This window comes from Malaclemys terrapin, chromosome 6 (assembly GCF_027887155.1).
Source record: "Malaclemys terrapin pileata isolate rMalTer1 chromosome 6, rMalTer1.hap1, whole genome shotgun sequence".
In the NCBI taxonomy this organism is placed as follows: domain Eukaryota; kingdom Metazoa; phylum Chordata; order Testudines; family Emydidae; genus Malaclemys; species Malaclemys terrapin.
The window spans coordinates 99,494,217-99,616,040 of NC_071510.1; the positions used below are offsets into that span (position 1 = coordinate 99,494,217).

The 121,824-nt window shown below is 42.4% G+C and overlaps 1 protein-coding gene across 1 annotated transcript; it reads right to left on the reverse strand.

The window, feature by feature from the left end:
• Positions 1-24,462: 24,462 nt before the first annotated feature.
• IL31RA (interleukin 31 receptor A) lies at positions 24,463-101,885 on the reverse strand. The gene is made up of 18 exons (XM_054033048.1): positions 101,850-101,885; positions 87,082-87,166; positions 82,297-82,593; positions 80,291-80,411; positions 76,740-76,903; positions 68,773-68,887; positions 62,804-62,979; positions 58,013-58,158; positions 55,454-55,619; positions 54,936-55,018; positions 53,695-53,911; positions 52,669-52,851; positions 46,968-47,069; positions 45,417-45,563; positions 39,288-39,428; positions 36,761-36,854; positions 29,261-29,339; positions 24,463-27,858 (listed from the first exon to the last, which is right to left on the reverse strand). Exons 2-18 carry the CDS (start codon positions 87,134-87,136, stop codon positions 27,700-27,702), a joined length of 2,445 nt encoding a protein of 814 aa, XP_053889023.1. The 5' UTR covers positions 87,137-87,166; positions 101,850-101,885; the 3' UTR covers positions 24,463-27,699.
• Between the last annotated feature and the right edge of the window lie 19,939 nt (positions 101,886-121,824).

Here is a 121,824-nt window from a genome sequence, read left to right on the forward strand (position 1 = left end):
GGTTGCTTATATCATGCTTTTTGCCACTCTGGTACTATGCAACAATGGCAACTGGTCTGTGAGGCAGTGTAGCTTAGTGGAAAGAGTCATGGGCTGGGAGTCAGAAAACCTGTGTTGTACTCATGGGTTTGCTATTGACTAGATGTGACACTGGGGGGGGGGGCAAGTCGCATAATAAACTAAGCATGGTCAGGAAAGAATATAGCATTGTCTGATAGTTAGCAGAGAACTTGTTGGAAGTTTGAGGATAGAATTCCAGGCAGCCTTGTTTGTGACTAAACAATCGAAGTGGGAGTAAAGATGTCAAAATCAAGCCTCTACTGGAAAGCTACAGCCCTAATTATGAGTAATATATTACAGACAGATATGTTTGTTTTCCAGCATGTTGGGCTTTTCCCATGGAGGAATTATAATAGTCCATGTAAAATCTAACTTGTTCTGATCTACATATGGTGCATCCTCAGCCAAATTGTTTTCTGACACTTGACTTCATGTATGACCAGGTGAGGGTGCAAATGGCTGTCATTTAGGACAGAGTGTGGCCCATTGAGAGAGTGCAATAAAGTGGAGCAGAAAAAAAAATGAAAAGCTGAAATTGTACTTCTAACGGTATTGAGGACATACGTAAAATACCTGGAATGGGAGTGAGTGTAAAGAGCTGAGGAGTGTAGCTCTTTGTACAGATACAGAGGAGAATATATTGAACACACTAATAACGAGGAAAATTTATTCATAAAATTGTTTGTTTTTTTTTAAAAAAGGCATGCTCTTAAAAGGTTAGACCCAGTGTCCATGTGCTAAAACATTTACCCACTTGTTCTGCATTTACTGTACTCTCCCTGCAAACGAAGTGATGGAGACACAGAAAGGACCCTAAATAGCCATTTGCATGTGCAATCACAGTGACAGCACTTGCAAATGTAAAACTTATATCTATGTATGAAAGACCACAAGCTTCCCTTCCTTAAATTACCTGCCCATTAAGGATTTGGAACTAAATAGATAATGCTTTGTGGCTGCAATTCTGTTGACTTTTCAAGACTGATAAAATCTCAGCATACCAGGGCTTGCCTTCCTTAGCCATCTTTTTCTGTTCTGGGGGTGGGGGGAGGGGAGAGAACCCTCTTATGTTAAGATAAAACCTTAGACAATGTATTTTACTATGACTGTCTATTGCCATGGCAGGTAGACATTTTGCTTTGTATATCATGAGAATGGAAACTAGGAGCAGAACAAAAAGCAATGTCTCAAATTAGAGGCAAAATAAACATATCTTAAGATTTAGTTAACATGGGGAATGTAATCTAAAGAGTCTATATGAAGAGAGATTGTAGCTAATAGTGGGGGTCTGGGTGCTCCTAGCTATGCCACCAACTTGAAGTGTGACTTTCTCTAAGTCACTTAAACTTTCTACGCCTCATTTCCTTCATCTGTAAAAAGGGATGTCCCTTACTTTCTATGTTGAGATTAAAATCATTGTTTGTAAAGCATTTTGTGATCCTCAGACAAAAGGTGCTGTCAGTGGCTTTCATTTGCAAGTGTGGCAACTGAGGGAAAGTATGGGGTGGGAGAAATTGGCAGTTTTCTCTCTAGCGAGGTAAATTCTGACTTCAATGAAGTTGAGTAACATTTTACCGAGAACTGAATTTGATTCATCTTTAACACTGGAGTTACAGGTAGTCCAGTCATGAAAAACATTCTTTGTATTTCTATCTGGGTGGAAATCTTAAATATCTCCCAAATGTCTTACACCACTAGTAAAATAAAATGGAACAGTAAATAAAGTTCACCATAAATTGGGGCACAGTCTATACTTCAGTGTTAATTAGCATATAATTAAAATGGACTCTGACCCTTTTCCCTTTATAGATAATTCCCGAGAAAGTCTTCAAGCTTAAAATGTTGCTGTATTTTTAGTATGTAGTCTTTATAACCACTGTGTTCCATCTGGGTCTCCTTAAGTAGCTGCACTAGGGTGACCAGACGTCCTGATAATTAGTTGTTTGTCCTGCAATGTATCGTCGGGATGCTATTTGTCCCAATATTTTGCACTCCGGCTTTTTTTTTTTTTTTTTGCTTTGGCGGCGCCGCTCCTCACCCCCCCCCCCCATGTGTCCCAATATTTTGTTCTTGTCACCTCAAGCTGCACTGGCCTCTTTTTATTCTGCATATCGGCATCGTCCACTCTCAAGAAGCAATGCAACTCCTAGGAAGGGTGTGAAACCAGTTTGTCTTCATCTGGACATAGCACAAACACAACTGAACTCTCACTGCATAGGCACGAGTATATAGATCAGAGGTTAGTTTAATGAACAGGTTAATAGCTACTGAGTGCTGGAAACTTGAAACTAGTTATTTAAACAGTTACTGGAACCTACAGAACTGAAAGTGAATGGGGAGTCACAGGAAGGGAGCACTTTCCACAGGAAATACATACTCATGTAGAATACTCATCAAGACAGTATAACAGTGCCAGAGTTCAGGAAGTACAGATTTGGCTCCCCTAACATAATTGTGGAAGAAAGGAAGCCCTATTCCTCTGCTCCCAGGCTCCAGGAAAAACACTAGCTAGAAGCTGGAGCAAATAGTCTGGCTGAAGTTCAGTGCTCAAGTAATCTGAGTCCAGACCCAGTGTTTGTAAAATGGGACTGTACTAAGTTCTAACTCCAGGGGCATATTGTAGTTTCTCGTTTATGGCCCCATGTAAGTCATGGTGAGAGAGGTCACATAGGGCCAGTGCCAAGATCTTGGAACATGGGTCACGTTTCAATAAAATAAATGCAGAGGCTAGGGAATGGGGTGGTGGTGATGTCTTGATCCTGTAATCTTTGCAGAGGAGGGAATCTTGTCTCCTATTTGTTACTAAAGTGAGCAGACAGCTTGGCCTCTAAATCAAATAATCTAAATAATATGGCTCATTCACTGGTGGTGGGAGTATAACAGTGAGAAATTGAAGTGAGACAAATTCAGCATGGCAATAAGGCATACCTTTTTAACAGTGAGAGGGGTTAACCGCTGGAGCAATTTACAAAAGGCTGTGGTCTTTTGCTAAAAGATTATGCTCTAGGAATTAGTTTGGGGAAGTGCTACAGCCGGTATCATGCAGAAGCCCAGCAGTCCTCTCTGGTGTTGGCATCTATGAAAAAGTTTCTGGTCCAAATCAGGCAGGGCAGAGCTTTGACTGTGGGGCTCCTGGCCATTGAGATTCTCATTTGTCATAAGAAAGGGTTGCGCTGGCTTAGCGCCCTACTACCAGGCAAGGGTTCATGGCTGAGCACACCAAGCCTCTAACTGACCTGTCCCTGAGTCACCTAAATAACTTTGAGCCTCAGGGCCTAAGCCCTGCCCCATTCACTCCTGACTAGGTGAGGTGTTGCCAAGCTCAGCTTGCTGCCTTGTGAGATGCCCTTTAATAGACCCTGCACATGCCCCATACAATGCACAGAGAGCCTGGACACCTGACTCCTGGCTAGGAATTCCCCTCTGTGACAGCAGCAGAGTGTCCTGTGGCACCTTACAGACTAACAGACGTAGAGGAGCATGAGCTTTTGTGGGTGAATACCCACTTCTTCGAAAGCTCATGCTCCTCTACATCTGTTAGTCTATAAGGTGCCCCAGGACTCTTCGCTGCTTTTAAAGATCCAGACTAACAGGGCTACCCCTTTGATACCTGACACTTCTGTGAGAGGGGGACTAGGTGATAGGTGCTGCAATGCCTTCGTATGTTACAGCGTAAGCCCGAAATCTTTAATACAGAGCACACAGGGGAGCTGACTGGGTTGGGTGTGCACACATGCCCCCCAGGCAGCCAAAATACACTGACTGCCGTCTATAAAACCACACAGACACATGCACGGGCGTGTGCATGCTCAGGTCTGCTCACTTGGTCAAAGCGCCTTTCCAATTTGTTCCCCAAGCCTTAACGTCCATTGGCTCACGATGATGCTGGTCGAGCCATATAGAGGGCAGGCAATACAAATTATTGCACTGACAGAGCAGCTGGGGGGGGGGGACAAGTGGCCCCTCCCAACTATATTTTGAACCCAAAGAGCCAGGAACCAGCACTTTTCATGCCAGTTATGTATTGGTAACACCAGCCATAGTAGGTGGCCCCATGACCTGCTGTTTTCTTATATTTGTTCAATGAGCCGGTGTGCCTATTGCCTTCATTGCCAGTAGGTGGCAGTGTTACACTCAGCATAGCACCTGCCTACCCCAGCTACAACATTTATAATTATCCATTTTGTTGCCTTTGTTTTAATTAATTGCTCTCAGTGTCAGTGGAGGATAAAGAGCTTTCACACTCTCCACCCCTCCCCACCGCACTCCCCACCTGACAGCATAAGTAAGTCCAGGCCCCTGCAGGCAGGCAAAAATGCCTCTTTAAAGCGGCTCATGCTGCTGGCAGCTTCCCAGGGCCCAGAGTGCAGGTCTTTTCTGGGTGGCACCAGGCAGCTTCTGGCCTGGTTCCAGGAGGCTGGATCATGCCTTGCCTGGCCCTGGGGGCTGCCTAGCATACTGGGAGACTGCGCGCATGGAGCTAAACTCAGACAGGCTAAAGCCCCAATCCTTGCTAATGAGCCAGCATGATCTGGCAGGGGTAGCTAGCAGTAAATGTTCTCATGCATGTAAGGTCCCTACTGTGGAGGCTCCATTTTTGGCAGCATGACTCAGACTTTTCCTGCAAGAGTGGCTGCAGCTTTTTCTCTTGTGGTCCCACATTTCCCCCCAAGCATGACCTGCAGATACGTTGGTGAGGGGGGGGCGAGGTGCCACACAAACCCCCTCCCTTCTCTGACCAGGGCCCCACCCACCATGCCTGGGTAGGGCTGGGGCCAGGAGGAGGCTGCTTTGAGTCAGGCTGGGGAGAAAAGCAGGGGATTATGTAGCGAGGCACAGATTTTTTTTTTTTTTTTTTTTTTTGCAAGTACAGTGGTCATGCTCTAAAAGGTATCCTTGGCTATCAGGTGACACAGTGGGGCTTGGTTTATGACCCCCAGTAAGAGTTGGTTGTTTAGCATGTAAAAGCTGACACTGGCTATTGGGCACTGTGCAAAGGAGCAGGGGTAGCTGCTGGCCTGGGAAGGGATTGGGGGGGGGCAGGGCTAGGGGCTGGGCGGATAGGGTGCACCCACACATCATAGGCAACATGGAGTTGTCAAGAACAAATCATGCAAACCAACCTAAGTTTGCCAGGGTTACTGGCCTAGTGGCTAAAGGGAAAGCTGTATATAGCTTGAGTTTAGTAAACCTTCACATGCAAACTGAAGATCTATGGTCTAAATGCAATTACTGTAAGGTGACTGCATAATTGATTGAAAGACCATACTCTGAGTAGCTATCAATGGTTTGCTGTCAACTGGATGGGTGTAGGTAGTGGGTCTTGCAACAGGTCTGTCCTGGGGCTGGTTCTGTCCAACATTTTCATTAATGACATGGTTTGGCTCGTAGACAGGGCGGGTGCAAGGATGTTTCGTGCCCTCAGCGAAACTTCCACTTTGCCCCCCCCCCCCCAAGCCCTGTGGCAGCTCTCCGCCCCCCCCCCCACACACACACACACTAAGGCACCTCTCCCTGCGGCAGTTCCCCCCCCTCCACCTTGAGGCACCCTCCCCCCCCACACTCCCCCACGGCAGCTCCCCCCGGCCTGGGGAGCCATGCAGCAGCTCCCCGTCCCAGCTCACCTCTGCTCCGCCTCCTCCCTGAGCACGCTGTCGCTGCTCCACTTCTCCTACCTCCCAAGCTTGCCGCACCAATCAGCTGTTTGGAGCCGAGCAGAGCGGGGTGGCATGCTCAGGGGAGGAGGTGGAGCAGAGGTGAGTTGGGGCGGGGAGTTCCCCTGCGTGCCACACACCCCCACACTTGCTGCAAGCGGTCCTCCCCGCGCCTCCCCCTGCCCCAGCTCCCTCCGCCTAAATGCCGACGACGACCGGGGCAGCCGAAGATCCGGCTGCTGTGGTCGCTGCCAAAGGACCTGAAATGCCTCACCCCACAAATGCTAGTGCCCTAGGCAACCGCCTAATGGGTTGTACCGTCCCTGCTCGTAGACATATAAAATTTGCATCTGACACCAAGCTGGGAGGGTTGCAAGCACTTTGGTGACCAGGACTAGCAATCAAAATGACCTTGATAAACTGGAGAATGGGACTGTAATTAACAAGCTGACACGTCAATAAAGACAAGTGCAAAGTCCTTCCCTTAGGAAAAAAATACAAATACAAACTGGGGACTAACTGGCTAGGCTGTAGTACTGCTGAAAACGATCTGGAGGTTAAAGTGGATCACAAATTAAACATGTGCCAACAAAATGATGCAGTTGCGAAAAAGGCTTATACTCTGGGGTGTATTACATAAAATGGCAGCCTTTCAGAAGTGGTGTGCCGTGTCTTCATTTAGTCACTCTAATTTAAGGTTTCACGTGCCAGTAATACATTTTAACATTTTTAGAAGGTCTCTTTCTATAAGTCTATAATATATAACTAAACTATTGTTGTATGTAAAGTAAATAAGGTTCTTAAAATGTTTAAAAAACTTCATTTAAAATTAAATTAAAATGCAGAGTCCCTCCCAGGCCGGTGGCCAGGAACCAGGCAGTGTGAATGCCACTGAAAATCAGCTTGCATGCCGCCTTCGGCACGTGTGCCATAGGTTGCCTACCCCTGACATAAAACATGTCTGGTTAAGCCTAGCAAGGTAATTGTTCCCTGTACTTGGCATGGGTGAGGCCTCAGATGCACTGTTCTGACCAATTCTGAATGCACCAGGGTAGGACAGATGTGGCCAAATTAGGAAGAGGACCAAAAAGGATACAAAGTTTCAAAAAGCCTGACCTATGAGGAAAGGTTAAAATATAACCTGGGCATGTTTCGTGATGCAACAAGACAATTGATAGGGGACCTGATCACAGTCTTCATATATGTTAAGGACTGAAACAAGGACGACGATCAATTGTTCTCCATGTCGGCTGAAGTTAGGACAAGACATAGTTTAAGCTGCAGTGATGGAGGTTTAAATTATATATTAGGACAAGCTTTTAACTATAAGCTGCTAGCGGATGGGAGTCCCATGAAGAAGGTGACCATGCGTCTTGGAGTGTGGGGCGATCTCAGAGTGTAATCCCAGCTAGGTTGGCTAAATGAATTCAGCCCACAGCACTGATTGGCCACAGTGGTGTTTTTAAATAGAAGCCTGGCGTTGGGCTGAAATAGTCATAGTTAGGCAGCTAATTGAGTGACTTGTTTGCTAACAAGTGCTGAGCAGCGGCTACTACCTCCACATCAAGATCCTGGCCCTACTCGCTGCAGCCACTGGGAGTGGGCAAGAGCCTCCTGCCAGTCACAATACCAGCAGCTCCTTCCACTTCACCCTGTTCTCCCTAGTGACAGATCCTCCAACCTGCACCAGCCCTTGGATCAGGCCTAGTGATCCCCCACCACACACCAGCACCCCCTCCCTACCTCCTTCCCACACAGATAGACCCTCCCCTTCCTATCTTCCAACTCAGAGACCTCTGACTTCCCCCCAGCCTTCCTTCCCCATGCTCACCAACCATCTCCCAGTGACACCCCATATTCCCAACAGGCTAATCACAGATCTGACCGGCCGTCCTTCAGACTCTTATCCATCCCTCTTACCAGCTAGCCACCCACTCCTGCTGCTACCAACTTAGCCTGCCTAACACTCACTCAGCTGGGCTCCCTCACAGCCTCTCACCCACTTAACTTCCTTGGCATCTGCCCATCCTCCCTATCTCCCACCCTCCTTCCCTGCCTCCCAACAATGACGTCCCTGCAAAATTTTCCAAAGCCTTGTCCAGGCAGCTGCTGGCTCCCTGAAGTGCTCCACAGTGCACACACGCTAAGTGTGACACCGCTCCCCCGCTCCCCCCCCCATGCCGGTCAGCACAACAGGGCCCAGGTTTACCATGTTGAGAATCAGGTTGCACTAGCTCCTTCCCCCCATATGAAGCCCTGCCCAAAAGAAGTCATGGAATAGGCAGGCCAGATGCAAGAGCCCCCGCCACCCGAGGCTGCCAGAAGGGGAGCAGAAGTGAAACACCAACTTTGGGTCTCCTGGCCTACCTGAGCGTGGCAGTAGACCTGCTCCTTCGCCAACAGGCCCACCCACTTATGCAGGCAATCCCCCCCCCCATCCCCGGGAAGCAGGCCAATGGGGGGGGGAGCTGTGGGGTGTGTGCCTGGGGCCCTGGATTGCTCCTGGCTTCTTTGCTGGTTACGGAAGGTAGAACATGCATCGGATTCCCTTACAGCCATCCTGCTCCCCTTTCCATACGCCATCCCCTTTTCTTCCGCTCTAAGTTTTTCCCATAACACACACCACCATCATATATCAGCGCATCCTGCCAGGTAGGGATTTTTTTCCCCATCTTCAGGATATTGAATGCACAAGAGCAGCTGATTCTGGAGTCTCCATTTGAGCTTTCCCACTCACCAACTTGCTGCGGATGTGCATGTATATATTTAGCCTTGATAGTTTGCTTTTGCCATCAACCAATGCATCACAGTTCACAGAGCTACTCTTTGTTGCGTCCCCTTTCAGGCACTAATCTTATTAATTTAGCAGACATGTGTTCAATGCTGGACAATGCCCAGTGATCTTATTTCCAACCCTGAGGAGCTCACAGTTAAAATGGAGATACAGTCAGACGTCCAGACCCATATGGGAATAATTTAGAAGGGATGTTTTGGTTTTGTTTTTAAACAAGCTATGTTTAAAAAAGAAGTCACTGGGTTGTGGATTTCTTGCAAGACACAGGATGTTTACAAGGGACTTGAATGAAGAAATGGGTGTCGCTAAATGAGTTTGAAGAAGATATTTCATACATTGGGGTAAAAGAGAAGAAAGCGCAATGCTGAGTGTGAGCAGGAGGCACACCCCAGCCCTCAAGCCTAGCATAACTGATGGAGCTGAGGATGTGGGCAGCAGTGACAGTGGATAAGGCTCAAGTCTGCAGGATCTAAGATCCTGTCTAGAAATGCAGGACTCCTCTGTTGACCCGAGTGCTAGAATCTAGTGTAAAGCTGTATGGTGCTTACTGTTAAGATAAGCAGTTCAAAGTTAATGTCATGCTTAACAGGGAGCCAATGTAAGGAATCAAAGAGAAGGGCTGGTGACTGCAGCTTCAGAGGATGCCTTTGGTTAGAGGTGATGAGTATGTGTCTGGTGCTCCTGGGAGATTGCATGAGAACACAAACTTGCATAGGACGAGGCTTTAGATAACTATCTGGGTTTCCTCTCTCCAGCAATGACCACCTTAGCCTCTTGTTAGTGGTATGGCTCCTTCCTGTTGATTTAATTTCTATAAGAACCTTGTGTGTGGTTTTTGTATTCCTTACTGAATGGAGGTGGCTTCCATTTGTCTTCCTGCTGGACCTAGTCCTTCTGTCCATGAGACTCATGGATAAAAACCGTACTCGGTGGGTCATATATAGGTCATAATACTGCTGTTTACATGTTCCAGTGGGTCTATTTATTTAGTAGTATATATTAGGCAGTTTGAATTACAAAAACTAGTCTGTTGCTGGTCACATAAAATATACAGAATAAGACTGCCACGGAGATTGCTGTGATGGGACATAACACCATATCCCCGTTAGACAACAGACAACAAGCATGGGATGGTGGTGGAGAGTGATTTTGGGAGGCTAAAACGTGATGACATCTGACTTCCAATGACAATGCCATTAGCAATTGTAATCTCTAGGTGTTGCATTTAGTGTACTATTTATCAAGGTATGGGTGATTTGTTCCATAGGCTGTGGAGTGAGGATGCAAAAAGTGTTTACAGCTAGACAGACCTAAGGTTGCCTTTTTATGTGAGTTATGTTCACAAAGCCTGCAACAAGTGTGCTGCCTAAACTAGCAGCACACCTTTTCAGGTGGAAAGTTGGGAATGGCCAATGCTAATGGCTAATAGAAGACAAGCAACTGTTCACATTCTCGGATGGCACAATGGCTGAACCCATTTCCGGTGAAGATAGACTCATATGCAGTTTCACTTCCCGCCTTCAGGAGCTAATATGAAATGTTATGTTGGGGGCTGGGTGAAACCTTGATAGAGCTGATGAAATAACCAGTCACCCTTCATCCAGGAGAAATGTAAAAGCAGTTATGCTCTTTTATGGACTAGATAGATAAAACAATAGGAGCCTCTGCCTAAAACACGGGCCCCAGGCCAATCTGGTTAGGGGGTCTGAACTAGGTGGGTGGAGGGATTTCTCTAGGGGATTACCAGAGGCTGGGTATTGTCTGGTGGAGCTGTGTGAGTGGGAGAGAGCAGCACCAGAAACACCACTGAAGGCAGTGAGGTAGCACCAAAGACTGCTTGGGAAGCACTTGTAGCAGGCCCTTGAGAGAAAGTAAAGATAAAAAGCTTTTTAAGCAGAGTGCTGGCTGGAACGAGGCATAGAACGGCGAGCAAAGTAAGTATTTCCTGATATTTGATTCCTACTGTGTTCAGGGAAACAGGACTTTGTACATTCTTTGTAGATAAACAGGTTTGCATAAAAAAATAAAGTGACCATCCTCAATCTCCTCTCCTAAACTGCCAGACCCCCAAAATTGGCTGACTGCTTGGTTTATAAGGGGTGACAGAAGCATAGCCTAGACACCTCATCCAGATATAGTAAAAAGTCTGCATTGAAGCAGATCAGTTGCTAAAATGTGATGCTTTATTTGGTACGTTAGTAACAAGTAGAATTTCCTTCTGCTTTGTAATTCTAGTGTAGTGCAATCTGCTATAACATCAGCTTTTTATCCTGAAAGATCTATACTTTCCCTCCCTTGCCCCCTCAAATAGCCTGAATAAGTGATTTGTAGCATTTCCATTCTCACCGGTGTAATGAATAGTTTCTATGGGTTTGTCTACCCTAGAATGTTTTGCCAGCAAAGTAAACCAGGGGGTTGGAAGGTTAATTGGGAAGCATTTAAAAGATGAGTGCACTTACCAGAGTGAGGGAGGAAGGAAGGGAGGGTTGATGGAGAAGTGGTGGAAGGAATGGGGTGGAGGAATGGCATGCTGAGTTTCCAAGCCACCTCCCTTGGTTTATTTAACCAGGGGTGTGATAAGAAGTTGCACCCATCAGCATCCCTGTCCCCCTGGGATGGCACAGTTGTTACCAAGAGGCAGTCAGGGTGGGTCTGGATTGACTTGGTAAGTCTGTCTCTGTTCCTTCCCCTTTGCCCAGCCTTGGCCCTTATCTCTGGCATACTCCAAGGTTTTCCTTACTTTCAAAAGGCCACCATCCATACCTTTATGCCAGCAGACGTGCCAGAGCTGTACACTTCTCTCTCCACAGGCCAAGAAAATCCAGACCCTTTCTCCAAGAGCAGGGGTTCTCAACCTTTTTCTTTCTGAGCCCCCCTCCCCCCTCCCCTCCAAAAGGCTATAAAAACTTCACGGCCCACCTGTGTCACAACAACTGTTTTTCTGCATAGCAAGCAGGACAATTGCCTGGGGCCCCACGCCACAAGAGTCCCTGCAAAGCTACATTGCTCAGGCTTCAGCCTCAGCCCCTGGTGGTGGGATTCAGGGCCCCAGGCATCAGCCCTATGCAATGGGGCTTTGGCTTTCAGCCCTGGGCTCCAGCAAGTCTAATGCTAGCTTTGATTGGTGGACCCCTAAAACCTGCTCATGGCCCCGGACCCCTGGTTGAGAACCACTGTCCAAGACCACAAAGTAACACAAGGATGAGAGGGAGTCATGCTTGCATCACTTGTGAGAAAGGTAGCTGGTAACAGGAACACATGTAGCTGCAAACATGTTAGGTATTTCAAATAGGAGGAGGGGTTTTAGACACTGTCAGCAGAGTTCAAAACTTTGACCAGACAGGTCACAGCTGAGGGGACAGTTGCATTGTGGGATTGTTGTTGGAGGACTGTTTATAGCAGTAGAACACAAAATTAAGTGTGGACACATGCCAGATTGTACCAAACACAAGGCAAGTTTTGCCAGTCAAACTTTCTAGCGTAGACTCTGCCTCTCTCTTGGACAGCAGGCTAGGGCTCTAACTTCCTCTTTATGAATACACTGCTACTCTGGGTTCAGTTGTGCTGTGGATATTTTCTGAGTGATCATCTTAGATTTTGAGCCTTGTTTTAAATCTTATAATCCAGGCCACACATACTCTCACATGTTTTCAATCTTTTTTCCTATGTGGCCTGAGGTCACATTAATAGTACTGTTATTTACATTCTTTACCACAGTCCCAGACTCCATTAGACACACACTTTCACAATGTATGGAGATATACCTATCTCATAGAACTGGATGGGACCCTGAAAGGTCATCAAGTCCAGCCCCCTGCCTTCACTAGCAGGACCAAATACTGATTTTTCCCCAAATCCCTAGATGGCCCCCTCAAGGATTGAACTCACAACCCTGGATTTAGCAGGCTAATGCTCAAACCACTGAGCTATCCCTCCCCCCTGTCATGTTTCTCCTATAGATGTTTCTCTAACGTAAATGCCACATTCCTAGACTACTAGCTGTAGGCACCTACCGTATAAATAATGTGTTCTCACAAATAGGAAGTCAGGCTAAAATGTTCCAACTTGGGTTCCTCCAGTCAGGCACCCAAAGCCACATCCGCACCTAAATGAAGATTGGCCTGATGTTCAGAGGTGCTGAGCAGTTGCAATTCTCATTGGTTTCAGTGTGTCGGATCAAAGTACCTTGACTTGGAGGCCTGGTTTAAGGGTGGAAGTATGGGTTTAGCTGGCAGACTTCAAGCACCCAAGTTCGAAAGTTTTGACCTCTTTGTGCTATTTGATTGGTTAATGTGTGAACAGCACTATGAAAATATGGTTATGGCTTTCTTAAAGAAACACACAGATCATTCAGGTACTCGTGTCTAAAACAAGTTTAACTCAGTTCACCTTAGTATTCACATTAATCAAACCTTGCTTTAATTTGGGAGTATTTTCCACAGATACGCTCCTTGTAAAGAATTCATGAAGGAAGGGGAGACAAGAAAAGGTCCAGGGGATTTTTAGATACACCAGGAAAGAGTTGTACCATATTCAGCTTGTATTCTTTATACAATTTGGAGAGTAATGCTTTGGGAACACGTCTACACCATGTGTTTACACATCTGTTTTAGCCCATATGTTGACATTAAACAGTTTCCAAAACAGTCTCTTTACAGAAGAGACTCAGCCAAGAGGAAACTCCTCCTCCCCCCGCTCCCTTTAAAGTCTGTTTCCAGAGCTCATTTTCATGGTTTGATTAAAGGGAGATTTACATAACACAGAGGTTTTAATTAAATAGCAAAATGTCAATGCACTGGCTTTTTAACCTTGGAAACAAAAGGCAAATAAAATAATTATCAAACAAGCATGGAAAAAGTTCATATAAGTTTTAAAATTTTAAATACAGAAGCTCAATATACTTTGGCTACATGATAAAATTCTGTAATCAAATTGTAAAGATATCAAGTAACTTAAAGGAACTAAATGGGTATTATTTACTTTATAAACTGAACCAAGACAATAAACTAATCAGCTGGAAGCACCAGGAATACCTGAGAAGGTACAGAATTAGAATTCTAATAACTCGGGGTTCTGACTGAGAATAGTCTGTGTGACAGTTTTCTTTAGGGTTGCCACCCATCTGGTTTTTACCCGGACAGTGGGGTTTTTGGCTTATATGTCTAGGTGCCATTTAGCGTTGCCATGTGCCTAGTTTTCAGGGATCTGGCAACCCTAAATGGCACCCAAACCAAAAACCTGGTTACTGCAAGGCAGGGGGAGGCGCCGGATCATTAACTCACACCAGCTCCTGCTCAGCCCGGGCTGCTGCCCACCGGCAGGGCAGGTTCCTTGAGACGATCCTGCAAGGAACTGGGGGGAGGGGGGAGAGAAGTGTGTGATGGGCGGGCCTTGGGGGGGAAGTCAGAGAAGGGGATGGGCCTGGGAGGAAGAGGCAGAGAAGAAGCAGGGCCGGCTCCAGGCACCAGCATTCCAAGCAGGTGTTTGGGGCGGCAATCTGCAAGGGGTGGCAGTCCGTGTGTTTTTGCCGCCCCAAGCAGCGCACCGAATTGCCGCCTCGGAAGGCGGGGGCAGTCGGTGTGCCGTTAGGGCGGCACGCGCGTTTCCGCGGTGTGGCAATTCGACGGCAGCTTCTATGTTCAGCTGCCCGCGGCAGCAATTCGGCGGCAGCTTCATTGCCACAGCCGCGGAAATGTGCGTGCCGCCCTAACAGCACACGGACTGCTCCCGCCGTGTGCAGCGGCAATTCGGCATGCTGCTTGGGGCTGGTAGAGTAGCTTATTTGAATTTTACAATTGTACTAAAAGTGCTATTGGCAAAGAACAAAATATGGAATATAATAAAATTGTATTTTTATTCATAGGTTTTCTCCTCTATATCCAAAGTGGCAAACACACTGTCACTACCAAAAATTACTTCAGTGTTAACACTGAAAAGTTTAGCGTTCCAAAACATTAACATAGTTCACATTTCATATACACAATCTCACAAACATTGTGCTATTTACATATCAATATTAATTTTGTAATGCAACATTTTAAAACATAAGGATTATAATCCATGATCTAAAAATCACATGGCAATTATCACTGAGTCCCATTATTCAAACTCATTGAGGGTGCTTTCAAAATTACAATGTTGGAGAAAAGGCTTCAGAGTTGGTTCTTTGAATGTAATAATAATGGGTGAATTCAACTATCATCATACTGATCAGTTAATGATGTCACCTCAGGGCATGATGTGGAGATAAAATTTCGATCCACCGATAATACTCTTGGAGTCCACAAGGGGAGAGGCAATTTTTGATTTAGTCCTAACTAGAATCTGGTCCAACCAGTAACTATAGTTGATCTGATGGATAATAGAGACCATAAAGTAATTAAATTCAGCATCCGGGGGGGGGGGGGGGGGGGAGAAAATCCCATCACAGTAACATTTAGTTTTAAAAGGGGAACTACACAAGAATGAAGACTCTAGTTAGATAAAAATAAGAAAGAGCAGTCACAAGGGTTAAATCCTGCAAGCAGCATGGAAACCACTTAAAAACACCATGATAGAGGCTTGGATTAAATGTATATCCCAAATCAAAAAGAAATGGAAGGACCAAAAGAATAACACCATGGCTAAACAGTAGAGTAATGGAGGCCATTAGAGGCAAAATGGCATCCTTTAAAATTTGGAAGTCAAATCCTAATGAGGAAAATAAGAAGGAGCACAAAGTCTTGCAAGTAAAATATAAAAGTATAATAAGGCAGGCCAAGAAAGAATTTGAAAAGCAACTTGTGAAAGATGCAAAAATGAACAGTAATTTTTTGAAGTACATCAGAACCAGGAAGCCTGCCAAAAAGGCAGTGGGGCCACTACACGTTAAAGGAGAACTCATAGACGACCAGGCCATTGCAGGGAAGTCTAATGACTCCTTTGCAACAGTCTTCACTGCAGAGGATGTGGGGGAAATACCCACATCAGAGGTATTCTCTTTGCATGACAGAAGTGAAGTACTGTCTTAAATTGATGTATCAATAGAAGAGGTGTTAAAACAAATTGATAATCTAAACAATAATAAGTCACAAGGACCAGATGGTGTTCCCCCAAGTGTGCTGAAGGAACTCAAATATGACATTTCAGAAACACTAACTATAGTAAGTGTGGCATGTAGTATGAAAACACCAGATGATTGGTCAGTAGCGAATGTAATGCTGATTTTTAAAAGGGGCTCCAGAGGCGATCCTGGCAATTACAGACCAGAAAGCCTAACTTTAGTACTGGGCAAATTGGTTAGAAACTATGTAAAGAATAGAAGGTCAGACATGTAGATAAAGATGATTTGTTGGGGAAGAGTCAATACAGCTTTTCTAAAGGGAAATCATGCCTCACCAATCTATTAGAATTCTTTAAGGAAGTCAACAAGCATATGGACAAGGGTGATCCGATCAATATAATGATAGGTTTCAGAGTAGCAGCCGTGTTAGTCTGTATCTGCAAAAAGAACAGGAGTACTTGTGGCACCTTAGAGACTAACAAATTTATTAGAGCATAAGCTTTCGTAAATTTGTTAGTCTCTAAGGTGCCACAAGTACTCCTGTTCTTTTTGCCGATCAATATAGTGTACTTGGATTTTCAGAAAGCCTTTGATACGGTCCCTCACCAAAGGCTCTCAAGGAAACTAAATAGACATGGGGTAAGAGGGAAGATCTTCTTGTGGATCAGTAACTGCTTGAAAGGTAGGAAACAAAGGTCAGTTTTTACAATGGAGAGAAATAAACAGTGGGGTCCCCCAAGGATCTGTACTGGGTGGGACCTGTGCTATTCAGCATATGCATTAATGATCTGAAAAAAAGGGATGAACAGTGAAGTTGCAAAGTGTGTAGATGATACAAAATTATTCAAGATAGTTATGTCCAAAGCCAACAGCGAGGCATTAGAGAGGGATCTCACAAAACTGGCTGACTGAGCAACAAAATGACAGATAAGATTCAACATTGATAAATGAAAAGTAATGCACAGTAGAAAAAATAATCCCAACTATGCATATATAATGATGGGTTCTAAATTAGCTATTACAAACAGATAAGGAGATCTTGGCGTCACCATACATGGTTTGTTGAAATCTTCCGCTCAGTGCATAACAGCGATCAGAAAGATTAACAGTATGTTAGGAACTATTAAGAAAGGCATAGAAAATAACACAGAAAATTTCATAAGGCCGCTATATAAATCCATGATGCAACCACAACTTGAGTACTATGTTCAGGTCTGATCACCCCATCTCAAAAAGGATATAATGGAATTGGAAGAGGTTCAGAGAAGGGCAACAAATGTGATCCACAGTATGGAACAACTTCCACAGGAGGAGATGCTAAGGAGGGATATGATAGAGGTCTATAAAATCATGAATGGTATGGGAAAAAAGTGTTATTTATCCTTTCACACAATATAAAAACTAGAAGTCACCCAATGAAATTAATAGGCAGCAGGTTTAACACAAATAAGAGGAAGTACTTTTTCCACACATGCACATCTAACCTATGGAACTCCTTGCCATGGGATGTTGTGATGGCCAAAAGTATAACTGTGTTGAAAAAAGAACTGGAGAAGTTCATGGAGGACAGGTTCATCAATGGCTATTAGCCAAGATGGTCAGGGACACAACCCCATGCTTGGGGCGACCCTAAACCTCTGACTACCAGAAGCTCCATCACTTCATAATTGCTCCCTGAAGCTCTGGTACTGGTCACTGTCGGGGACAGGATACTGGGCAAGATGGACTATGGTCTGACCCAGTATGGTAGCTCTTACATTCTTATCTGTTCCTGTGAGGTTTCTTTTAGTACACCAGACCAAATGATTAAAATACTTAATCAACTACAGCAGAAGCAGTTAACACTACTTTCATGAACACACCACATTGAGTGCATTGCATCACAGGATTTGGGACATAGATAACATGATCGCTGGTGTTCTTTCCTTCCATGTATTTTGACAGTAATAAAATGTGTGCAAACCAGCCCTACATTACTACATTCATATAATCTTTTGGCTTGCAAAGTTCTCCTCAGCTTAGCTATACTGGCTGCATTGTTCAGCACAAAATTAGTCACGTGGCATTTACTAAAGATGTGAGAAATAATATATTGCTACTGATTGTATTATTGCTAGTATTGTTGTTATTTATCATTTGCATTGAGGTAGCTCCTAGGAGCCCCAGTCATAGACCAGGACCTCATGGACCACTCGAGGAGGTGAATTAACTACAGCAACGGGAGAAGCTCTCCCATCAGCATAGGAGCATCTTCACTAATGTGCTACAGTGGCTCAGTAGTGGCACTGTAGTGCTGAAGGTGAAGCCAACCCCCCCAGGATGCCATCTGGAAACAAGTCAGTTTAAAGAAATTTTAGGATCTTTATATACAGGGATTAATCTAGGATCACTTCCTTTGGAATCACATCTGTGTCAGAGAGTGGGCTAGTGGGAACAAGGAACTAAACTATTAGAGCACAAGACACTTTAGGCATTTCAGTTCTTGCTGAAGGGCCATGGGAGAACCCAAAGCCTGCTATAGAAAGGAATGGTAGGCAATATTGCCAATCAAATACCTTGAGTCAGGCTTCAAAAATCATGAGATTGGCTTAGAAGTCATACGATTTTTTTAAAATAGTGTTAGATTCTTTTTCTTTGACTTCTGGTTTCTGAACCTGTAGGATCATGTTTTCAAGTTTTTCATTACAGCCATGGGGGCTAGAAGCATACTATTTTTAAATGAAAAATCTTCTCATATAATCACTTGACTCCAGGAGCTGGGGCTTTAAGGAAAGACTCTATATTGTGAGAGCAACACTGGTAGAACCTGCTGGCACTAGATTACAAAGATAATTCAGAATATTAGACACAGACACAAAGAATGGGGTAGAAGAGCTTGATTTTGTCAAACAAAATCCATTAACTACATAAAAATAAAACTTTACACTAGATCAGAAGAGTTGGAAAAAGCTTTCTGGGAAAACAGACAAATGGACCATCCCCTGAGGGATGAACTCACCATACAGAGCCTGCAGATGCAGTGCAGCTTCTCAGTCATCACTGAAAGGAATCTACAGTTGAGCAATTAGTGGTGATCAGTCTCTCCGGCAAATGCAGGCTTGTTAACTCATGCAATTATATTAAAAGTCTTATGATATTTGGTGGTAGGTGTTGTCATGCTCCTGCACCAGGTATGGAATTGCTACAGAACTTGTTTATCCACACCAGATGTGTTCATCATAAGAACCTTCAGTGCTCTGCCAGGTTGCAGCTGAGCTTAGCTTAAATGAGGTGTTTTACAGACCGCACCACCGAGTGGCTGAACAGTAATACAGTTTAACATTCCGTTATATCTCCCTTGTTAACTTCTACACTCCTAACATTTACAATATTTACAAAAAGAACAGGAGTACTTGTGGCACCTTAGAGACTAACAAATTTATTTGAGCATAAGCTTTTGTGGGTTACATCCCACTTCTTTGGATGCATAGAATGGAACATAGATTGAGGAGATATATATACACACACACATACAGAGAGCATGAACAGGTGGGAGTTATAGACTCATAGACTCATAGACTTTAAGGTCAGAAGGGACCATTATGATCATCTGGTCTGACCCCCTGCATGTTGCAGGCCACAAAGCCGTCCCTACCCTTTCCCTTGACTCTGCTGTTGAAGTCCCCAAATCCTGTGGCTTAGTGACTTCAATTGGCAGAGAACCCTCCTGCTAGTGATCCCTGCCCCATGCTGTGGAGGAAGGCAAAAAACCTCCAGGGCCTCTGCCAATCTACCCTGGACGAAAATTCCTTCCCGACCCCAAATATGGCGATCAGTAAAACCCCGAGCATGTAGGCAAGAGTCTCCAGCCTGATCCTCGTTGGCCATTATACTATTTACCTACCAAGGCAGGGTATTCATTTGGCTAAAATCATGTTTTTCCATTAAACCATTCCTTCCATAAACTTATCTAACTTAATCTTGAAACCAGACAGGTCCTTCGCCCCCATCGTTTCCCTCGGAAGGCTGTTCCAATATTTCACCCCTCTGACCGTCAGAAATCTTCGTCTTATTTCAAGCCTAAACTTCCCCACGGCCAGTTTATATCCATTCGTTCTCGTGTCTACATTAGTACTGAGCTGGAACAGTTCCTCTCCCTCCCTGGTATTTATCCCTCTGATATATTTAAAGAGAGCAATCATATCCCCCCTGAGCCTTCGTTTGGACAGACTAAACAACCCGAGCTCCTCTAGTCTCCTTTCATATGACAGGTTTTCCATTCCTCTGATCATTCTAGTGGCCCTTCTCTGTACCCGTTCCAGTTTGAATTCATCTTTTTTAAACATGGGAGACCAGAACTGCACACAGTACTCCAAATGAGGTCTCACCAGTGCCTTATACAACGGAAGCAGCACCTCCTTGTTCCTACTAGATATTCCTCGCCTAATGCAACCCAAGACCGCACTGGCTTTTTTCACCGCCACGTCACATTGTCGACTCATAGTCATCCTACGGTCTACCAAGACCCCGAGGTCTTTCTCCTCCTCTGTCACTTCTAACCGATGCGTCCCCAGCTTGTAACTAAAACTGCTGTTAGTCATCCCTAAATGCATCACCTTACACTTTTCACTATTAAATTTCATCCTATTTCTGATACTCCAATTCACAAGCTCATTCAAGTCTCCCTGCAGAATATCCCTATCCTCCTCCGAATTGGCAATGCCTCCCAGCTTTGTGTCATCGGCAAATTTTATCAGCCCACTCCTACAGTCAGTTCCGAGGTCAGTAATAAATAGATTAAATAAATAAAAATAAAATGGGTCCCAACTCTGAGAGGCCAATTAAGTAAGACAACTTACTTGGTAAGACAACTCCCACCTGTTCATGCTCTCTGTATGTGTGTGTATATATATCTCCTCAATCTATGTTCCATTCTATGCATCCGAAGAAGTGGGATGTAGCCCATGAAAGCTTATGCTCAAATAAATTTGTTAGTCTCTAAGGTGCCACAAGTACTCCTGTTCTTTTTGCGGACACAGACTAACACAGCTGCTACTCTGAAATCTGACAATATTTACACTATCACACTGTCTTTGAAGTTCAGTATGTATCAGTTCATTAAGTGTCTCTCATTTCTAATTAAATGACCTGAACATGTAACAACTTCGTCATCTGGTTGTCCATTAGCTGCTATGACTGGCTGTGATCAGTTTGAAATCCCTGAGTCACCTTGTTCTGCATCTGCCAGCTGTAGAGTTTGCTCTGTTGATTGTTCTTTCTGAGGAACAAACTGTAGATGCCAACAGTTCCTGCTGAACTCTCCACTGTCGGTCTTGATCACAGATGGTGTGGGCGCTGAATTCTTTTTCTTCAGAACAGTTGGAATTGTCCATCCCTTTTCTCCATCCAGTTTGACACAAACACAGTCACCAAGTTCTAGACCCCACAGTTCTCTAACTGAGTGATGTCTGTTGTAAAAGCTCTTTCAGCCTTTTTATCCAATTTGGCTACTCTCTTCACGTCTGGCCACTTTGGGCCAAGGGAGGGGCTCCTCTCCTGGCAGCTCTGGTGGGCCTGGGCCAGGCTGAGGGAGGGGCTCCTCCCCTGGCTGAGGCAGGTCCACACTGCGGCCAGCAGGGAGGGGCACCTCTTCCTGCCACAGCCCTGAGCGAGGCTTAATAGGCAGCTGCGCAGCCATGCAGCTTAGAAGGAACTTAGGTGCCAGGTACTAGGAGAGGTGGGTCCATCCCGGGGGCCCAACCAGGCATGGAGGGCGGATAGCTCTGGACAGGGAAGGTCAGGTCAATCGGTTACACCCCATGTGTGAGAGAGGTGTACAAAAGAGTGAGTGAGAGAGAGTGTGTGTATGTGTACGTGTGTGAGACCTCTCCCCATGTGGTGTGCGTGTGGGGGGGAGTTAGGTTATGTGAGTCACCCCTCCACATATGAACCCTAAAGCCTTAAAGATAAGAAGGTAAATAAAAAGAATCCAACTATGCAATATTTCTTTTTTAACAGGGGCTCAGTCAACTTTATGTTAATTTGAACGTTTATATGATTGATTGCCATTGAACTTGCTTGAATATGAGTAATTTTACCAGGTGTCCTGTATTCAGCATAGGGAAATATGGTCACCCTATCTTTAATGCTCTCCCAAGTATGGTCAAGATTCATTTAAATAAGATATTTTACACACGGTGCCACCTAGTGTCCAAATAGTATAATACAGTTTAGCATTCTATTACAGTTTGGGGGTTTGCTTTAAGTTTCACAAGAATTCATAGTTGCTGTAGTCAAACTCAAAACATTTCCTTTAGTTAATAATGGCCATCTCCCATTACTTTCAGTGGGATTTAAACCAAGCTGCCCATCAGCTCCCTGGTCTTTACACAAAGGAATGAGGGTGCTCTAATCAAGTGGTTCTCAACCGGGGTACGCATACCCCTGGGGGTACACAGAGGTCTTCTAGGGGGTACATCAACTCACCTATTGGCTTAGTTTTACAGCAGGCTACATAAAAAGCAATAGCAAAGTCAATACAAACCAAAATTTTGTATAGATAATGACTTGTTTATAGGGCACTATACACTGAAATGTAAGTACAATATTTATATTCCAATTGATTTTATAATTACATGGTAAAAATGAGAAAGTCAGTAATTTGTCACTAATAGTGTGCTGTGACACTTTTGTATTTTTATTTCTGAATTTGTAAGCAAGTAGATTGAGTGAGATGAAACGTGGTTTACACAAGACAAATCAGACTCCTGAAAGGGGTACAGTAGTTTGGAAAGGTTGAGAGCCACTGCTCTTATCAGGACAGGTGCTATGCTCTGGCTACATCTACACTGTGAGCTAAGAGTGTGATTCCCAGCTTGTGTAGATGTACTTGTGCTAGGTCTCATCTCAGCCAGTATGCTAAAAATAGTAAACAGTGTTTTTTTCAAACCAGTATCTTTCTCTCTCTTTCTCTCTCTTTCTCACACACACACACACACACACACACACACACACACACACACACACACACACACACGCACACACACCACTTGCCACCTCTAAGGTTCTCCAAGAATGGGAAGAATCTCAGGGAGGTAAAGTCACAAACACATATTACAAAAATGCTATCATGGCCTGTCTGGAAAACGAACAATAATCAGATTTTTTTTTATACTCCAAAAGCCACGGCACGTGCAGTGGCCAGGCCACCAAGGACGGGGCCTCTATCATATGTGGAGTGCCTGGCCAACCTGAGGGGGGCAAAAAAGAAAGAATTGGGATGAGACATTTTCAGACTTTATAGCAGTGTCTTCCCCCCAAAATCAAAGCTGGGTGAGAAGTGGAGGCAGTACTGAGGACCCACAGTGAGAAAGAAATGGAGCTCACAAACAAGGCTGTGACAGTGGCCGAGGACAGCATTGCAGTCACCAGGGAAAGCATTATCATAGCCAAAGAGAGCTTGGAAATGGACAGGGAGATACAGAGACAGCTCATGGAGGCTATATCAAGCCAAAATTCACTGCTTCATCACAGGCTGATGTTCTTCAGCCCCTCAACAATACAATATTGGGACCACCCCGCAATTCCTCCCCAATCTACCCCTGCAGCAGTGGTCCCAGAGGCCATTTTCCTTGTAGAGTCAACCTCTGGGCACAGAGGACAGTTGCACCTGGGAGGGACCCCAGCACCCCTGATAACTTTGCACTGTGCACTCAATCCCAGAAGTCCTGTGAACAACAAGAGGCAGAACTAAGGCACATACTCCCTGTGACTTTCAGGCTCTCCACCCTTTAACTGTTGTTCTGCCCTGCATTGCATCTTCAATTTTAGCTGCACTATTGTTTTCTTAAATGTATGTTCGACTACAAGTTGTTTTAGTATTGGTTCTATAACAACTTTATTTTTGGTCTGTTACATTACTGTTGTTTCATAATAAAAAAATTAAAATTCATACACTATGACTCATTACTGCATGAAAGTCAGAAACTACTTTAAACAAAGTTAAAATAATGTACAGGGTTTTTAAAACGTACTTGAACAAGACCACACTTGCATCACCCATAAGCACTGCACACAGTGAACCCAAATCCCCCCTACACAAGCTAATGGCTGATTGTACAGTCACACATTTTCAGGGATGAGACTCAAAATAAGAACAATAGGCATCCCTAACAATATTTCCCCGTGTGTTTCCATTTACTATGGGACATCTGCTGTTTTTACCACTGAGCAAATATTTGGATCTCCACCTCCCACCCACCAGTAAAGCTTTCTCCCTTATTCTCACGAATATTGTGCAGAATACAACACAGTGACATAATGGTTGGCATGTTTTTTTCTGGTGCTTCCAAACTATTACACAAATAGCACCATCTTCCTTTCAGACAGCCAAATGCATACTTGACTATCATTCTGCAACTACTGAGTCCGCAATTAAAAAATTCCTTCCTTCTATCCAGATGGCCTATGAATGGTACATTAACCAGTAGGGACTAAGTTAGGTTTCCCAGAATAACTGAAGGAACTGGAGACACTTAATTCAAATTCATATGTCCCACCACTAAAACCTGGATCTTCAAAAAACATCAGTACAACTACATTTCTCATTTGAAATTAATGCTACTTTATATTTGACTTAGCACTTTTTATCCAAGGATCAAAATGTGCTTTAAAATTTAGTCTCACTACACATTTGACAAATAGGCATTTTACAGAGGAGGAAACTGAGGTATAGAGAGACTCATCCAAGATTACACAGAAAGGGGGACAGAGCCAGGAAAAGAAGAACCCTGATCTCCTAATTCCCAGTCCTGTGCCTTTCTCACTAAAACCCATCCTTCCTCACTTCTCATTGCTTAGAAAATTTAAGGGTTTGTATTCACATGCTCTAACAGTAATACAACAAACCAAACACAAAAACCCCACTACTGCCATAACATTTTTACTGATTTATTTTTTAAAGAACCGATACAGAGCAGATGCATTCAAAACTAAATGAAAAAATCTGATTTAAATAGTGCATTAGATATGATAGTTGTGTGACTGCAGTCACTTGGCTTTTTTATACACAAGTATTTGACTGTTTGGAAAGGGTTGCAGATTATTGGTCTTGTTCATGCAGTACATGCAGTCCAGTATTTAATAAAGATTATAGTGTAGACTGTCCTATGTTTTAGACCAATTTCTCTAATTGGTCCATGAACCAATGTTGATCTGTGAAGCACTTACTGGTGGTTTGCAGAAAGCTGGTCACATGTTTGTGTCTCCTTATTTCCAGCAGCTAAATTACATTAATACTTCCCTAATATCACTTCTCCATGTAAACAATTGATACAGATGCCACAATGATACTATTTGATAGTCAATGGGAGGGAGGATGGTCCAGGAGACAAGCTCTGCATTCACACTGAATAAGTTTGAGCAACCTTTTAGGCAATTTGGTGTTTGCAGGAATATGTTTTCAAAGTTTTTTTTAAATAGTAAATGTTAGTATTCATTAAGAATACTCAACAGGCAACGCACACCTTCCCACAGTCTCAATAAGCAGCCCCAGCTCTGATTTGGAGGGATCATCCCTAAGAGTAAGAGGATTAAGTGGACTCTCCATGCACATTCAGTACCCCAAACCAAGAATGCCAGCAAGGATGAGGATTATGATGATTACTGTACTGCTTGGGAGTCCTAGTCTTAGGATGCCAATTAATGCAAATTCTGGAAGCCAGCAGACCAACAATTCATTTCACATTGGTCTCCCAACCCTTTTCACATTGTAACAACTTCTGGGTACTGATAATGTGGGCTACATTCAATTAACTCATTTCAAAATTAATGGCTTAATAGCCCATTATCAGTCCCTGGCACCATTTAGAATTTATTTACACTGCAGCTGGGAGCATGCCTCTCAGCCCAGGTAGACAGACACACACTAGCTCTGCTTGAGCTAGCATGCTAAAAATAGCAGTGTGGACATTGCAGCAGAGGATAGCCATCCAAGTACAAGCCCACCCAACCCATTGGGTCTTTACTCAGGTGACTAGCCCATGCCGCTACATCCACACAGCTATTTTTAGCATGATAGCTCAAGGAGATCTAGCACATGTCTGTCTGTCCACCTGGGCTGGGAGGAACACACTTAGCCACAGTGTAGACATATGCTCAGTCATCTTTGTTGGGCTATCGGGATAAAATTCAAAGAAAATAAAAATGGTTAATATTATCTTGAAAATAATCAAAGGACGAGTCACGTATCTCATTAGGCCCGGCTGCCCAAACGGTGACTGGGGACTTGAACACTTGTCATTTTAAGTTTTAATATTTTTTACTGAGCTCTGTCAGTGTGCTTGGAGCTATACAAATATAGAAGGCAGCTTGGCCTTTATTCTAACAGACTTTTTGATTCAATTTTTCTGGTCTATAAAGAACCAGTCCCCTTATGAACATTTTTTTTCTTTTGATTATTAATATGTCTCTGGTGTAACCACAAGAGTTTCCCTCTTCCACGCTCAATAGGTTTGCTTATGTTGATTTGTCATTTTTAAATGTTTTTGCAAATCATCTAATTATCATCAGAATTCTCTATGGGACTGATTCTGATCTCATTTCAAGAGTAACTACTGAACTCAATGAAGTTATATACTGCAAAATTGAGCTCAGGACTAAGTCCTACTTGCCTAGACACTTCTAAAGATGGCATGCTCAAAAAAGATTCTAGGATTTCCAAGTGTAATTTCCAGAAATTCTAGGTTTAATGCGATAATCTTCAAGGGACTCCTTTGACTACTCAGTTCAATTCAGCATTTTCCTTTAGTTAGAGGAGAAGCACTGCCTTAAATATAGATTCGATGCTCTTTTCTACATAAGAGGCTGTGTTCAGTTAAGCCATTTCAGTCAAGGAAGTCAATACATCAACTGGAGAAGCAGCTGGAGGGCCAGGAGAGATCTACAGTGACAAAGGAGTAAGATGATAGGATGGGGCACACAGAGTGACAATGAGTGACAAATAAACAGGAGAAATGAAAAACAGAGTAAAATACAGAAGATAAAACCAAGAGAAAATGAAACAGGAGCGTGACAGAGAATCCAATCAAATCTATGGCCACAGACAAAATCTTGTAGACACAAACAGGAAGCATAATATCCAAACCAGATGACTGAAGTGGCTAGAGGAACAGCAAAGCCTCCAATTACTTGACAAATAGCAGGAACACTACAAATAGAATTGAAAACAGAAGATAAGGGAAGGAAGAAAGGGAAATGAGAAGTTCTATTTCTTGTAACTTTAAGAAAGAAGAAAGGAAGGGATTTGAAGATCCTGGCTATGTTTGAGTAAGCATGCACGGCCTTTGCAACAGCCAGCTTCGGAAAGAGACTGTCAAGAAGGAAATCAGCATCCTGCTTGCACTGATGGATACTGTCATGGTAAAGATAAATTTGTTTTAATAAACTGGAAGGGGAGGGATAAGAAGAATTAAGTGCCTTACTACTGCATATTTCTCTATGTCTGTCTGTTAAAGAGAACAATAATATGAAGTCAAAATTAACAGATGATGAAATGCATTAATTCCTTCAAAGTAGTTCAAACAAACTGGTAGCTTTCAGTCAAGTAAGTGACGCTAAGAGAACTTGAATGCATGTATGTATGGAAGGCAACACTCCCTCAACAAGAAAGCAGCAGACCAGCGGGACAGTACAATACCTCAAAATGACTTTGCAGGTATGCACTGATTAGCTGTGGTCAGTCCAAACAATGTCCAGTGTCACATATGGTTGCCCTATAGTGTTTCGCTGGAAAGGGGCTAATACAAGCAATTGGTTTTTGGCTTCCGTATTGTATTCTGGCAAATTCTCAGACATTAGAAATTCCCTTGTATTAAAGAATTCTTCAGATATGGATTGATTTTAGTTTCTTCTTTGAAATCTGTGTGTTCTAGAACTTCCTCCTTTTCATTCTCTTTGGAATTCTCAATTGAAGAATGCAGGGACTCACATAAGCCCTCTTTTGATATTTCTAGATGCTGATGTTGGATTCTCCTGGTAGGCATCAAAGCTGAAAGCAGCATTTGACTCCTGAAGTCTTGTTCTGTAACTATATATGGAATTGATGGTGATAGTGGTTTTACAACTTCATATTCTTCACCATACAAAATCTTTTTATGTCCATTACCCATGTCCTATTTACAAACATTTGTATGTTTAGAATCATAGTTCTCATGACTCTTTATTAATAATGCAGTGTGGTCTTCAGCAGGAAAGCATGATTCCAAAACAGAGATACCTTCAGGATCTACTATCCCATCCTCAGATTGTACTTCCTTCAGAGGCAAATTATTCTGTCAGTACAAAAAGGAAACACTTGAAACTTACATCAGTACAAAGAAAGATACATTGCAAAGATCTTTTAAAAACACCCCCACCACTTCAGCTCTGTTCAAGTCTGTATGTTTAAGAACCACTTAATGAAACCTTGATATGCATTTCTCCTGAAATACAGTTTTCTGAAAAGTGACTATGAAAATGGCAATGTAAAGCTCCATATTTATTGTCTCAATGAATCCATATCAAATTTTCTCAGTTTACTAGTAAAATGACTGTTTTCTAACTGACAAGCCCTTCAAACTCTAACTGTGCCAGGAATCACATTAGAGTATTTTCATTTTGCATATGATGACCAGTAAATTCTACAGGCAAAATTTTCCCTGAGTTATAGCCGCAACCCCATTGTCTTTAAATTACACTTTTAGTGACATCTGTCCAACTCTATTAGATTTCAATAAATGAAAATGGATTCAGTGACAAAACTGAAGATATGATACGATAATATGATAGGCACTAAAAAGGAACAGGTCAGTTGGACTCACTCTGCTCTCTATGCCATTGGGTGGGGAAGGTGGGGGCTGAGGATAAGCAAGGCACAGACACAGCTCGATGGACACTGCTGGCCAAAAGATTCCAATCTCAAGCACATGTGGACCAAAAGAAAAATACACAATGACAGGCACTTAGGGAAGAACCTTTATCTTAGTCCTCCACAGGAAAGCTGAGATGGGGCCTGGGAAATTGAAAACTGAGAACTAAGGGTGACAGAGAAGCACACTCAGACCCTCTCAGAGACAGGAATACAGACTCCTGCATACCTGTCATCTTCTGTGATGGGTCAGGCTAGGACATTTTTCAAGGGCGTTTGTCAGTTTTTGTTAAGTTTATCTTTCTCTGCAACAAAACTTCCCAAAAGTATAAACATCTGACAGTTTTTGTAATATGGTTTTGTTTACACCTATTCTATATGAATTTTGTCTTGTAAAAAAGAGTAATAAATGCTATAATTTTAAACATGCTACTCTGACTCATATTTTAGGATGTAATCTCTTAAAATATGTTGTAATCTAATGAGAATGGGTGAATTACTTTAGAGATGACTGCCCACTTAACTGGGCAGATAGATGAGCATCTGGAACATAGGCCCCACCACAGACAGAAACTCATCTCATTCAAGACAAGTTGGGGAAAATGAACTACAGGAGTACAACATATCATGCTGTATAAAAAGTAGTAAATATAGGTGCTTATGGAGGTATCTATAAAAGGTGGTTACATTTGGTCAAATTCATCCCTGAAAGAGCATCATTATAATCATCACTGATTTAATGAATCTAGTCCATCATGATTCAATTGTTTATCAGAAAATTTACTCACATCACATATTTGTTTTTCTTAACAGCAATGTGATGTTACCTTAAGCATGTCAGTAGGCCACTCCACAGCAATGCTCTCTGCAGGATTTGGTATATCAGGCCAGCAAACCTTTTTCAACCTGCAATTCAGAAAGGAGATTTGGCCTTTTGATGTAGGATTAGATGACTGACATGATGAATGCTGTAGGAACACTGTACCAGTACATGAATGGATTAAATACAGAAAATATTTAACCAGGAATAGAATGGCAAACATTTATCAAGGGAAGTCCTTTCCCTGTACTCATTATCTAATTATTATAATATGGGGAACTGTTTTCCCTCAAGTCAATTCTCATGGGTTAGAGAAAAATTGTTTAAAAGCAATAGCAATGTGTTGCCTGGGACCGGAGTTTTTGGTTTAAACCAATGTTTACCATTAAATACAGAAAATAAAGCTGCAATTGTAACTATTCAAGCTACATAAGCCAAATTTTTATTATGACGTGCCTAAATTAGGCTTGGAATGAAGAGTGTCTGGGTTATTTTTTAGAGTATGTCCTCGTTGTAAAGTTAACTTAACTCCTCTTGAGTTAACCTAGCTCAAGTGACAGCAGCCACAGTCCAGAACAATACAGGAACTCCACACTGGTTTTATTAGCAGCTGATGAGTTGTGCTGACTTGAGCTGAAGCCGATACCTAAGGCTACGATTCTGTCACGGCTTGGGCTTTGGCTTCAGCCTCGGGTGGCGGGGCTCAGGCTTTGGCTTCAGCTGAAGCCTGGGCCCCAGCACCCTTAACTTAGCTTCACAGGGTCCCCTGTGGTGTGGGGCACCAGGCAATTGTCCTGATGTAGTGAAAACTGCATTACTATATGTACATTTCTGTGATTTATTGTTTATTGCCCATGTCCTCTTCATGCCTTTTATTAAAAATACCCGTGCCAAAATCATAGCCTTACCAATATCCCCGAGAGGCAAGCCAACTCAAGTGAAGGGTTTGTGTGTGTGGATGACATTTGAGTTAACTCTGCAGCAAAAATATGCCCTTCGTTTTGTTTTTTTTTTAGGTGCAACATAATTATCAGCCTATTTCACAGAAAAGATTGACTGCATTCAAGACACTGTCTCCAAATCAATACTCAGCAGACTGTGGCAGTCAGAAAAAAGTTTAAAATTAGAATTTACATGGGAACACAACCTGAACAGTAGGATCTCCCAGCCAAAATAGGGCACAGCCAATTCCTGTATTTATATATAAAAAAGTGCATAAACGACTTTAATAAAAATCAGTAACCAAAATTAGCTTTGTGAATGCTTTAAAGATAAACAGAATTGCTGCCAGTACCAATTATATCCTTGAACCCACAATTATTTATATGTGTGCATAACTTTACTCACATGAGTAGTACCTTTGAAGCCTATGGACTATACATTTGAGTAAAGTTATGCAAGTATTTAGGTTTTTGCAGGCTCAGGGCCTAGTTCTTCATAAACATATTAAGAGAGAGTGACAAATATAAAAGACAAGAGAATACACAGCGTTGAGGCTATATAAGCTATGTTACAGTGGGTACTATAAGTGGAGCTGGAATTGCTACCTACTAACATTACTCAAAGCTTCCTATTTTAAGACCATGTTTTCAATCACATATAACTTTAACAAATTTTAATATTTGGGGGCTGAAATTTTCTACATCAGGTGTTTGCCTTAGGCAGATTTTTAAGTTTCAGCCTAAACAGCTCAGCCTTTTCTGATAATAAGTTTAGGGGAAAATATGTTGTTTTGCAGTGTTAAGTCTTAGGACCATTTCTTTGTGAAATTCTAGGAATCCTGTGCTTTGGAGCAGGGACTTGAAATTTTTGCCAGGGGTGGCCTTTATGCTCTTTTGTGCTCTTCATATGAAAATCTGCCTAAATTTGGCTAAATTGTAACCATTAAAAAAAATCAGTTTGCACATGCTCAGTAGAGACTTCTAATGGTTTAGTAGCTAAAGTCTCCAAAGATTTTGTCATCAGAGAGGATGCGCCACACCTCACAGCATCTACATGTGACCAGACTGTGCATGCACCAGTCTCACAGAGCAACTGAGCATGTTCCAGCCCAGGACTTCAGGTGCAAAGCCACTCTTTCCTTGTAATTCTGGTCCAGGCCAGGGTTGGGGCAGGCACCAAATATGACAGTAGAGAGACTCTCTTCTGTGCTCTCAATGACATCGTCATCAGCAGCGTGGAAGAGGACAGTGCCTAACGCAAATGCAGAGGACCAAGAACCAGACAGAAGGTCAGAGGAGGAGTAAACTGGGACAAGGAGTGTGAGGCAGGAAGAACTGGGGTTGAGGCTGGCAGGGGAAAAGAGAAATTGGGACTGGGAGAAAGCTGGGGGGGAGAACAAAGACGAGGAACATATCTGATGAGAGGTGTGACCCAGGCCAAGAACTGGGACTGGCTGGGCAGAAAGACTGGGTCAAGGAGCTAGGAAGGGAGGACTGGGAGCCAGTGGAGGGAGAAAGCAGGGACAGAGAGAGACAAATTGGATAAGGAGCCAGGAGGGGGAAATTGTGACTGACTGGGCAAAGAATCTGGGACTGGGATGAGGAACTAGGGGTGGAAAAAGACTGAACTGGAACAACAACAACAGGTTGGAGGGGACAGGGCAGAAAGTGTCACATGTGGTACGAATAGGCAAAAGAGTCTGTGCCCTTTACAGCACACTCCCGTTCAGACACTGGAATGGAACCCAAGATTCCCGAGACTCAGCATTCCCCTGCTGTCAGCAAATATCTGGGAAACCCACTGCAAAAGGTGTGGCATCATATTCCCTCTAGTGTTGGTCCACACAGCAGGATGACTACTGCTATCAGTTATTCCATTAGCTGAAGTGGCACAGATGGAAATGTTCCTACCTTGCTTATGAACCATATGGGTATCAGTATGATGCCACATGATGGAATCTCTGCTTTTTCCATTTGCTTTTTTAAAAACCTAGGAAATTGTACAAACTATGTTAAAAGAATATTATGATGGTTAGGAAATGCCAGAATTAAGGTTGCCTGTGTAACCTTAATCTAATACCCTTGTGTGTATGAATTATGTTACAATTTTAATCATATGATCACTTACTACGTTCCCCCCCACAGTTCCCCAGCCTCATTTGGTCCATAAGATGGACAATGCTCACTTAATAAGGAGGTCCTTATATTTTGTTTTATCCTCATTGTCAAGTGAGGCCCCATAGCTTACTGCATACTATTCAAACGCTACTCTAAAGAGAGAAGACGGGGTTACTTACCTGTCACTGGAGGTTCTTCAAGATGTGTGGTCCCTATCCGTATTCACAACAGGTTACACATGCGCACCATACACCCGGAGTCAAATGTCTGAGGTGATAAAGGGTGGGGCGGACTGACCGCATCATCAGTTCTTTCTCTACTGCAAATCTGACACATCTGAAGCACAAGGGAAGGACGTGGGAAGCGGAATACAGATAGGAACCACACATCTCAAAGAACCTCAGTTACAGGTAAGTAACCTCCTCCTCTTATTCAAGTGATGGTCCCTAATGTATTCCACTGGGGGTGATTAACAAACAGTACTTAAGTGGGAGGAGGGTGCGAGGATGAGGATGGAAAGATCATGCAGAGAACTGCCATGCTGAAGGATGCATCTGCCATTGAGTCCTGCACCAAGGTGTAGTGTGCTGCAAAGGTGTGTACCAAACTCCATGTGGCTGCCCTACGTATGTCTGAAGGGAGGCCCTGGTCGAAGCCTGAGTTCTCATGGAGTGAGCCCACACCCTTGTGGGGGGGAGGGAGGCCCAACAGTAGGTAGCAGAGTTTAATACAATCAGAAATCCATTTGGAGATTCTCTGGATGGTGATGGACTGTACCCTAAGTCGCTCCGCTACTGTAATAAACAGTCTAGAGGACCTCCTGATTGTTAATGGCACGTCTGCCATCATAGCTCCAAGTTCAGTGGCCCTTCCAGCAGAAGTGATAGCAACAAGAAAGGTGACTTTCATGAAAAGGAGGGTCAGGGATCACAATGCTAATGGTTCAAAGGGGGGCTTTGTTAAAACAGAGAGAACCAGATTCATGTCTGATTGAAGTGTTATCACTTGGATGGGTGGGAAGGTTCTGAAGAGGCCTCTCCAAAACCTAGCAGTTAGTGGGCATGTAAAGACAGAGCAACCTTCCATTGGAGGGTGGAACACACTAATTGCCACCAAGTGGACTCTCAAAGAGCTGAGGGCGAGACCAGATGACTTTAAAGACAGAATGTAATCCAGGATGAAGGGAATTCCCGCTGTTGTGCCCAAGACAAGAAACGTCTCCACCTGGCTTGGTAACATTGTCTAGTGGAATTCTTCCTGCTGCTGGAGAAAATATCTTGTACAGCCGAAGAACACAACCATTGTAAAGCAGATGCCCATCCAAATACCATGCCCTGAGGTGGAGCGCATGTGGACTGGGATGCCTGATCTTGCTGTCGTACTGGGTCAGCAGTAGAGTGACTAGATAGAAAGTGACAGGTTTCAGTGGTAGCAGTGTTAGTCTGTATCAGGGAAAAAAAAAAGAAAAGAAAAAGGAGTCCTTGTGGTACCTTAGAGACTAATAAATTTATTTGGGCATAAGCTTTTGTGGGCTAGAACCCACTTCATCAGATGTATGAAGTAAAAAATACAGGAGCAGGTATAAATACATGAAAGGATGGGGGTTGTTTTACCAAGTGTTAGGTCAGTCTAACAAAATAAATCAATTAACAGCAGGATACCAAGGGAGGAAAAATAACTTTTGAAATGGTAAGACAGTGGCCCATTACGGATAGTTGACAAGAAGGTGTGAACTTCATTTCCCCAATACTAATTTCTCCCTACTGTTACTCACACCTTCTTGTCAACTGTCTGTAAAGGGCCACTGTCTTACCACTTCAAAAGTTATTTTTCCTCCCTTGGTATCCTGCTGTTAATTGATTTCTCTCGTTAGACTGATCTAACACTTGGTAAAGTACCCCCATCCTTTCATGTATTTACACTTGCTCCTCTATTTTTTACTTCATACATCTGATGAAGTGGGTTCTAGCCCATGAAAGCTTATGCCCAAATAAATTTGTTAGTCTCTAAGTGCCACAAAGACTCCTCGTTTTTTTGTTTTTTTTTTTAAGATGGAAAATCAGGACAGGGGATGGGGCGTAATAGATGCCTATATAAAAAAAAGCCCCAAATATCGGGGCTCTCCCTATAAAACTGGGACATCTGGTCACCTAGTCAGCAGAACGGGAAAGTTCGGGATGAGAATTGAGGGCAGGATGACGTTAGGGTGACCAGATCACCCAAGTCAAATATCGGGACGGGAGGGGTGCGGGGGGCGCGCGAGAGCACTTCCGGGCTTTGGAGTATTTGCTTGTTTGTCCAGTGTCCCGACCTAACGTTGGTCGGGATGCGGGACAAACAAGGAAATATCGGAACAGTCCCGATAAAATCAGGACATCTGGTCACCCTAGATGACGTGTAGAGGAGATTGGGAAATCAGAATTGTCTGGTCCAGCAGGGGGCGACCAGAATGTCCATCGCTCTGTCTCATCAACTCTTGTGCAGCACTCCAGGCAAGAGTGGTAGTGGAGGAAAGGCGTAGTTGAGTTGGTCTGATCAGGAGTATCGCTCTAGGAACAATGGCCGAGGGCTCCCCAGAGCAGTACGTGGTGCATTTGCTGTTCATCTGGGAAGCGAATCGGTCTCTGGTCGGAGTCCCCCATCATGTGAACATATCAGATACCACTGAATTGTGAAGTTCCCACCTGATGGTTGATAGAGTGTCTGATGAGCAAAACGTCTGATGAGTGAGTCTGTGACTACCTTCTGCATACCAGGATGATAGGCTGCAGACAGGATGATCTGGGGATTGATGCACCAGTTTCAGAGACTGACTGCTCTATATGCAGAGATGATCAATCTCGTTCCCCTTCTTTGTTGATATAGAAAACAGTGGTGGCATGGGTGTGCCACTCTGTCCTGGCTGACTCCAGTATGGCTTCATTAATCAGTAATGCTATTCTTGCCGGTCCCAATGACACTCATTAAAAAATAATGCATTAATTAAATTTGTGACTGCACTCCTTGGGGGAGAATTATATATCTCCTGCTCTGTGGTTTTACACACATTCTGCCATATATTTCGTGTTATGGCACTCTTGGATGATGACCCAGCACATGTTGTTTGATTTAAGAACACTTTCACTGCAGATCTGACAAAACGCAAAAAAGATACCAATGTGAGATTTCTAAAAATAGCTACAGCACTTGACCCTAGATTTAAGAATCTGAAGTGCCTTCCAAAATCTGAGAGGAATGAGGTGAGGAATATGCTGTCAGAAATCTTAAAAAAGCAACACTCCAATGCAGGAACTACAGAACCCTAACCATCAAAAAAGAAAATCAACCTTCTGTTGGTGGCATCTGACTCAGATGATGAAAATGAGCGTGTGTCAGTCCACACTGCTTTGGATTGTTATTGAACAGAACCCGTCATCAGCATGGACGCATGTCCCCTGGAATGGTGGTTGAAGCATCAATGAGCATACGAATGTTTAGCAAATCTGGCATGTATATACCTTCCAACGCCAGCGACAACAATGCTATGTGAATGCCTGTTCTCACTTTCAGCTAACATTGTAAATAAGAAGCTGTCTCCCATAAATGTAAACAAATTTGTTTGTCTTAGCGATTTGCTGAAGTAGTAGTAGGACTGAGTGGTCTTGTAGGCTCTAAAGTTTCACATTGTTTTATTTTTGAGAGAAGTTATGTACATAAAAAATTCTACATTTGTAAGTTGCACTTTCATGATAAATAGATTACACTACAATACTTTTATGAGGTGAACAGGAAAATACTATTTCTTTTGTTTATTTTTTTACAGGGCAAATATTTGTAATCAAAAATAAAGTAAGCACTGTACACTTTGTATTGTGTTGTAATTGAAATCAATATATTTGAAAATGTAGGAAACATCCAAAAATATTAAACAATAATAGAATACTATTTATTTAAACAGTGTGATTAAAACTGAGATTAATTGTGATTTATGTGATTAATTGTGATTAATTTTTTTTAATTGTTTGACAGTCCTAATCTGAACGCATACGCACAAGTAGGCCAAATTAAGGCAATCCTAGTTCTGACATTTCCTAACTTTTGGATTGTCTGACTTTGCAATCTACATGGTCTTTAAACATAGGGGGTGTGTGAGTGAGTGAGAGAGAAAGAGTGTTAACAGGCAGAAAGCCATTCAATTTGTCTTAGCTCTTTTATTCTGGCCTATCACATTTTATATAAATAGTATTTGTTTTTGCAACTATAGTGAAGAAATACATCTACTGGCTGCAGTCACAATAATTCTAAACATATGTCTATTTGTTTAATTTCAGCAAATCAGGATATTTTCTTATCTGCATACAGATTTGAGTCTTTAATAAGCCAGCATTGTTTTTAAATAAAAATACTAGCCTTCTGTGTGTTAAAATGCATTATTTTCACCTTTAACAAGCACACAAAAATTTACTCACGTGTGTTTTTTTAGAGTACAGGTTATCCCAAGGATTAATAATAAGAGCATACAGAATCCAAACGGTATTGTTATAAAAATAAAGTCTTCTTCACCTTTAGAGAAAGAACAAGCATTGAAACATTTCTTAGTATATTACACTACCGAGCAAATTTTCATTTTTAGACTATATAATTAAAGCCATCTTATTAGCCCAAGTTATAAAAGCTCTGATTGTCACATCCTTGACCAACTGACTAAGGAACTGTATGCCACTATACAACACATACTAAGTCCTTGTCTACACTACAGGGGGAGATCGATCTAAGTTATGCAACTTCAGCTACGTGAATAACATAGCTGAAGTCGACGTACTTAGATCTACTTACGACAGGGTCCACACTACACTATGTCGATGGTAGACGCTCTCCCATCGACTCCCCTTGCGCTTCTCATTCAGGTTGAGTACAGGAGAGCGATTTCCAGTCGATTTAGTGGGTCTTCATTAGACCCGCTAAATTGACTGCTGATGCATCGATCGCCGTGCACTGATCCCCAAGTAAGTGTAAACAAGCCCTAACTGATGTGTATTTTGCAGATCAAACCAGTCACGACCAGAGTTGGGCAAACAACTGATTTTTCGGTTTGGCCAACAAACAAATAAAAGCAGAAACCGTATTTGGTTCATTTCCTACAAATGTTCAAAATCTGTCATCAAACCAGAAAAGTCTGGGTAGCTTCAGCAAACTGTCTCTCAGCATATCCATCACTCGTAATGTTTAATCCAGTGGTTAGGGCACTTGCCTAGGATGTTGGAGATCCAGGTTTGATTCTCCTTGCTGAAGCAGTAACTCAAACTCAGCATTCCCCACTCCTACATGAGCATCCTAACCACCAGGCTACATGCTAATCTGAAGTTGGTTTCTCTCAGTATCTCCTGTTGAAGCTGCTCCACATTGTATAAATATTTTAATATTCACAAGACCAAAGAAAGATAGAGTGAGAATGACTCTATATCCTGGTGATCATCTGGGAGGCAGGAGATGTGAATTTAAACCCCTCCTCTGAATCAGGCAGAGAGTACCCCTGCCCTCAAATAGCCTTTAGCTTTGCAGTTAGTCTGCTCACCGGGGATGTGGGAGATCTGAGTTCAAGTCCCTGCTCCAAAGTCAGGATTCAAACCTGAGGCTCCTACACCCCAAGCAAGCATTCTAACCACTGAGCTAAAGGTTACGAAAGGACAGACACACTCACCCCAACAGTTTACTAAAACTTCTTCACAGCTGCAAGTAATTGAATCAAATTTGAGAAGTCAACCAAAACAACATATTTTGGTGAATAATCTATTTGTCAAAATTTTTTTGCCTATCTCTAGTCACAACTACAGAGCTACAGACAGTACTGTGTAATGGGGCTTTCCTAGGAACTCAAAACAGCTGCTTCCAATTTTAGCTGCTGCTTTATTCCAGGAGCTGATCCAGTGCCAACCCCTTCCCCCCGCACACTATAAAATGAACAAAAAGTCAGATACAGGGGACAGGTCTCAGAGTGTTCTGCCAGCAGAAATGAAGCAGAAATGAGGAAATGTTGGCATTCATTGTTTCTTCCATTTAACATCTTGATATAACAATTCTAACTTCAATTCATAGCTATTCTATGATATCCCTAGGAGAAAGATACAAATATAGACAGTAAGAAAATAAGAAAAAGATTATTTTATATTAACCACAAGTGTGTATTGAGTATCCTACTGGCCGAGTTCAATTCAGAGGAACATGTGGTTTGTTAGCAGGGAGTTTTTCCATATAGGGAGAAAAAAAAGAGACAACAAGAAATCACAATGCATAAATATTTTGAGCCCAGTTCCTTAGGGTACATCTATACTACCCACCAGATCGGCGGCCAGCGATCGATCCAGCAGGGGTCGATTTATCGCATCTAGACTAGATGCGATAAATCGACCCCCAAGCGCTCTCCTGTCAACTCCTGTACTCCACTGCGACAAGAGGTGCACACAGAGTTGATAGGGGAGCAGCAGCAGTCGACTCACTGCAGTGAAGACACCGCGGTGAATAGATCCAAGTACGTCGCCTAGTTATTCACATAGCTGAAGTTGCGTAACTTAGATCGATTTCCCCCACACACACACACAGTGTAGACCAGGCCTAAAATAGACATTTTCCCCTTCTGGTGACATAGTAGGCCCCAGTCCTGTAAGTAACAGCACAGAGGCAGACTACTGCATGTGCGCAGAGCCACAATCTTCAGTGCGATTCATGCAAGCACAACAGTCTGCCTGTGCATCGTCACTTGCAGTATTGGGACCTTAGTTTTTAAAACTTTTAATCTGTTGTAAATTTGGCTTACAATGTCTTCCAATGAGCTGAATTAAATTTAAACTAATTTTTGATTATTTTTCTTTGTTTTGTTCAAAAAGTCAGAGGCAGAGTAGACTAGGATTGGCCTAAGAAATGCCTAAATCAAAAAACGATATCCCTTACACAAAAATACTGTAAAAGCAATCACAGTTAACATTGAAAATTACTTACTGAATTTCAAAGTGCTGAAGGTTATTCTGTTTCCATGGGTTCCCCCAGCTTTGGTGGCTGCCATGACATGAGCAGTATACTGGGTGTTTGCTTGCAGAGACTTCAGACTGTATTGCAGAACATCAGAGTTCACAGTTTCATCTTTTCAGACAAAGATATTATATAAAAAAAAGATATACATATTAAAGAAAAGTAAGTGTTAACTACTACAATTTTACATTTATATAGCACTGGTCACACTGAAAGATCTCCAAATGCTTTAGAGACAAGCTGAAATACAATGTAATCAAGGGGATCTCAGTGTGGAACACTGAAATTGTTAAACAGAGCATAACAATGCAACATCACAGTTCAGGACAGAAAGTGAATAATTCTATATCCAGCTGAAAATTCACTATTGAATTTAGATAGGTAAAATATAATAACCAGAGCCAATACTTTACTCTTAATAAAAGTATTATGGCATCTCTATTATTGCAAGCTGTAGAAAGTTGGTTTTATGTCCGAACTAAAAGACAGCATTACCATCCCACATTTGTTCAGCACAGCACAGTCCAATTCAGACTCAGAAGGAAGATTACCACCCTACATACTTGACAACCCCATTATATGCCACACCTATGTGTTTCTTGGATGTCTTCCATCCAAGTACTGACACAGCCAAAAAAGTTTAGTTTATGAGATCTCACAGAATTACAGAAAAATGGTAGGGCTGAAAATATTTAGACCCATTAACACAAGGAAGGTCAGGCTGAATTTCAGAGAAGAACTATAAAAATAATGATCGTTCATGTTTGTATAATTTCCTTTGTAAGCACCGCCGACAGAAAGCCGCAGAAGTCGATTTTGCCGCCGTCCTCACAACGGGGTAAGTCGGCTGCGATACGTCGAATTCAGCTACGCTACACGTAGCTGAATTTGCGTATCTTAAATTGACTCCCCCCTGTAGTGTAGATGTACCCTTAGACTATCCACTGTCTAAACATTAATTAGAAATGCAGAATTAAATTGTTGTTAGGGACAAGTGAATTGGTTAAGAAGCTAAGATTTTTAAATATTTGGTAAACTATGTGTTGTATAATTTTCACAATCCTGCAATTTAATTGTTTCTGTGAGAGATTCTGCAGTCTGCTACTGGACCACCCACAAGATGAGAACCCCAGGTCTGAGTAATGAAGGATGTGAGACATAGGTGCCGACTCCGTGGGTGCTCCAAAAAAATGAGTGGGTGCTTAGGACCCACCAGCAGCCAAGTTTCTCCTCCCCCCCCCCACCGCCTCCCACCTGCTGTGGATCAGCTGTTCCGCAGCAGGTAGGAGGCACTAGGACAGAGGGGAAGGAGTGGGGATGGGAAGCACTCGGGGGAGGGGGCAAAAAGAAATGGGGAAGAGGTGGGGCAGGGTCTTGGAGGAAGGAGTGGAGTGGGGGCAAGACCTGGGGCTGAGTGGGGATTGAGCACCCTCAGGGAAAATTGGAAGCCGGCACCGCTCATGTGAGAGTAACAGAATTATCTTGAAAGCTGAGTAGTCTTCAGGGATAGCATGGCAGAGAGCATACCGCATAAAACCAGACAGGAAATAAGATAGCAAGAATAAGTGTGGAGAGGTCTACATCATACAGTAATAGTTGCAACTTCCTTCTTCCATTTACATATTGGCAAGTGTACTCTTGGCCCCTGCTGTGATTTGGGCATCCAGAAACAAATGAAGTTCCAATAGGACCCACTATTTTGAGATCTTTAAAAAAAGGTAGAATCCCTTAAGTGGCTACAGGCCAAGAGAGAAGCTTAAAGCAAAAAGAGGAAAGAACGCCTAGCAAAGAAAATGGGCCTTGACATAACAAGCATTTCTGAAATAAAGCAGTGAACAAAAAGCAGTGAGATTCAGCAATACCTATCTACAAGATAGGTAGGAAGGACAAACTAGGTCACAGAAGTCAGAGAATAGCACTATACCTAAAAGATTCCATTGAAGCTCATGATATGAAAATTTGAGTGGATAGGATCATAAAGAAGACTCTGTAGGGATACAAATCCCAAGTGAGAAAAATATGAATATACTAGAATGGTTGTACTACTAGTCTTCAAAACAGGAAAATGTACTGAGTGTGTAATGTTTAGCAAGAGGGAAAAGGCGTGCAAGTCTAATAAAAGAATTATAATTGGGTGACTAGTTCAGAAAAGCAATTTTTTGACAGCTTAAATGATTGCTTCTTGGATTGGCTACTTATGAAGCACACAAGATGACAGGCTATTCTTGACTCAGTCCTAAGCAATACACAGGAGTTGGTTCAAGAAACAGCAACAGCTGACCACTACTAATAGCGACCACAATATAAATAATTGCCACATCCACAAGGAAAGTGAGGGGATTGTACCAAAAACTGACATTGATACACCAAACTCTAGAAAGGGGATTTTTAAAAATAAGCAAGATTCTATATTGAAACGCCAATATATATAGTTTTTCATTAAATTGTTACTGTTGATTTTTCATTTATTTCTTTATTTATTCATTCACTCTTGTATTTATAATACCATCTTAGAAGCTTGAAAATAAGTTTGTTCCCCATTTAACTAACATCTTTTTCTATGTTACATTGCTGCAGGGGTCACTGACCCTTTTGTTGACTTCTGTGTCTGACTGATGCTAGCAGATGTGTAGAATTCGGAGTATAGCATTGCTACTCATCTGCTGTTACCAAGCTGTAAGACTTGAGCAATCTGCTTATAACTACTTAGTTTTAATATGTCATGTTAATGAGTGGAGGTTTGGTTGGCTGGATTTTTTTAAAATATCTTGGCAACAGTCAGATTTGTTTATAGAAAAATGTTTTGTTTATAGTAAAATCTGTTACAGAAAAATTTACCCTAATTGTGAGTTCAGCTGTAAAAAATGACTAAGTTCATGAGCGGTTACAGTAACTTATAACAACAAATGCTGATGGGAAAAGTTACGAAAGGGAGACAGAAAGACTGACTATAGTCCAAACAAAAAGGCCTGATATAAAATCAAGGACTGTTTTAAGATCATGCTTAGTAAAAAAGAAAAAAAAGTGTGAACCCAAATTGGTGTGTCAGAAACAAGGCTTAATTGGTAGACAAAAGAATGAGGGGATGGGCTCTTCCACCCACCATTCCCTCTGTGGAAAACGAGACTTTGGCGGGAAAAATTGGCTATTGGAGCAAGCTTCACCATCATGGCTGCCACTGTCTCCTGGGACCCTGGGCTTTTGTCATCCTGATTCAAACAGATGTCCTGACCAAATTGAGAGGGAGCCAAATGACATTGCCACCTCCACTGGCTGAAACCCAAACACTTCCTGGTATGTGAGACTTTGTCTCTCTCTTTTATAACTCTCCCCATGTGTCCTTTTGCTTCTCTACTTTGTTTCTTCTCTTTCCTTTCTCTCTCCTTTTTCCTTTGGTCTAATAAGAGTCTGGCTTAGCTGTCCAAGACAGTGTATTTTGCAACATTGCTGTAAGCCTGTGATCAGAAAGGCAACTAAAAGCAATACCCTAAACAGCTGGTACAAGTTTGCCAGGTCTCAGAGTGGCTGGTCAGACCATGTGATGTGCCTGTGTTTTTCCAGCAATGAGGTTGCAAGTCAGAGTCAACATCAGAGACAGAAGCTGCATTTTCTATTGTTGCTGTTTCCTCCCGCCCTTTTGTGGGTGTTTGTCTTGTTTTGTCTTCTAGGAAATGGATCCAGACTTTAACAGGAGCAACGCCAGTTCCAGCCCATCTCTACTCATGTCTCTTTCCCAAAAGGACAGTTACCAGAACCTTTGCTAACAGGACCGGCTCTAGGCACCAGCAAACCAAGCACATGCTTGGGGAGGCACAATTCCAGAGGTGGCATTCCAGGAGGTTTGTTTTTTTGTTTTTGTTTTTGCTTGGGGCGTCAAAAAACCTAGAGCCTGCCCTGTTTGCTAACACCTAAAAGACTGTCAAACAAAAGTTTTTTCCCTTCTAAAATCTCTCTCCAACTAAAGGGAACAAGGAATGTTAAAATTAAAAGCTTATTCAATACTTTACATTTCAAATACTTAACCTGTTTTTCTTTACTGTATCTTTAATAAAAGGTTTAATGGATTTTTAATGGTGTGTTTGCCATGGTATATAGCAGGCTGAGGTCTTTGTATGTCAATCCCCAAATCTTGTTTAAAACTATTTAATATTGGACAACGACCGGGTTATGTTAATGCTTTTGGCCAATATATTCCATCTAGATTAATACAACAGGTCATATTCTTCAACAGAAAAAAAAACAGATTCAATTCGAGTTTATATAAATTGAGTAAGTGCCTTTAATAAATATGTAGCTTAATCTAGAATAAGTAGCTAATCATACTGGACTAGATCATCCACTATACAGGAAAAATCCACAAAGTAGACAGCAAATACCACAAGTTCTAACTCAAACTTTCCACCATATTGATCCAGAAACTGGGAGCAGCTTCCAAGAACAGGCAAGAAATTTCTAAATGGGTCCTCTCTCCTTATGGAAGCAAAGAGGATAATCTGAACAGCTATAATTATTGCACTACTACAACAGAGGTTCAGGTCCGTTTCACCAGGATCAAGTGCAACTATGGAAAATGAGATGAACTAAGTAAGAGGAACTAAGACAGTCCTACATAATGTAGTATTAAAAGAAATAAATTAAAAAAAACAAAAAACCTTTTACAGCAAGTATTTTCAAAATTCTTCATAAATGGTGTCAAGTATCAGGGGGTAGCCGTGTTAGTCTGTATCTACAAAAACAACAAGGAGTCTGGTGGCACCTTAAAGACTAACAGATAGTTAGATCTGTTAGTCTTTAAGGTGCCACCAGACTCCTTGTTGTTTTCATAAATGGTGATTTTCTTTCAGCTACATCACTGACATACTGACATAACATGGAGACCATAAAATATACGCAGATCCTGTGGGAATTATTTTGTTGGAATACCCCATTGTGAAGTATAATTCTAAAAGATATCATATCCTATAATCTTTAGGTATTTTAGCAACAGATACTTTCAGATATATAGCTGTGACATGCATCAGCAAAGAGACTACTCAGACAATTTACGTAATGCTCACCAGTGCAAGCTAGGGTTCTATTCTATTTAGGCTCTGTCTGAATCAGAGGCGGGATTTGAATCCATATCCCCTACCTCCCCAGGTGAGTGCCTTAATCACCAGGCTAGAGAGTCATTTCACTCGCTCTCTGTTTTGCCCAATGAATATTTATACAAAATTAAACAGCTTCAACAGGAGAGACTGAGATCAAAATAGTCTATAGCCTGGTGATTAGGGCACTCACCTAGCATCCAAATCCCTGCGCCCATGAAATATTTAAGTAGTTTAAGTAATGTTTAAGAACAAAGTGCAACAGTTTCAACAGGAGAAACTGAGACCAATACACCCAGTTTAGCCTATCAGCTGATGGTTAGAATGCTCACTTGGGAGAGGAGAGAGCTGAGTTCAAGTCCCTGATACAGAGTGAGGATTCAAACCTCAATTTCCCACATCCCAAACAAGCTTATGTACGTATACACACACATACACACACACACACCCCCCTCTGAAGCCAGCCCTGAAAAACCTCTTCCCAGACAAAATGTGTGGAGTCAAACTCACTGATAATTTCCAGTCAATTGAAACTATGTTTTTTGGTGAATTAACTGTATTAGACCAGAAAATTTCACACAGCTTTAGTCATCACTTTAGTATCTGAATGCCTTCCACTAGTGCATTAAGCAACATGACTACATCTGTCACATTTTTGTTTGTTTCATTTTTTACTATGTAGACATACTCTTGGATGGCCTGGGTTCTACATAATTGAGCACTTAGCATTTTATAATTGTGAAGAGAATGACAGAGAGCAGCAAAGCGCATTCGGTGACCATGGTAAAACGCACAAATCATAGATAAACTCTGCTGCTCCCCCACCTGAAACATATAACATTATCTGGAAAGTGATCAGTCACCACTTTACCCTACAAAGTTGTGAAATTCTCTCTGGCAAAACTTTCTGGTGTTGTAAGCGGCAATAGGTATTGTATGCTAATATCTTCATGAAGTAACCGACATCCTGGGTCAGCACAGTGGTGTAACAGAGTGGAGAACTTTTACTTACTTAATTCTTTTCCACCTTCAGGTTTATAAAATATTGTATAGTTAATAATAAATCCATTTCTTTTATCTTTTGGAATCTTCTTCCATTTTATCATAGCCTCATTTTTTCCCAGATTGTCTGTTTTAGCCACAGGACCAACTGATGGACCTACAAAAAAATACAGAAATGTAATAAATGTACATAAAGTATTTTAAATGGTACAACTTTACTAATCCATGATATAAGGGACAGGTACTATTTACCTAATATACCCTTTATCAGAGACCAGACACTATTCCTAGCTTTTCTCAGCTTTTCAGAGATACCATCTTCTTAGGTGATGTTTGCACCTTCTCTCTTGTTACTTACTATGGTGATGATGGTATGTATCTGAACACCTCACAATCACTGATTTTATCCTCAACACTGATGTGACGTAGGAAACTATTACATCAATTTTACAGATGGGAAACCAAGGCAAAGGACAGGTTAATTGACTTGCCCTAGTCATACAGGATGTCTGTAAGTGGGGAATTGAACCCAGGATTCCCAAGTCCCAGTTCAATGCTCTGTCCACAAGATCAGCTTCCCTACCTATGTAATCAAACCTCTATATGCACAATTCAAAAACTATTTAGCAAGATCTCTGTATGCTCCAGTCCACTCAAAAGGCATAACATCTCCTCCCTCTCTCAATCAACCACCACTACCATCAAAGCATCTTAACTATAACTAAATAGCATTGAAACCAACCAGCGATTGTCCCGTCATGAATAAGCCAATACATCTAGGTTTCCTTAACAATTATATGCTCTATTATCATTGTACTGTACCCAGTTCCCTGGAGACTTCACCAGTCCACAGCCTGAAATCTTGAATCTACCACCAAACTTGGTTCTTACAATTAGCTGCATAATTCATCCAATTCACGTTACAGTTCTACTAAAAACAGAATCAATGCATGATTTCTGCCCAATGTGAAACGGCAAGATTTTCTACCATTTAAAAAAATATTATTATGCAGGAACGTATATTTTCCATTACACCGTAAAAAGAGAGAAAAACTCAAACTTTTCAAACTAGCTGTTTTAGTCTGTGCCCCAAAATCACCCTTCCACTGGAAAAAATAAATTTGAACATAAAAAAGTTCAGTCAGTTATATCCTTGAGAAATAGCATAAACTATGTCTAAATGAGTCTGCAATTTTTAAGCTTTGACCCATATTTACAATAAAAAAAAACAATTTTAATACATTTTGTGGCAGCTTTCTTCTGGTTCCCAAAGTGCTTTACAAACATTACTCAAGCCTACAACAACCCTGCAATTGAGCTCTATACCCATATCAAAAATGGGAAAACAGAGGCACACAGTTTAAATTACTTTCCATGAAATACACAGTAAGTCAATAGCTGAACTGAAAATAAAAACCAGGAATTCTAACTCATAGTTCTATGCACTAATCACTACTTCCTTCCCTTAATAACACAGGTCTTAAGCACATTGCACAGATGCTATTACAAGATAGAAAGTAATACAGAGGGTTTGACCGTATTGATAGTTTCATATACATACGTCCTTCTTGAACATAAGCTTGTATGGAATGTGGAGTTCCTATTTTATTTCCATAGAGAGGATACACTGAGATATTATAGCATTTGAAGGGTTTAAAGGCATCTGTAAGAAAAAAATACTTTTCAGATACATGTCCTTCATTTAAGATTTACATTTACATAAGGAAAATAAAGTTGTATTTTCTTGCTAGTATTAGATGAATTTAGGATTGCTCCATACTGGTATTTTCCCTCATTTTTTATGAGTGCAATCTATGCTTATTCTCTTGCATACCCATTGACGTACTTACGCATGGAGAGAAAATGAACTTTATTTGGCACCTTTTCTAAAAGTAGTTGAATTCAGACTAATTTTTCACTAGAAATATTTTGACTAAGGAATATTATACTTTTTCTTATGTAGCAATTTACATGGTCACAGTATCTTACCATCACTAGCATTTGACAAGGCTAATTATTGTAAGTTTATTGGGTAGGATTGAGGACATTGAGTAGCTGATGATCCTTCAGTTCTTTTTCTGAAACTATTTCCATCTTTTTATTTTTATTTCTAGTCAAAAAGAGGTATTCTTTAAGATGTAATAAAAGCATTTTAAAGTAACAAGGGAGCTCTGACTGGCTCCAGCTATGCAGAATGCAGCTGCTCATCTTGTAAGCAGCTTGACATCAGGACACCTGTAACTGAAGTCTCTACAGTGGCATCTTATTTCCAGGTATAATTCTTGGCAATTATCATTCAAACCCTGATGGTCTAGCAACTTCCCCAACCCCTATTCAGCCAGTTGAAATTTAATGGGAGAAGCTTACCACTGGAATTAATGTTTGAACACTCTGGCCCAGATTCTCTAGTGTAGCCACACCACCAGCCTAATCTTATCTAAATCTACAACCAGTTTATTCAGGTGAAGGAGGATCACCCCATAATTCATCATCAGTTGTGTAAAGCCAGTGCAGAGGCTCTTGCTCTGATGCCACTTCCTCTCCCTCTCCGTGGCTAGTATAGCAGGGAAAAGTGGACAAGGCCCGACCCTCGAACTATGTCAATTCTCCACTGCTTTTTCAGCTCACTGAATCCATTGCTGACCACCATAAATTAGAGCAGTCTCTTGCTTTTTAATTGAGAGCCTCCCTTAATGACATTTGCTCTTAACAGGAGTCTGTCAGTCTGAGTGTAGCAATCCTCAGAATAAGAATCAAGACTCACTAAGCTTGTTTAACATTTGATTGACTGTTCTTGTTTTGTGTTGTTTTCTGTAATGGAAGCATCTAAAGGACTGTATAAACTAATAAAATAAATCAATCTCTTGGTCAAACTGCTTCTCTGACAAGTCAGTGATGTCATGTGCAGTTGTATGTCCTCTCATATTTTTTAAATCCGGTGTGCTAGTTTGCCGAAAAGAATCATAGAATATCAGGGTTGGAAGGGACCTCAGGAGGTGATCTAGTCCAACCCCCTGCTCAAAGCAGGACCAAATTCCCAGACAGATCTTTGCCCCAGATCCCTAAATGGCCCCCTCAAGGATTGATCTCACAACCCTGGGTTTATCAGGCCAATGCTCAAACCACTGAGAAGAGTTTACTATTTTTAATTGTGCAATTTTATATAATGGAAATCAGAAAAGGGCCCACTGATCAATTAACATATTTCCAATTTCAGTTTACCACCAATGAAGAAATGGTTTAAAAACTAAGAAATAATAACTTAATTTAATGATAACAGATCATATTATTTTCACTATACTTCCCATATATGTAAAATAAAAATACAGCAAGATTAGCAAGAATCTCTGTGGCCCTTTTTGCACCCACTTCAGTGAAGTAGTGGTTTTTAAAAATGAATTTAGTTCTCACCTATTATACATAATATGAACAATACTGGGGAAAGATTTAAACTGTCACAAATATATACACTAGACAGACAAATTTCCATATCTGCAGATAAAGAGCATGAGTTATTCCAGATAATACTGACATTAACATGGAAGATTTCCCCTTCACATGTTGGTTGATTTCAAATCTAGACACTATAATACAGTGTAATGTTTTATGAGGATTACATATACTTATAATCAAGCCATGATTGTTTGGGGAAACTGCTCAGCAAAGTTATGAAATACAGCTCTATTGAAGGGAAGGATCACATCAGATCTTCAACTACTTATCACAGCTTTGAGCAGCCCCGAAATGCACTAAGAAACTTCTGAGATTTTTAATGTGGATCTGATGGTGTCATATAGCTTTAAGTAGCAGTGTACCATATGGACCAATAATGGTATTTGTTTGTTTCTTTCTTTCTTTTTTCTGGTCTTATTTTCACCCTGTAGAAGTAGTTTGTGCTGTATTACTACTTCTCTTTCCTTCTTTGGGCTCTATTTTTTAATCTCTTTGTTATTCTATTGTATATTGTATTGTAATTTTCACTATTTGAAATTTCACTTTTGAAAATCAGGCCATTTAAGTGCCTAAACATGAATTTAGGAGCCTAACTTTAGGTACCCAAATTAAAAAATGTTGCCCTTAAATCACAGAAGGATAAATTTAAAAGTGCATCTCCTAACGTGCATTAAAAGTACAATCTTGCAATAAGCATGATGTGTAAAATTGCAAGAGACCAGAAACTATTTTAGAATTATATGTACATACTTCAATAAAACAAGGCAAATGTTTTTGAAGTTATTTCTTTTTATATAAAGACCATATAACAAGCTGCCACCACACTCCTTGCTGTTTTTGGGGATACAGACTAACACGGCTACCCCCTGATACTTAAATCCCCTTTGTGCCTTTGAAAGTCTCCCCCCTCTTAAGTACATGCTTAACCTTAAGTATATGAATAGTCAATGGGACTACTCAGATGCTTAAAGTTAAGCAAATATTTAAGAATTTTGATGGATTGGGGTCTTATTAATTACTTTCTATTTGACATAATAATGTGAGTTTTATTTTCAGTTTGACTGTCTGGAAATTCATTCTTCTTGATTCTGTTTCCTAAAGTTATTTTGACACTTAGATTAAATAGTTGTACTTTGGGGGTGAAACCCCTGCCCCACCAAAGTCAATGGGAATCCCCTGGTGTTACTGAATTGAAAGCCATCAAAATATGGCTTCTTTAGAACAGAGACAAGTATACAGACAGTAACAAAACTGCAGAAGCAGTTTACCAACTTCCTGAAAGGAAAAGCGGAAACAGAAACTCAAAACTGCTTAAAGAGAATCTTCTCGTGCTGAGAATTCTGAATCATCACCACCACAGTAAGACAAAATATTGCATCAAAGGATTATGTCAAGTGAACATATTGAATGGGAGGAACATTACCACAGAATTTATGAAAGTATTTCAAAACAAATCCCTCTACTCAACCTAATAATGAGTTAACATTGAAAACACTGTATCAATGGATTTTTTTCACAAAGCAGCTTTATTAATCTTCCACTTTTATAAATGTTTCTTTACCTAATTAAAAACACAATATAAGTCAGAGCATATGAAATGAAAGCTGTAGATAGATCTTCTGATCCTAAAATATGTCCTGTTTTTCCTCTAATATTCCCAAGCATTCCAGCAAGGCCTGAAGAGCAATGGGGAAAGCCTTTTAGGGACGCCCCAGAGTAGAAATCTTAATTTCCTTACAACTCCCCTGTGTGGGGAAGACGAGTAGGGGAGGTCAATTGGAACTGCCTCAAGACACTTTTAGTAACTCTAACATATGTACCATCTGATGTGTTACTTTCCCATTCACCTCCCAAGCCTAAATCTATTTAGGTGGGGTGGAAGGGCAGCATGTTGGATTAGTAATACATTGGCTGACAGTTGGACACCAGGATAAAGGTGGGATGGGTGAGATTTTAAGGAAGTAAAAAATTAAGACTAACAAAATATTTACAGCTTTGATATTTTGCTTGCTTGTTGTCTGCCTATTACTGTTTGTCTGTCTTGTCATATTTTCTAGATTTAAGATATGTGAGCAGCGCCGGATTAACACAGGGGCTTTAGGGGCTGCAGCCCAGAGCCCCAGGCTAAGTGGGGCCCCGACACAGCAGGGCTCAGGCAGGCTTCCTGCATGCCATAGTCCCAAGCCGCTCCTGGAAGCAGCCAGCTGCTGGCACATCTCTGCGGCCCCTGGAAGGGGGGGAGGTGACTCCACATGCTGCCCCTGCCCCCAGCACTGTCCCCCCATCTTCCATTGGCTGGTTCCCGGGAGCTGTGGGGGAGGTGCTTGCGGGCACGGGCAGCACATGGAGACACGCTGTCCCCCTCCCCCCAAGAGTGCACAGAGATGTGCCAGCAGCTGGCCACTTCTGGGAGCAGCGTGGGGCAAAGGCATGCAGGCAGCCTGCCTGAGCCCTGCTGCACCGCCGGCTGGGAGCCGCCTATGGTAAGCACCTCCCTGCCGGAGCCTGCACCTCGCACCCCCTCCCTCACCCCAACCCCCTACCCCAGGTCAGAATTCCCTCCTGCACCAAACTCCCTCCCAGAGCCTGCACTCCGCACCCTCTCCTGCACCACAACACTCTGCCCCAGCCTGGAGCCCCATCCTGCACCAAACTCCCTCCCAGAAAGAAACTAATAGAACAGCTGTTTTAAGGTAAGTGAATTAAAAATAACCTACTTCTTAATTATATTCTACATGTTTTAAGACTGAAATGTAACCACAGAATGGCTTTATGTTAATTAAAAGGCAAGTTTAGTATAGCGTTAATAGCCTCGATTCCATAATTGTGATCATTTTGTTTAAAATTAGGAAAAAAGACTTATATCCAGGGACCCCACAATTTTTAATAGCCCCGGGCCACAAGAGAATTAATCCGGCCCTGTATGTGAGGCAAGGACCAGATCTTCCTATATATTTATACTGAGTCTAGCACTGAGTCTGCTTTTATATACAAGGAGGAAGAAAGAAAAAGTATTTTTAGTTCAAACAACCTGAAGAATCCTGAATATTTAGTAAAAAGACAGAATACTCAGTGTCATACTGTAGTTGACTTGTGCAATTATTTTTTTATGTTCAATAATTTCTTGTTGCAACGTGTTGCCAAAGAGCTTCAAAAATATGTTCATTTCTCTTTAACTAGAATACAGATTTCCACTCCAAAACAACCTGTCTTCATTTCCCAAGAACTGGAAAACATTCAATTTTGTATTTTCTTGTGGCACTTATCTGATCACACCTAAAGAACTATATATTTTGTAATTTGCCCTAACAGTAGTGAAGTGGAATTTTTATTAATTATCGGTTTTGTTGCTATTTTAAACTACTTGCTAGTAATGTCAATGTTTTGCTTATGTTTTCAAAAGATTACTTAAAATTATTTATGTCACTACTTGTTTATATTAGTCAATTTATATGCAAAATAGGTGCTGCTACAAATATTGAATGGAAAGGTTCAACGGCTACTATCCATTTCTGCTTCTGATTACAATTTTGTCCACTGTTTGATGTCATGCACCGGTGACTCTCAGGCTTGTTATCTTACTAAGCAGTGAAAAATAATTGTGTCTGTGTGTCACCATACTTTAGCTAGACACGAGAGTATGTTGCCCACACCCCAGAGAAAGATAGCACAGTATAACATACAGCCTATGTTAAATAGAGAAACAAAATACTTTTTCTTGAACAAAAAAACTGTGTTCTAGATTTAGGTTAAGAAGTAACTGATAGAGATCTGAAAATTATAAGGTCACGCAAGCATAGTAAACTTACCTTTCTGAGCTGTCCACTTTGTAGTATTTAATATATATTGCCATGATCTACCCAAGGGCTCAGTCTCCAACTCCTCATACCATTCAATGACATATCTGCTTATTTCTGAAACTGATGCTTCCCATTCCACAACCATTTGTTCATTTAAAGTAAGTGTCCTCACTGTATCAATCCATTTGGGAGCTGCAAATTAACAACACGTAAAAATTAACAGAAATAGTTATAAAAATTGTAATAGAGCAAACATCCATAATAGTGTAGCAATTCAGTGATGAGAGATTCAGATTTTTATCTATAGAACACAGTGTTTGACTTAGCAAAAGTCAAACAAGAAATTCAACTTAATTGTGTAAAGCATTGTTTTATTTATTTATACATGTACACACATACGCACAGAAAGAGTATCTGATAACACAGCAAACAATAATGGAATTGTTACAATAAGATGTGAAAGTAGATGGGGTGCAGAGACATGAAGAATTGGAATATATATTCATACAGAGACTTATTTTACATTTTATTGGCTGTAGTAGCACAGAAGAGTAGGTTTTGACTTGTGTTTTAATAGGAAATAAGGAATCAATGACAGAGGCCAATTAGTTTTAATAAATAACATAATAAACATAACATAATAACATAATAAAACAGTGACTCCTATTAATGGCCTTATAAACAGGAAGCACTATTACTAATAGGAAAATATATGACAAGCTGAAGTACAATGATATACCAATGCTTTAATACATTCTCTTCCATACCAGAGTATGCTGTTCCATTAGTCTATTGCACTTGTGTTAAATAAAGTAGTGAAACTAGACAATCCTGTACTGACATAGTGAGGAGCTAGATGAATTAGTAGGTCTTCTCCATCTGTAGAATCCAGGACAAAAAAATAAATCTCTACCACAATTTCACTTTCACCGCAACAGTACTTAAGACAGGCAAAATGAATTATCACATGGATACGGAAAAGGCTGTTTCAGTGATCCAAGGGAATATCTACCACACCATTTTATAAAAACGTACTTTTTTCACCAATAGATGGAATTCTTAGAGTAGCCTCAGGAGACTCTCCAACAGAGTTATATGCAACAACAGATATCACATAGGCTTCCCCCGTTAAAAGGAGCGCGGCCACCTTGTCAGTAGTGTTGTGCGTCATTTTAAAAGAAGCATTGTTTTCTGGACAGTACTGTATTTTGTAGCCAAGTAGATACTCAGAAGATGGATATTCTTTTAACACCTGTTTAAAAAAAATAATACAAAAGTTGTGTGTGTTTTGTAATACTGCTTATATAATTGAAAGCACATTTAATAAATATATAAAACATAAATACTGGACACATTGCCAGGACTCCAGAATTTTTCCTTTTTCTACCTCTGGATTATTTTTATGCAAACATATTTCAGTTTCTCAGTAATCTGTTTTCCAGTTTGTCTCATTTGGTTACTCAGAAAAGATTCCTGAAAAATATTTGGTGAGTCCATCAGAGAGTCAACATCCAGAATGTTCTTCCAACTACTTCATAACAGAAATTCTGGAAAAATTTGAAATGTTTGAGCATGCCAGTGGGTATATTGGATTACCTTCTGGATAATTAACAATGTTGAATTCTAAAAACAGATTTTATTGGATTCTAATAAATGTAAAGGCTTAAAAAGTCTGTTAAATTGATCAAATTGATCAAATAATAGCAGCTGAAAATATTTATACAATGAACATTACTGTTTTTCCATCAAATTTCTTCAAGGAATTCAGTTTTTGAAATAAGTTGTTCAACAGATAACTGAAATACTCAAATTATTCATTTTTCTTGCATTTGACCAGCTCAAATTAAAATATATTTTTATGAGTATTTCAATCAAGATTCTACAAGCACAATGTTACCATTCAGTTCTTATCTCCAGCATAGTCAAGTGGTGATAATTTAATGAAGAAGGTTTCAAAACTGTAAATTTGAATAGAACCGTGAGAAGTTATATTAACTAACTAGTTATATTGACTATTGACCATCATGACTTAGCAGTCAGTTTTTTTCAGATCATGTTCAATATGATGTCAGCATGGTCATAGGGTAAATGCTGACTGCAAAGTTGTAGTCAACATCATGTTACTTAACAGAAAAGTTCTGTAGGTTCTGTTCTAGCTTTGTATGGAGCTCGTCTGAGCCAGACTTGACAGATCTTTATGTCCTATAACACAGATGATAAAATGTAATTTCTACTGGAAGAGGCAGTTCGGATTTTAAAATCATGCGTGTACATACCTTCCACATAAGATGCACATATCTATTTGCAGCTGATGGTGAAGATTCAATTACTCTCCACAAATCCACTTTTTTTGAAGGAGCTATTAAAAACAAACAATAAAAAGTAGAAAACTTGCTGTTGCTTTTTAAAGAAGATTAACAGCAGTGTTGAATTTTTTTTTTCCTTCCTGACCCTTGTATACCTTCTCTCTATGCTGCAATCAGTCTCTTATTTCCATTCTTTATGGTCATTTCACTCTTCTTTCCTAGCTCTAGATTTTTATTTCTTTTAAATAATCCCGTTTTTTCTCCTCCATTGTATATTCCTCACTCTATCCTTTTCAGTTTATCTCTTGTTCTGCCCTCCCCCCTTCTAGCCTTCTTTAATTGAATGTACTTGTTTTCACAATTTCAAAGCCAAACTATGACATCAACCAACTGACAATACGCTGAAAATAGTCTGCTAATATTAACTTCTGTGCCAAAAGATTCAAAATTAATCCTGTAAAAAACTATGTTGTAAACAATTAGCCTGCCTTGTTGTTCTGTTCTTCCTATTTTCTCTTTACTCCATTCACTCCAGATTTCTGATTCAACACCAACACATTGAATGGCTATAGCATACTCTGTAAAATCCTGTAGATCCTTGAGATTAAATGATGCTCTTCTTTTATTTTGATTCATAGTGAAATTAGTTGTTACCTAAAAGTGAAAACATGAACACAAAATATGTTGTCTTTCTTAACAAAAAAAATAAACCTCAGCAGATACTTTATCTACTTAAAAACCTCAAAGACCATATCTATCATGCCTCCCAGATTACCCCTCCATTATAAATAAAAGGGAAAGCTACTCATCTTGTAAATAGTGCTTCTGTGTGTAGCTTTCTCATTTCTGGATCTTTGCAATTGTTCCACAAGATCGGCACCAGTTCTTAAGGTTACATTTTACCCTTAATGGCAGTAGTAATGAAGTAGAGAGCATGAGCTAGGCTCATTGCCTAGGGAGGTGGTGGAATCTCCATCTCTGGAGATATTTAAGAGTAGGTTAGATAAATGTCTATCAGGGATGGTCTAGACAGTATTTGGTCCTGCCATGCGGGCAGGGGACTGGACTCGATGACCTCTCGAGGTCCCTTCCAGTCCTAGAATCTATGAATCTCTGTTGGCACCCTGCCCTCTCTGAAGCATCAATGCTGCCCTACAACTGTTTGTCATCTCCAACTGCATGGGAACCAAAGGTCCCAGCAATAAGACAATCTAAAGATGATCAACATATGATCAAAATATCTGTACCAATGAAAAGACAGAAAAACCATGTGCCAAGAGAAACTCCCCCTGAAAAATTATCCTCCAAACTCTGAGGGGAAACATGTAGATGCGTGGCAATAATGATCACTTTGAAGAAGAAGAAGAAGAATTATATGGTTTATAATTTTCACCTACTCTAAAGAGATAATCAGAACAAGCGTCTCAGCCCAGGAAAGCAGGGAAGTTCCATGATTGTCCCAAAACAAAAATGAGAGCAAAGCTAAAACATGCAGTATCCCACAAGCCCGACACCAACAGTGGGAATAGGGCAGATTTTTTTTTTAAAATGTATACTTAAAGGGGTAAGATAACCTCTTAAATCAATATTGAAGAAGATAATGAAGTGTGACAATTAATCAATAAGGAAGGGGGGAAAAACACTCAAATCTCAGCCAACTGAAAAAAGAAATGCATAAAAATTTTTTGGGGTGGGAGTGGGAAGTTTGGCTACCCCTATGTTGGAGACAAGCTTCAGAGTACAGAGAGTCTGAAATCAGAATTCCCACCTGGAGGCCAAATCAAAGAAATAATGCTTTGTAATGTGTGGAGAGAGGACCAGAAATCGACGATGGCACCCCTGGTGGCTGCCTTGTCTCTTATTAAGTGAGCCTTGATATGGCTTCTTTGTTTCAGCTCAGCCAAATCATAGCAATACAAAATACAATCAGACATCCCTGAAATGGTCTCCAAAACAAAGAAAGTTTTGTGGATTTTCTTCAAATTTTAATTCACTCCAGTTAGAACCCCAAAGACTTAACAATGAGCATATGAAAAAGCGCTTTCCTGGGGAAGGACATGTGATTATAGGAAGAATGTTGGATGATAGGCTCATTAACAGGTGGAACTTCAACACTACCTTGGAGAAGAATGTCAGTTAAGTCCACAGCCCCATCTTATTCTTATAAAATCTAGGTAAGGTAGATCCATCACTAGGGTATGATGCTCACTCATTGTGCAGATTGAAGCCATTGCAGCCAGGAAAATGACCTTCTGTGTAATAGACTTAAACTCACAGGAACTGGGTGGTTCAAAGAGCTTTCTTTCATCAGCTCTGTCAAGTCCACTTTCATAACCCCATGACAAAAGGGTTTGCTTTTTTTTTTTTTTTTAATGGAAGGTTTTAAAAGTATCAAGCCATTCAGAGACCTTCAGCTAGTTTATGATAGGCTCAAATACCTGCTAAATGTATGTGGAGTTATTTTTATAAATTGGACTCAGACAGGTGGACAGAGTAGACAAGCTATTTTTGTGAAGGACAAACAGAGGGGCCCACACTGAATCATTTCCACTTAGAATTGTACGTCAGATGAATTGTGAGATGCAGGGAAGACATAAGCCACCTTCTCGAACACACTGCTTACACATTTCTATCCTGCCAGGACCCAGGCTGTCAGAGAAACATCTCCTACTTTTGTTGTAATCTAACCTAGAGTAAACATAACTATTGTATTTTCCAGAAAATAATAATAAGAAAAACATGTTTGATCGTTGGTCTGACTGAGGGTACCTCCACTGAAATTTTCCTAGGACAAGTAAGGAGTAGGATGGCTCTGAAACAGACAGAAGGGCAAGAACAATTTACCCTTGACAGTGAAACAGAAGGTCTTATCCATCTCTATTTTCTAATATTCTAATATCATGCATGCTTATATTACATTTGATACATTACTAATACATGAGTTATTATTACTTACATCCTTGCCTTTTGTCATCAGCATTTAAAAGGATCAACATTTACGTCAGTGACAAATGATCTAATATTCTGAAAATAATGATGTAACTTACCGAAGTATTTGAATTTGTGTTTCTGTATCGAAGACGACAATTTAAATCTAGTAATGTTGGATCAGGTTTGTCCCAGGTTACGTTAAGCAATTGCTTTACACCAGCAATTGTTTCTACTGAAACTATCTTAGGAGGCTTAGTTTTCACTGAAATTAAGAAAAAAAGCTCATACTTTTAATAGAAAAACATTGTACAAGTTGACTTCAAATAAAAGTTTAGAATAGTTTGAGTATGTAAATTCTAGGAATAGTTACTTTATTATTCTAACAACGCAAGTTGTAACAAATTTGCACATATCGGTGCATATTACATATATACCAACTGTAATGATGAAAAACTACATATAGGACAGAGATTACATGCACAGCTAACTATACTGTTTGTAGACTAACTTGCACACAGATGTGCAAGTTTCTTTCATATGTAAATGCATTGAATTTGTTTCTATTTATAATGTAACCACCACATTCTCCTCTCAAAGGCAGGGGACAGAAAAAATAATAGAGCTGCAGCTGAGTCCTACCTGGAGAAATAAGGGAGAACTCAGTTGGAAGATGGTTCAGGGGTGACAGGAGTTTGAGTGAAGGGCTGGCAGAACTGTTAGGGAATGGACAAGTATTGAGAGAGGAGAGGAGAGACTAGGCTAGACTGATGTAATGGTGGATGTTCTTAGAATCATAGAATCATAGAATGTTACAGCTGGGAAGTACCCACTGAGGAGGTTGTACTTTTTTTCCTCAGTAGGATCACTACACAGGCAGAGTTTTCACATGAATAAAACTGAACTGTAATTCACAAGTCTTTATGTAGATATAAAAATGTGGATTCTATCCTATTCAGATTCTAACCTAGCTAAGCTATGACAAAGCATAACAGAGGAAGAAGTGGAATCAGGCAGGATGGAGGGAGGAAGAGGTACACAATATGTTATGGTTGCTTGGTTTTGTGATAAGCATAATGGATTTATTTATTTTAAATAATTAACTAGAAGAATGGCACAGTGGAGTGAGCAATGTAGGTATTCTGGGAAAAGATAAATCCATCTGTTTACTTAGAGCCAAATCCTAAAATCCTTTTGGATGCTGAATAGCACTTCAAATCATCCAATTTAAATCAAAGTGCTACTTAATATGCCTGATGGTTGAAGAATCTGACCTTCATTTACAAATTACTAAAAATTCAGTAATTTACACTAGTTCTCCCAGTCATTAGTTTAAATATTGCAGTAAATAAATGTACTGCATTACGTGTACAAGACTGGAAGGGCGTTTAATCACACATTGGTAATGCACTAATGAGAGTAAAGTTTTTCAACACTGTTCTGTGCAACATGCTGAGAGAATTGATATGGAAAGGCAAGGAAGCACAACAATAATCAAAAACCTCTTTCAATTAGAGACATACAAGTCTTAAAACCTTTGATGAGCTCTCACTGGACAAATCTGAACATCAGAGAACCACAGTGTTATTTGACACAACTGACGGTTTCTGTTCAGGAGACACTTAAGTTAGAGAAGTGTTGAGGTGATTGGGTAGGCAATATAGTAAGAGTCAGACTGACACAGCTTGCATGTATATGGTTACAAAAAGAGCTTTTGCCAATATGCTAATCTCTTCAAATATATAAATTACATTTTATATGAAAATATTACTTACAGTATATATTACACTTTAGAAAGGAACAGCAACGTAATGTACTTTAATTAATAAAATTTTGTAAATGTTCAAACAGTAATGCAGATTCAATTCTGGCTTTTGGGTGGAGGGTGCATGGGAAGGGTTTGTTTCTTCTTTAAATAGCATGTTCTTGCTATCAATTGAAGAACACAGATGCTTTGATTCTGCTTCCCCACTGAATTATCCATAGAGCCCTGCACAGATACAAAATTTGTATCTACAGCCAATTCGCAAAAATGATCCACGGATATAAAGCAGATTTCCAGGGTTCTAATTATCCATATTAATGTATTCCACTGCTAATTTTTTAATGGTAAAGGTGCAAAACCAATGTAAGAGAAAAAGATGGGGCTTTTGAGGTATTTCTTTTATATAGGCCAAAAAAAATTCAAAAATAAAAGACCTAAACTTTGGTACGTAAATCCACATTGAGGCACTCCAATAAGTAGCATGATTTTGAAGAGTGCTGACTATCTACCACTAACTTCAATCTCCTGGCTAAGGGTCTCTTTCTCTGCTACTTCTCCTCTGTGCCTACGCCCTCGAACCAGTAGTCCAGCTGTGGACTGCTAACCAAGGCTGAAATTTGACATGTATATCCCCTTGTGCTGTTCCCCTTTCTCCCTTACCTAGGGAGGTGGTGGAGTCTCCTTCCTTGGAGGTTTTTAAGGCCCAGCTTGACAAAGCCCTGGCTGGGATGATTTAGTTGGAAATTGGTCCTGCTTTGAGCAGGGGGTTGGACTAGATGACCTCTTGAGGTCCCTTCCAACCCTGATATTCTATTATTCTCCTCCAGGAACACCCACAGTTGGTAGTGCTGATCCCCTCATGAGGAGCACAATTACTGAAATGAGGACATTTCTGGAAGGCAGAGGTAGCAATACATGCAGGGGAACATGCCTTGGAGTATAACTTAGGGAAAGTATGGTCAGGGTCTTGGGGGTTAATAATGTGGAGAAGGGATACAGAGGGGCAAATATTGCAGACTTAGCCAATAAATCAGCTGTCGTCCTGCAGAGTGGGGCACATTTGGGTGGGGGGCAGCTATATAAGGGTAGAGAAGAGGGCAATATCTGTTTATAAAGTTAAGGAGGTTTACTGGCTGAAGGAGCTGTCAAAGGACACAGCGGAATCAGTATAAGGCAGCTCCAGAGTGGATGTTATGGCAAACAATACACCAGTTCAGGTGCATAGTGTGGACTCACTCAAATCAGTGCAATGCAACCAACTGAAGAACAATTATTCAAGTGCTAAGACAGAAAAGTCCCAAGAGGCAGAGCCCGCTACCATTCTCCTTGTAAACTGGTTTCTTAGAATGCTAGAGTACTGAGTGACACCAAAGTATAGTCTTTGCAGCCGGGTTTTGAATATGGTTCTCCCATATTGTAAGAGAATACCCTAACCACTGAGCTAGAGGGTAGTATGGAGCCAGTCTCTGTCAATCTCTCCTGTTTAAACTGTTCCACTATGTGTAAATACTTAAATAGTAATGGGGAAAGAGAGAGACTTTATAGCTTGGTGGTTAGGCATTCACCTGGGAGGTGGAATACCCAAGTTCACATCCTTGTTCCAATAATTAATTATTTAAAACAAAGTGGAACAGCTTCAACAAGAGATTGAGATCACCAAAATATCCCACATCCCACTGGCTAGGGCACTCACCTGCAACATAGAAAAGATGCAAATTCCTCTCCCCTGCTCAGACAGAGCGGGAAACTGACCTTGGGTCTCCCACATCCCTAAGAGCCCTAAACACTGGGCTAAAAGGGAGGCACCATCACCATCCCATTTGGCAAATGCCACCTCCTCACTCTCTCTCTTCCCCTTTCCACCTGTCCTCCCCCCCACCCCCCCGCCAAAAAAAAGTTGGCCAAAACTATTCAGTAAATTCACAAATAGCTTCAATCAGTCACAAACTGCATTTTTGGCAGATAAACTAGTCATCCAAAAAAATATTGCCCAGCTCTAATCTAAAGGCCTGAGACCCTCTCAATTCTTTGCAGGTTCAGTAAAATGGAATTAGCAGGAAAGACAAATGGAAATTGTTTTGAATAAAATTCATTATACCTGTGTGCAAATGTGAACTTATTAAGTTAAGGTTGGGAAAAATAAGCATCTGTATAATTTAAATGATTTTTTTTTTCAGTTTAGATATAGTAACAATGACAAAAAGTTGTTAAGAAATACTAAATTCTTGGGAAGAACATTCACTAATTCAGTTACATTAAACCTGACCATGCTGACGGACTATTGAAATGTGTAACAAAACTGTCATTTAGGAATAATCTACCTTTCCACTTGATATTTTTGATACATAGTTTCATGTGTTGCAGAACAATATTGTATGACATTCACAAGTGATTTAGTGAGAGAAATTTAAATTAAAAAGCTTTTCAGCAGCTCTTCTTACACTTTCAAGTTATGTTTGTTCAACTGAACTCTTACCACTCACAGTATTTGTATTAACCAGGTCTGCCTTAAACTTAATTGGGAAAGAGACAGATTTAATACTCAAATTGTAAGCTCCTTCTGGCAGGGACTGTGTTTTTTGCTATCTATTTGCACAGCACCTAGAACCAAGAGACGCTGGGTCTCTGGAGCCCATAAGTGCTGCTTTTTTACAAATGAAGAACATACAGAATGTAATCAGGCCTAGAGAGAATTTCTACAGAAAAATAAATTGATATAGAAAGATTTCTGTTTTGGCTGACATACAAGAAACTCAATAGGTTATCATCCCAATTACAATCTCAGGAAGCAAGGTGGAATGCCCTAGATCCAACGTATGCCAAAGAGACTCCCTTTCAGTCTATTTCACACTTGAAAACTTTCCACTCTTTTTCAGGATTCAGTTAATCTTTTCCCAGAGCACACTGAGGACCATTATGTGCTTGCTCAGAATGAAAAGCTATAAAAATGTGGATTGCCCCATTTATTTCCTATTCTAAAATGTATGCTGTATCCTCAATTTGATATTCTATTTTTATTTTTTGTTTTAACGCTTTTCACTTGATTTTTATAAGAAAGTTATTTTGTGTAACTAAATGTCAGCATGGTTTTATTTGATCTCGTTATGTAGTATTTTATCTTTAAGTATTTTACAAAAGAAGTTACCTATTTTATTCATATTTATAGGAACGCAATCAGATATGCCTACACCCAAGACATTTTCAGCTTTCACCTGACAACAATAGTCTTCAGCAAATGGAATATCTGGGGGGAAAAACGAACATGATCCATTGTTGCTTTGACAGGTATCCTCTTGAATTGCATCCTTCAAATTTTGATCCCTGTCATTACAAAAAACAAAGAAAATTTAATTTGCAACCCTTTCTTAAATCAAGGACAACTAAAAGAGTTAATGGGCTTAGTTTTAATTACAGAGACAAGGTGGGTGAGGTAATATTTTATATTGGACCAACTTCCGCTTGTGAGAGAGACATGCTTTCGAGACCCGAAGAAGCATTTTGTGTAAGCTCAAAAGTTTGTCTCTCTTGCCAACAGAAGTTGGTCCAACAAAAATATTACCTCACCCACCTTGTCTCTCTAATATCCTGGGACCAACACCGTTACAACATTTCATAAAATGTTAGATTCAATTAGCAATTATAGTTTAAAACAAATATTCAATAAATTCCAAACAACAAGCTATGTTCTTCTAGTGAAATTCTCTTAAAGGAAGCTTAACTACCAATAAATGCCATTCCCACAATGTATTGCCCCTGCAAATCCATACTGTAGGGTTTTGTTCAAGTCTTAGAACCATTTAAAGGCTGTTAACTGTTAAGGAGGCATATGTGCAGTCAGCACAGAGCCAAACAGATGTAACTGCAGTGAAAACAGCAACGTTCAAGGAGCAGCAGTGAACAGAACAATCAATTTAATGGGGAATCCATGAGCCTAGTTAATACTGGGTTAAAATCCTAAGCAGGAGTATTACAGATAAATGTACACATGCAGCACCCTTCTTGAAAAGCATTTCATAGCAGGATGCATGTACACAGAAGCACTCTCCACAAGAAAAAGGCAAGAAGCAATGAACTGCCACATGCATTTCAAATATGGAATAAGACAAGCCTGGCTGTACCAGTGACAAGATATACCATGAGAGAAGGAAAGAGAAAGACTTTTTTAAAGAGTTTGTTCCATTTCAGCACACACTTTCCTCATAGATAGTATGTGATGAGAGACTAACAAAACCTGTTTCATTTCATCTGACTATAAACAAAATTCATCAACTACAATGCCTCTCAATCTACCCACTTCCTCTCTCTCAGTCTCCTTGCCCAGCCAGTACCATTCTTACCCACCACCTCCAACAGTTTCTTTTGACCAGACCAGGCTCCTTGTCCTAATCTACTCCTTTCCCTCCCACCAGGTCAGCTCTTGTCCCCTCTGCATTTAAGTGAAGTGGCTTCCTCCTCCATGCTGCCTGGGTATCAGCAAGGGAGTCACTGAGAGAACAGAAGAGAGACTCACTGCCCTTCATTATGGTGTCCAGTCCCACCTTGGCCCAGAGTGGACAGGAGTAGCAACTACATGTCCAGCTTTGCACTCCTGGGCTGAAGAAGGTTGCATCACTGTGTGAGGGTAACACAGCCATAGCCCAGTTAGGCCAATGGGAGCTGTGGGGGAGGTGCCTGTAGGCGGGGCGGGGGGCGCAGAGCCCCCTGGCCACCCCTCCACCTAAGATCCGGAAGAACATGTCATCGCTTCCTGGAAGCTGCCGGAGGTAAGCGCTGCCTGGAGCCCACACCCCTTACTCCAACCCTAACCCTGAACTCCCTCTCACACCCAAACTCTCTCCCAGAGCCTGCACCCTGCACCCCCTCCCACACACCAACACCTTGCCCCAGCCCTGAGCCCCCTTCTGCCCCCAAATTCCCTCCCTGGGCCCACACCCCCTCCCATACCCCAAACCCCTGCCCCAGCCCCCTCCTGCATCCTGAACCCCTCATTCCTGGCCCCACCCAGAGCCTGTACCCCCAGCCCAGAACCCATACCCCCTGCCACACCCCAACCCCCTGCCTCAGGCCAGAGCCCTCTCCCACACTCCAAACCCCTCGGCCCCACTCACAGCCAGGAGCCTGAACCCCCAGCCAGAGCCATCACACCTCCCACACCCCAACCCCCTACCCCAGCCCAGAGCCCCTTCCCATACCCGAAACTCCTCATCCCTAGCCCCACTCCAGAGCCCTCACCCCCTCCTGCATCCCAACCCCTTCCCCAGCCCGAGGGTAAGGGAGAGCAAGTGAGAGAGTGGGAGGGGAGTGAGTGCGGGCAGGGCCTCGGAGAAGGGGTGGGGGCGGGGCAAGCGTGTTCAGTTTTCTGCTATTAGAAAGTTGGCAATCCTAAGCCCAGTAACAAGTGAGCTGGTGAAACATGCTCAGTTACCCTGTGGGGATGGTGCATGTGCAGTCTGGTCAGCACCAGGGGCTGTGAGGGGATGGAACATACTTGGTGAGGATGGAATATTCAAAGATTTTAGCTGCTAACCTCTAACATGCCTATTGAGACTGTGTAAACTGAGATTTTTTCAAATTTTTATAATTTGGCCACATTTGGCAGATTTTCACAGGAACAGCAAAAAGTTACATCTCTGACACAATGGTCATCCCTTCTGACACAATGGTCATCCCTTCTGCCAAATTTTGAGTCCCTGCCCAAAGCCTGGGGACACTAGAGAAACCCAAAGAAAAGGTCACTAGAATTTTTTTAACATTGCAAAACAAATTTATTTTTTCCTAACCTAGTTTTCAGAAACGGGCTGAAATGTTTTTACTATTATTTTTTTATGAAAAATTTCAGCAATCAGCCCAAGGCAGACAACTAACAGAAAATTTCAGCCCAAATGGTTAGTGGCAGTGGTTTGTCAAAGTTAGGAGCAACTGAAACTAGGGTATTATGTGAAGTGTTGGGCAACCTTTATAAAAGGTGTTGCTACCAACCCTGCTTATTATATGTTTTCATTACATTAAAATTTTCAGAGAAAAAGAATCCCAAATCTATCAATACAAAAGCTGAATTCGATGTCAAGGCTGCAAATACAAGAGAAAGGGTGAAATGTCAGGACTGCTTAGAGAAAGCAGGTTATCAGGTAAGATTGGTGTCCCTCTATAGCAGGGATCAGCAACCTTTGGCACATGGCCTGCCAGGGTAAGCACCCTGGCGGGCCGGGCCAGTTTGTTTACCCGCTGCGTCCGGAGGTTCGGCCAATCGCGGCTCCCACTGGCTGCGGTTTGCCGCGGGAAGCAGCGGCCAGCACATCCCTTGGCCCGCGTCAAACCTGCGGACGCGACAGGTAAACAAACCGGCCCGGCCCACCAGGGGGCTTACCCTGGCGAGCCGCATGCCAAAGGTTGCCAATCCCTACTCTATACAAACCCTAAACTCTGGATCAGTAGTGAGTAATTAACAGCGGGTACACAGTGGCAGTTGCTTACCCACCGGGGAGATAAGGTGTCAGGAAAAATGTCTCTCAATATGGCTTCAGAGGATTGCTCCAAAGTACACTGTATTAGCTAATCTTTTAAAACTAATTTTTACAAAACACACAGGTCATAGTGATCTCTACTAAGTCATCATTTTTTTAAACTTTCAATAAACTTTTAATATCAGAGGAGCTGAGACTCAAGGTCTTCCAACCACCAAGATTTTCAGTCTTACTTGTTTACTGTTCTTTCCCCTCTTCCCATTCTGCTTAGCAGAAACTGCCAGTTAGTTTTGACCTTGCAACTAAAAGCCTGCTTTCTAATTAACCCTTAAGTATGTGGTGTTCTATTTTATTAATTCATGATGGCTGAATGCACATAATATAGCTGCAATTGACTTAATTATATTTTGGGGTACACACACCCCTCAAATCCAGGGTAACACCAGCATGAGATGTTTGCTTTTTTCCTGTCCATCTGCTGGTAGGAGGAATTATACCCACTAAACCTGGGTTGGCAGAAAGGTACGCTGAAGATGTGCCTAGTATTGACCGATAATTTTTTCCTTCTTTTTACTTACAGGAAGATCCCCCTGTTATCTGCTTAAGTATTGCAGCTAATACTGAAATTAGGCTTGTCAGCAATTTCCTGCAATTTTTTTTCTGGTTTTAAGGACTATTTACTGACCTGAAATCCTATGTAATATAATTAGTGACAGAGATGGCAACGTCCTGCCACATCCTTGGGAGACCGTACTGAATTAAGTTTAAGTATCTTTGGAGTACACTGTATTAAATGAATTGTGTATGTATTACTGGGGGCCAGGATTGCGTGTGACCTCTCTAGGGCGGAGATGTGATAGATGTGAGGCATGGGAGTTTAAAAGCCAGGCAAAAATGGGCTTTTGGGAAACAAGTGTTCAGTGGATTTCCTGGGGAATACTTAGAGAGAAGTTAATGCAAATTCCTAATCTCTGGTTATTCAAAAACCCAGCCTTTTGGAGCTACACCCTGAGGAGATGGTGATGGGCTGCTGATTACTTCTTCACAGAGACTGGAAATTAAAGGCTGTACCTGTATAAAGAATTGGCTGAACCTGCCCAGGGGACAGACAGCTATGAACTTATAACCACAGGGAGAACCCAGCTGTGGATTTTGAAGGACTGACATCTACCAGAGCTTGAACTTGGAGTTAGGGGTGACCTTTGGTACACTTTTTAGTATGCATACAGGTTATTTATTGTTTTTCATGTTTTCTCTGTAACACTTTCACCTTAAGAATAAACGTGCTTGCTTTTGTAGATTATTTTAATTTATAACTGCAAGCAATACACCGGAGAGAACACTATGGAGAGATAGCAAAGTGCAGATACTAACCTTTTAGGCAGTCTGGCTTGCTGGGGATATCACAGCTAAGGAAGGGAACTGTGCAGCTTTAAAGATTGCCCAATAAGGAGGGACTGAGATGAAGGTCTCCGCTCTAGAAAGGTGATGGCTGGAAGCCAGAAACCTAAAGCAGGTGCCCTTGGTGGACCACGGAGGGGGAATAATGGTGCAATTGGTCTGAAACTATGACATAACCTTTCTTCTTGTTAAAAATTATCTCTAGTGGTTTCTCAGTTTTCTCTGCTAATTCTTTACACTTATACCATCCACTTCTGCTATTTCATTAAATTTATCTAGGAACTGTTTCACTACTCTGTCATCAATCCTTTCAACAGAATTCTCCGGACACTCACTGTCAACTCTGTACTTCTTATTCCAAAAAAAAAAAAAAAAAAAAAGATAATAGCTGCTGTCAGTGGCTGTTACTTCCACGTCCTCTATAAAGTGGTTTCTTTACTTATTTAGTAGTGATCCTACCCATTCTTCTGTTTTTCTCTTAATCTCAAACTTTTTGATTACTAGAGACCTCAATATTAACAGCATAAACTGACCTTTGCTATACCAATGCAATTACCATTGAAGCCAAAAGAAGTTATATGTGCATATCTGAAGGCAGAATTAAGTCTATTGTATTTAATTTCCAACCATTTGTATTTATCTAACATAAAACATAGTTGCAAATTTACCAAAGCAAGTATAAAACTGACTACTAGGAGTTTTATATTTGTACTGTATTTATCCTTGATGCCAGCAGTTTTGTTCTTTCATCATTCTACCCAAATCTGTATTTACATTGGATATGTTGGTGTTCATTTCTCAGCAACCTCAACTCCAGTTTAAACAGATAGGGTTAGGGCATGGAAATCTATTGCATAATGAATACCAGCAAACTGGTAAGAATAAAGAAATGCATAAAGACATATGAAAGACTGCAGAGGAACAATAGGCAGCACTGTTTCATTAGCTGTGCAAAGTGCTAAGAACTAGATAGTTCTGAATTCCAAATTTAGCTTTGCCATTGATTCAATGTGTGCTCTTGTCAAGCCATTTTATCCTTCTGCATGTTTGCCCATTTTATAATGAGGATAATACTTGCCAGTCTACCTCACAGGTATGTTAAGGGTTAATTAGTTAATGTTTTACAGCAGTCTGAAAATGTAAAGTATGTATTAATGCCAAGTACTGTTACTGCAAAGTAAATATGTACAGTTAGTTTATACTTCAATCATTCCAAAACTTTCTTATGAGAAAGGTATTCGATACTTACAGAATATTAACCTGAGTGTATTTTGTTTTTTTAAGAAAGGTAACTTTTCTTGCAGTCCATCTGCGAACACTAGAGCCATTATAAAGATAAATGCAGGTAATATTTTTTATATTGTCTGCAGAGAATGTAAAATGAGATAAAAAAAAGAATTGATCTTCAGGAAAATAGCATGTTGTTACAGTACATTTAATTTTTTCTTTTAGTACTTCTAATCTTCTGAAGATAACTTCCATAATGGCTTTTCTTGTCTTACGCTAATGGATTTCCTTCTTCAGTTGAACCAGCGGAACATTTACCTAGGAAAACTCTTCGTTATGTAGTGAATGAAAACTATCAAGATAAAAAACAATCTCTGCCCAAACCTGGTATAAAAATACTAACCAATGATGCAATGTAAACTGCATCTACTCTGCATCTAACTTCAGTCTAAAGCGTTAAACAAACAGGGTCAATTTCGGATTTGAATATTGTGGCTTAGCCAGTTCTCCAATAATGGGGAAAAGAAAAAAATGGTTACTCACCTTCTCATAACTGTTGTTCTTCAAGATGCGTTGCTCATATCCATTCCAATTAGGTGCATGCGCACCGCATACACAGTCAGAAATTTTTTCCCCTAGCAGCACCCCTTGGGTCGGCTGTGGAGCCCCCTGTAGTGGCTCCTTCATGGCACTCAATATATGACCCTGCTGACCCGGTGCCTCCTCAGTTCCTTCTTGCTGGTTACTCCGACAGAGGGAAAGGTGGGCGGGTTTGGAATAGATATGAGCAACACCTCTTGAAGAACAACAGTTACAAGAAGGTGAGTAACCGTTTTTTCTTCTTCGAGTGATTGCTCCAATTAGGTGACTCCCAAGCTTTACCTAGGTGGTGGGGTCGGAGTTGTGGAATTGCTGATTGGAGCTCCACTCTGCCGAAAGCTTCATCATCTCTGGCATGCCGGACAATGGCGTAATGAGAGGTGAACTTATGTACCGAGGACCAAGTTGCTGCCCTGCAGATTTCTTGTACTGGGACATAGGCCAGGAGCACCGCTGATGAGGCCTGAGCCCTCGTGGAGTGTGCCGTAAGAGCCGGGGCTGGTATTCTGGTCAGCTCTTAACACATGCGGATGCATGATGTGATCCAGGAAGATATTCTTTGAGATGAGACCGGGGTCTTTTCATCTGGTCTGCCACCTCTATGAACAACTGGTTTGACTTCCTGAATGGCTTAGTGTGCTCGATGTAAAAAGCTAGTGCTCGCTGAATATACAGGGAGTGCAGCCTCTACTCATGGTTACTGGCATGAGGCTTAGAATAAAAAACAGGCAGGAAAATGTCCTGACTAGAGTGGAAGTGTGACACAACCTTAGGAAGAAAGGCTGGGTGAGGTCTGAGTTGCACCTTATCCCTGTGGAAAACCGTACAAGGTAGGCCTGAGGTAAGTGCCTTTAACTCAGACACCCTCCTTGCTGATGTAATGGTGAACATAAAGGATATGTTCCATGACAGGGAGAACATATAGAGAAGGGAGCGAGTCACCAGTGGTTCAAATGGGGGCCCCCATTAGCCTGGAGAGGACCAGGTTAAGGTCCCACATGGGGACAGGCTGTCTGATCTGGGGATGTAGGCGTTCCAGACTCTTGAGGAATTGACCAGCCATAGGGTTGGTGAAGACGGAGCATCCAGATGCTCCCGGGTGGAAGGCCGAGGTAGTAGCGAGGTGTACCTTTATGGAGGATTCTACCAGGCCTTGCTGTTTCAGGTGCAGAAGGTACTCTAAAGATGAGAGGTACAGGTGCCTGACAAGGGGGTGTACGACGCTGGTCGCACCAACAGGTAAATCTTTTCCACTTTGCCAGATAACTGGCTCTAGTGGAGGGCTTCCTGCTGCTGAGTAGGCCATCCCTTACTTGTTTCTGAGCACAGAAGCTCCATGGGGTTCAGCCATGAAGTTTCCAAGCCATGAGGTGGAGGGACTGCAGGGTGATGAAGGCGACCGTGGTCCTGAGTGATCAGGTCAGGGAGGAGAGGCAACGTGACCGGAGAGTCCGCTGACAGTTCCAGGCGCGTGGTGTACCAATGTTGTCGAGGCCACGCTGGTGCTACCAGAATTATCTCTGCCCCATCCCAGCAGTCCTTGAGTAGGATCTTGTGCACGAGAGAGAACAGGGGAAAGGCATAGAGCAGGTGGCCTCCCCAGGATAGCAGGAATGCGTCTGTGATTGAGCCTGGGCTGCGTCTCTGGAAGGAGCGGAACATTGGGCACTTTCGGTTGCTCCGAGTGGCCAACAGATCGACCTGGGAAACCCCCACCTTTGAAAAATGAGGTGTATGACATCCGGCCGGATGGACCTCTCATGATTGCGGACGGACCTGCTGAGGTGGTCTGCCAGTATGTTCTGAACTCCTGGTAGATAGGATGCTTCCAGGTGAATGGAGTGGGCTATGCAGAACTCCCACAACCAGAGGGCTTTCCGACATAGAGGAGAGGACTGGGCTCCACCCTGCTTGTTGATGTGAAACATGGCAGTGGTGTTGTCTGTCAGAACTGCTATGCACCGACCTTGTAGTCGGGTCTGAAAGGGCTGTGTGACTAGCATGCTAGACCTCAGCTCCTTGATGTTGATATGAAGGGAGAGCTCATCCTGCGACCAAAGGCCCTGCGTTTGGAGATATCCCAAATGCACACCCCATCCCAGAGCTGACTCGTCTGTTACTAGGGACAAGGAAGGTTGAGGGCTTTTGAAGGGGACTCCCTTGCATACTGCCCGAGCGTCGAGCCACCATTGAAGGGACTCGAGCACCTGCCCCAGTACCAGGACCACTAAATTCAGGCTGTCGCATCCTGGGCGATAGGCTGAAGCGAGCCACGCCTGTAAAGGCCTAAGCCTCAGTCTGGCATGCTGGGTCATGTAAGTGCAGGCTGCCATGTGGCCGAGGAGACTCAGGCATCCCTTTGCTGCAGTGGTCGGGTATTGCCTGAGGCCTTGAATGATGTCCTTCATGGCTTGAAATTGGGACTCTGGCAAAAGGTTCTTGCCTGAACCAAGTCTAACACCACTCCAATGAATTCTATTCTTTGGGTTGGTGCCAAGGTTGAGGAGCAGACACAGTCTCTCAAATGTGAATCTGACCAATCAGACTTGAGACTCCACCTGCCCCCCGGTGTGGCCTCTGAGCGTCCAGTCATCAAGGTATAGGTATACCTGCACCTGGCTCCAATGGAGGAAAGCAGCCACTACCCACATACACTTGGTGAACACTTGGGGGGCTGCTGAGAGGCTGAATGGAAGGACCATGAATTGATAATGTTTGTGGTCAACTACGAAGTGTAGGAATCACCTGCGTACAGGCCGAAAAGCTATATGGAAATATGTGTCTTATGTCGAGGGCAGCATACCAGTCTCCCAGATCCAGAGAGGGAATAATGATGCCCCAGGAAACTATGTGAAACTTCAACTTTACCATGAACTTATTGAGTGGATTAGGAAGTATCGGGAGTAGAATCCCTTGTCCCTGAGCTCCTGAGGAACCACCTCCACTGCTACCCTGGCGAGAAGCGCCCGCACCTCCTGGATAAGGAGTTGCTCATGAGAAGGGTCCCTGAAGAGGGATGGTGAAGGGGTGGGAGGGAAAGTAGGAGCAGAATTGGAGAGACTATCTCACTTCTACCGTATGGAGAACCCAGCAGTCCGAAGTTATTCGGGACCAAGCACGGTAGAAGTGGGACAGATGATTCAAGAAAGACAGGGAAGGATCCGGAATTGAGGCTGGTGCACCATCCTCGGGCGCACCTTCAAAAGGCCTGCTTTGAACCCAACAATGGGTTAGTCGGGACCTGGCTCTGCCCAGGCGGGGGTGTTGAAGGCTTTTGTCTGCCATTCCTGTCCCTTCTCCTATAAAATTCCTGCCTCAGCCGAGGAGGGTAGAAGCACTGCTGCTGCTGCAGCTTGAAATGTTTACGTTGGGTTGCCGGGGTGTGCATACACAAGGATTTCATGGTAGCCCTAGAATCCTTTAGGCTAAGCAGCCTAGAGTCAGTCTGCTCCACAAACAGATCTGTCCCCATCAAAAGGCAGGTCCCACATGGTCTGTTGAACCTCAGGCAGGAGTCCCGAGGCCTGCAGCCTTGAGCTATGCCTCATGGCGATACCCGAGGACAAGGTATGCACTGATTCCACAGCATCCAACGAGGCCTGTAAAGAGGTCCGTGCCACCGCCTTGCCCTCCTCCACTATCGCTCCAAACCCCTCCCTAGATTCTGTTGGCACCAGCTCCTTAAACTTGAGCATCGAGTTCCAGGAGTTGAAGCGGTATATACTCATAATTGCCTGCTGGTTGGCAATCCTGAGTTGCAACCCCCCATAGAATATACTTTGTGCCCAAATAAATCTAGGCACTTGGCGTCCTTAGACTTAGGCACTGGGGATTATTGTCTCTGCCTCGCCTTTTCATTTACTGCAGCCATTACAAATGAGCAAGGCTGCGGGTGTGTGAAAAGGTATTCGTACCCCTCAGATGGGATGAAATACTTCCTCTCCACACACTCTTCCATGGCCCAACCGGTGCCGGCCCCGCTCTGACTATCTAGACCCCATCTCCAAGTCTGAAGATGGGGACCGGAAGCGCAATAGCCAAGGCGGTCCCGAGCGCAGCTGGACTGGTGAGTGGCACCACGAAGCTGGGGAGTGGCGCCAAGATTGGGATCTGTGCGGGGACACTGACCGGTGCCAGGAGCAGGACCTGCTGAACGACGGGGATCAGCGTGAGGATCAGCGTTGCGATTGGGAGCACCGGCGCAACCTGGAGCAGTGCCGCCAGTGCGACCGGTGCCGCGACACCGAGTGGCAGTGTTGAGGGATGGAACATCATCGGTTTGCCTTGAGACGGTGCCACACGTTGCAATATCTGAGGCTTGGCTCGAAGGACCGGGGTGCAGTCATGTCAATTAGGTCCCTCACGGCCTCAAAAGTGTCCGGGGTGGATGGCAATTCCACTTCCTTAATGACCTGGATTGGGGAGTCCAATGGCACTGGACTTGATGGTCCCCCTTGCGGGGCCGAAGTCTTTGGCCCTGGGTACTCCTCTCTGGGACGTGCCCCATTGGCCAGCTCCAAAGGGGTGGGTCTCTGAGTCAGAGATGCACGCCTCCCCTGCTGCTGGTGCTGCTTCTGCATGGGGAAATGGGACCGGTGCCGGGTCGATCCCTCCAGTTTCGGTGCCCGGGAGCAGCGGTGCTACAGGTCTCTCACAGTGTCCTTCCATGGTGCTGCTTCTACCAATGCTGTCGGGGCGCTGGGCACCGATGAGCTTGGTTCCGGGTCTTGCCACACCAATGAAGGTTGCAGTCTGAGTGCTGCCTCAATAAGGAGCTGCTTGAGGCAAAAGTCTCACTCCTTTTTTGTTCTGGGGCGAAACCCTTTACAAATCCTGCACTTGTCCAGTTGGTGTGCTTCCCCCAGACACTTTAAGCAAGCGTCATGGAGGTCGCCTGTTGGCACGGGCTTGTTGCAAGACTTGCAGGGCTTGAGCCCCTGGGACTTAGGCATGTAAGTCCCCCAAGGAGAACAGAGTTGGGGTGGAGGGTCAACCCCCCCCAGCCCAACAGCTAACTAACTACTAACTAGAGCTACAAGAACTAAACAACTACAAAATACAAACAGTCCAAATAGAAGCTTGGGAAATGTGGAGAGCTTGCAAAGCAAGACGCCATAGTTCCAATGACCGTCACTGGCAGTAAGAAGGAACTGAGGAGGCGCTGGGTTGGAAGGGTCATATATTGAATGCCATGAGGACACCACTCCAGGAGGCTCCACAGCTGACCTGAAGGGTGCTGCTAGGGGAAAAACTTTCCGACGACTGTGCACGCGGCGTGCACACACCTAATTGGAATTGATATGAGCAATCACTCGAAGAACCACCTGTTATTGTGTAATTCACAAAGACAGAAGGAATATAAAACATCAGTTTGAAATGGAAAGGTAATGTTTGTTCTGGGAAGTCTACTCCACAGCTGTCTTGTTCTTTTTTGTGAGTGTCAATGACAGAGTAATAAACATAAGCATGATAAAAGTAGTTCTGTAGTACACCTCTACCTCGATATAACGCTGTCCTTGGGAGCCAAAAAATCTTACCGCGTTATATCGAACTTGCTTTGATCCACTGGAGTGCGCAGCCCCGCCCCCCCGGAGTGCTGCTTTACCACGTTATATCTGAATTCATGTTATATTGGGATAGAGGTGTATATGAAAAAGTGTCTTTCATACTAACTTTGACAGTGCAATATTATAACTTATTAACTGTGTAAAAGCAAAGTATAACTATTCTTTTCTCCAAAAATAGCCAGTAAATTTTTTTGAAGTTGCAATTTCATATATATGCTATGTGGAGTAGCAGAAAAGGAGAAGGGTAATGGGGTGCAGAATTATGCTCCAAGACTAAAGAAATTTAGTTTCTATGTCTCCCAAGTGATACATACAGTTACATATTTTCACTCATGAATTATAAATTCAGAAGGGACCATTGTGATCATCAAGTTTAACTGCCTGCCTAACACAGGCCATAGGACATCCCTGAATTAATTCCTATTTGAACTAGAGCATATCTTTTAGAAAAACATCCAATCTTGATCTAAGAATTGCAAGTGATGGAGAATCCACCACAATCTTTGGTAAATTGTTCTAACAGTTAATTACACCCTCATTGTTACAATTTACACTTTATTTCTAGTCTGAAATTATCTAGCTTCAACTTCCAGCCATTGGATCTTGATATACTTCTGTATTCTAGATCAGAGGTTCTCAAACTGTGTTCCGCGGACAGAGCTCCATTCAGGTGGTTCGCGGATAGGACTCTCTAAGGTGCGCGCCTGGGTGGCTGCACATGAGAAAATGAAGGGCAACCCACCTAATTAGTGGAGCTGCGCAGGTGTGGCTCCGCTAATTAGGTGCCTGGACCCTGGAGAAGATGCACATGTAAGGTGAGGGGGTGGCCTGGGGGTGGGGGGAGGAATATGGGGTAAAAAAGTAGTTCCAGTCTTAAATAGCAAATTTTGTCTTGTGGTGATCTTTAAAAAGATGGTGGGCAGATTTTCAGAGGTAGTGGGCACCAACAGCTCCCACTGATAGTCAGGATGTGCGTACACTTATAATATACATTATTCTATCAACAAAATAGAACTGCACATTAAATTGCCCAGTCAAAACACAATGGGTATGGATTACTTTTAACACAACGATTAATATATGGATACAGTGTTTGCAAGAAGTGCCTTACTGAGTATTTCTCACTAGAGCTCAGCGGAGGATGGAATTTCCATTTCACAAAAGATTTTGAGATTTTAAACTTTGGTTTCATTCTGAATTGGAACAAAACCTGAAAATTTCAAAATTCTTTGCAAAAGAAAATTCTGGAAACAAAAATAATTTCAGATTGACAAACATTTAATTTTGACAAAAATTAATTGTTTTGTTTTGATTTTTATATAACATACAATACAAAAAAAATTCAAAACAGTCATTTCAAAATGAAAAACCAAAATGTTTTCTTCCAAAAATGTTGAAATGTGATGTTTCAATATTGTCAGCACTTTTCCTCATTTTTCTCCCTAACCAAATTTTGGCAAAAACAGACATGATTTTGCAAAGCATTTCAATTTCAATCAAACTACATATTCCAACAGAAAATGGTTCACTCAAAGTTTTTCCAACCAGCTCTATTCTTATCTTATCCTGTGTGGGTTCCTTTTAACTGTAACCTTAACTGTGAATTTCCTGCATTAGTAATACTTGGTTTGGGGTTAATATCAACATCCCAGTATTTTTTTTTTTTTTTTTTTTTGCCCTTAAGGAGCTTATCAAATATGTACTTTCAACACAAGCTCCATCTTCATGTAGTTTTTGTCTAGGAATATCCAGGAAATGAAGATATTAATAACTTAATGAATCTACTCTATGGTCATCAAATATGATATGTACATCAAATTACCTGATTTTATATCTTGCATAGAATGAAAATCCAATTTGTCTTCAATTAAAGCATCTTCCTCTGTCACATTAACATAGACTCGATCAGTGACTGGATAAAATAAACAGCATATACTCTGATTTGTTTGGCAAATATCATCACAATTTGTCTCCATAAAAATGGGTCTATTACCAAAAACAAAGAGCAGAAAGAGGAAAACACTTAAAATCATTCTAAAATACAGAAAAAAAATATTTAGAGGCTATCTTCAACAGCTCTTCATTAAAATTCATTTTGAACCAAGTGTATATTTTCTCTCTAGATAATTTAATCTTGACAGCCATAATAGGAAACATTTTAGAAAGGTACTTTCCTAATTCTTCTGCAGAATTTATTGCAGAAGTTAATGGATTACTTTACCAAAGAAGTTTTTCCATCCATTCTGTTGTGTGTCTTCTGTATATCTATATTTTCTAAAAGTCACCGCATTTTTCATTATTTAAAACATGTTAATCATCTTCATGTTCAATACCCTCAGTCGTAACCGACTTACAATTCATAACAACATACTGTCTCAGGAGGCTTATTAGAAGACCAATTAAAATTACTTAATTACTGGACCAGACTAGACCAGGGTATCAAGACCCATTTTAGACATAGAATCATAGAAGTGTAGGGCTGGAAGGGACCCCAAGACTTCACTTAGTCCAGTCCCCTACACTGAGGCAGGACCAAGTATACCTAGGCCATCTCTGATAGCTGTTTATCTAACCCAGGGGTTCTCAAACTGGGGATCAGGACCCCTCAGGGTTGGGGGTCGCGAGCTGTCAGCCTCCACCCCAAACCCCGCATTGCCTCCAGTATTTATAATGGTGTTAAATATATTTTAAAATGTTTTTAATTTATAAGGGGGGGTCGCACTCAGAGACTTGCTATGTGAAAGGGGTCACCAGTACAAAAGTTTGAGTATCACTGGTCTAATCTGTTCTTAAAAACCTCTGATGACAGGGGTTCCACAACCTCCTTTGGAAGCTTATTCCAGTTCATAACTACCCTTATAGTCAGAGTTTTTCCTACTATCTAACCAAAATCTCCCTTGCTACAGATTAAACTGATTATTTCTTATCCTACCTTAAGTGGACATGGAGAACAACTGATCACCATCCTCTTTATAACAGCTCTTATCATATTTGAAGACTGTTCTCAGGTGCCCCCTCAGTCTTCTTGTCTCACAACTAAACAAACCCAGTTTTTTTAACTTTTCCTGTTAGGTCAGGGTTTCTAAATCTTTTATCATTTTTGTTGCTTTTCTCTGGATTCTCTCCAACTTGTCCATATCTTTCTTAAAGTGTGGGACCCAACACTGGATACAATACACAGTACCAATTACAGCAAAACAATTATCTCCCATATCTTAGGGCTGGTCTATACTACCGCAGTAAGTCGACCCAAGTTACACCACTTCAGTTACAGTAACTTTAAGCGAAATGATGTTAAGTGAATCCAACTTCCCCATAAGAATTAATGTAAATAGGGGGGAGGGGTAGGTTCCAGGGAAATTTTTTTCACCAGGCAAAAGACTATTATACACACACACACATACACACAGAGTATAAGTTTTAAACAAACAATTTAATACTGTATACAGCAATGATGATTGTGAAGCTTGGTTGAGGAGGTAGAGTCAGAGGGTGGGATATTTCCCAGGGAATGCCTTATGGCTAAATGATGAACTAGCACTCGGTTGAGCCCTCAAGGGTTAACACACTGTTGTTAATGTAGCCTCATACTCTACAAGGCACCACGAATGGAGAGTGGAGACACAGCATGGCAGAGAGAGCCAGGGACACACACTGTGTGTGTGTATATGTGTGAGAGAGAGAGCTAGAGACACACACCGCGCATGTGTGTGTGAGAGTGAGAGAGAGAGAGACATACACACACACCGTGTGAGAGAGAGAGAGAGAAATGCCCCTTTAAGTACGTTGACTCCACTCCAAGTACACTGCCTTTTTAAGTAGATCAGCAAGTTGAGACAACAGTTGCTGCCAGCAAGCTCCCTCCGTTCTGAACCCTGTCATGTCTCCCTCACACTCTGTGGAGATGAGGTACAAGAGTGGGGGCAGGAGCTGGGAAGGGGGGGACACACGCTGACATTAGCACCCTTCTTCCCCCCTGCTCCCCCACACAGCAAGCAGGAGGCTCCCAGGAGTAGCTCCAAGACAGAGGGCAGAAGCAGCACATGGCAGTGGGGGGAGGGACAGCTGAACTGCCGGCAACTGATAGCCTGCTGGGTGGCTGCCCCACAGGGAACTTAGGGGAACGGGGAGCTGATAGGGGGACTGCCACTCCACCCTGGTTCCAAGCCCCCACATGCTCCAACATGCTGCTCCAATATGCTGCTCTTCCTGCAAGCAGTGGACAAAACAGGTGGCTGCCAAACAATGTCATAAGGAAGCATTGCACAACTTTAAACAAGCATGTTCTCTAATTGATCAGCAACGTAATGTTAACTGGAATGACATTAAGTGAGGAGTTACTGTACGTAAATAACATAACTGAAGTCAATGTAGCTTAGGTCGACTTACCACGGTGTCTACACCGCGCTGTGTCAACGGGAGATGCTCTCCCACCAACTTCCCTTACTCTTCTCGGGAAGGTGGAGTACACAAATCGATGGGAGAGCGCTCTCGCATCGATTTAGTGTGTCTTCACCAGACCCGCTAAATCAACACTCATTACATTGATCGCAGCAGTGACGATCTACCCATAAGTGTAGACATGGCCTTACATACAATACTCCTGTTAATATACCCAAGAATTATATTAGCCTTCATCACACTGTTGGAGTTACAATGAAGAATTACACTATGTGTTCTAACAAAATACAAATAAATTTATAATACTTATAATAAATAGTGGGGTTTACACTAGTTATGCTCCAAAGTGCTACAATGTACCCTTCTTATGAGTAAGCCCACAAAAGTTCAAGGCTTGAAATTAAAGATTTGTTGGTACTGCTTTGAGCAGGGGATTGGACTATATGACCTCCTGTGGTCTCTTCCAACCCTAATCTTCTATGATTCTATGACTTATTCCAAAGCATTCTTATGTGTAAGACATATTACTACAAAGTAATCAAATTTGGTGTAGCCAGACAGGATGGTAAGGAGCTTGTTTTAAGTGATTTTCAGTTGAAAGCCTTGGAGAAAAAAAATCATTTATTTATTCCCATAGTAGATGCAATAACAAGGAAAGTTTCTTCACACTACTCCTCCAAAATGCCTCCACCCTGACTTTGAAGCACAACATTTAGTGTGAAAAGGTCAGTTTGGTCTCCATATACATTCAGTTCTTGATTTCTTTGGTGAGATTGCAAATAAGGATATAAATGCCAAATTATGATATGGATATCTGCCCATTAAATAGTGGATTAAAAGCATTAATTTATTTCACAGAGGAGACTAAAAAGATAACAGAGTAGAATAACTTTTCTCATTACAGGCCTCGAGTTAAACTGATGACCAAAAGGTGACAGTCTTCATCCACCATAGCCAAAGTCTTATACTTACCGCTTTCTAACAAGAGTATATTTTGTTGTAAGATACGTTTCTTTTCCTGGAATCCAACTGCAAGTAAATTTATCATTGTAATGGTAAATGCAGGAAATATTCCCTGGTGTGCTTGGTGGAACTATAATCAGATTAAAAAAAAGAGAATTAAACTCTAAGACAAAAACTTATAATTGAATACTGTACAGAAATTGTATGATCTCATCCAGTCAGAAGGCTTAGCTTCATGGCAACTTTCAATAAATTTACAATATGCATATCCCTACTTTGACTCACTACTGCCCTTAGAACTCAAACAAATGTTTTTAGCCAAATTAATTCTCAAAAAATATATAACTAAGCATTTTGGCATAATAAAAAACAGCAGGCTTGAAAGTACTTTCAGTAGCAATCTTATCTTGGGCCAATAAACACATAGACCTTCCGTCTCAAAGTTTATTTTGCTCAGATATATATTTGTGATTATCTCTCTAGATATAGATATATCTTACTTGCCTTGTAAATAAGATGCACCCTCAAGTTTTCTATTATATTACAAAATCAAACCATAGAACCAGTGATAATATGATGCAAAGGCAGGGAATTAACTCCCTTCTTAGACTTCCCACACGTGTACTGAGTTGGGGCTGAAGGCCAAATTAGCTGTTTGGAATAAAGGCAGGAAACTCCTTAAAAGTGTAGTAGTCAGAGAGAAAAGCAGCCAGCCTCTGAAAAGGCAGAGTTCCTACTGGTTCCTTCTAAGAGTCTTTGACTCCACAACCAGTAATATCACTGATCTAAGGACCTCGCATGATCCTTTGACTTTGAGGGTTGGGGGAGTTACCTGTATTATTTGTCAGCACCTCACACTAAAGAGACCACTGATTTCCTCCATCTCCTAAGAGCTAGAATTCCCCTCCCCTAAAAAGGAAACCCACTGTAATCTTTACAGTGGGGAGGCATCTAGGATAATATGAGACTCCAAAGATGTTCCTGTGCCAAAACCAGGCTCCCCATACGGAGGAATGGGAGCTGAGTAGGATGGAACTAGTCTCAATAGAACAACCCAACTGAAGTACCCCTCAAACTAAAGCAGCCCTCTCCCACCCAAGATAACAAAAGCAATGGACCTCTCCTTTGTTAAAGTGCTTGTGGCACACTGGACTTCCTGCCTTCTACTCTCCTCTCTAGTGGTGGACTTTGCTGCACTGATGGGGGAGGGATAGCTCAGTGGTTTGAGCATTGGCCTGCTAAACCCAGGGTTGTGAGTTCAAGCCTTGAGGGGGCCATTTAGGGATCTGGGGCAAAATTGATCCTGCTATTGAAGGTAGGGGGCTGGACTCTATGACCTTTCGGGGTCCCTTCCAGCTCTATGAGATAGGTATATCTCCATATTATCCTTGGATCCAAACTTTACTGAAGAATTGACTCCCTCCAGTGGTTAATTTGTACTGAAAGAGGTGCCAGAGATCAAGCAACCTTTTTACTTTCATAGCTGATACGGCAAGCCCAAAGGTGCTATGGCTCAGCCCCAGCAAGCCCTGGCACAAATTAAGCACTGGCCCCCTCTCAGTCCTGAGCAAGAATCTGTAGATCCTGCCTTAATTCATCCCCAGTCACAGGAGCTTTAGACTGAAATGCATGTTTGTGCAAAAGGTCATCACTTTCAGACAGCTTATAGGACAATTATAATTTGCTGGACAAGAGGAGCTTACTCAGTATCTTCCCTGGAGATTGTTAGGGTAGCGTAGACTAGATGTAACATTTTAGCATCTAAGAGCTTGAACAAAAGCCCACGGAAGTCAAGAACTATGAACACGCATCAGCAAGGGAAGCAGGTATTCCTCTGTCATTTCAGAAAAATAGAAAAAACGCTTGTACATAGATGTCCTAAAAATACAACAATCTAACAAATGGACTAATAATTTTAAAACATTTAAAAGTTGTGCACTATAACTATTAAGGGAATCATTTACATTAGTATCTTTTAAAACCATTTAATTTCAAAATCATGTAATTCTACTTACAGCCAGATTTAACTTTGATGTGAACCAGAAGTTGTTCTTTATCTGGATATTTAATTAAGCATTTCACATGTGCACTTTCATGGGTGAAATTATGGATGGTTACACCAGCAACAGTTTCATTGATAATATTGTAGTTTTCTTGTGCAATCAAATTCTGATTCAACTTCCAGATAATGTGACTTGCATTTCTGTAAGACATGTCATAATTTCCCAGAATGCAAAGAAGTTTTAAGGTTGAACCTCTTTCAATTTCAGGAGACTGGGGAGAAATGTAAGCATTTCTCATAGAATTTCTATCTAAAAAACAAAAACAAAAAATGTCAGAAGATGGGTCTGTCTACACTGTAATTAAATACCCATGGCTGGCCCGAGTCAGCTGACTCAAGCTCACAGGACTTGGGCTAAGGGGTTGTTTAACTCTAGTGTAGATGTTTGGGCTCTCTGGGACCCCACCAGGGGTGAGGTCCCAGAGCTTAGGCTCCCGAACATCTACACTGAAATTACAAATTAAATACTTTATTAGTTTTATTTTTGCATGTATGTAACTGCTGTAGTTACCACTGGATCATTAGATGATCCTGAATGGGAGAACAAGCAGTTCACATGATAATCTCCATTAAAATGCATTCCTTACTACAGTAAAGCTTGAGAACTTCTGGCGTCAAATTTACACAGTATCCTACTTCAACTTATTCAAACAGGTGGAGCACCTTGTAAGTTAAACTATTTTTCCACTCAAATGTCATTCCCAGATCTTGAGGAACAGTTGTCACCACAATCAGCAACCCAGGTCCTGCATTAAGATAATTCATTCATTAAAGGTGAAATAAATTTCTCATACTAACACAGAAGTGACAGAAAAAACTTGAAACACCAAACTAAAACTGCAATAAATACAGAACCATAATACATTGTTGAAATAGTATGTCCACAGTCTGATTCCAGAAAATCCTCTTAAATATATCTCCTATCCCCTTGTTCTGGTCCTATTTGCCAATTAGGGACTCAATTATGTGCAAAGTAAAAATTACAAGGGCACTGGGTGGCAGGCTGGAACATACTAGTACCTCAGTATTCTGTGGACCAGCAGTCAAGACCCATAGGCCCTGACATCACCCGCATCCTCAATAATAGTCTAAATACTAAGATGGGTGAACTTGAGTGCCTGGTATTAAATGAGGATATTGATATAACAGGCATCACAGAAACTTGATCTAATGATGACAATCAATGGGAAACCATCAGATCAAGGTACAAAATATATAGGAATAACAGAATAGATTGGGCTGGTGAGAGAGTGACACCATATGTGAAAGAAAGCATACAGGGTCAAATATAGTAAAAATCTTAAATGAATCAAACTGTACCACAGAATCTCTACAGCTAGAAATTCCATACTTGAATAATAAGAGTAGAGCAGTAGGAATATACTACTGACTACCTCATCAAGATGGCAACAGTAATTGTGAAATGCTAAGGGAAATTTAGAAAAACTACAAAAATAGAAAACTCAGTAATAATGTGGGATTTCAACTATCCCCATATTGACTGGATACATCATCTCTGGACAGCATGAAAAAATAAAGTTTCTAGACACCATTAATGACTGCTTCTTGCAGTAGTTAGTCTTGGAACTCACAAGGGGAGAGGCAATTCTTGGTTTAGTCCCAAGTGGAACACAGGATCTTGTCCAGGAGGTGAATATAGCTGAACCACTTGGTAATATATATAATTAAATTTAACATCCCTATGGGAGGAAAAATACCAAACAAGCCCATCATGGTAGCATTTAACTTCAGAAAATGGAGCTACACAAAAATGAGGAAGCTAGTTAAATGGAAATTAAAAGGAACAGTCACAAGAATGAAATGCCTGAAAACTGCATGGGAACTTTTCAAAAACACCATTATAGAGTCTCAAATGAAATGTATACCCCAAATTAAAAATAATAGTAAGAGGACCAAAAAAATGCCACCATGGCTAAACAGAGTGAAAGAGGCAATTAGAGATGAAAATTGGAAGTCAAATCCAGCTGAAGAAAATAGAAAGGAACAAACTCTGGCAAATCAAGTGTAAAAGTATAATTATGCAGTCCAAAAGAATTTGGAGAGCAACTAGTAAATGACTCAAACTAACAGCAAAAAATTTTTTTAAGAACATCAGGGATAGCTCAGTGGTTTGAGCATTGGCCTGTTAAACCCAGGGTTGTGAGTTCAATCCTTGAGGGGGCCACTTAGGGATCTGGGGCAAAATCAGTACTTAGTCCTGCTAGCGAAAGCAGGGGGCTGGACTAGATGACCTTTCAAGGTCCCTTCCAGTTCTAGGAGATGGGATATCTCCATTATTAAAAGCAGGAAGTCTGCCAATCAGTGGGGCCACTGAACAATCGAGATGCTAAAGGAGCACTCAAGAAAGACCAGGCCATTGAGGAGAAGATAAATTACCATAAATCGTTGCACAGGTATTCACTGCGGATGATGTGAGGGAGACTTCCCACCTGAGCCATTTTTAAGAGACGAATCTGAAGAACTGTTTCTGTCAGAATACACCCCTATATTCACACCATACACCTTATTGTAATAATCTTTGTGCAAAGCATGCCTTTCAAGGTATCATTTCAAAACCCATAATTTGTTGGTCAGTATTGTCCCAGTAAATGTGTGTGGCAACATTGTATGTGAAATTATAAAATTCCCCTGCATGGTGTTATTAACACATGTTCCAAATGTCACAGCTCTGCCCAGATGGAAGTTGGCGAACAGGTCAGGTCTGTCGTAAACAAAGGAATGGGTGCTCTACTTAATTTGCATTTAAGCAGTAAACAGAGTCATCAAGCAGGAAGTGAAGATGAAGAAAGTTCAAACAGGTGAAAAAACCAGCAGAGAATATCCATCCACATAATCTCTTTGGCTCCTGTGTCTCAAGTGGAAATGTTTTTCAAGAGGGGGCCTGAAACTATACAAAGGAGGGACAAACACACCAAGGCATCCCTCTTTCTCTCTCCCCCCTTATCTATCACACTCACTGCACCTGAAGAGACAAAGGAAGCAGGGGGAAGGGTACAGAACAAAACCATTTGTGATCATGGTATTACAGCTAGCTGAGCCATGCATCCTGCCCCTAGAGGTTGCCATATGTTTCATCTCTCATTATAAGAGGGGTTGGTATCACAGTGTATTATTAAGGTTGTCGGATACTTCCTATTATAATATCCTGTTTCAATTGCTTATAACTTTGCCAAACTAACTATTTGGATTCAAATTTTCCATATGGAAAGAAATAATTTAACATGCACAGGCAATCTTAAGTCTGACAATTCCTAACTTTTTAGTGCTTGACTTTGCAACCTCAATAATGTTCTTTTAACATAGCTGATATTATAAACAAACATTACACACAAACACACAAACTCTCCTTCATTAGAATGACGTGGTCTATGAATATGAAAATAAGATGCAGATAGGGTGGTGGTCTGAAGTGCTCATCATCTAGTTCATTCAGTGAAATAGTCAAATTTTGTTCCAAATGTGTGTCATTTCCCTCTATACTACACATTATTAACCCAGCTCTCCTCTCAAACACCCTGTTTGTTAGGGAAGTTGCAGAAAGCAAATTTCCTTTGCTTTTCAGTGGTGTTTGTGCCCCATGGTACAGGACAACATTAATGTGACTAAAATGCAAAGCTTCCAAAACTGCTTTCATATGTAGGTGATCTTTTATTCCTTTTTACTTCTGCACCCCAACAAAGGAACTCATCTCTTCCATGCTTTTTGCTCTTTTTCTCTAATGCCATGTTAACCTACATGTATGCATTTAGGTAGGTTGAATCATCTATTTACTTCTTTTGTTACACAAGTGTCCAAATCAAAGATTTTAAATACTGGTTGCATAGTGATCTATCTGATAGGTTACTGTTCAGTTGTACATCTATACATTCTGTATCCCTTCCATAGAGTGTTCTGAAGACATTTGTATATTTCTTGCATGCAACTCAAAGCCAAAAAGAGACAAAAATCCTTTTAAACGTGACCTTGTTGCCTGTCGTGTGATTACTTTAAAATCTTTGCAAAGTGATGCATAACAATTTGCACGTGAACTGCCAATTTAGCCACTAAAGACTCAATTTTTTGCCAAATTAGCACTGTTATTTCCTGTTCTAAGGATAAAGGAAAATTGGAATCTCAAATACTATTTTGCACTGACAACAAATACCAACTCTTTAAATTGTGAACAATATATGATCGTTAAGGTTTATTAAATTTGTCTCTGAATAGGGAATACGTGGCTGTACACATCTTGCCTGTAAATATTAAATACTGTTAGTTCACATTTGTTTAGTTTAAAATTCTTCAAAAAAGCTGCATCCTGACTGCTGCTGACAATGAGAAGCTTTGTCATGGTGTTTCAATACAGATGCCCTCCTCTTCCCTAAGCAAGGGAAAGAATTATCTAATTAATGTGGTTTGTTCTGTGAGTTTATAATGAGATTAAGCAAATACTGATATTATATTTATTATCTGCTTTCTAACTGTAAATTGAGATCAGCTACAATATCTGTGATTACTTCATTTGTTGCTCTATGCTACTCCACAAATACCATTTCCAATTAACTGGGATACAGCTGAATACAATTAGATATTTAGTACATACCTAATCGAAATTCTAGTGTTTTAAATGTACTTTTTCCATTCAGTTACTCTTGAAAAGATAGCAGCTTTTCCTTTTCTTTGGAAAGATTTCTTAAAATAAGACACAAGTTAGTAATACAGAAGTGTTTCATCCTACCTGCTTTATACGTTCTGCAAAGCACAGTAAATATCCAAAGCAAACAGTAAAACATTTTCTTTACAATAACTGGGAGCAGGGAACACTGTAATGAAATAGACATAAAAAGTTATGTATTTCAATTGATAGGGCACCTCCTCCACCTCTCTCAGTGCTGTACACCAATACAATAATCCAAACAAAATAAATACAAAGGTAAACTAACATTTATTTTTAAGTCTTTTTTCCAGTTGTCTGTGTTTCCCAAAGGAGGAAGTCAAATTGATAATGCTTTGCCTTATTGAAATCCCTAATGTTATGCTTACTAATTTAGAAACTTCCTCACATCATCTTACCAATAAACCTCGACTCTGTTCAGAGAATCATACTTCAACAGGAGGGATGTGGTACATGTGTCCCAATATATGCATTAATAAGCATTATGAAATCTGTTACTCTATTGGGTATTATAGGTCAACACTGCAGTGTAGTTACTGTACAGTAATAAGCTTAGGATAGGCACTTTTTAGGAAGATATAACTCAAAATAAAATCTCTTAGAAGGGTTTTCTTTTCTTTCTATAAAGGGGTTAGCTCCATCCATTAAGTCCTTAATTCAGCAAAGCACGTTACCATGTGCTAAACACTAAGCATAACCCCAAAAGTCCCAAAGTCAGTGGAGCCATTCATCTTCATAAGTGTTTTGTTGAAACACAATCCAGATTCTCAGATGAGTTATTGATGGACAGTAAAAGTTCAAGTGTAACATGCTGATAATAATGTTATTTCCATGTTATATATTTATGCATACACTCAAGTTATCCTGGATTTTAAAGTAGCAGCCGTGTTAGTCTGTATCCGCAAAAAGAACAGGAGTACTTGTGGCACCTTCCTGGATTTTAACGGGCATATGTTATTTCTACTCTCTCCCATGTCAGTAATGGACAATTTTTTGCCTTGACTATTTCCTGTCTACTAAATCCTCTCTTTTTTTTTTTTTTTTATTATTCATTCATTATTGTTTTCATCACTGATGGATCCAATCAGAATCAGGGCCCTGTTGTGATAGGGGTCATACAACTGCATATAAAGACGTGGGGAGCTCACAATCCAAGGGCTTGGCCTTTTGCAGCAATAGCAGGGCTTAAAGCCTGGGGACCGAGGCATGCCCCGTCCCCCGGCTGAGTCCCATTCAGAACTAATGAAGAGTTGAAAACTACTGCTAAGGATAACTAAGAAACTACTATATTACAGGTTTTCAAAGTTCGCAAGAACAGAGAATTAAACAACACTAGCCAAAGCAGCAGATGTTCAGGCACCGTCACTGGCGGCAAGAAGGAACTGAGGGTGGGGGGAGCTGGTGGCGCCCCTTATACCGCACCATGCGGGTGCCACTCCAGGGGACGCCAGAGTCGGTCCCCTACAGATACTGCTAAGGAAAAACTTCCAGCACTGGTGCATGTGGCGAGCACACACACCTAATATGGAATGGACATGAGCAAGCACTCGAAGAAGAAACAGACACGATTGCTATCAAAAATGCCACATTAATGTTTAGAAAGTAATATGGCACCTTCAGGAGTGGTTCAAACAAAGAGCCTTACTAGCACAGAGAACCAGGCAAGATCCCATAAGAGAACTGTATGCACTTCAGGAGGATGCTTTCTTAAGAAAAAACACTGGATATCTGGGTAAGATGAAACTCTATACTTGTCTGCTCTACTAAAGATGTTAAACAAAGGACCAACTTGACTTTTGAGAGTCTGAACTGCCAATCCTAGCCTGAGTCCATATTGAAGAAATGTGAGAATCTGTGGCACCTATGTAGTAGTGGGGGTGTGAGAGCTTTGTCCTGGTACCAATAAGTAAGTCTTAACCTGGCCCTTGAATACACAGAAGATATAATAAATAGTAGATTTATTTCTGGTAGCTAAAATAGTGGTTATTACCTCTCTGAATAACCTCTTTGACTTAAGAGGCTCTGATTAAGCATCAGGCAGCTACATTCAGACTGTCTGGATTCTGATGCATGATTGGCCTTTGTAATATCTACCATCTGCTTTCTGTCCAGAATGGATATGATATTTGTACCATGTCAAGGAGATCAAAGAACTAAGATCTCCTTAGCCAGAATAAGGCTACCAGAATTACCAGTGCTGCATCACTAATGGTCTTCAGTAGCATTACGGTGAGGAGAGGACAAGGGAGTGAAACCATATGAGAGTCCCTTTTGATCATCTTTGTATCAAGGCACCTGTTGCCTTCATTTTATGATCCCATAGCAAGAGCAGAACATTGAAATCTTGTCCATTCAGGTAGGCAAACAAACATCTGTTGCTAGGAGACCAAATTTCTTTACCAGGAAATGGAACATCTCTGTGTAGTTCAGATTCTGAATGATCCAACTTTTACCTGATGAGCCAGAAGGCCATTAACATTCCATTTTCCCACAGAAGTGAAGGGAGTGAATTGACTGCATATTCTTCTCTGTACAGTCAATAGGAAGTGAGCCTCTCTCTGCAGGACTGTAGACCTTGTTCTCCTATGTCTGTTGACATATAACATGGCTGGGTGTTGTCTGTCATGATCAGTGCATGAGGGGAATCAAGACATGTGAGTAAAGCCTTGAGAACAAAGATTGCCCTGAGTTCTAACCAAATTATGCTGTGCTTGCTCTACTGTTTGGACCAGATCCCTTAGACAGTTCTTGTTCCTGTGCGAGTGCCCCATGCCTCCAGGCTTGCATCTCCGATCATTGTCCTGACTGGTTTGCCTATTCGAAAGCCTGACTTTAATCTACTTGGACTCAATCACCATCTGAATGACTTGAGAATCCTCCTGGCAAGAGATACCTATCTCTTATTCATGCCTCAGCAAAGGTAAGAGAATTTATATAAAGCATAAACAACGAGGTGTCCTTGTGGCACTTCAGAGACTAACACATTTATTTGAGCATAAACTTTCGTGGGCTAGAACACACTTCATCAGATGCATGGAGTGGAAAATACAGGAGCAGGTATAAATATATGAAAAGATGTGAGTTGCCTTACCAAGTGTGAGGTCAGTCTAACGAGACAAATCAATTAACAGCAGGATACCAAGGGAGGAAAAATACTTTTGAAGTGGTAATAAGAGTGGCCCATTTCAGACAGTTGAAAAGAAGGTGTGAGTAACAGTAGGGGGAAATTAGTATTGGGGAAATTAGTTTTAGGTTTTGTAATGATCCAACCACTCCCAGTCTTTATTCAGGCCTAATCGGATGGTGTCCAGTTTGCAAATTAATTCCAGTTCTGCAGTTTCACGTTGGAGTCTGTTTTTGAACTTTTTTTGTTGAAGAATTGCCACTTTTGGGTCTTATTGAGTGATCAGGGAGACTGAAGTGTTCTACTGGTTTTTGAATGTTATGATTCCTGATGTCAGATTTGTGTCCATTTATTATTTTGCGTAGAGACTGTCCAGTTTGGCCAATGTACATGGCAGAGGGGTATTGCTGGCACATGATGGTATATATCACTTTGGTAGATGTGCAGGTGAACGAGCACCCCCATGATGGTGTGGCTGATGTGGTCAGATCCTATGATGGTGTCCCTTGAATAGATATATGGACAGAATTGGCACCGGAGTTTGTTGCAGGGTTTGGTTCCTGGGTTGGTGTTTTTGTTGCGTGGTGTGTAGTTGGTGGTGAGTATTTGCTTCAGGTTGGGGGAGCTATCTGTAAGCGAGGATTGGCCTGTCCCCCAGGGTGTGTGAGAGTGAGGGATCATCCTTCAGGAGAGGTTGTAGATCCTCGATGATGCGCTGGAGAGGTTTTAGTTGGGGACTGTAGGTGACAGCTAGTGGTGTTCTGTTACTTTCTTTGTTGGTCTTGTAGTAGGTGATGTCTGGGTACCCTTCTGGCACTGTCAATCTGTTTCTTCACTTCACCCAGGTGGGTACTGTAGTTTTAAGAACGCTTGATAGAGATCCTGTAGGTATTTGTCTCTGTCTGAGGGATCGGAACAAATGCGGTTGTATCTTAGAGCTTGGCTGTAGACAATGGATCATGTGATGTGGTCTGGATGAAAGTTGGAGGCATGTAAGTAAGTATAGCGGTCAGTAGGTTTCTGGTATAGGGTGGTGTTTATGCAACCATCACTTATTAGCACTGTAGTGTCTAGGAAGTGGACCTCTTGTGTGAAGTGGTCCAGGCTGAGGTTGACGGTGGGGTGGAAATTGTTGAAATCATGGTGAAATTCCTCAAGGGCCTCCTTCCCATTGGTCCAGATGATGAAGATGTCATCATTGTAGCACAAAGTAGAGTAGGGGCATAAGGGGACGAGAACTGAGGAAGCATTGTTCTAAGTCAGCCATAAAAATGTTGGCATACTGTGGGTACCAATAGCAGTCCCACTGACTTGAAGGTATAAATTGTCTCCAAATCTGAAATAGTTGTGGGTGAGGACAAAGTCACAAAGTTCAGCCACCAGGTTTGCCCTGATGCTATCGGGGATGCTATTCCTGATGGCTTGTAGTCCATCTTTGTGTGGAATGTTCGTGTAGAGAGCTTCTACATCCATAGTGGCTAGGATGGTATTTTCTGGAAAATCACCAAAGGATTGTAGTTTCCTCAGGAAGTCAATGGTGTCTCGAAGATAGCTGTGAGTGCTGGTAGCGTAGGGCCTGAGGAGAGAGTCTATATAGCCAGATAATATTTATACTTGCTTCTGTATTTTCCATTCCATGTATCTGATTAAGTGGGTTCTAGCTTATGCCCAAATAAATGGGTTAGTCTCTAAGGTGCCACAAGGACTCCTCATTGTTTTTGCTGATTCAGACTAACACGGCTACCATTCTGAAACCTGTATAAGGCATGCAAAGGAATCCACATACTGCAATATTTGGGATGGCAGACACTGCACTGAAATACAAACCAAAAATGTTTTTGATTGCTTTTACAGAAATAGTTAACAAATCTTAATGTTAGATGGAGGGGAAATATTTGCTAAAGCTAACAAAACCTATGTTTTTGTTGTACTAGCTCAAAGTCTTGCATTAGCACATACAGTACTGCTGCTTTAAAGAGAGATCTGCAAATGAGGAAGAGAAACAATGGGCTTGTAATTTTTTTTGCTTGTTAACGTTCTCTGATTTTTAGTTTGTTTCTAAATAAGAAATTAAGGTAATCTGCCCTGGGACACACTATAATGACTGGAGAACCTCACAAGAGTCAAGAGAACTAAACTTCAGCAATTGCTTAAAATTCTTGGTTTGTTTTTTTAATAAGTATTTAACTTCAATTACTAACACATTTTGGATACAGGATACGCTTTTGTAAAGAGTAAAGAGTTAGAGCTCAAAATAAACATACTTCAAAACCCCCAGAGGTCAATTAGCAAAAATAGGAAGTTTAGACATGGCATTGCTGATATTTCTAAGATAAAAAACAAGCAAAAAGAAAAAGTTAAGAACCTTTCAGCTTTTCATTTTGCATCATAAAGAGGCAAAAAAGGCACCATTTTAGTTTTTAATAGACCCTTTGGATGTCAATTTTACAGGTTGTTTTTGTAGAGGTGTTGGTATCCTGGTCAAATTCTCACTTGAGTAATTATGTTCTATCTAAATTCTCACAGAAATTTCAGCTAAATATACCACTCTTCACTTCATGTCATAAACTACTGTATAATTATCAAACAGTTGTGTTCTACATCACAGGCTGTCTTTCAATGGTAAATGGGGTGGTTCCTGTACCATGTGTTCAAATACTATGAAAATAACTTTTGATTCCTTCAATTAGTACTAAATAAATAGGTTTATAAACATTAGAAATTCCTACCTAGTTAAATGTAAAAATTTTTCAAAATGCTCATTACAATTATTGTGGCACTAATCTTGCAAACATTTATGTACAAGAGGATGACTCCTCTGTATGATGTTAAGTATGTGTGTAGCTGTTTGCATGAAAAAGCTTGATAAGCAGCCAGTATTCAACTATGAAGATAAATGTAGCTCTTTAAGAATTTGCAAGAGCAAAAACTAGAAATCACTAACAGCACATAGAAAAATGTGGGGAAATTTTTATTCTCAATTTACTGCATTTGTTTTTCCAGTAAATTAAGACTTTTCAGCTAAATATGTACAACAGATTTTTGTATCAACTGGGTTAACTGTTTGAATTTCACATCCTTTGACTAAAAGAAACAAAGTTGAGTAACCAGATTTCCCCTTGATGTTTTAAGTCACTGAATAACTATATTTAGTGACAAAAAGGCATTTAAGAGCTACAATAAGATTAAGAGTTAATGACATGCCAGAATCAATTGCCAATTTTATAGTAGTAAATTCTTTGCTTCAGTCTTCACAGCTGAGGATGTTAGGGAGATTCCCAAACCTGAGCCAGCTTTTGTAGGTGACAAATCTGAGGAACTGTCACAGATTGAAGTGTCACTAGAGGAAGTTTTGGAATTAATTGATAAACTTAACATTAACAAGTCACCGGGACCAAATGGCATTCACCCAAGAGTTCTGAAAGAACTCAAATGTGAAATTGCGGAACTATTAACTAGGGTTTGTAACCTGTCCGTTAAATCGGCTTCTATACCCAAAGACTGGAAGATAGCTAATGTAACGCCAATATTTAAAAAAGGCTCTAGAGGTGATCCCGGCAATTACAGACTGGTAAGTCTAATGTCGGTACCGGGCAAATTAGTCAAAACAATAGTAAAGAATAAAATTGTCAGACACATAGAAGAACATAAATTGTTGGGCAAAAGTCAACATTGTTTCTCTAAAGGGAAATTGTGTCTTACTAATCTATTAGATTTCTTTGAAGGGGTCAACAAACATGTGGACAAGGGGGATCCAGTGGACATAGTGTACTTAGATTTCTAGAAAGCCTTTAGACAGACAACCCCCCAACCTAAAGCAAATACTCACCAGCAACCACACATCACTGAACAAAACCACTAACCCAGGAACCTATCCTTGTAACAAACCCCGATGCCAACTCTGTCCACATATCTATTCAAGTGACATCATCATAGGACCTAATCACATCAGCCATACCATCAGGGGCTCATTCACCTGCACATCTACCAATGTGATATATGCCATCATGTGCAAGCAATGCCCCTCTGCCATGTACATTGGCCAAACCGGACAGTCTCTACGCAAAAGAATTAATGGACACAAATCTGACATCAGGAATCAAAATACTCAAAAACCAGTGGGAGAACACTTTAACCTGTCTGGTCATTCAGTGACAGACCTGCGGGTGGCTATATTACAACAGAAAAACTTCAAAAACAGACTCCAACGAGAGACTGCTGAGCTAGAATTGATATGCAAACTAGACACAATCAACTCCAGTTTGAATAAGGACTGGGAATGGCTGAGCCATTACAAACATTGAATCTATCTCCCCTTGTAAGTATTCTCACACTTCTTATCAAACTGTCTGTACTGGGCTAGCTTGATTATCACTTCAAAAGTTTTTTTTCTCTTAATTAATTGGCCTCTCAGAGTTGGTAAGACAACTCCCACCTGTTTATGCTCTCTGTATGTGTGTATATATATCTCCTCAATATATGTTCCATTCTATATGCATCCGAAGAAGTGGGCTGTAGTCCACGAAAGCTTATGCTCTAATAAATTTGTTAGTCTCTAAGGTGCCACAAGTACTCCTGTTCTTCTTTTTTAGAAATCTAAGTACACTATGTCCACACTATGTCCCTCACCAAAGGCTCTTACGTAAATTAAGTTGTCATGGGGTAAAAGGGAAGGTCCTTTCATGGATTGAGAACTAGTTAAAAGACAGGGAACAAAGGGTAGGAATTAATGGTAAATTCTCAGAATGGAGAGGGGTAACTAGTGGTGTTCCCCAAGGGTCAGTCCTAGGACCAATCCTATTCAACTTATTCATAAATGATCTGGAGAAAGGGGTAAAAAGTGAGGTGGCAAAGTTTGCAGATGATACTAAACTGCTCAAGATAGTTAAGACCAAAGCAGACTGTGAAGAACTTCAAAAAGATCTCACAAAACTAAGTGATAGGGCAACAAAACGGCAAATGAAATTTAATGTGGATAAATGTAAAGTAATGCACATTGGAAAAAATAACCCCAACTATACATACAATATGATGGGGGCTAATTTAGCTACAACAAGTCAGGAAAAAGATCTTGGAGTCATCGTGGATAGTTCTCTGAAGATGTCCACGCAGTGTGCAGAGGCAGTCAAAAAAGCAAACAGGATGTTAGGAATCATTAAAAAGGGGATAGAGAATAAGACGGAGAATATATTATTGCCCTTATATAAATCAATGGTACACCCACATCTTGAATACTGCGTACAGATGTGGTCTCCTCATCTCAAAAAAGATATACTGGTACTAGAAAAGATTCAGAGAAGGGCAACTAAAATGATTAGGGGTTTGGAGAGGGTCCCATATGAGGAGAGATTAAAGAGGCTAGGACTTTTCAGCTTGGAAAAGAGGAGACTAAGGGGGGATATGACAGAGGTATATAAAATTATGAGTGATGTGGAGAAAGTAGATAAGGAAAAGTTATTTACTTATTCCCATAATACAAGAACTAGGGGTCACCAAATGAAATTAATAGGCAGCAGGTTTAAAACAAATAAAAGGAAGTTCTTCTTCACACAGCACACAATCAACTTGTTGAACTCCTTACCTGAAGAGGTTGTGAAGGCTAGGACTATAACAGCGTTTAAAAGAGAACTGGATAAATTCATGGAGGTTAAGTCCATTAATGGCTATTAGCCATGATGGGTAAGGAATGGTGTCCCTAGACTCTGTTTGTCAGAGGGTTGAGATGGATGGCAGGAGAGAGATCACTTGATCATTACCTGTTAGGTTCATTCCGTCTGGGGCACCTGGCATTGGCCACTGTCAGTAGACAGGATACTGGGCTAGATGGACCTTTGGTCTGACCCAGTACGGCCACTCTTATGTTCTTAGGAGTAGTTCAAAAATATGCAGCTATATAAAGGGGGTTGTGAGAGAGAGATTAAATATAAAACAGAAGGAGCAACGCCACCTGCAGGAGACAGCTTTTGTACCTACTGCTCCAGGCATAAAGTGTTAATTGGATTCCCTACCTCAAAAAGCCACCCCAAATAATCAGAAAGTAATGCCTAACAGCCAGCCCAAGGAACTCCAGATGCTCGGCTCTCCCTGTGCAGGATATACACAATCCTCACTGAAGTTCTAGGAGTGGGAGAATTTGACCTCCCATACCTTGGAAACAGTTTCAGAAGCATGAATCAAAGAAGCGTATGGAGATTATGAATGTCGACAAAAGTTAGTTCAAGACTTTCAGCAACCCCACGAAATGTGGTAGGTGGACGCTGACACCAAAGATGACAAACCAGCTCATGCAGAGGATGACCTCTGCTGGCAGCATATGCCCTTCTTCATCTGGGAATCAAATTACTCATTCTGCACAGGTCTTTGATTAAGTGTTGCAAAAATAAATAAATAAATAAATAAATAAGAAAGCAGCGCCATGGCTGGTACCTGAACATGGGAACGGTCATACTGGATCAAACCCATAGTCCTAGTCAAGTACCCTCTCTCTAAGAATGGCCAGCATGCTTCAGAAGAAGGTGCAAACAACTCTGTTAAAGACTGCCTTAAGCACTGAAGAATGAAGTTTAATAGCCAATTAAAATCTATTTTTATTATTACAGGCTGGGCTGCTAGTACGCAGCCTGACACTTCCCATTATAAAACTCTATTTTCAATTGGTTATACCTCTGCCAAACTTTAACTGTTCGGGCTGAAATTTTACATGCTAGTTATCTACCTCAGACTGAATTATTCTGGAAAATTTCAGCCAAAACAGTTTAGCAATTTCTGAGAACGAGGTTAGAGATACGTAATTGTTTTGCACGTTACAAAATTGTTTAGGGATCTTCTTTGAACAGCTCTAGTGTCCCCATACTTTGGATTAGGGACTTGATATTTTGCAGGGAAGTGGCCTTTCATAGATTCTAGGACTGGAAGGGACCTCAAGAGGTCATCGAGTCCAGTCCCCTGCCCTCATGGCAGGACCAAATACTGTCTAGACCATCCCTGATAGACATTTATCTAACCTACTCTTAAATATCTCCAGAGATGGAGATTCCACAACCTCCCTAGGCAATTTATTCCAGTGTTTAACCATCCTGACAGTTAGGAACTTTTTCCTAATGTCCAACCTAAACCTCCCTTGCTGCAGTTTAAGCCCATTGCTTCTTGTTCTATCCTTAGAGGCTAAGGTGAACAAGTTTTCTCCCTCCTCCTTATGACATCCTTTTAGATACCTGAAAACTGCTATCATGTCCCCTCTCAGTCGTCTCTTTTCCAAACTAAACAAACCCAATTCTTTCAGCCTTCCTTCATAGGTCATGTTCTCAAGACCTTTAATCATTCTTGTTGCTCTTCTCTGGACCCTCTCCAATTTGTATCAGGGATGTGCCTTGTGCTGCCTCTGTCAAAATTCTGCCCAATTGGCCTGTAGCAAGGAGTAGGGTTGACAACTTTCTACTTGCACAAAACTGAACACCCTTGCCCCGCCCTTCCTCCGAGGCCCCACTCCATGCTCACTCCATCCCCCCTCCCTGTTGCTCACTCTCCCTACCCTCACTTACTCATTTTCAACAGGCTGGTTCAGAGGTTTGGGGTGCAAGGAAAAAAAATCAGGAAACTAGTTGGGTGTTGAACAAGTATGAGAGTTTGTTTACCTCTTCTAATCTATGAATAAGAATGAGGTGTGACAGGATGAGATCTACAATTTTTAAAATCTTTGAAGGACGTGGTGAATTGAACTGATTTCTGATCACTAGTTACAGATAATACTTCCTTCATTTAATAAATCCGTTAATTTTAAATGCAAAACATATTTTGATAACTTCCTTTTTTTAATATAGCACATTTAAGATTATTTTTATTAGTTAAATAAAAAACTATTTTTAAAAGCTTTCTGTGCATTTTTAATTGAATTCCAATTTCCGTCCAAATGTACTTTGACAAAACATCACAAATAAAATATTAAATCAGAGTGCATAAGAGATATGTCAGTCACTATTTTCTAACATAAGAAATGTAAAAATTAAGAATCTGAATAATTTTAAACTATATAGCTGCTTAAATAAATGTATACAGAACAAACATAATGTACCCTGGTCATCAAGAAGTACCACCTACTTTAGTTTAAAGGCTATATTTAGTTGCAAATCAACATGTTTCAATGGCTATACCCACCAGTGAGAATCAACCAATCTTTAGGAAGATAACTAAAAAGTACAAATGCAAAACAAGATTAAAATTATTTAAATTAAGATTTCCAGTTTGCTGATTTAAATCAATGATTTAACTCAGTCCACTCTGCCTGACACTGATGATGCTCAGGGCCGTCCAAAGGATTCAGGGGGCCTGGGACAAAACAAAGTCAGGGGCACCTTCCATAAAAAAAAGTTGCAATACTATAGTAACATGTATTTGGAAATGTAAAAAATAACTAGTGAAATACATTCAAAAATTAATTTGTAATAATTTGAAAATACACCAAATACATTATTTAAAAACATTAAATGCTTTAATGGTATGTATACATTTGCAATTACATAATGGGCTGTTGCTGGGTGATGGTGATGGTTGGTTCCAGTGGGATGTCGCTGCCTGGGGGTGGTGCTACTGTTGCCCAGGGCATTTCCTAATATCTAATCTAGGTCTCCCTTGCTGCAGATTAAACCCATTACTTCGTGTCCTACCTTCAGTGGATATGGAAAACAACTGATCACTGTTCTCTTTATAACAGCCCTTAACATATTTGAAGATTTAGTCTTCTCTTGGGCTTCTTTTCTCGAAACTAAACATGCCCAGTGTTTTTTGTTTTTTTTTAAGCTTCTCCTCATAGGTCAGGTTTTCTACATAACATTGGTCATGCTACCAAAATGTGTCATGAAACTCTTATCTTCATTGTTTCTTCTCCTTTATCTATGAGAAGGAACAATATTGCTGAAAAAGAGAGTCTTACGAGTATGTCCACACTGCAATTAGACACCTGTGGCTGGCCTGTTTCAGCCAACTTGGGCTAAGGAGCTGTTTAATTATGGTGCAGGCTTGGGCTGTAGGACCCTGCAAGATGGGAAGATACCAGAGTTTAGGCTACAGCCTGAGCCAAGCAAGCTGACATGGGCCAGCTGTGGGTTTTTAATTGCAGCGAAGACTTACCTTAAATGACTTAAATGACGTGTGGATTTGATGTCAGTGTTCAAGGGGTGCTTGATCTTGGAGCTAACCCCTTCTTACTCACTGGGTTGAACCACATGTTCAAAGGACAGTTTACTATGACCCTCAGCATTGGAGTCTGTCCCATAAGATGCTTTAATTAAATCCTTGCACATCATGCTTCCTTCGAGCATGAAACCCACCTGGCACCCAGTAGCTGGCTATAGATTGAAACAGGAACCTAGTCATGAACTCTTTTAGGCAATCTGCCTCAGGAGACAACACCCACGTAGCCAACTCTAAAAGGAAAGTTTAAGGATATTTTACTAGGTTCTTCATGTGGTGTTTGTGAAAGCCTTATATACAAGCATCAACTTATTATGTGTTCCTCCCCTAGGCAAAGCAGCACCAAATATGTTTTTCTGCTCTAGACACTATATCATTATAGAAATGAGTTATCTGGATGATCCACAACAGCCAGAAGCAGCTCAGTGGAATCATAAGCAAAACCAAAATGCCCTAAGCAGCAAACATCTGGCAAAAAGCCTACACTACATCAAACTATAGCAATTAAATTTTTTAGAAAAATGGTGCTCAAAAAGAGACTGACAATTAGTGACAGAGCTGAATTTCAACTTTTACTGATATAGGCAGTGAAAAAAATGAATAGTTGCTTGAGCTGCAACCTTCTTATATAGCCTCTGGTCAGAACCGAAGATATAATCAGGCTGCTCAGCACCAAAGGAGACTGCTATCTATTCTAGACTGTTCTGAACTCATGCAGGCATCACTTCCAGCAAAGATCAGTTACTTTTCCACACCGGACATCCTAGAGATTTAACAGAAACACCACTATTCATAAGATAAGTTTAACTTATTGTAGCTGTACAACAGGGATTTCTCTTTAAGGGAATGCATCCTCCCTCCCTCTCTAAAGATTAAAGGAGGCTATAATGAAATAGGAAGTTATTAAGCAAAGTACAAGTAACACTTTTTCCTGTTTGGACCCAAAGACAGTTAAAAAAATAAAAGGAAAGACAAAAGAGAGAGAGAGAGAGAGAGTACCACCTCCAGTAGGAACATCTGGGCCCCTGGGGAGCAGAGGGAATTTATGAAACAAAATCCCGCAGTGCAGAGATGCTGTGTCTTGGGGGGTTGGGCATTTAGGAAACTAGAATTGTCCTCCATATGTGATGGATGCTATGTCTTAGGAAACAAACACAACACAACTAGCATGTATACATCATCTTTCATCCCAAAGAGATTACAGAGTTAAATAACGGGAAGAGAGAAATCCAGAGTTCTTCGGAAAGATTTTCAGGTGAGATTTGGAGAAGTGACAAAGTGTCAGTGCGGTGACAAGACAAAGAGGTTCTTCCCCAGGACAGGAGCTAGAGCTACAGCCCGTGTGCCCACAGTGTTACAGGAGCACGGTAGACTGGTACTGGACAGAATGAAAGAGAGGGAAAGAAGCAGAGAAAGAACAGGGCAGGCGAAGTCTTTGAAGCAAGCGCACAAGCATACTCCACAAATGACACTCAAACCTTATAAAGGTCACAGTCCCCCTGCATCCCTCCAATTCACCCGAGACACGCCGCCTCTGAGTGGATCCCAGCCCCCTCTGCATCTCTCCAACTCACCCAGACTCCCCGCCTCTGAGTGGATCCCAGCCGCCCCCTCTCCCCCCCGTGCGTCTCTCCAACTCACCCCAGACACGCCGCCTCTGAGTGGATCCCAGCCCCCCCCCCCCGCATCCCTCCAGCCCACCCGAGACAAGCCGCCTCCGAGTGGATCGCAGCCCCCGTGCGTCCCTCCAACCCACTCGAGACACGCCGCCTCTAAGTGGATCCCAGCCCCCGTGCATCCCTCCAACCCACCCGAGACACGCCGCCCCTGAATGGATCACATCACCCCCGTGCATCTCTCCAACCCACTCGAGACACGCCGCCTCTGATGGATCGCAGCACCCCCGTGCATCCCTCCAACCCACCCGAGACACGCCGCCCCTGAATGGATCACATCACCCCCGTGCATCTCTCCAACCCACTCGAGACACGCCGCCTCTGATGGATCGCAGCACCCCCGTGCATCTCTCCAACTCACCCGAGACACGCCGCCTCTGATGGATCGCAGCACCCCCGTGCATCTCTCCAACCCACCCGAGACACGCCTGAATGGATCACAGCACCCCCGTGCATCTCTCCAACCCACCCGAGACACGCCTGAATGGATCACAACACCCCCGTGCATCCCTCCAACCCACCCGAGACACGCCGCCCCTGAATGGATCACATCACCCCCGTGCATCTCTCCAACCCACCCGAGACACGCCTGAATGGATCACATCACCCCCGTGCATCTCTCCAACCCACCCGAGACACGCCTGAATGGATCACAGCACCCCCGTGCATCTCTCCAACCCACCCGAGACACGCCTGAATGGATCACAGCACCCCCGTGCATCCCTCCAACCCGCCCACAGCTCACAAACCTGCCCAGCCCCGCAACAAGCACCAGCCTCTCCCCCCGAGACGCGCCCCGGGCGCCTACCCGCCGCGCAGGGTGACGGGCGGGGCCCTCTCACCTGCTGCTAACGGACAGGGAGCTGGCCCTGCGCGGGAGAGACAGCGCCCCTCGCCCGCGGCGCCGCCCAGCCCCGCACCGCTCCTCAGCTCGGCGCCCCCTGCGCGGCCCCCGGCTCCCGCCCGCTCAGGGCCGCCGAGGACAGCGCCCAGCCGTGGGGCTGCGGGGGTAGAGCTGGCCCCCGGGCGGAGGCGGTGATATGCCGCCGTCGGGGGAGGGGCAGGACCCGCTGCCGGGAGAGAGAAACGAAGAGCTGGAAGGGCCCAGGCAGATGCCAACAGATCAAGAGACATGAAACAATTGCGGGGGGGCGGGGTGTCTTCTCCCCAGGGCGCTTTGCTCCACGCGCAGGACCAGACGCTTAAGTCCAGGCGAGCTGAGATTGCCGTGGCCCCTCGCCGTGCGACCCCAGGCGCGGGGCTTCCCCCACACCGCCACAGACCCTCCCTCCGCTTCAGAAAACGATCAGGAGAGGGGGCACTGCCAGGGCCCTTCCCCCTGTCCATAGGCTAGTATCTCGGGGGTAGGAGGGCAGAGTACGGACTAGGTAGTTAAGGCATCAACTCTGTAAACCAGAAACGACCAAAAAGCGAGTCTAAGTTTAAATTGTTTTACAGTAAAACCCTCCATTTTATGAACTGAGGACTTCAGTTAATAAAATTGACATTTCAAACTTACAGTAGGTACAGCACAAGTTGCAGGATGCTTTCTTCCCTTTGTCAAACTAGTGCAGAGATTTCAAATGCATTGAAAGAACTAGAATGTGAAAGGATGTTAAGCTATTCTTCCTCAGTATCACTGTGTGATTTCCCCACCACCATGCCCCAGGGGAAAATGATTCATACGAGTCGTTCAGAGGCGTTGTGGCGATAAAATTGAGGTTGTATTATAATTTTTTAGAAGGCTTATGCCCTAATCTAGGAAAATGATCCATCCTTCAGCATCACAAAACGATAGAAGGCATAATATGACTGAAGCAGGGCTACAAAACAGGGGAGCAACGACTATACTTGCAAGGATGTAGATACTCTTACCCTTTTTAATCCAAGCGTTTAGCACGAGTTCAAGGCCCTGGGGAGTGGTTCTATTAGGAGGAGAAACTGATAGAATGAGGTACCTTCAATGCAATCCTGCTTATTTACCAGGACAGTTAATTGTTCAATGAGACTGAGGATCCAGAAGCCTCTCTCTACACAACAGCACTAACACTAGCCTACTGAACCCTCCGAGTAATTGAACTATTCAACCATCCCATGAGATTGTCACATGGTGGGGTTTTTGTCACTTCAAGAATCACAACCTACTGAAACACTCTAGATTCAAAGTTTCTCCCTTGATTTGTGTGTTTAACTCACCTATTAGGAGGGACCCCAACGCTGATGAAGAATTCCTTCACTAGAACCACTACTACTTTCATAGACACTTGGGTTCTTAGGAGGCAAACTTCAATTCCTTTTGTGAAATCAGTAGGAACTAGCAAATATTCATTGTCATCCTCGGTCTCAGGAAGAAGCCCAAGCACATAAATAGCAATGCACTGCACCAGTGCACCCACAACATATGGCTGCCGTTGGGCTCTTCCTGTTTTAGGGGAACCCTTCTTTGTAATTTAAGCATCACATTGGTGCAGGAAATTAATCTCTACATCCTGACAGCATTGCCCCAGTAGAAGTTCTCCCTTCGCTTGGCTAAAGCTTTTGAAACCCCAAAATGTTCAGCAGTTTTAAAATCATAAGCCTCAGAACTTTCCTTTTCCTGTTACAAGCTGCTGTTCCCCTCCTCTCCCCCCCCCCTATATAATATTTCATCTTTAAAGTCCAAACTTTCCCACTGTGACCAGAAAGCTTTTATTTTATTTAAGGTGATGTTACCTTCTAAGATGGTTGCATTTGTTAAATGATTTTCCAATCACAGAGTATGCTGATATCAGGTTCCTCCCTGTGGGAAGCTTTTAGCTGTTCAACAGTCCATTCCTGCAACCTCCACATGCACTGTTCCAATGAATGAACCAAGAACATTTGCACTTCTACAAATTACGTAAAGGGAAACCGACATCTCTTCTTGAGTACACAGGTTCCTTTGAGCAAACAAATTCCTTGCTCTTTTTATTACAGTAGTATCTGTAATTAGCCTCCTGGCAAAGCAGTCTGGACAAGGCATCAAGCACTATTGTGCTTGTAGCCAGGTCTGTATGCGACAGTGAAATCATAGCACTGCAGTTCTTCCAGTCACCTAAAATTGAAAGAGGCATGGCAAGGGTGTATTCTCTGTCCCAGTGATTTCCCTACACCGCCCCTGAAATTCCCCAACACCTCCCCCCCCCCCACACACACACTTTTGTGAACTAGTTACATGCCAATTTAGTGACTGGAAATTGGAATTGAAATTGAAACATTAATACACACTTTAAAAGCATATACAGTGTATGATAAAATACGTGAATCTGAAAAAGTATAATAGATTTGAAAAGTATGAACATATACAGCTGTTTTTTATGACAATGTCAGTGCATTCATTTCGGTGATGTTGGCCAACCTAATACATCTCTACCCCGATATAACACGACCCAATATAACATGAATTTGGATATAACGCGGTAAAGCAGCAGTCCGGGGGGGGGGGGCAGAGCTGCGCACTCCGGCAGATCAAAGCAAGTTCAATATAACGCGCTTTCACCTATAACGCAGTAAGATTTTATATCAGCGTAGAGCATTATATCAGGGTAATTTCAAATGATGATTTGTAAGCAAAGTCTAAATGAGCTCTCCCTGACAGCTAGTGATGAGGTGGGGCTGGGGGCAAAGGCTTCAGGATCAAATTGTATTTACATTCACACCTAATCTACGTAGATATCCAGCAAACAGAGCTGTGTTGCCCAAGTGATAGATTTTGGCTGGGGTTGAGCTACAAATCACTTGAATGCGGGGCGGCGGGTAATGAAATGTTGTAGTTCTTATTGTATGAGTAAAGGCCAGTAGAACTGTACTTAGCCTGTGCTGATTAAAGGCATGGGGGGGGGGGGGGGGAGAGAGGGAGAACCTGTCCCTCTCCACTGTTTAAAGATGGAGCTGATTAGGCTACATAGATAGTCTTTTGTTCTGTTAAATGACCACTGCAGATGAAATCACTGATACCCAAGGCCTTGGCTACACTGGCGCTTTACAACGCTGCAACTTTCTTGCTCAGGGGTGTGAAAAAAACACCCCCCTGAGCACAGCAAGTTACAGCGCTGTAAAGCGCCAGTGTAAACAGTGCCCCAGTGCTGTGAGCCGCGCTACCAGTGCTGTGAGCTAATCCCCTCAGGGAGGTGGACTACCTGCAGTGCAGGAAGAGCTCTCTCCCAGCACTGGCACCGCGACCACACTCACACTTCAAAGCGCTCCCGGGGCAGCGCTTTGGAGTTTCGAGTGTAGCCAAGCCCTAAGTGCTTAGTCCTGCAGTGGGGACAGTGTTTCTGTGGAAAAGATGGCCCAGACTGCACTAGCAGTGCGGTTCCCCCATTGAGAGCTCAGCTGAAATCACTGAGAGTTGGGTGGAACCTCAAGAGACCAACTCGCAGAGGTCACAGTGGCAGGTGGCAGCAGAAGGTGACTGCGCAGGGCCATTGGCAACAGAGTGGTGGAGTGAACAGTGGCACAATGAACAGCAGTGGCCAGAGCGACTATATTTTAGTGACACTGCTTCAAAATGCTAGATTTGTTACTGGAAATGGAAACTTATATAAATATGTTTCCTAGTAGGCCAAGATTTTTAAAATGCATTATTTGCCAAGGTTGTTATCTCACATCGTTGCTATCGTGAGAGGTCATTATGTTGGGGAGTTTCCGTACTAAACTTTTTATTATAATTAATTTTTACATAAGAATGGTCATACTGGGTCAGACGAATAGTCCATATAGCCCAGTATCCTGTCTTCCGACAGTAGTCAAGGCCAGGTGCTTCAGAGGGAATGAACAGAACAGGTAATCATCAAGTGATCCATCCCCTGTTGCCCATTCCCAGACAGGTAAGCAGGCTGACTAACCTAGTGAGGAGGGTTTTAAACTAGGCTCACCAGGGGAAGGAGACCAAAGCCCTGAGGTAAGTGGGGAAATGGGATACCGGGAGGAAGCATGAACAGGAGAGTGCAAGAGGGGAGGACTCCTGTCTCAGACTCAGAAAGTGGGACAATCAGCGAGTTATCTTAAGTGCCTATACACAAATGCAAGAAGCCTGGGAAACAAGCAGGGAGAACTGGAAGTCCTGGCACAGTCAAGGAACTATGATGTGATTGGAATAACAGAGACTTGGTGGGATAACTCACATGACTGGACTACTGTCATGGATGGATATAAACTGTTCAGGAAGTACAGGCAGGGCAGAAAAGGTGGGGGAGTTGCATTGTATGTAAGAGGAGTATGACTGCTCAGAGCTCCAGTATGAAACTGCAGAAAAAACTGAGAGTCTCTGGATTAAGTTTAGAAGTGTGAGCAACAAGGGTGATGTCGTGGTGGGAGTCTGCTATAGACCACCAGACCAGGGGGGATAAGGTGGATGAGGCTTTCTTACGGCAACTAACAGAAGTTACTGGATCACAGGCCCTGGTTCTCATGGGAGACTTTAATCACTCTATCTGCTGGGAGAGCAATAAAGCGGTGCACAGACAATCCAGCAAGTTTTTGGAAAGTGTAGGGGACAATTTCCTGGTGTAAGTGCTGGAGGAACCAACGAGGGGCAGAGCTCTTCTAAACCGGCTTCTCACAAACTGGGAAGAATTAGTAGGGGAAGCAAAAGTGGATGGGAACCTGGGAGGCAGTGACCATGAGATGGTTGAGTTCAGGATCCTGACACCAGGAAGAAAGGAGAGCAGCAGAATACAGACCCTGGACTTCAGAAAAGCAGACTGACTCCCTCAGGGAACTGATGGGCAGGATCCCCTGGGAGAATAACATGAGGAGGAAAGGAGTCCAGGAGAGCTGGCTGTATTTTAAAGAATCCTTACTGAGGTTGCAGGAAAAAAACATCCCGATGTGTAGAAAGAATAGTAAATATGGCAGGCGACCAGCTTAGCTTAACAGTGAAATCCTTGCTGATCTTAAACACCAAAAAGAAGCTTACAAGAAGTGGAAGATTGGACAAATGACCAGGGAGGAGTATAAAAATATTGCTCAGGCATGCAGGAGTGAAATCAGGAAGGCCAAATCACACTTGGAGTTGCAGCTCACAAGGGATGTTAAGAACAACAAGAAGGGTTTCTTCAGGTATGTTAGCAACAAGAAGAAAGTCAAGGAAAGTGTGGGCCCCTTACTGAATGAGGGAGGCAACTAACTTAGTGACAAAGGATGTGGAAAAAGCTCATGTACTCAATGCTTTTTTGGCCTGTCTTCACGAACAAGGTCATCTCCCAGACTGCTGCACTGGGCAGCACAGTTTGGGGAGGAGGTGACCAGCCCTCTGTGGAGAAAGAAGTGGTTCGGGACTATTTAGAAAAACTGGACAAGCACAAGTCCATGGGGCGGGATGCGTTGCATCCAAGGGTGCTAAAGGAGTTGGCGGATGTGATTGCAGAGCCATTGGCCATTATCTTTGAAAACTCTTGGTGATCGGGGGAGGTCCCGCATGACTGGAAAAAGGCTAATGTAGTGCCCATCTTTAAAAAAGGGAAGGAGGATGATCCGGGGAACTACAGGCCAGTCAGCCTCACCTCAGTCCCTGGAAAAATCATGGAGCAGGTCCTCAAGGAATCAATTCTGAAGCACTTAGGCCAGGTCTACACTACGGGTTTAGGTCGACTTTAGCAGCGTTAAACCGAATTAAGCCTGGACACGTCCACACAACGAAGCCCTTTCTTTCGACTTAAAGGGTCCTTTAAACTGGTTTCTTTACACCACCTCCGACGAGGGGATTAACGATAAAACCGGCCTTTGCGGGTCGGAATTGGGGTAGTGTGGACGGAATTCGACGTTATTGGCCTCCGGGAGCTATCCCACAGTGCTTCATTGTGACCGCTCTGGACAGCATTCTCAACTCAGATGCACTGACCAGGTAGACAGGAAAAGACCCGCGAATGTTTGAATTTCATTTCCTGTTTGCTCAGCGTGGAGAGCACAGGTGACCACGCAGAGCTCATCAGCACAGGTAGCCGTGATGGAGTCCCAGGATCGCAAAAGAGCTCCAGCATGGACCGAACGGGAGGTACGGGATCTGCTCGCCATATGGGGAGATGAAGCAGTGATAGCTGAACTCCGTAGCAGTAAAAGAAATGGAAAAGTATTAGAAAAGATATCCAAGGCCATGAAGGACCGAGGCCATAACAGGGACACACAGCAGTGCCGCGTGAAAATTAAGGAGCTACGGCAAGCTTACCACAAAGCCAGAGAAGCTAACAGAAGGTCCGGGGCAGAGCCACAAACTTGCCGCTACTACGCGGAGCTGCATGCGATCCTAGGGGGTGCAGCCACCACTACCCCAACCGTGTGCTATGACTCTCTCACTGGAGAAACACACAGGGAAGACTGTTCGGGGAACGAGGAAGATGAGGATGGAGGTACTGTAGGTAGCTCACAGCAGCAAGGAAGCGGAGAAACCGGTTTCCCCAACAGCCAGGATATGTTTGTGACCCTGGACCTGGAACCAGTAACCCCCGAACTCACCCAAGACCCTCAGGGCACACAGGAGACCTCTGGTGAGTGTACCTTTGTAAATATTTGTAAACATTACACATGGTTTAAAAGCAAGCGTGTTTAATGATTAATTTGCCCTGGCAATCGCGGCCAGTACATCTACTGGAAAAGTCTGTTAACGTGTATGGGGATGGAGCGGAAATCCTCCAGGGACATCTCCAGAAAGCTCTCCTTTATGTACTCCCAAAGCGTTTGCAAAAGGTTTCTGGGGAGGGCTGCCTTATCCCGTCCGCCATGGTAGGACACTTGACCACACCAGGCCAGTAGCACGTAGTCTGGAATCATTGCATAACAAAGCATGGCAGCATATGGTCCCGGTGTTTGCTGGCATGCAGACAACATCCATTCCTTATCTCTCTGTTATCCTCAGGAGAGTGATATCATTCACGGTCACCTGGTTGAAATGGGGTGATTTTATTAAGGGGACATTGAGAGGCGCCCGTTCCTGCTCTTCTGAACAGAAATGTTCCCCGCTGTTAACCACGCGGTGGGGGGAGGGGTGAAGTGATCATCCCAGAGAATCGTGTGGGGGGGGGGGGTGGGGGGGGGGGTTTACTTGTGTTTGTGACGCATGTTAACCGGGAAACCGCAGCCCCTCCTTTTACATTGAAAACCGATTTTAAATGGACAACCCAATTCATCCTTGATATGGGAAATGCACTGCTGTTTGCAACCTTTCCCGCATGTTAAGAAGGTTAAAAAAGCCAAAACACTGTGGCCTACCATGGCTGCCTGCAAGCCGAAATATGAGACCTCGTAATGAAAGAGTGTACCCATTGTTCTCTAAAATGTGTCTTTTTTAACCACCTCTCCCTTCTCCTCCACCAGCTGCAAATGTTTCTCCTTCGCAGAGGCCAGTGAACATTAGAAAGAGAAAACGTAGGACGAGGGACGATATGTTCACGGAGCTGCAGATGTCCTCCCACGCTGATAGAGCACAGCAGAATGCGTGGAGGCAGTCAATGTCGGAGATGAGAAAAGCACAATATGAACGAGAGGAGAGGTGGCGGGCTGAATGGCGGGATGAAAAGAGCAAGTGGCGGGCTGAAGACGATAGGTGGCGTCAGCTTGCAGACAGACGGCAAGAGGCAATGCTCCGCCTGCTGGAGCATCAAACTGATATGCTCGAGCGTATGGTTGAGCTGCAGGAAAGGCAGCAGGAGCAGAGACCGCCACTACAGCCCCTGTGTAACCAACAGCACTCCTCCCCAAGTTCCATAGCCTCCTCACCCAGACGCCCAAGAACACGGTGGGGGGGCCTCCGTCCACCCAGTCACTCAACCCCAGATGATCACCCAAGCATCAGAAGGCTGGCCTTCAATAAGAGTTAAAGTTTTAAAATGCAGTGTGTCCTTTTCCATCCCTCCTCCCCCACCCATCCCAGGCTACCTTGGCAATTATCCCCCTACTTCTGTGAGGAACTAATAAAGAATGCATGAATGTGAAAAAACAATGACTTTATTGCCTCTGCAAGCGGGAGGGGAGGGTGGGGTGGGGTGGTTGGTTTACAGGGAAGTAGAGTGAACCGGGTCGGGGGGGGGGGGGGGGTTGGAGGGTTCATCAAGGAGAAACAAACAGAAGTTTCACACAGTAGCCTGGCTAGTCACAAAACTCGTTTTCAAAGCTTCTCTGATGCGCACCGCGCCCTGCTGTGCTCCTCTAACCGCCCTGGTGTCTGGCTGCGCGTAATCAGCGGCCAGGCGAGTTGCCTCAACCTCCCACCCCGCCATAAATGTCTCCCTCTTACTCTCACAGATATTGTGGAGCGCACAGCAAGCAGCAATAACAATGGGGATATTCTTTTCGCTGAGGTCTGAGCGAGTCAGTAAGCTGCGCCAGCGCGCTTTTAAACGTCCAAATGCACATTCCACCACCATTTGGCACTTGCTCAGCCTGTAGTTGAAAAGGTCCTGACTCCTGTCCAGGCTGCCTGTGTACGGCTTCATGAGCCATGGCATTAAGGGGTAGGCTGGGTCCCCAAGGATCACGATAGGCATTTCAACATCCCCAACGGTTACTTTCTGGTCCGGGAAGAAAGTCCCTTCCTCCAGCTTTCGAAACAGACCAGAGTGCCTGAAGACACGAGCATCATGTACCTTTCCCAGCCATCCCACGTTGATGTTGGTGAAACGTCCCTTGTGATCCACCAGGGCTTGCAGCAGCATTGAAAAGTACCCCTTGCAGTTTACGTAGTCGGTGGCTTGGTGCTCCGGTGACAAGATAGGGATATGGGTTCCGTCTATGGCCCCGCCACAGTTTGGGAATCCCATTTCAGCAAAACCATCCACTATTGCCTGCACGTTGCCCAGAGTCACTACCCTTGATATCACCAGGTCTTTCATTGCCCTGGCAAATTGGATCACAGCAGCCCCCACCGTAGATTTGCCCACTCCAAATTGATTCCCGACTGACCGGTAGCTGTCTGGCGTTGCAAGCTTCCACAGGGCTATCGCCACTCGCTTCTCAACTGTGAGGGCTACTCTCATCTTGGTATCCTGGCGTTTCAGGGCAGGGGAAAGCAAGTCACAAAGTTCCATGAAAGTGCCCTTACGCATGCGAAAGTTTCGCAGCCACTGGGAATCGTCCCATACCTGCAGCACGATGCGGTCCCACCAGTCTGTGCTTGTTTCCCGGGCCCAGAATCTGCGTTCCACGGCATGAACCTGCCCCAGTGACACCATGATTTCCACATTGCTGGGGCCTGTGCCTTGTGAGAGGTCTATGTCCATGTCAATTTCCTCATCACTCTCGTCGCCGCCCTGCAATCGCCTCCTCGGGTGGTCCGGGTTTCGCCTTGGCATGTCCTGGCTCTGCATATACTCCAGGACAATGCGCGTGGTGTTCATAGTGCTCATAATTGCCGCGGTGATCTGAGCGGGCTCCATGATCCCAGTGCTAGCTATGGCGCCTGGTCAGAAAAAAGGCGCAAAAGTAGTATCTGATGGACCAGGAGAAGGAGGGAGGGCGGGCAGGAGGGAGGGCCGAATGACGACATGGCGTACAGGTACAGGAACAGGGAATTAAAAATCAAGAAAGGTGGCTGTGCATCACGGAGAAACACAAACAACTGTCACACAGAATGGTCCCCCCAAAGATTAAACTGAAAACCCTGGGCTTAGCAGGCCGTTGATTTCACGGAGGAAGGGGAAGCAAATGAATACAGAACAAATCTATTTTTTACATCTTAAGCTGGCAGCCGACGGTGCAGCATGAGTGATAGCCTCTCCAATATGATGACGACGGTTACCAGTCATAATATACCATCGTCTGCCAAAAGGCAAGGGGCTGCTGCTGTGTAGCAATGCAGCCCCACGTCTGCCAGCCCCACGTCCGCCAGCACCCAGCATCGCCCTCGGTCTCTTCTGGGTGCTTAGCAGACAATACTGGGCAATTGGCAGAAAATAGTATATTACGATTGGTAGCCATCATCATCGAAACATGTCTGCCCAGGTGGCCATGATTGACAGCCACTCCAGTACGACGATGATGGGTACCAATCATAATATACCATCGCCTACCAAAGGGCAAGGGGCTGGTACAATGCAGCCCTACGGCTGCCAGCTCCACGGCTATCACTCATGCTACACCGTCTACCGCCAAAAGGCAGTTAGCAGCTGCTGCTGTGTAGCAATGCAGTCCCACGTCTGCCAGCACCCAGAGGACATATGGTGATGGTGAGCTCAGCTGAGCTGAGCGGGCTCCATGCTTGCCGTGGTATGTTGTCTGCACAGGTAACAAGGCGCGAATCTATTGTCTGCCGTTGCTGTGACGGGGGGGGGAGGGGCCTGATGACATGTACCCAGAACCGCCCGCGACACTGTTTTTGCATCATCCGGGCATTGGGATCTCAACCCAGAATTCCAAGGGGCGGCGGAGACTGCGGGAACTGTGGGATAGCTGTGGGATAGCTACCCATAGTGCAATGCTCCGGAAGTCGACGCTACCCTCGCACTGTGGACGCGGTCTGCCGACTTGAGCACCTAGAGCATTTTATGTGGGGACACACACAATCGGCTGTATACAACCGGTTTCAATAAAACCGGTTTCTATAAATTCGAACTAATTTCGTAGTGTAGACATACCCTCAGAGGAGAGGAAAGTGATCAGGAACAGTCAGCATGGATTCACCAAGGGCAAGTCATGCCTGACTAACCTAATTGCCTTCTATGAGGAGATAACTGGGTCTGTGGATGAGGGGAAAGCAGTGGATGTGTTACTTCTTGATTTTAGCAAAACTTTTGATACGGTCTCCCACAGTATTCTTGCCAGCAAGTTAAAGAAGTATGGGCTGGATGGACTATAACGTGGATAGAAAGCTGGCTAGATAGTCGGGCTCAACGGGTAGTGATCAATGGCTCCATGTCTAGTTGGCAGCCGGTATCAAGCGGAGTGCCCCAAGGGTTGGACCTGGGGCCGGTTTTGTTCAATATCTTCATTAATGATCTGGAGGATGGCGTGGATTGCACTCTCAGCAAGTTTGCAGATGACACTAAACTGGGAGGAGTGGTAGAGATAGGATACAGAGGGACCCAGACAAATTAGAGGATTGGGCCAAAAGAAATCTGATGAGGTTCAACAAGGACAAGTGCAGAGTCCTGCACTTAGGACGGAAGAATCCCATATACTGTTACAGACTAGGGACCAAATGGCTAGGAAGCAGTTCTGCAGAAGAGGACCTAGGGGTTACAGTGAAAGAAAAGCTGGATATGAGTCAACAGTGTGCCCTTGTCGCCAAAAAGGCTAACGGCATTTTGGGCTATATAAGTAGGGGCATTGCCAGCAGATCGCGGGACGTGATCATTCCCCTCTATTGGACATTGGTGAGGCCTCATCTGGAGTACTATGTCCAGTTTTGGGCCCCACACCACAAGAAAGATGTGGAAAAATTGGAAAGAGTCCAGCGGAGGGCAACAAAAATGATTAGGGGACTGGAGCACATGACTTATGAGGAGAGGCTGAGGGAACTGGGATTGTTTAGTCTGCAGAAGAGAAGAATGAGGGGGGATTTGATAGCTGCTTTCAACTACCTGAAAGGGGGTTCCAAAGAGGATGGATCTAGACCGGTCTCAGTGGTACCAGACGACAGAACAAAGAGTAATGGTCTCAGGTTGCAGTGGAGGAGGTTTAGGTTGGATATTAGGAAAAAAACTTTTTCACTAGGAGGGTGGTGAAGCACTGGAATGGGTTACCGAGGGAAGTGGTGGAATCTCCTTCCTTAGAGGTTTTTAAGGTCAGGCTTGACAAAGCCCTGGCTGGGATGATTTAGTTGGGAATTGGTCCTGCTTTGAGCAGGGGGTTGGACTAGATGACCTCCTGAGGTCCCTTCCAACCCTGATATTCTATGATTCTTCTGGCAAACAGGCTAGGGACACTCAGAGCATGGTGTTGCATCCCTCCCCATCCTGGCTAATAGCCACTGATGGACCTATTCTCCAGAAATTTATCTAGTTTTTTTTTTAATCCTGTTATAGTTTTGGTCTTCACAGCATCCCCTGGCAAAGAGTTCCACAGGTTGACTTTATGTTGTGTGAAGAAGTACTTTTGTTTTTTTAAAACCTGCTGCCTATTAATTTCATTGGGTGACTGCTAGTTCTTGTTATTTAATCCTTCACATAACACATTTCCTTATTCACTTTCTATACACCAGTCAAGATTTTATAGACCTCTATCATATCCCCCCTTAGTCGTCCCTTTTCTAAGCTGAAAATTCCCAGTCATTTTAATTTCTCCTCCTGTTTCATACCCCTAATCATTTTAGTTGCCCATCTCTGTACCTTTTCCAATTCCAATATCTTTTTGGGATGGGGTGACGAGATCTGTACACAGTATTCAAGGTGTGCACATACTATGGATTTATATAGATGATATTTTCTGTCTTATTATCTATCCCTTTCTTAATGATTCCCAACATTGTTAGCTTTTTTGACTGCTGGGAGTGTTAACAGCTAATTCAGACTCCATCATTTTGTATGTATAGTTGAGATTGTTTTCCAATGTGCATTACTTTGCATTTATCAACATTGAATTTCATCTGCCATTTTGTTGCCCAGTCACCCTGTTTTGTGAGATCCCTTTGTAACTCTTCGCAGTCTGCCTGGGACTTAACTATCTTGAATAGTGGTTTGAGCTTTGGCCTGCTAAACCCATAGTTGTGAGTTCAATCCTTGAGGGGGCCATTTGGGGATTGGTCCTGCTTTGAGCAGGGGGTTGGACTAGATGACCTCCTGAGGTCCCTTCCAACTCTGATATTCTATGAAACAGTTCTATCTGCCAATTTCGCCACCTCACTGTTTACCCATTTTTCCAGATCATTTATGAATATGTTGAACAGTAATGGTCCCAGTCGACCCCTCAGGGATACCACTATTTATCTCTCTCCATTCTGAAAACTGATAAAGGGTATGAATAAATTGTTTCCCATCTTTTAACCAGTTATTGATCCATGAAAGGACTTCCCTCTTATCCCATGATGGCTTACTTTTCGAAAGTCAATTTAAATTAAATAATTTAAAAAAATATATATATATACTTTTTAGAAATCTAGACCTGTTATGTGGTTTGCATTATCCTAACAAAACATTTACTTTATTCATATCTCCTTTATATACATCTCATCGGCCCTGACCCCCCTCCTCCCCCCAATTTCAATTCCTGGGGAAACCACTGCTCTGTCCTGACCACAAACTTCTCCTATAAATAATATTGAAAGTGTTCTACAGATTTAACCACTTACAGGAATTCAGTTTTGATGGTGCAATAATTTATATCCGGAGAACTTAGACTTTTGATGTAATAAACCACTACCCTCTTAAGTCCTGTGTGTTTGTCACAGGTTCTGCTCACCGCTTATTGTCTCCTGCTGGTTGTCTTGGGAATTAGCTCTGCCAACTTGCGCTCTCCCTCCAGTGGCATCTTCCCCACGTCCTGTCTCAGTCTGCAGCCCCACTCACTCCTGGATCTGCAGCATCCTCTTCATGGCTTGGCCGTCCGGTCAGGTCACCAAGGTCCTCCCCTTCCAGGGAATTCAGTCTTTCGAGACTTGCTGGCTGGCTAGCTGGCATTTCCCACGCCCTGGCCACTCCAGTGGTGGGTGGGAGAATCCAGGCCCACCCTCCCCAGCGGGTTCCAGTCCAGGGACCCTCAGCTCAGCAGTACTGGGCTTTCATCTCCCAGCCCTCACTGCTCCTTCCCTGGACTGCTTCCTACCACTGGTTCAACTCCTCGCCCTTTCCCAGCAGCCTCTGTCTGTAGCCCACTACCTGGCTCTTAGGACCCATTTGTTCCTACACAGGTGAGCCTCTTTTCAATTAACTGTCTCCAGCCTAAAACTCTTCTGTTCGCAGCATAATTAGCTGATCGGGCCCCTCCTGGTCTAATTCAGCTCCTGCAGGGCTAATGCAGGGAGCACACCCCATCAGTGTGTTCTTCTTTCAAAACTGCCACCAAGCCATAAATACAAGCATCTGTGTCAAATATGAAAGGGGATTTGTAACATGTAATTGTAAGGTAAAATGGGAGCAGTCACAAGAGCTTTTTTCAAACGTTGAAAATGCTAATTTGCACACTGTTGATCACAGAAATGGTTTTCCTGTCTCACGCAACCTATGGAGTGGTTTTGCAATATTGGCAAACCCACAGATAAGCCTTCTTGTAATAGAAGCAGAGTCCTATTCTGCACATCAGAGTAGGGAAGTGACCATTTCTGTATAATTTCAATTCTCTCTTTCCTGAATGGAAATTACCCCTTCACTTATTGTGTGCCCACGGTAAATATTTTCCTAATAACTTTTCTTTGGGTCCAGTTTCAGATTGCAAATCTTAAATTTATCAAAGATTATTTGTAAGTATTAGCTCTTGTTCAAAGGTTTTAGCATGCACCAAGATATCATCTAGGCATAGCAAAGCAGCTAAGAGGGGCATGCCATGTAATACCCTCTCCATTAGCTTTTCAAATGTGTCTGGTGCATTGCACAAGCCAAAAGCCAGCACTTTAAATTCCCACAGGCCTTGTGCTGTTGTGAAGCAGTTGTTTCACTGATCTTTGGCTCAGTTTCCACTTGCCCATGCTCACTTTTAAGATCCAGTGTGGAAAACCAGATTGGACCTGTCACAGCATCCAGGGTATCATCTGTTTGTGGTACTGGATAAGAATCCTTTAAAGTAACTTCATTTAATTTTCTCTATTTCAGAGTCTGGTGCTGCCACTCTTTTTCTTAACCAAAACTATAGGTGAGACCCAAGGACCAGTGGAAGGTTCAATCATGTGTTGCTAATATATTTCTTCAATGGCTTGCAATGCCTCTTCCCTCTTAGTTATTGGTAAACAATAAGGTGGCAGTTTAATTGTCCAGTTTTTCCCAGTATCAATCTTGTGCTGGACCATTGCCATACAACCTTAATCTTTGTTGGATTGGGAGAAGAACTCCTGATTCTCAGCCAGAATATCTTAGACCATTCTACTGTTGCTCATTTAAATGAGCAGCACTGCACTGGAACAAGTCCAATAGAAACTCTGGGAGCTCACTTGCACCCCTCCCCCTTATAGTTTTACTCTTAGCATTTATTAGATTCATTGGTTCACATTTTGTAACCATGGTTCTCCCCCAACCCCCCTCCCCCTTTTTTTTTAAAAACTATTTACAGCTGGTCAAAAACCATTCAGCAAAAAGGTCAGGAATCTGTTCTGGATCTGAATGCAGAATTTTAGCAGCTAAGAGTTGCCTGAGCTCTAGATGGCAAAACATATTACAACTACTCACCATGTTACTTTTGCTGGAAAGCTACCACAAAATGGAGCTGGTTTCTGCCTCTGGAAGCAGTACAATTAGTTCACTGCAAACCAATTGCCTACAAATCATCTGCTGCACCTCAGCCACATTTTTAAAGGGAATGTCCACAGACAATTTGTAAGACACCATTCCTGGTATTTATTACCATTATCAGCCATAATAAAATCCAAACCGATTATTAGCAAATGCACCATCTTGGCTATCCAGACTTCTGACTATCCAAATTCCAGAGATCCAGTTTTCAAACAAGTGCAGGTTCCCCAGTCATAGTTTCCCTTTGAAATCAATTAGATAGTAAGTTTTGGATCCCCTATTCCATAGCCTTTTCAGCACGTCTTATGTCTTAAATGTACGTTTAACCACCATCCATTATCCCCATACCTTTCACAGATCCTATCACACACTCAATAGGCAGGCTCTCATTATTGTTTGCCCAGATCTAAAACTGTTGGGCTGATCCTTGTACCTCCCCACATCACCCAGTTCAGGAAATGGGTGAAGGATCTTCATAAGCACTTATGATGCTCTGCTCTAGCCAGCCTAAATTTATAACAATCCTTTCTGTGGCCATTTTCCACAGTACCAGCAGATTTAACTCAATCGCTACCCTTCATTTTTATATTATTGCCAATTTCCCTTGTTTAACAGAAAAAGTGATTATTTCAGTTTAATCCTTCAAAAGCAAACCAGATTAGAATCCCTTTCCACCCCCATCATACATATTAGACATGGAGCTGTATGTACAAGGTTCATGGCAATCAGATTTCATCTTCCTAACTAGAAACTGCTTACTCTTCTGGTACACTGCTGCAAGGAGAAGTTCCATGGAAAATTCTACAGCCTTTCAAAGTGCCTTTGACCGCCTTTTGCTGAACCTGATCTGCAAGTCTACATCCAGCTGAGTGTCTATAAATCTGTCCATTGCAAATTAATCCTGGAAGTCCTTGGTGGAATCTGGATATTCCAGGAAAACAAGTCTCCTCCAGTCCTCTGCCAGTTCAGGTGAAGTATCTTCTTTCCCTCAACTCCTATCTCAGTTGAACCCCAACCAGCTTTATTGATGGCTGGCCCCAAACTGTATATCAAGAGTTTGTACCAAATCTAGATAACAAGAACATCAGTTTCACTCTGCAGCTGCCCAGGCTCCCAAAGTCTGCAGCTCCAGAGAAGTCCCACCATGTAGACTCACTCAAACTTTGCAGAAAGTGAAATTGACAAGAGTTGTCCAGGCAAGCAGTCAGGGAGCCATCATTTGTTGTTGTTGTTGTTGGAAAATTGAGTATTTTTGGCAAAAGTTGTTTTCTAGTACAAACTTTCCATTTTGCGAAAAGGACATTTTTCATCAGAAAATCATTCAGATGAAATTTTTTTGTCCAGCTCTAATTCCATGATTCTACTGCAGGGCAGAGTTAAGTTTGTTTGGGTGCACTAAGTGGACATGTTTGGGTCACATGCTCCAGGAGATACTTTTGTTCTGTTTTGTTTCTGCATTAAAATATATTAAATACTGCTAAACAGTATTTTAATATGATAGTGTACTCCAACATTTTAAATTTCTTAGTTTTTTTTTTTTATAACTATTTAGATACTTTGCAAGCCATAAACTCTTGTGAATCAATAATTTAACCATCAGTGCTGACCAAAATCATGGACTAAACCTGAACTCACTACTTATTCAGACAAAACTCCCCTAGATATCACAAAGTTTTGTCTGAATGAGACATGAGCAAGAAGTTCAGGGTTTGGTCCTATGTTTTTATTTTTGTAATGTCATCAGCTGTATCCTGGATTTTGTCTAATGATTCCCTGTGCTGACGGACTTAATGTATTGTTTTTAGTTAGTGAAATCAACTCAAAAAGGGCTCAGTCCTGCACAGTGCTGAGCACTCTAACCAAATCTAGCAAAGTTTTTAAGCATGTGCTTAACTTAAAGGAATGCAAGTCATCCCTTGACTTCTATGGGACTACTTAGATTCTTAAAGTTAAGCACATACTTAAATGTTTTGCTGGATTGGAATAGAGTGCTTATCACATGACAGTATCAAGTCCAGAAGCAGTTAGTGAAATCAGCATAAGTTATCCAGGCTGTTAAATCTATTTGTAATGATTCAATGGGACGAAATTAAGTTTTTTTTTTTTGTTTTTTTTTTTTAATAAAGTGTCTTATGTAATTTACCAAATGGAAGCACTAGAAGGTATCAGACTGAAGAACATTTAGAAACAAATAAACTAACAATAAAATTAAATAGAAAATATAGAGAAAAAGTATAGTCATTGAAATCAGTACCAGAAACATGTTTTCTGATCCACAATGTGCACTTTGGCATTTAGGGCACAGCTATGCAGTGATGTGTGGGAATCCCCTCAAATGAGCAGACATCTCCTCCCATCCTGAAATTGTCCTAGCTGCATGGTGGGCAGTGAGGCAGGAACTTTATTGGCTAAGTTGCTGTTCCTGCAATGAGGGGGAAGAGGGTAACCTTGAAGGAGAAGGCCTAGCACACACACTCCTCCTCTCCACTACCCCAATAATGTCCTAGCTGGAAAGTAGGGAGTGGCAGGGCCATAACCATGCTAGTATGGCTGCTGGATCATGGCTGCTGCTCTCCTCTCCCAATTATGCCCTTTAAAGAGGGCAGACCCCCATCTACTAAAATTGGCTCTAATAGGTCAAAATCAGTGTCTGCTTGACAATTTTTATCCTAAAGTGGTGATAAATTAATGAGAAGTTAAACCAAGAAGCAGGAGCAGGCCTCAAATGTCTCATAAAAATGTACGGTAGAACCAGGAATAGAAACCAAGTCTCCCACTCCAAGTTGTGGTTTAAAACAGTTTTAGTTGAGTAGGCTTGATGGAGCCGAATAGTGATTTTTAAAAAGCAAAGGCCATTGCCCAACATACTGTGGGGTGAGTGTGCTTGTGGCCACATACTTTTGAATCATAGTGCTGGGTTCCCTTTTCCTTTGAATAAAAATACTCTCTTCTTATACAGAAACTCGTTGCTTGTGAGTGAGGAAGTACTGCCTCTTAGAGGCGCCCAGCGGTTGGTATTTAGTTTTCCCAGATTACTGGGTGGGGTTTTGAGTTAGTTTGGTTTCATATTGTTAAAAGGAACCCCTGGATATTGAACCAGGCGTGTGTTGCTATCAGCTCTACCTGGCAGAAGGATTACACAGATTGAAATACTGCTTTCCCAAACTTGGCATCAGACCTAGCTTCCATGCCAAAAGGCATAATGTTTCACAAAAGAGTCAGTGGATTGCCCCACATTGCCGTTTTACAGATCTCACATACTGGCATGTTCCTGAAGCAAGCTGGAGGTACTACCTGATCCCTAGTGGAGAATGCCTTGACATTCAGAGCAAGATGCTTGCCAGCTGATATGGATCATGCAATGTATCTCCACATCTTGGAGATTCTCTGTGATGAGATGGCTTGGTGTTTCAAAGAGCTCAATATAGCCACAAAGACAAAGAGGCTATCTGTCCCATCAAGGTAACAGAGCAGGGTGGGAAACATCTAAAGTACGTAGCTTCTTCTCTCCTGGCATCAAGTGTAGTTTTGGGAAGAAGACTGGTAGGTTAATCAGCTGAATGAGATGAAAATCTGAAACCACCTTAGAAATGAACTTAGGATGCAGTCTCAGAACCACTCTGTCCCAGTGAAAGGATGTGTACAGAGATCTGGCTTGGAGCTCACTGACCTCCAAACTGAGTCGATGGTAACCAGAAGGATCACATTAAGGATGAGGAGACATACTGAACAATCCAATAACAGCTTGAATAGAGGCTCCAGGAGTTTCAAGATAATGGTGTCACAATCCCATGTAGGAGTTGGGTCTCTGACAGCTGGGTAATTATGTAGGAGGCCATCTTGGTACTGTTGGATGTGAGAATAGAGTATGACTGCACTGAAGCATGACAAGCAGATATTGCCACAAGGTGGACTGTCAGAACTAAAATGTTAGTCCAGTGTGTTTCAAGTGCAGTATATAGTCAAGGATCTTTGACTGGGTCCAAATTACCCTGCACTGTCCAAATGGAGAACTGCTTCCATTTGGAGGAGTAGGTCTTCTTAGTAGATGGTTTCCTGCTCTGTATGAAAATTTCTGAGCCGGTCAGGAACCTCGTCAATAGGGCTCAACCATCAACATCCAAGCCATCAGGTCAATAACTGTGGTTCTGGGTACAATAGACAAATATGGTTTTGAGATATGTCTGGGGGCAGTGCACTAGGTGATCGGGCAAATGGACATTTGCAAGATGCCTGGCAGCCAAAATGCCTTAGCCAGTTATTATCAATGTGGCTCTGTGATGGGGTGTACTGGGTCCTCTAGCAAGGGGCCTCAGAGTCCTTACAGTCCTACCACATGCTGTCCCACAAAAAGTACAGTGAAAGTGGGTCCCCTAGGAATGCTTAGAAAGGCTCCAGGAAAGCAGACAGAATGCAGCAGGCTCAGTCAAAAGAAGCTTCAGGGGCTGAGCACGTCAGCTTCTGGCTGGGACCAGAAGGGTGAAGGAGGACG

Bases quoted from the DNA above. Each gene is read 5' to 3' on its own strand.
- IL31RA (XM_054033048.1), bottom strand. From the start codon at position 87,136: ATGTTTTACTGTTTGCTTTGGATATTTACTGTGCTTTGCAGAACGTAT. The intron at 53,912-54,935 runs GTATGTACACGC...TTTTTTAAACAG, and splicing joins ATGTGCATCTTATGTGGAAG to GTGTTAAAAGAATATCCATC. The intron at 27,859-29,260 runs GTAACATCACAT...TTGTACTGACAG, and splicing joins GGCCTACTGACATGCTTAAG to AATAATTTGCCTCTGAAGGA.